Source organism: Musca domestica, unplaced genomic scaffold (assembly GCF_030504385.1).
Source record: "Musca domestica strain aabys unplaced genomic scaffold, Musca_domestica.polishedcontigs.V.1.1 7, whole genome shotgun sequence".
Classification (NCBI taxonomy): Eukaryota; Metazoa; Arthropoda; class Insecta; order Diptera; family Muscidae; genus Musca; species Musca domestica.
In genome coordinates this window covers 23657581-23801759 of record NW_026712383.1, presented here as the reverse complement: position 1 = coordinate 23801759, position 144179 = coordinate 23657581, and the positions used below count along the sequence as shown (strand labels likewise).

Below are 144179 nucleotides of genomic sequence, written 5' to 3'. Positions count from 1 at the left end.
GGTCATGGCAAAGCAAATAATGACATATCGAAAAAATGGTCTTCGAGAACGAGAACTTAAAGATGCTTCCTACTTTAAAATTCCGTTTAAATATTGAACGTTTAATTGAAGGAAAAGGAACTTACAGGAATTGAGAAATGCTAATTTCGAAAAAAAGTCTATTAGAAGGTATTTCATATTCATTGAAGGACCAAATGACCAAGAAACGTGGATTTATAAAGAATATTTTCTCAAGGACCAAATGACCAAGAAACTTGGATTTTTAAAGAATATTTTCTCAAGGACCCACAGGCCAAGAAACGTGGATTTTTTAAAGAATATTTTTTCAGGGACCACATATTCAAGAAATATGGATTTTTTAAAGAATATTTTTTAACGGACCAAATATCCAAGAAACATGGATTTTTTAAAGAATATTTTTTCAAGGACCACATATCCAAAAAACGTGGATTTTTTAAAGATTATTTTTTCAAGGATCCACAGACCAAGAAACGTGGATTTTTTAAAGAATATTTTTTCAAGGGCCCACAGACCAAGAAACGTAGATTTTTAAAGAAAATTTTTTCAAGGACACACAGACCAAGAAACGTGGATTTTTTAAAGAAATTTTTTTTCAAGGACCCACAGACCAAGAAACGTGGATTTTTCAAAGAATATTTTTTCAAGGACCAAGAAACGTGGATTTTTCAAAGAATATTTTTTCAAGGACCAAGAAACGTGGATTTTTCAAAGAATATTTTTTCAAGGACCAAGAAACGTGGATTTTTCAAAGAATATTTTTTCAAGGACCAAGAAACGTGGATTTTTCAAAGAATATTTTTTCAAGGACCAAGAAACGTGGATTTTTCAAAGAATATTTTTTCAAGGACCAAGAAACGTGGATTTTTAAAGAAAAAATTTTCAAGGACCCCTAGACCATGATACGTGGATTTTTTAAAGAATATTTTTTCAAGGTCCCATAGACCAAAGAACGTAGATTTTTTAAAGAATATTTTTTCAAGGTCCCATAGACCAAAGAACGTGGATTTTTTAAAGAATATTTTTTCAAGGTCCCATAGACCAAAGAACGTGGATTTTTTAAAGAATATTTTTTCAAGGTCCCATAGACCAAAGAACGTGGATTTTTTAAAGAATATTTTTTCAAGGTCCCATAGACCAAAGAACGTGGATTTTTTAAAGAATATTTTTTCAAGGTCCCATAGACCAAAGAACGTGGATTTTTTAAAGAATATTTTTTCAAGGTCCCATAGACCAAAGAACGTGGATTTTTTAAAGAATATTTTTTCAAGGTCCCATAGACCAAAGAACGTTGATTTTTTAAAGAATATTTTTTCAAGGTCCCATAGACCAAAGAACGTGGATTTTTTAAAGAATATTTTTTCAAGGTCCCATAGACCAAAGAACGTGGATTTTTTAAAGAATATTTTTTCAAGGTCCCATAGACCAAAGAACGTGGATTTTTTAAAGAATATTTTTTCAAGGTCCCATAGACCAAAGAACCTAGATTTTTTAAAGAATATTTTTTCAAGGACCTTCAGTTGAAGAATAGTGGATTTTTTAAAGAATATTTTTTCAAGGTCCCATAGACCAAAGAACGTGGATTTTTTTAAGAATATTTTTTCAAGGTCCCATAGACCAAAGAACGTAGATTTTTTAAAGAATATTTTTTCAAGGTCCCATAGACCAAAGAACGTAGATTTTTTAAAGAATATTTTTTCAAGGACCTTCAGTTGAAGAATAGTGGATTTTTTAAAGAATATTTTTTCAAGGTCCCATAGACCAAAGAACGTGGATTTTTTAAAGAATATTTTTTCAAGGTCCCATAGACCAAAGAACGTGGATTTTTTAAAGAATATTTTTTCAAAGACCTTCAGTTGAAGAATAGTGGATTTTTTAAAGAATATTTTTTCAAGGACCTTCAGTTGAAGAATAGTGGATTTTTTAAAGAATATTTTTTCAAAGACCTTCAGTTGAAGAATAGTGGATTTTTTAAAGAATATTTTTTCAAGGACCAAAAAACATTTATTCAAGGATCACCTTGAATAACATCATCCATTCCAAAAACTCCGCATCAAGAATACCTTAAACATCCCACACAAAAACTTTTCGAACTCATTACCGAACTCAATCCGCAGCATAATTGCCATTAGATAATTTAGTTACAAAATATTTATTCGATTTTCTCAATATTGCCTCAATGCTATTAACACGCCTACTTAATAACGAATCCAGAAAAACTTTTCTTATCCATTTCGATCGTTAATACCCTTTTGGTTATTAACACTACATAATTATATTACGAAACTTTTTTATTGGAATTGAGAACTAACAGCAGCAAACGAAAGAATAAAACTTTAACTTGTTTATTTGTTTATATTGCTTGAGTCCTTTTTGCTCTACCATGTTCTTCGTATTATCCTGCTTTTTTTGCTCTATCGCAAAGACAACTTATTTTTCGCATGAAAATATGATTATTATGATGAACAAAACTTTTGAGGAATCAGGGAGAAACCCTGGCAAGGAACACAAAAAAACGAAGAACAAGGAATCTCTTCTCAGAGACAAAGTTTGCTTTATTGTTATGCATGACACCATCAGCACCAATAACAAAAACAGCAAAAACAAAAACACCAGCAACAAACACACATCAAGTTTATCAAAAAGCATGGAACTACTTCGGCGACAGGCAGTGGAATCCTTCATATCTCCTCCACAGAATGTCAAAGTTGACTGGGATCAAAGTCAACGTAAATATTCAAAAGTGTTCGCTCGCAACTTGGTGGAAAGGAATAAAAAATATTTGTAAAAAGGAATAAGGAATGCTTAAGGATAAATTTTTTCGAGGTTATCTGAGTGTGTGTGCGTGGGTGTTTGCATGGAGATTATAGTTTTGTCAACAAATATTAACCTCAAAAAATGCAAAAATAAAAAAGAAATATTAAAAATTTTACAACGTGAGAGATAAATATTTCATAATATTTTGTGACCTACACCAACCTTGACTGGTCTGGGATACTTCATTAAATTGGAAGTTGGACCCACAGGCTACGAAACGTGGAATTTTAAGGATATTTCTTCATGGAAAAAATTACGAGGAAACGTGGATTTTTATAGAATATTTTTTCAAGGACCATCCCACCAAGAAACGTGGATTTTAAAAGAATATTTTTTCAAGGATACACAGACCAAGAAACGTGGATTTTTAAAAAATACATATTTCAAGAACCATATGGCCTTCACATGTGGTTATATTAAGAATATATTTCGCAGACCCATAGAGAAAGGACGGATTTTTAAAGAATATTTTTTCAAAGACCAAATGACGAAGAAACGTGGATTTTTAAAAAATATTTTTTCAAGGACCCACAGACCAAGAAACGTGGATTTTTTAAAAAAAGTATTTTTTTAAGGACCCACAGACCAAGAAACGTGGATTTTTAAAAAAATACTTTTTAAAAGACCCACAGACCAAGAAACGTGGATTTTAAAAGAATATTTTTTTAAGAACACACAGACCAAGAAACGTGGATTTTTAAAGAATATTTTTCAAGAACCCACAGACCAAGAAACGTGGATTTTTAAAGAATATTCTTTCAAGGACTCACAGACCAAGAAACGTGGATTTTTTCACGGACCATCGTATTAAGAAACATGGATTTTTAAAGAATATTTTTTCAAGGACTCACAGACCAAAAAACGTGGATTTTTAAAGAATATTTTATCAAGGATCCACAGACCAAGAAACGTGGATTTTTAAGGAATATTTTATCAAGGACCCACAGACCAAGAAACGTGGATTTTTAAAGAATATTTTATCAAGGATCCACAGACCAAGAAACGTGGATTTTTAAAGAATATTTTATCAAGGATCCACAGACCAAGAAACGTGGATTTTTAAAGAATATTTTATCAAGGATCCACAGACCAAGAAACGTGGATTTTTAAAGAACATTTTATCAAGGATCCACAGACCAAGAAACGTGGATTTTTAAAGAATATTTTATCAAGGATCCACAGACCAAGAAACGTGGATTTTTAAAGAATATTTTATCAAGGATCCACAGACCAAGAAACGTGGATTTTTAAAGAATATTTTTTCAAAGACCAAATGACGAAGAAACGTGGATTTTTAAAGAATATTTTTTCAAAGACCAAATGACGAAGAAACGTGGATTTTTAAAGAATATTTTTTTCAAGGATCCACAGACTAAGAAACGTGGATTTTTAAAGAATATTTTTTTCAAGGATCCACAGACCAAGAAACGTGGATTTTTAAAGAATATTTTTTTCAAGGATCCACAGACTAAGAAACGTGGATTTTTAAAGAATATTTTTTTCAAGGATCCACAGACCAAGAAACGTGGATTTTTAAAGAATATTTTTTTCAAGGATCCACAGACTAAGAAACGTGGATTTTTAAAGAATATTTTTTTCAAGGATCCACAGACCAAGAAACGTGGATTTTTAAAGAATATTTTTTTCAAGGATCCACAGACCAAGAAACGTGGATTTTTAAAGAATATTTTTTTCAAGGATCCACAGACCAAGAAACGTGGATTTTTAAAGAATATTTTTTTCAAGGATCCACAGACCAAGAAACGTGGATTTTTAAAGAATATTTTTTTCAAGGATCCACAGACCAAGAAACGTGGATTTTTAAAGAATATTTTTTTCAAGGATCCACAGACCAAGAAACGTGGATTTTTAAAGAATATTTTTTTCAAGGATCCACAGACCAAGAAACGTGGATTTTTAAAGAATATTTTTTTCAAGGATCCACAGACCAAGAAACGTGGATTTTTAAAGAATATTTTTTTCAAGGACTCACATAAAATGCACGTGGATATTTAAAAAAAAATATATTGAAATAATAACTCAGAGAAAATTTCCATTTGTTTGTAACATGGAAAAGGAAGAGAGATAGACCCATAATTACTTTTGAGGATCTTAATAGAATCATATTCTGAGTCGGTTTATGCATGTCAGTCCGTCTGTCCATCCATTTATAATTGCATTTATTATCCGATTGAGATAAAATTTTCCAAACAATATTTGTTTAGCCCAAGGCCCTACTGAAATTGGTGATAATCGGATCAGATTTCGATATAGCTCCCATATATCTTCAGCGGATTTCGGGTTAATTGTGCACTAAATGGCCAATATAAGTCTAAATGATATGAATTTCGGCACACGCGAACGAATTCAGCTTTCAAAAATCGGTTCAGATATAGCTATAGCTCCCATATATATGTTTTATCAGATTTGACGTTTGTATTCGACTACAATGATATTTGGCACAAGATATCTTATAGAGCTCGGAAATACCCTTGCCAAATTTAATCGAGAATGGCTAAGATTTGGATATAGCTCTCATATATATCCTTAATACGATTTTCGGTTTATTGTGCCACTAATGGCTAATATCAGCCTAAATGGAGTGAATTTCCAGACGTACGTATCCATTTTGAGGAACTTGACTCTAATATATACAGGGTGAGATGAAAAAATTGCAAACAACTTCAGACTGCTGTCATTTATAAGCCACTCGTCCGACAACTGTTAAAATTATTCCAGTGACAGCTCATTATATTGTTTACAAGCGTAAAAAACATTTTGGTGAGAATTTTCCAGAAAAAGAGTTATTCGTGATGGAATTCAAGCGCGATAGTCTGATTTGTTTATATTTTAGTTGAAAATCACAAGTGGCTACCGTTAGAGCACTCCAGCATTTAAATGTGAATAAATCTTTTGTGTCTCGTACCAGCGCTCGTTACCATGCTACTGGTAGCGTAGCCCAACGTCAAAGTAGTAGACGGAAGAAAACAGCAACATCAGCAAAAATGGTTCGAAAAGTAAAGAAGCGACTTGATCGAATCCCGCGTCGCAGTGGCCGAAAAATGGCTCGTGAGCTGAACATATCGCAATATTCCATTCGGCAAATATTGAGAAATGAGCTCAAGGTAAAACCATTGAAATTCCAAAAAGAGCCAGAACTTACACCGCAACAGAAAGAAAATAGACTCAAAAGAGCTAAAGAGTTACTTCGCTTGGCCGAAAGTGGTGAACTGCCGAATTTGGTTTTCTCCGTCTCAGATGAGAAAACATTCGTTGTCCAGAAGTTTGTAAACAGACAAAATGATCGTGTTTACTTGCCAAAGAGGTCAGCTGAAAATGTGCACCTTCGGTTGGCCACCAGAACTCAAGCGCCGGCAATGGTGTTGGTGTGGACCGCCATGACAGCCGAAGGTCGCTCTCCGCTCGTATTAATCGACCGTGGCATCAGAATTAATCCCTAATATTATGGCGAAAATATTCTGGAGTGTGTAATAAAGCCTTGGACACGCAAACATTTTGACCGCAGACCTTGCACATTCCAACAGGACTCAGCACCATCGAACTCAGCACGCGCCACCCGAGCATGGTTACAAAATGAGGTTCATCGCTTCATTTCCAGCGCACAATGACCAATCCGATGGGCTATCTGTACCAAATTGGGCTGATTTTAGCCATATTTTATATGGAATTGTCTTAAAATGTACACAAGGGATTCCTTCTGAGTACTTTACCCCTAGAAGAGAATTGTCTAAATAGGTTTACGTTTTAGTACAGCGCCCATATAACAGTACCCCCAGATATTTGGTATTTTCATGATTTTTGCGACATCGTTAATCGAAATTTTTTCAAATTTCGTATATAAAGTTCGGAACCGTTACTACAGCCTATGATACAAATTTCTTATGCAGGTCCACGTCTTTGTATAGCCCCCATATAGAGGCTTTCATTCAAGCGGTATTTTTCGACGCATTTTTTGGACATTTTTTAACTTTCATTTAAATGGTGGAGGGTATAAAAAGTTCGGCACGGCAGAACTTAGCTTCTTTTTTACTTGTTACTTTTTAAGGACGAAATAACCGATGGATTTTGTGAGGACCAAATGTGAATTCTAAACAAACATTTCATACGGATTTTTAAAAGTAATTTTCCATGGTCTAAATGAGGCTTAACCATGCGCCGAAAGATCTGTAATATTTTAATCTACAAAATTAAAAATTATAAATTTAGTAGAAACCCTTTGGTATAACCCTTATATGAAGGCTAATTAATGCCAAGTTTAGGGTTTGGAACACATTTTCCTATTTCCAATCGACAAAAGTAGTTTCTCAGGGAGAAGAACAGAACTACATATTTTATTGAACATGTGTTTTAAACAAATATTTAATAAAAATAATTTTTTGACAAAGAAAAAAACATTAACTATATACTTGGCGTTTCTAAGCAATCGCCATTATCATCCAATCTGAGCTCCTTTTTTGTGTTTCTTCCGTTAAGTTTCAAAGAATTCAAGGCTCCTTCCAAGGGTCTAGAAAAATAGAAATATTTCAAATACACTTCCAGTAATAACTTTTTCGCACACTTACATCACATCATCACCCTCCAGGACACTGCGACATATGGGCATTTTCAGATGCCCAATACATTCCAGACTATTCTGCGTTGGCGAGGACTCTTCAAACAGCATTAAACGATTGGAAGCATTGCGGCCAAACCAAAAATTCTGCTGACGATTAATTTTGTTGAAGACCTCATCACTGATATAGGTCTTGCAGGATATATACAAATCACCAGCTAATTGAAGTAAATTCTTGTGACCCTGATTATCTTTGATCCGTGTCACCGACAGCACGCGATGTTTCGTCAACCGCTGTATGATGTCCTTAGTGAATACCGTTATAAAGGTTTTACAATGATCCAGCCGTATTATGCTGATGGTGTGTTCAGCTTCTATGAACTTCTTCGAATAGGTTACATTAAAGACATGCTGCGATAAATCCATAGAACGACGTACAATATCCATTTTGCGGTATTTCTTTGGCTTGCCAATGATGCGATTGGATGAAACCTCTTCTTACAAATGATTGTGAAAGAATGCATTAACGTTGTTTTATATCGGAAATTTGGTAAGACGAATTTTGCTACCTGCCTAAGACAATTAGGCAGATGCAATTCTGTCCAAAACCTCCTTACGTGAATTGCAGGTAGTTGTTAGTTTGCCGTTGGTTCCTTAACTCCTTTGTACGCAGCAGATGCTGCTGTGCGATGGTCCGGAAAAAAGGAGGAAATGTAGATTGTGTCTTAAAAAGCAGCTGCAATTTCCAAAGAAAACACAGATTTATTCAGAACCAATGAAGGTAATGTAAAATGCTTATTCCGTATGACACTAACAGGTAGGCTAGATTCTTAATCACGTGCTAAGGATAATTTAAATTTTTTAAAGAATATTTCTTCAAGGACCAAATCACCAAGAAACATCCCACCAAGAAGCTTGGATTTTTAAAGAATATTTTTTCAAGGACAAAATGACCAAGAAACGTGGATTTTTAAAAAATATATTTTTTAATGAACATCCCACCAAGAATCGTGGATTAAAAAAAAAAATATTTTTTTAAGGACCATCCCACCAAGAATCGTGGATTTTTAAAGAACATATTTTCAAGGACCAAATGACCAAGAAACGTGGATTTTTAAAGAATATTTTTTCAAGGACCAAATGACCCAGAAAAGTAGATTTTTAAAGAATATTTTTTAAGGACCAAATGACCAAGAAACGTGGATTTTTAAAGAATATTTTTTAAGGACCCACAGGTTAACAGACGTGGATTTTAACAAATATTTTTTCAAAGACCCACAGACCAAGAAACTCGGATTCTTAAAAAACATTTTTTCAAGGACCACGAAACGTGGATTTTTAAAGAATATTTTCTCAAAGACTAAATATCCAAGAAACGTGGTTTGTTAAAAAATATTTTTTCAAGGACCAAGAAACGTGGATTCTTAAAGAATATTGTTTCAATGACCCGCAGACCAAGAAACGTGGATTTTTAAAGAATATTTTTTCAAGGACCAAATATCCAGGAAACGTGGATTTTTAAAGAATATTTTTTCAAGGACCAAATATCCAGGAAACGTAGATTTTAAAATAATATTTTTTCAAGGACCAAATATCCAGGAAACGTGGATTTTTAAAGAATATTTTTTCAAGGACCAAATATCCAGGAAACGTGGATTTTTAAAGAATATTTTTCAAGGACCCACTGACCAAGAAACGTGGATTTTTAAATAATATTTTTTCAAGGACCAAATATCCAGGAAACGTGGATTTTTAAAGAATCTTTTTTCAAGGACCAAATGACCCCGAAACGTGGATTTTTAAAGAATATTTTTTCAAGGACCAAATGACCCAGAAACGTGGATTTTTAAAGAATATTTTTTCAAGGACCAAATGACCCAGAAACGTGGATTTTTAAAGAATATTTTTTCAAGGACCAAAAGACCCAGAAACGTGTATTTTTAAAGAATATTTTTTCAAGGACAAAATTACCAAGAAACGTGGATTTTTAAAGAATATTTTTTCAAGGACCAAATTACCAAGAAACGTGGATTTTTAAAGAATATTTTTTCAAGGACCAAATTACCAAGAAACGTGGATTTTTAAAGAATATTTTTTCAAGGACCAAATTACCAAGAAACGTGGATTTTTAAAGAATATTTTTTCAAGGACAAAATTACCAAGAAACGTGGATTTTTAAAGAATATTTTTTCAAGGACCAAATTACCAAGAAACGTGGATTTTTAAAGAATATTTTTTCAAGGACCAAATTACCAAGAAACGTGGATTTTTAAAGAATATTTTTTCAAGGACCAAATTACCAAGAAACGTGGATTTTTAAAGAATATTTTTTCAAGGACCAAATTACCAAGAAACGTGGATTTTTAAAGAATATTTTTTCAAGGACCAAATTACCAAGAAACGTGGATTTTTAAAGAATATTTTTTCAAGGACCAAATTACCAAGAAACGTGGATTTTTAAAGAATATTTTTTCAAGGACCAAATTACCAAGAAACGTGGATTTTTAAAGAATATTTTTTCAAGGACCAAATTACCAAGAAACGTGGATTTTTAAAGAATATTTTTTCAAGGACCAAATTACCAAGAAACGTGGATTTTTAAAGAATATTTTTTCAAGGACCAAATTACCAAGAAACGTGGATTTTTAAAGAATATTTTTTCAAGGACCAAATTACCAAGAAACGTGGATTTTTAAAGAATATTTTTTCAAGGACCAAATTACCAAGAAACGTGGATTTTTAAAGAATATTTTTTCAAGGACCAAATTACCAAGAAACGTGGATTTTTAAAGAATATTTTTTCAAGGACCAAATTACCAAGAAACGTGGATTTTTAAAGAATATTTTTTCAAGGACCAAATAAACGTAGATTTTTAAAGAATATTTTTCAAGGACCCAAAGACCAAGAAACGTCTATTTTTAAAGAAAAATTTTCAAGGACCAAATATCCAAGAAATGTGGATTTTTAAAGAATATTTTTTCAAAGACCAATAGAACCAGAAACGTGGATTTTTGAGGAATATTTTTTTCAAAGACTATTTTACCCTGAAAAGTCGATTTTTAAATAAAATTTTTTCAAGGACTATGACGAACAATGTATTTTGAGAATTCCTTTTTTTTTTTTTTGTGAAAAAAATGTCGGGGAAACGGTCTTCATTCAAAAAGATCTATCAGACTTTAATCTTTTCCTCAGATTTTTGTTTAACAATGACCACCATCGGAAAGAGTCTGATTCAGTCATTAAAGCCGGGAGATAGTTGACATCTCGTAAAGGGCCGCGTCATCGAGATCTATTTTTTTTTTAACCAAAGCAAGACTCAAGGTCGGAGTCTGCGCCTATAATTAGAGTCTTTGCTTAATTCTAAATGACTAAGGTTAAATCAACAACATCCTTCAGATTCGGTTGAATAAATAGACTCTCACCGCGATTCTAGGAGCTTTAGCTCCACTCTGTAGCTTGGCCTTAGAGCATGGCTTAGTGAGCTTTTTTTGAACTCTGGTTCAGTTCATCCATGGAACTCTCTCTCTCTCTCTGTCTATTGTAGTGTATGGTTAAGAGATATCAAATTTTTGTTTCCACACATTTTCTAGAATTTTCAAGCTCGATAGTCCCAGAATTTAATTCCGTAGCTGGACTATGGCCGATAATATTCCTCTATCGAAGAGTGGTCCAAAGGTATGCACTTCCTCTTCTCGAGAATTGAAATCAAGAGATCTCATAAATATCTGAAGGTGATACTCTTTAAGTGCATCCTGATAGGGGTCTTCTCCCTATCCGTTGTCGTGAAAGTTCAACAACTCTTAATAGACTCCTTAAGTTCGACCTATTTAGGGATAGTATGGAGTTGGTAAGGACCCTTTTCATTAGAAATCGCCATTTGATATTCGTATACTAGTGAAAGAATTCATATTCCCCTTGGCCACCGTACAGCCGTTCTCCACGCCAGGCTATACATAAATTGTCTAGAAAAGTTCCCATCCGTGGTCTGGACCATTCAATCCATCCTTGTTCAAATAGTTTGGGATTACAGCAATATCCATCACATCTACTGAGAGAAGTGAGTTCTTGAAGACGTCGGAGGGAATTCTCTAACAGACTAGTCTCAGAGACAGAGGGTTTCTTCAGAGAGAAAGAGAGAGAGAGAGAGAGAGTGAGGAGATCTGGTTACTTTTTCTGTTGATAACAACATTGACTGTGTTGCACTGGATTCTGGAAATGACGTCCTTAACAACCAGGAATGGCTTCGTTAATAAGGATTAAGGATTGCTGCCCTTAGTATCAAAGGAAAAAAGGCACTAATATATTTTTGTTCCAGATTCTCTAGGGGTCCGCTACAACTTAGACTTTCTCTAGCTATGGACACTATTCTCTAGCTGTGGATAGCAAATGACACTGCATCCTAGAGCGGCGAAAATTTTTCAACAAAACTGGACGATGTTTTGTCTTTTACGAAGCCTGAAAATTTCAGTTTTTTAGGCCCATGTTTTTAATATTGTCTGATAATTTCAGGTTTTTGGGCTCTCAATGTTTATAACACCTTTACCCTTTAAATTTGAATTTTCAGCAATTTTTAATGGGCAACATTTAAATTTAGATAAAAACAATTTTTCTTTGGCATTCCAAAAACTTTGGAAAACAACCTGAGCTACTTAAAATGTTTCGTCAATTATTTTTCCAAGTTAAAAAAAAAAAAATTCACAATTCTTCCAGCATCCGCCTAAGTGTGACAATTAAACAGATATCCCCATTTTTAGGGGAAATTGAAAACCAAATCTCTTAATAAAACGAAACTTTTCAGAAGGTCACCGGCAAAATAATACAACTAAAAGCCAAAGAGAAACACATTTCATTTTCATTTCAACAAAAAAGAAAAATCATTTTTTTTCCTTTCTTTATTAAACAAATTTCAAACGACAATGAAAGTGTTGTAAATGGAAATAAAGGATACATACAAAAGCAAAGAATGAATGAATGAATGAAAGAGCCGAACAGAAGCCAACAGAAAAGAAATAACAACTTAGCCTGATTAATTTTAACACTTCAACAGAAGCAACAACAACGACAACAGCAAAAATAACAAAACCGCAAATGAAAACTTTTCTCAATTCCAAACAAAGTTTTTCGTTTTTTTTTTTTTCTTTTTGCGGTCCACAATTATTTTATTCAGATTTCTTTCAACACTCGCCCATCTCAGTATTCAGCAGTGATTTCTAAAGAAAAACCTTTATGTAAATTAACAAATTAATACTCGGAGCCTTGATGGTCAGACCACCCGCCTTTTTTCTATAACTTTCATCCCCCCCAACCACGTACGCATTCAAGTGGCGCCCAAATGTTTTAGACCAATTTTAGTATTCCAAAGAAATGATGAAAACTTTTTAATAAATGCAAATTTACAACTAATTAGTAGCCTTTTTGGGTAAGCAAGCGAGTGAAGAGCAGAGGTAGATACTGGGCTTTTGAATGCCAAGTGCAGATACGAATGGAAATTATAAATAAAGACATGGAGGGAATATTTAAGGCCAATAATGGCAAAAGGATGGGTTATTGGAGGGGCTTTAGTGTTATTTAAGTATTAGAATACACAAATATTAAAGAGATCGAAAGGTAGAGAGAGAAGTTCATTAAAAAATCAGGTCATTAAATTTTTTTCTCCAAAATCATCGTTTCGTGGAGCGATGGTATTGAAAAAATATTTTTGGAAGGAGTAGACCGATAATTTCCATATTAACACCTCTTTCCTTATTTTCATATACTCAGATCTCTTGTTGAGCCAAATATAAAAAACATATCAAGTTTTAAAAGGTTGCCGACTTAGTTTGCATGTTATGAGAGATATAAGTATAGAAAATTGTGACCCTATGGAGTAGGTACCAAATGGAGTGGGCCGATATCTATAATCTTCACACTAGGTCTCTTAATTTTTATACCCTACACCACAAGGTGGTCAGGGTATTATGGCTTTGTGCATTTGTTTGTAACAGGAAAAAGGAAACGAGATAGACCCATAGTTCCTTTTGATGATCTGCATAGAATCGCATTCTGAGTCGATTTATGCATGTCCGTCCGTCCATCCATCTGTCCGCCCGTCCGTCCATGTGTTTTTGTAAAAAAAGGACAGTTCGCATTTATTTCCCCATCCAGATGAAATTTTGCACAAATCATTTGTTTGGCCCAAGGACGAACCCTATTGAAATTGGAGATAATCGGTCAAAATTTAGATATAGCTCCCATATATATCTTCGTCCGATTTGCTTTTTATTGCGCATCAAACGTGTAATATCAGTCCAAATAGTATGGAATTTTGCATATACAACCAAATTGGGCCTGAAAATAAGTATGCCAAATTTGATGGAAATCGGTTAAGATATAGCTATAGCTCCCATATGTATTGTTCATTCGATTTGTTATTGTTATCCTCCGTCGCCGTAATATGCACTCTGTAACAACAATATTTAGTGAAATATATCGAATACAGCTCAGAAATACATTTGCTAAATGTTATCGAGATCGGTTCAGATTTGGATATAATCCATATATAACTTCGTCCGATTTACCCTTTATTGTGTATCAAAAGTCTAATATGTGTCCAAATGGGATGAAATTTGGCACTTACGACCGAAATGAGTCTAGAAGCTGGTATGTCAAATATATATTGTTCATCCGAATCATGTTGTTCTTACCCACAACCGTAATATGCACTCCGAAACAACGATATTCAGGGAAATATATCATATACAATTCAGAAATATCTTTGCCAAATCTTTATCCGATTTCAAATTAAGTGTCCGCCAAATGTCCACCAATACAAGTCCGAATTTGTGCTTTGGCATATTTAGTCCTTTGAACTTTAAATTATAATTATAATCATAGAGTGTATGATTGAATTCTCCCATAAAAACTTTTAATTGTTATGTGGAGCTCTACTAAATTAGCAAAGTGGTGTAGGGTATCATAAAGTCGGTCCCGCCCGACTTTGAGACTTTCTTTACGGGTTTTTCAGTTATAATTATTCAAAAATTTGGCTCGCTGTGGGCGAGCTACAAGAAGTGGTAGACCGATAAATCCTGTTTTGTATTGATATAAATATTGTTATAGGCCGAGTTTGAAATTCATCGGACTTATATTTCTGATTTTATGAGAGTTAAAATGATTCAAAATTTTGAAATTTTGTGGGGGAGGTTGCAGTAGAAGTAATCTGTTTATCCGTTCTTCACACCAGTTCTTTGAAGACAATCGGACTCATATTTCAGATTTTGTAATTATTCCAAATGTTGACCCTTTGTGGGAGAGGTACTTCATGGAGTGGGCCAATATTGTCCATTTTCGCACCAGACCCAGCATTGAAAAAATATTTGCATTTGTAAAGTTTTCACAAAATTAGATGATCTTTTGAGGTAAATTAATTTCTTTTAAAATTTTGATATTTTGTGGAGGAGATATCAAAAGGAGTGGACCGATATTGCTCGATATAAATTTGAAAATAATATTGGGATGTACAAGGTTTAGACCAAATCAGATACTCCCTTCGAAAGTTATAGCCAGACAGACAACCGAACGGACACTTCTAGATCTACTCCAAATGTCCGGAAACTAATTTGGATGAGGCACGTTTTGGTCGTATCATATGATATATACCCTCTGTAGCCATATGACTGAGTGTATAATAGTATTTTTAAAAAATTCAAAATCCTTCGGAAGGAAGTCCTTAAATTTTTATTTAGAATCTCCATTAAAAAAAAAACATGACCCATATTTGTAAAAAATATTACCATGTGCTAAAATTCCACTCAAATCAGATGCTCCAGTCGATTTTAATTATATAATATTATAATTTATTTTTTTTAATTGTCCATTTTTTGGAGGAATATTTGAACAAATATATCCCATCTTCCGTCTAGTTCGAATGGTGACATGGGGGAGAGGTATCAGAAGAAATGGACCGATATTGCCATGAGGACTAGTTCTGAAATATATTCAGCCAATTCCTGCGTTTAATATGCGTATTAAAACTTTTGCGGATCATTTTAAACTTTTATAGAGGAGATATAAAAAGGTTGACCGGGCCAAATTTTACTACTTCTTTAATTCATTGTTTTTTCTTTCTTGTGGCTCAAAAAATGGCCCGCTCTATTTCGAATGGTGAGAAGTAAATTGAAAGTTACGAGATGGGTATTCGGAAATGACGATGTCTTGTAGGCTATCGGAGATTTTAGGGTTAATATTTAGAGCGTAAACGAGTTTTGTATAATCGGAAACTACCATGTAGTTATGTTCGGTTTTTCACGGTTGTTACACCAGTTATTAACGGAAGTGTGAGCAATCGGGGATAATGCTCAGGTTTCCGACGATTTGAAGGTAATTGGGTATTCGTGGAGGGTCGTCGTATGTTGACAGATAGCCTTTGAATGTTCGGGATCGCCAGCTTTTAATATTCGGGATCGGTAGCGGAAGCTCCTGTGAAACAAAAAGCAGCAGATCCTGTAAGATAACGAGCCAAAGCCTCTTGCAACGAACTAAAACATCAGGTGAAGCAACGAGCCGAAGCCTCTTGAAGAAAAACCAGCCGAAACTCCTTTCGGGCAACGAACTAAAACATTAGGTGAAGCAACGAGCCTAAGCCGTTGCGTAACTGAAATACCGGGCAATGAACTTATTGAGAGCCAGTTCAAAAGGCATTCCCAGATAACGATTCTGTTAGCCGCAGGACAGAAAATGATTCAAAAAATTATTAATAATCCTTAAACAAGCCAAACCCATAAGCCAAACCGAACACTATATGTAACAGCACTCACCAAGTCAACAAGAAATATTATCCTCATGCGATCGAAAAAAGAATTTTCAGTTACATTGCCAACAGTAAATGGGTGGTTAGTTCTTCATTTCAAAAAACGTGGATTTTTAAAGAGTATTTTTTCAAGGACCCACAGACTAACAATCATGGACTTTCAAATAATATTTTTTCAAGGACCTCAGACCAAGAAACGTGGATTTTTTAAAAAAATTTTGAAAACAAAAAAAAAAAATTAAAGACAACACTCCCAGAAACGAAATATTTTTTCAACGACGCACAGATCAATGAACCTGGATTTTAAAAGAATATTTATTCAAGGACCATCGCTCCAAGAAACTTGGATTTTTTTATAAATTTTTTTTCGAGGACCCACAAAAGAATATTTTTTCAAGGACCAACAAACCAATTTTAAAAGAATTTTTTTTCCAAGGCTCATCAAAAGAAACCTGGATTTTTAAAGAATATTTTTTTCAGGACCCACATGCCACGAAAAGTGATTTTTCAAGGACTCGCAGACCAAGGGACGTGGATTTTTAAAGAATATTTTTTTCAGGGCCCACAGGCCACGAAAAGTGATTTTTCAAGGACTCGCAGACCAAGGAACGTGGCTTTTTAAAGAATATTTTATTGTAGGACCAAATATCCAAGAAATGTGGATTTTTAAAGAATATTTTTCAAGGACCCACAGAAACGTAGATTTTTAAAGAATATTTTTCCAGGACACACAGACCAAGAAACATTGACTTTTAAAGAATATTTTTTCAAGGACCAACAAACCAATTTTAAAAGAATATTTTTCAAGGCTCATCAAAAGAAACGTGGATTTTTAAAGAATATTTTTTCAAGGACCCATAGGCCACGAAAAGTGATTATTTAAAAAACAATTTTTCAAGGACTCGCAGACGAAGGAACGTGGATTTTTAAAGTATATTTTATTGAAGGACCAAATATCCAAGAAATGTGGATTTTTAAAGAATATTTTTCAAGGACCCACAGAAACGTAGATTTTTAAAGAATATTTTTCTAGGACCCACAGAGACGTAGATTTTTAAAGAATATTTTTCCAGAACACACAGACCAAGAAACATTGATTTTTAAAGAATATTTTTTCAAGGACCCACAAACTAATTTTTAAAGAATATTTATTCAAGGACCAAATCTCCGACTCACAGACCAAGAAACATGGATTATTAAAGAACTTTTTTTCAAGGACCATCCCACAATTTAAACGTGGATTTTTAAAGACCCACAGACCAAGAAACGTGGATTAATAACGAATTTTTCCAAGGACCAAAAGATGCTATTGAGGCTTCAAAAATGCACGGCTATAGGTCTGATGTGTTACAAATCCTGCTACTTACCACAATAAATTTAAATCCCGTATCATTCACCCATACTATTTAGATTATATTCCTTCTCTTTTGTATCCTTAAATGGCAATAATCATATTCCTTTTTCTTCTTGCGGAAAATAAGTTTTTGTGCCCTACTCCACAAACGTCAGAAATACTGGTTGCTGTTTGGTGTTGCAAATGTAATTTGTTGTGCGGCATTGAAGTTGCAACGAACACCGTCTACAACTTCTTTTGAGCCAGTAATGCTTTCTAAGTCTTAGAAAATGTTTAAGTTCTTGCGGGTGGAAGTAAGACAGTGGCATATTAGGAATATAGGATTGGGGTGGGTAGGTATTGCCTCAGCAATCTATCTATCTTTCTATCTTTTTTTTTTTTGAAAATGCATGGCAAAATGTGGGATTTCAAAATTATCAAAATTATAAATCTTTGATTCTCTATTAAATGAAAAATTGAGTGAAAATCTTATAATATTGAGACAGTCGCTGATTTGATCCACCCTAATATAAGTTTCTACGTTCATTTCCCCTTATACGCGAATTCTTGTTGCTGTTGTTCCCAAACAACTCCATACAAACATCCAAGCGACTAGAAGTGTTCTCGCTGGGAATCTGCGATTTTTATTCCGGGATAATTTGCTTTTGATGATAACCACCATTTGCCGGTTGGCAGCAACGACTACCGGAAAACCTGATGACTGGTTGGTTGGTTGGGTGAATTGGTGGGTATTTTCGAATTGGTTTCAATTTTCGAATACCAGCTCTACGGGATATGCATTTTGTGTAATTTTGTAAAAGTATTGGTGTGTGTTTGTGCAGCTACACCAAATTGATAAGTAAAAGATTGTGGAAATTCGATTATTTATTGCGGGATATACGAATTACACGATATTTCCCGTAAACGAGCAAAAAAAAAAACGAGGAACTCCGTAAATCGAAATCATTATTTGCACTCTTATGTTTGGTGTGTTTGTGTGTGTAAGTTGGAGCATTCCAATTATTCATTTACGGAGCGAAGTCAGAAAAAAGGAGAATCAGGATAACAAATATTAGAAAGCATTCTGAAGAAGACTAATTTGTAGTGGAAACCTATTAACGAGAAATGGCTGTTGGCGGTTCATTCACAAATAAGTGCAGGTTATGAAAGGAGTTTCATAAATTGGTCAAATTATATTTAAAGAAGGAATATTTAAGGAAGAGAGAAAAACTAAAATTAATTTTTTTAAGGGTCAAAAGAAACGTGGATTTTAAAAAAAATATTTTTTCAAGCACTAACAGACCAAGAAACGTGGATATTTAATGAAAACTTTTTCAAGGACGAAATATCCAAGAAAGAATATTTAAAGAATATTTTACTTAATATTTATTTTCAAGGATCCAAGAAACTTCGATATTTAAAGAATATTTTTTTCAAGGACCAAATATCCAAGAAACGTAGATTTTTAAAGAATATTTTTCAAGGACCATCCCACCAAGAAACGTGGATTTTTAAAGAATATTTTTTCAAGGACCATCCCACCAAGAAACGTGGATTTTTAAAGAATATTTTTTCAAGGACCATCCCACCAAGAAATGTGGATTTTTAAAGAATATTTTTTCAAGGACCATCCCACCAAGAAATGTGGATTTTTAAAGAATATTTTTTCAAGGACCATCCCACCTAGAAACGTGGATTTTTAAAGAATATTTTTTCAAGGACCATCCCACCTAGAAACGTGGATTTTTAAAGAATATTTTTTCAAGGACCATCCCACCTAGAAACGTGGATTTTTAAAGAATATTTTTTCAAGGACCAAATCTAAAAGAAACGTGGATTTTTAAAGAATATTTTTTCAAGGAACAACATACCCTGAAACGTGGATTTTTAAAGAATATTTTTTCAAGGACCAACATACCCTGAAATGTGGATTCTTAAAGAATATTTTTTCAAGGACCAACATACCCTGAAACGTGGATTTTTAAAGAATATTTTTTCAAGGACCCACATACCCTGTAACGTGGATTTTTAAAGAATAATTTTTCAGGGACCCACATACCCTAAAACGTGGATTTTTAAAGAATATTTTTTCAGGGATCCACATACCCTGAAACGTGGAGTTTTAAAGAATATTTTTCAGGGACCCACATACCCTGAAACGTGGATTTTTAAAAATATTTTTTCAGGGACCCACATACCCTGAAACGTGAATTTTTAAGAATATTTTTTCAGGGACCCACATGCCCTGAAACGTGGATTTTTAAAGAATATTTTTTCAGGGACCCACACACCCTGAAACGTGGATTTTTAAAGAATATTTTTTCAGGGACCCACATACCCTGAAACGTGGATTTTTAAAGAATATTTTTTCAAGGACCAACATACCCTGAAACGTGGATTTTTAAAAATATTTTTTCAGGGACCCACATACCCTGAAACGTGGATTTTTAAAGAAGTAATCTGTTTATCCGTTCTTCACACCAGTTCTTTGAAGACAATCGGACTCATATTTCAGATTTTGTAATTATTCCAAATGTTGACCCTTTGTGGGAGAGGTACTTCATGGAGTGGGCCAATATTGTCCATTTTCGCACCAGACCCAGCATTGAAAAAATATTTGCATTTGTAAAGTTTTCACAAAATTAGATGATCTTTTGAGGTAAATTAATTTCTTTTAAAATTTTGATATTTTGTGGAGGAGATATCAAAAGGAGTGGACCGATATTGCTCGATATAAATTTGAAAATAATATTGGGATGTACAAGGTTTAGACCAAATCAGATACTCCCTTCGAAAGTTATAGCCAGACAGACAACCGAACGGACACTTCTAGATCTACTCCAAATGTCCGGAAACTAATTTGGATGAGGCACGTTTTGGTCGTATCATATGATATATACCCTCTGTAGCCATATGACTGAGTGTATAATAGTATTTTTAAAAAATTCAAAATCCTTCGGAAGGAAGTCCTTAAATTTTTATTTAGAATCTCCATTAAAAAAAAAACATGACCCATATTTGTAAAAAATATTACCATGTGCTAAAATTCCACTCAAATCAGATGCTCCAGTCGATTTTAATTATATAATATTATAATTTATTTTTTTTAATTGTCCATTTTTTGGAGGAATATTTGAACAAATATATCCCATCTTCCGTCTAGTTCGAATGGTGACATGGGGGAGAGGTATCAGAAGAAATGGACCGATATTGCCATGAGGACTAGTTCTGAAATATATTCAGCCAATTCCTGCGTTTAATATGCGTATTAAAACTTTTGCGGATCATTTTAAACTTTTATAGAGGAGATATAAAAAGGTTGACCGGGCCAAATTTTACTACTTCTTTAATTCATTGTTTTTTCTTTCTTGTGGCTCAAAAAATGGCCCGCTCTATTTCGAATGGTGAGAAGTAAATTGAAAGTTACGAGATGGGTATTCGGAAATGACGATGTCTTGTAGGCTATCGGAGATTTTAGGGTTAATATTTAGAGCGTAAACGAGTTTTGTATAATCGGAAACTACCATGTAGTTATGTTCGGTTTTTCACGGTTGTTACACCAGTTATTAACGGAAGTGTGAGCAATCGGGGATAATGCTCAGGTTTCCGACGATTTGAAGGTAATTGGGTATTCGTGGAGGGTCGTCGTATGTTGACAGATAGCCTTTGAATGTTCGGGATCGCCAGCTTTTAATATTCGGGATCGGTAGCGGAAGCTCCTGTGAAACAAAAAGCAGCAGATCCTGTAAGATAACGAGCCAAAGCCTCTTGCAACGAACTAAAACATCAGGTGAAGCAACGAGCCGAAGCCTCTTGAAGAAAAACCAGCCGAAACTCCTTTCGGGCAACGAACTAAAACATTAGGTGAAGCAACGAGCCTAAGCCGTTGCGTAACTGAAATACCGGGCAATGAACTTATTGAGAGCCAGTTCAAAAGGCATTCCCAGATAACGATTCTGTTAGCCGCAGGACAGAAAATGATTCAAAAAATTATTAATAATCCTTAAACAAGCCAAACCCATAAGCCAAACCGAACACTATATGTAACAGCACTCACCAAGTCAACAAGAAATATTATCCTCATGCGATCGAAAAAAGAATTTTCAGTTACATTGCCAACAGTAAATGGGTGGTTAGTTCTTCATTTCAAAAAACGTGGATTTTTAAAGAGTATTTTTTCAAGGACCCACAGACTAACAATCATGGACTTTCAAATAATATTTTTTCAAGGACCTCAGACCAAGAAACGTGGATTTTTTAAAAAAAAATTGAAAACAAAAAAAAAAAAATTAAAGACAACACTCCCAGAAACGAAATATTTTTTCAACGACGCACAGATCAATGAACCTGGATTTTAAAAGAATATTTATTCAAGGACCATCGCTCCAAGAAACTTGGATTTTTTTATAAATTTTTTTTCGAGGACCCACAAAAGAATATTTTTTCAAGGACCAACAAACCAATTTTAAAAGAATTTTTTTTCCAAGGCTCATCAAAAGAAACCTGGATTTTTAAAGAATATTTTTTTCAGGACCCACATGCCACGAAAAGTGATTTTTCAAGGACTCGCAGACCAAGGGACGTGGATTTTTAAAGAATATTTTTTTCAGGGCCCACAGGCCACGAAAAGTGATTTTTCAAGGACTCGCAGACCAAGGAACGTGGCTTTTTAAAGAATATTTTATTGTAGGACCAAATATCCAAGAAATGTGGATTTTTAAAGAATATTTTTCAAGGACCCACAGAAACGTAGATTTTTAAAGAATATTTTTCCAGGACACACAGACCAAGAAACATTGACTTTTAAAGAATATTTTTTCAAGGACCAACAAACCAATTTTAAAAGAATATTTTTCAAGGCTCATCAAAAGAAACGTGGATTTTTAAAGAATATTTTTTCAAGGACCCATAGGCCACGAAAAGTGATTATTTAAAAAACAATTTTTCAAGGACTCGCAGACGAAGGAACGTGGATTTTTAAAGTATATTTTATTGAAGGACCAAATATCCAAGAAATGTGGATTTTTAAAGAATATTTTTCAAGGACCCACAGAAACGTAGATTTTTAAAGAATATTTTTCTAGGACCCACAGAGACGTAGATTTTTAAAGAATATTTTTCCAGAACACACAGACCAAGAAACATTGATTTTTAAAGAATATTTTTTCAAGGACCCACAAACTAATTTTTAAAGAATATTTATTCAAGGACCAAATCTCCGACTCACAGACCAAGAAACATGGATTATTAAAGAACTTTTTTTCAAGGACCATCCCACAATTTAAACGTGGATTTTTAAAGACCCACAGACCAAGAAACGTGGATTAATAACGAATTTTTCCAAGGACCAAAAGATGCTATTGAGGCTTCAAAAATGCACGGCTATAGGTCTGATGTGTTACAAATCCTGCTACTTACCACAATAAATTTAAATCCCGTATCATTCACCCATACTATTTAGATTATATTCCTTCTCTTTTGTATCCTTAAATGGCAATAATCATATTCCTTTTTCTTCTTGCGGAAAATAAGTTTTTGTGCCCTACTCCACAAACGTCAGAAATACTGGTTGCTGTTTGGTGTTGCAAATGTAATTTGTTGTGCGGCATTGAAGTTGCAACGAACACCGTCTACAACTTCTTTTGAGCCAGTAATGCTTTCTAAGTCTTAGAAAATGTTTAAGTTCTTGCGGGTGGAAGTAAGACAGTGGCATATTAGGAATATAGGATTGGGGTGGGTAGGTATTGCCTCAGCAATCTATCTATCTTTCTATCTTTTTTTTTTTGAAAATGCATGGCAAAATGTGGGATTTCAAAATTATCAAAATTATAAATCTTTGATTCTCTATTAAATGAAAAATTGAGTGAAAATCTTATAATATTGAGACAGTCGCTGATTTGATCCACCCTAATATAAGTTTCTACGTTCATTTCCCCTTATACGCGAATTCTTGTTGCTGTTGTTCCCAAACAACTCCATACAAACATCCAAGCGACTAGAAGTGTTCTCGCTGGGAATCTGCGATTTTTATTCCGGGATAATTTGCTTTTGATGATAACCACCATTTGCCGGTTGGCAGCAACGACTACCGGAAAACCTGATGACTGGTTGGTTGGTTGGGTGAATTGGTGGGTATTTTCGAATTGGTTTCAATTTTCGAATACCAGCTCTACGGGATATGCATTTTGTGTAATTTTGTAAAAGTATTGGTGTGTGTTTGTGCAGCTACACCAAATTGATAAGTAAAAGATTGTGGAAATTCGATTATTTATTGCGGGATATACGAATTACACGATATTTCCCGTAAACGAGCAAAAAAAAAAACGAGGAACTCCGTAAATCGAAATCATTATTTGCACTCTTATGTTTGGTGTGTTTGTGTGTGTAAGTTGGAGCATTCCAATTATTCATTTACGGAGCGAAGTCAGAAAAAAGGAGAATCAGGATAACAAATATTAGAAAGCATTCTGAAGAAGACTAATTTGTAGTGGAAACCTATTAACGAGAAATGGCTGTTGGCGGTTCATTCACAAATAAGTGCAGGTTATGAAAGGAGTTTCATAAATTGGTCAAATTATATTTAAAGAAGGAATATTTAAGGAAGAGAGAAAAACTAAAATTAATTTTTTTAAGGGTCAAAAGAAACGTGGATTTTAAAAAAAATATTTTTTCAAGCACTAACAGACCAAGAAACGTGGATATTTAATGAAAACTTTTTCAAGGACGAAATATCCAAGAAAGAATATTTAAAGAATATTTTACTTAATATTTATTTTCAAGGATCCAAGAAACTTCGATATTTAAAGAATATTTTTTTCAAGGACCAAATATCCAAGAAACGTAGATTTTTAAAGAATATTTTTCAAGGACCATCCCACCAAGAAACGTGGATTTTTAAAGAATATTTTTTCAAGGACCATCCCACCAAGAAACGTGGATTTTTAAAGAATATTTTTTCAAGGACCATCCCACCAAGAAATGTGGATTTTTAAAGAATATTTTTTCAAGGACCATCCCACCAAGAAATGTGGATTTTTAAAGAATATTTTTTCAAGGACCATCCCACCTAGAAACGTGGATTTTTAAAGAATATTTTTTCAAGGACCATCCCACCTAGAAACGTGGATTTTTAAAGAATATTTTTTCAAGGACCATCCCACCTAGAAACGTGGATTTTTAAAGAATATTTTTTCAAGGACCAAATCTAAAAGAAACGTGGATTTTTAAAGAATATTTTTTCAAGGAACAACATACCCTGAAACGTGGATTTTTAAAGAATATTTTTTCAAGGACCAACATACCCTGAAATGTGGATTCTTAAAGAATATTTTTTCAAGGACCAACATACCCTGAAACGTGGATTTTTAAAGAATATTTTTTCAAGGACCCACATACCCTGAAACGTGGATTTTTAAAGAATAATTTTTCAGGGACCCACATACCCTAAAACGTGGATTTTTAAAGAATATTTTTTCAGGGATCCACATACCCTGAAACGTGGAGTTTTAAAGAATATTTTTCAGGGACCCACATACCCTGAAACGTGGATTTTTAAAAATATTTTTTCAGGGACCCACATACCCTGAAACGTGAATTTTTAAGAATATTTTTTCAGGGACCCACATGCCCTGAAACGTGGATTTTTAAAGAATATTTTTTCAGGGACCCACACACCCTGAAACGTGGATTTTTAAAGAATATTTTTTCAGGGACCCACATACCCTGAAACGTGGATTTTTAAAGAATATTTTTTCAAGGACCAACATACCCTGAAACGTGGATTTTTAAAAATATTTTTTCAGGGACCCACATACCCTGAAACGTGGATTTTTAAAGAAGTAATCTGTTTATCCGTTCTTCACACCAGTTCTTTGAAGACAATCGGACTCATATTTCAGATTTTGTAATTATTCCAAATGTTGACCCTTTGTGGGAGAGGTACTTCATGGAGTGGGCCAATATTGTCCATTTTCGCACCAGACCCAGCATTGAAAAAATATTTGCATTTGTAAAGTTTTCACAAAATTAGATGATCTTTTGAGGTAAATTAATTTCTTTTAAAATTTTGATATTTTGTGGAGGAGATATCAAAAGGTGTGGACCGATATTGCTCGATATAAATTTGAAAATAATATTGGGATGTACAAGGTTTAGACCAAATCAGATACTCCCTTCGAAAGTTATAGCCAGACAGACAACCGAACGGACACTTCTAGATCTACTCCAAATGTCCGGAAACTAATTTGGATGAGGCACGTTTTGGTCGTATCATATGATATATACCCTCTGTAGCCATATGACTGAGTGTATAATAGTATTTTTAAAAAATTCAAAATCCTTCGGAAGGAAGTCCTTAAATTTTTATTTAGAATCTCCATTAAAAAAAAAACATGACCCATATTTGTAAAAAATATTACCATGTGCTAAAATTCCACTCAAATCAGATGCTCCAGTCGATTTTAATTATATAATATTATAATTTATTTTTTTTAATTGTCCATTTTTTGGAGGAATATTTGAACAAATATATCCCATCTTCCGTCTAGTTCGAATGGTGACATGGGGGAGAGGTATCAGAAGAAATGGACCGATATTGCCATGAGGACTAGTTCTGAAATATATTCAGCCAATTCCTGCGTTTAATATGCGTATTAAAACTTTTGCGGATCATTTTAAACTTTTATAGAGGAGATATAAAAAGGTTGACCGGGCCAAATTTTACTACTTCTTTAATTCATTGTTTTTTCTTTCTTGTGGCTCAAAAAATGGCCCGCTCTATTTCGAATGGTGAGAAGTAAATTGAAAGTTACGAGATGGGTATTCGGAAATGACGATGTCTTGTAGGCTATCGGAGATTTTAGGGTTAATATTTAGAGCGTAAACGAGTTTTGTATAATCGGAAACTACCATGTAGTTATGTTCGGTTTTTCACGGTTGTTACACCAGTTATTAACGGAAGTGTGAGCAATCGGGGATAATGCTCAGGTTTCCGACGATTTGAAGGTAATTGGGTATTCGTGGAGGGTCGTCGTATGTTGACAGATAGCCTTTGAATGTTCGGGATCGCCAGCTTTTAATATTCGGGATCGGTAGCGGAAGCTCCTATGAAACAAAAAGCAGCAGATCCTGTAAGATAACGAGCCAAAGCCTCTTGCAACGAACTAAAACATCAGGTGAAGCAACGAGCCGAAGCCTCTTGAAGAAAAACCAGCCGAAACTCCTTTCGGGCAACGAACTAAAACATTAGGTGAAGCAACGAGCCTAAGCCGTTGCGTAACTGAAATACCGGGCAATGAACTTATTGAGAGCCAGTTCAAAAGGCATTCCCAGATAACGATTCTGTTAGCCGCAGGACAGAAAATGATTCAAAAAATTATTAATAATCCTTAAACAAGCCAAACCCATAAGCCAAACCGAACACTATATGTAACAGCACTCACCAAGTCAACAAGAAATATTATCCTCATGCGATCGAAAAAAGAATTTTCAGTTACATTGCCAACAGTAAATGGGTGGTTAGTTCTTCATTTCAAAAAACGTGGATTTTTAAAGAGTATTTTTTCAAGGACCCACAGACTAACAATCATGGACTTTCAAATAATATTTTTTCAAGGACCTCAGACCAAGAAACGTGGATTTTTTAAAAAAAATTTGAAAACAAAAAAAAAAATTAAAGACAACACTCCCAGAAACGAAATATTTTTTCAACGACGCACAGATCAATGAACCTGGATTTTAAAAGAATATTTATTCAAGGACCATCGCTCCAAGAAACTTGGATTTTTTTATAAATTTTTTTTCGAGGACCCACAAAAGAATATTTTTTCAAGGACCAACAAACCAATTTTAAAAGAATTTTTTTTCCAAGGCTCATCAAAAGAAACCTGGATTTTTAAAGAATATTTTTTTCAGGACCCACATGCCACGAAAAGTGATTTTTCAAGGACTCGCAGACCAAGGGACGTGGATTTTTAAAGAATATTTTTTTCAGGGCCCACAGGCCACGAAAAGTGATTTTTCAAGGACTCGCAGACCAAGGAACGTGGCTTTTTAAAGAATATTTTATTGTAGGACCAAATATCCAAGAAATGTGGATTTTTAAAGAATATTTTTCAAGGACCCACAGAAACGTAGATTTTTAAAGAATATTTTTCCAGGACACACAGACCAAGAAACATTGACTTTTAAAGAATATTTTTTCAAGGACCAACAAACCAATTTTAAAAGAATATTTTTCAAGGCTCATCAAAAGAAACGTGGATTTTTAAAGAATATTTTTTCAAGGACCCATAGGCCACGAAAAGTGATTATTTAAAAAACAATTTTTCAAGGACTCGCAGACGAAGGAACGTGGATTTTTAAAGTATATTTTATTGAAGGACCAAATATCCAAGAAATGTGGATTTTTAAAGAATATTTTTCAAGGACCCACAGAAACGTAGATTTTTAAAGAATATTTTTCTAGGACCCACAGAGACGTAGATTTTTAAAGAATATTTTTCCAGAACACACAGACCAAGAAACATTGATTTTTAAAGAATATTTTTTCAAGGACCCACAAACTAATTTTTAAAGAATATTTATTCAAGGACCAAATCTCCGACTCACAGACCAAGAAACATGGATTATTAAAGAACTTTTTTTCAAGGACCATCCCACAATTTAAACGTGGATTTTTAAAGACCCACAGACCAAGAAACGTGGATTAATAACGAATTTTTCCAAGGACCAAAAGATGCTATTGAGGCTTCAAAAATGCACGGCTATAGGTCTGATGTGTTACAAATCCTGCTACTTACCACAATAAATTTAAATCCCGTATCATTCACCCATACTATTTAGATTATATTCCTTCTCTTTTGTATCCTTAAATGGCAATAATCATATTCCTTTTTCTTCTTGCGGAAAATAAGTTTTTGTGCCCTACTCCACAAACGTCAGAAATACTGGTTGCTGTTTGGTGTTGCAAATGTAATTTGTTGTGCGGCATTGAAGTTGCAACGAACACCGTCTACAACTTCTTTTGAGCCAGTAATGCTTTCTAAGTCTTAGAAAATGTTTAAGTTCTTGCGGGTGGAAGTAAGACAGTGGCATATTAGGAATATAGGATTGGGGTGGGTAGGTATTGCCTCAGCAATCTATCTATCTTTCTATCTTTTTTTTTTTGAAAATGCATGGCAAAATGTGGGATTTCAAAATTATCAAAATTATAAATCTTTGATTCTCTATTAAATGAAAAATTGAGTGAAAATCTTATAATATTGAGACAGTCGCTGATTTGATCCACCCTAATATAAGTTTCTACGTTCATTTCCCCTTATACGCGAATTCTTGTTGCTGTTGTTCCCAAACAACTCCATACAAACATCCAAGCGACTAGAAGTGTTCTCGCTGGGAATCTGCGATTTTTATTCCGGGATAATTTGCTTTTGATGATAACCACCATTTGCCGGTTGGCAGCAACGACTACCGGAAAACCTGATGACTGGTTGGTTGGTTGGGTGAATTGGTGGGTATTTTCGAATTGGTTTCAATTTTCGAATACCAGCTCTACGGGATATGCATTTTGTGTAATTTTGTAAAAGTATTGGTGTGTGTTTGTGCAGCTACACCAAATTGATAAGTAAAAGATTGTGGAAATTCGATTATTTATTGCGGGATATACGAATTACACGATATTTCCCGTAAACGAGCAAAAAAAAAAACGAGGAACTCCGTAAATCGAAATCATTATTTGCACTCTTATGTTTGGTGTGTTTGTGTGTGTAAGTTGGAGCATTCCAATTATTCATTTACGGAGCGAAGTCAGAAAAAAGGAGAATCAGGATAACAAATATTAGAAAGCATTCTGAAGAAGACTAATTTGTAGTGGAAACCTATTAACGAGAAATGGCTGTTGGCGGTTCATTCACAAATAAGTGCAGGTTATGAAAGGAGTTTCATAAATTGGTCAAATTATATTTAAAGAAGGAATATTTAAGGAAGAGAGAAAAACTAAAATTAATTTTTTTAAGGGTCAAAAGAAACGTGGATTTTAAAAAAAATATTTTTTCAAGCACTAACAGACCAAGAAACGTGGATATTTAATGAAAACTTTTTCAAGGACGAAATATCCAAGAAAGAATATTTAAAGAATATTTTACTTAATATTTATTTTCAAGGATCCAAGAAACTTCGATATTTAAAGAATATTTTTTTCAAGGACCAAATATCCAAGAAACGTAGATTTTTAAAGAATATTTTTCAAGGACCATCCCACCAAGAAACGTGGATTTTTAAAGAATATTTTTTCAAGGACCATCCCACCAAGAAACGTGGATTTTTAAAGAATATTTTTTCAAGGACCATCCCACCAAGAAATGTGGATTTTTAAAGAATATTTTTTCAAGGACCATCCCACCAAGAAATGTGGATTTTTAAAGAATATTTTTTCAAGGACCATCCCACATAGAAACGTGGATTTTTAAAGAATATTTTTTCAAGGACCATCCCACCTAGAAACGTGGATTTTTAAAGAATATTTTTTCAAGGACCATCCCACCTAGAAACGTGGATTTTTAAAGAATATTTTTTCAAGGACCAAATCTAAAAGAAACGTGGATTTTTAAAGAATATTTTTTCAAGGAACAACATACCCTGAAACGTGGATTTTTAAAGAATATTTTTTCAAGGACCAACATACCCTGAAATGTGGATTCTTAAAGAATATTTTTTCAAGGACCAACATACCCTGAAACGTGGATTTTTAAAGAATATTTTTTCAAGGACCCACATACCCTGAAACGTGGATTTTTAAAGAATAATTTTTCAGGGACCCACATACCCTAAAACGTGGATTTTTAAAGAATATTTTTTCAGGGATCCACATACCCTGAAACGTGGAGTTTTAAAGAATATTTTTCAGGGACCCACATACCCTGAAACGTGGATTTTTAAAAATATTTTTTCAGGGACCCACATACCCTGAAACGTGAATTTTTAAGAATATTTTTTCAGGGACCCACATGCCCTGAAACGTGGATTTTTAAAGAATATTTTTTCAGGGACCCACACACCCTGAAACGTGGATTTTTAAAGAATATTTTTTCAGGGACCCACATACCCTGAAACGTGGATTTTTAAAGAATATTTTTTCAAGGACCAACATACCCTGAAACGTGGATTTTTAAAAATATTTTTTCAGGGACCCACATACCCTGAAACGTGGATTTTTAAAGAATATTTTTTCAGGGACCCACACACTCTGAAACGTGGATTTTTAAAGAATATTTTTTAAGGGACCCACATACCCTGAAACGTGGATTTTTAAAGAATATTTTTTCAGGGACCCACATACCCTGAAACGTGGATTTTTAAAGAATATTTTTTCAGGGACCCACATACCCTGAAACGTGGATTTTTGAAGAATATTTTTTCAAGGACCCACATACCCAGAAAAGTGGATTTTTAAAGAATATTTTTTCAAGGACCAAATATCCAAGAAACGTGGATTTTTAAAGAATATTTTTTCAAGGACCAAATATCCAAGAAATGTGGATTTTTAAAGAATATTTTTTTAAGGACCAAATATCCAAGAAACGTGGATTTTTAAAGAATATTTGTTCAAGGACCAAATATCCAAGAAATGTGGATTTTTAAAGAATATTTGTTCAAGGATCATCACTCCAAGAAACGTGGATTTTTAAAGAATATTTGTTCAAGGATCATCACTCCAAGAAACGTGGATTTTTAAAGAATATTTGTTCAAGGATCATCACTCCAAGAAACGTGGATTTTTAAAGAATATTTGTTCAAGGATCATCACTCCAAGAAACGTGGATTTTTAAAGAATATTTGTTCAAGGATCATCACTTCAAGAAACGTGGATTTTTAAAGAATATTTGTTCAAGGATCATCACTCCAAGAAACGTGGATTTTTAAAGAATATTTGTTCAAGGATCATCACTCCAAGAAACGTGGATTTTTATAGAATATTTGTTCAAGGATCATCACTCCAAGAAACGTGGATTTTTAAAGAATATTTGTTCAAGGATCATCACTCCAAGAAACGTGGATTTTTAAAGAATATTTGTTCAAGGATCATCACTTCAAGAAACGTGGATTTTTAAAGAATATTTGTTCAAGGATCATCACTCCAAGAAACGTGGATTTTTAAAGAATATTTGTTCAAGGATCATCACTCCAAGAAACGTGGATTTTTAAAGAATATTATTTCAAGGATCATCACTCCAAGAAACGTGGATTTTTAAAGAATATTTGTTCAAGGATCATCACTCCAAGAAACGTGGATTTTTAAAGAATATTATTTCAAGGATCATCACTCCAAGAAACGTGGATTTTTAAAGAATATTTGTTCAAGGATCATCACTCCAAGAAACGTGGATTTTTAAAGAATATTATTTCAAGGATCATCACTCCAAGAAACGTGGATTTTTAAAGAATATTTGTTCAAGGATCATCACTCCAAGAAACGTGGATTTTTAAAGAACATTTGTTCAAGGATCATCACTCCAAGAAACGTGGATTTTTAAAGAATATTTGTTCAAGGATCATCACTCCAAGAAACGTGGATTTTTAAAGAATATTTGTTCAAGGATCATCACTTCAAGAAACGTGGATTTTTAAAGAATATTTGTTCAAGGATCATCACTCCAAGAAACGTGGATTTTTAAAGAATATTTGTTCAAGGATCATCACTCCAAGAAACGTGGATTTTTAAAGAATATTATTTCAAGGATCATCACTCCAAGAAACGTGGATTTTTAAAGAATATTATTTCAAGGATCATCACTCCAAGAAACGTGGATTTTTAAAGAATATTTGTTCAAGGATCATCACTCCAAGAAACGTGGATTTTTAAAGAACATTTGTTCAAGGATCATCACTCCAAGAAACGTGGATTTTTAAAGAATATTTGTTCAAGGATCATCACTCCAAGAAACGTGGATTTTTAAAGAATATTTGTTCAAGGATCATCACTCCAAGAAACGTGGATTTTTAAAGAATATTTGTTCAAGGATCATCACTCCAAGAAACGTGGATTTTTAAAGAATATTTGTTCAAGGATCATCACTCCAAGAAACGTGGATTTTTAAAGAATATTTGTTCAAGGATCATCACTCCAAGAAACGTGGATTTTTAAAGAATATTTGTTCAAGGATCATCACTCCAAGAAACGTGGATTTTTAAAGAATATTTGTTCAAGGATCATCACTCCAAGAAACGTGGATTTTTAAAGAATATTTGTTCAAGGATCATCACTCCAAGAAACGTGGATTTTTAAAGAATATTTGTTCAAGGATCATCACTCCAAGAAACGTGGATTTTTAAAGAATATTTGTTCAAGGATCATCACTCCAAGAAACGTGGATTTTTAAAGAATATTTGTTCAAGGATCATCACTCCAAGAAACGTGGATTTTTAAAGAATATTTGTTCAAGGATCATCACTCCAAGAAACGTGGATTTTTAAAGAATATTTGTTCAAGGATCATCACTCCAAGAAACGTGGATTTTTAAAGAATATTTGTTCAAGGATCATCACTCCAAGAAACGTGGATTTTTAAAGAATATTTGTTCAAGGATCATCACTCCAAGAAACGTGGATTTGTAAAGAATATTTGTTCAAGGATCATCACTCCAAGAAACGTGGATTTGTAAAGAATATTTTTTCAAGGATCATCACTCCAAGAAACGTGGATTTTTAAAGAATATTTGTTCAAGGATCATCACTCCAAGAAACGTGGATTTTTATAGAATATTTGTTCAAGGATCATCACTCCAAGAAACGTGGATTTTTAAAAAATATTTGTTCAAGGATCATCACTCCAAGAAACGTGGATTTTTAAAGAATATTTGTTCAAGGATCATCACTCCAAGAAACGTGGATTTTTAAAGAATATTTTTTCAAGGACCCACAAACCCTGAAACGTGGATTTTTAAAGAATATTTTTTCAAGGACCCACTAACCCTGAAACGTGGATTTTTAAAGAATATTTTTTCAGGGACCCACATACCCTGAAACGTGGATTTTTAAAGAATATTTTTTCAGGGACCCACATACCCTGAAACGTGGATTTTTTAAGAATATTTTTTCAGGGACCCACATACCCTGAAACGTGGATTTTTTAAGAATATTTTTTCAGGGACCCACATACCCTGAAACGTGGATTTTTTAAGAATATTTTTTCAGGGACCCACATACCCTGAAACGTGGATTTTTTAAGAATATTTTTTCAGGGACCCACATACCCTGAACCGTGGATTTTTTAAGAATATTTTTTCAGGGACCCACATACCCTGAAACGTGGATTTTTTAAGAATATTTTTTCAGGGACCCACATACCCTGAAACGTGGATTTTTTAAGAATATTTTTTCAGGGACCCACATACCCTGAAACGTGGATTTTTTAAGAATATTTTTTCAGGGACCCACATACCCTGAAACGTGGATTTTTAACGAATCTTTTTAAAGTTTTGTTCTTGCTGCGCCAATCTCCATTTGTTCTTCACTCCATACCCACCGACCACCTAAAGTTTATCTTTGGCCAGAACTTATTGACGGAAACTGGTGGTCGTATTGTGTTGTGGGTGTCAATGTTTCCTTTTCGACATTTCCACCAATTGTTATATAAAATGACTCTTCCTTTGTGTTTATTTTAAGCTTGACACATCCAGCTATCAGGATGGCAACAACAAAAACCAACACACCACCAGCAACAACAACAAAAACATTTACAATAAACAACATTCAGTGTTTTGCAAAGATAAACTCTTTTTTCCAGTTGCCATCAGCAAACAAGCGAACGCAACAAACCAACCAACAGCATCAGCGGCAGCATCAGTAACAACAACACCAGTACCAGTACAACAACAACGATGGCAGTAGGTAACTGCAGCAACATAATGCAAAACATGACAACCAGAGCAAAAGTTTGTTGTTCCGCCACTGATGTCATCATCATCAACACCAGCGCCATGGACAACTTACCACGAACCTCAGGATGATGGGCCACTGAGATTGTAGAGGGGTGGTAGGAATGAAGATGATGCCCCACTGCGTTTGTAGAGGGGTGAGGGGGTGTTAGAAAAAATGATGTGATGTGATTTTAACTTTCGTTAACTTTTGTGCGTTTTTTTTTTTTTTTTTTTTTTTTTGAAGTTAAAAATTTCTCCTTCCCCACGAAGCCAGCTGTCATTTTGCTAAGCAGTCACGGACACTATCCCACTATCGGCCATAGCTGCTAAACTTTTTCGGTTACATTTTGTAAATAAGCCGAAACTTTTTTTTTTTTGGGGGGGGGGGGGGGGTGGAGTTGCTAATACAGCGGCTACTGTTGCTGCTGCTGCCTGCGATAATGTGGAGGAGTTCAGCCGGAAGTGGTTGGGATTTGTGACGGAGTTTATAACTCAAAATGAAATTGTGCGGTTATTTATTAAACTTTTCGAGTTCATAGTTGTCAAAATTGAGGGGCGTTTATTAAATTTTGCAATGACTTTGCAATGATTTGAATCACATCTACTTAAAATGCATTAATCTGTTGTTAGGGGTTTAAGGATATATTCTATATCCCAATGGGAGCTATTTCTGTTGGAAAGGGCCACTGCAATCGTCAAAATGTCAAGAATTCGAGGCTAATGTTTGGTAATGACACGATTTTTGCCATTTTCAATGTCAATCATCCAAACTTAATTTTTAAATTTTATTTTAAAAACTTTTGTACCTGAAAGACTTAAGATTTACTGAAAACAGGGAATGCAAAAATATATTTATTATGCATTGAAGAAATTCTTAAAAAAAATATTTTTTTCTGGAATCAAAGACAAATTCTGAAAAAAACCCCGTTTTTTTCAAGAAGTCCCAAAAAAATAAATTTAAAAAAATGCACTTCAATTCATGTGGGTTATAAATTATTGAAGAAAAAAATCCAAGGAGTTTATTCCTCGAAAATAAAAATAAAAAATATTTTACCTTTTGTAGTCCTTGGAACAATATTTTTTATCCCCGATATGTTGCCTTTCATAAATTTTTTTGTGTGATGATCCTTAAAAAGGATTATTCTTTAAATACATACGATTATTTGTAAAATAGTCCTTGACAAAAATTCTCTTAAAAATTGATTGTGCTTGAAAAACATTTTTGAACAGGAGGTCTTTCAAAAGACTTTAAAAATGATAGCCTAGAAAAATTTCGTGAAAATCCTCGTTTTTTTGCTACGAAGTCCTAGAAAAGCTATAAACAGGGTGAGATAAAACAAGTTAAAAAGCAGTAAGTTCGGCCGGGCCGAACTTTGAATACCGTCTACCATTTGGAACGAAATTGGAAATTTTCAATTTTGTATACGACGTGGACCTACATAGGCATTGTTTGTCATAAGCCAATACCATATTCAAATTCGAAACTTGAAACAAATAAAATCATTAAAATATGGTATATAGGGAGGTACCGTTGTATCGGAGCTGAGCGAAGACCTGGACTTGCATAGACAATTTTCTGTCACAGGCTGTAGCATCAATTACGAACTGCAAATACAACATCTCAAACAATTTCGGTGGGTATTGTATCTAAACTAGAAAAATACCGAATATAGGGAGGTACTGATATATGGGACCTATACGAAGTCCTACCTGCATAGACAATTTTCTGACACATACTGTAGTTTCTATCACGTACTCTAAATACGTAATTTGGAACAATTCCAGTGAATACATTTGCTAAAATCATCAAAATACCGAATATCGGGAGGTACCGTTATATGGAGGCTATACGAAGACGTGGACCTGCACAAACAATTTTCTATCTTAGACTGTAGTATCCATTATGAACTTCAAATACCAATTTTGAAACAATTCCGGTGAATAATATTGCTAAAATCATCAAAATACCGAATATAGAGAGGTACCGTTATATGGGGGCTATAAGAAGACGTGAACCTGCACAGACAATTTTATGTCGTAGGCGGTAGTATCCATTTCGAACATCAAATTCCAAATTTGAAACAATTCCGATTAATAATGTCGCTAAAATCATCAAAATACCGAATATCGGGAGGTATCGTTATATGGGGGCTATATGGAAACGTGGACCTACATGGCCCATTTGCGAACTTAACCTGCTTACTGGAAATATAAACATGTGTGCAAAATTTTAGCCATCTCTCTCAGACAGACAGACAGACGGACATCGCTAAATCGACTTAGAATTTTACGCTGATCAAGAATATACATACTTTGTTGGGTCTGACATGAGTGTTTCGAGGAGTTACAAACGGAATGACAAAGTTAATATACCCTCCATAGTAAGGTGGAGGTTATAAAAATGATAGCCTTGCCAAAAAATTGGTGAAAAATCCTCAATTTTTTGTTACAAAGCTTGAAGTTCAAAAGTTCAGTCGGGGTTTCCGGCAGAAATATATTTGATAATCCTTGCAAGAATATTTTAAAATTTTTTGGTTTGGTTGTCTTAATGAATTCCTGAAATTTCGTGAAATTTGGCAAAAATTCGTGAAATAAACTATCCATAAAAATTCACAATTTCTTCGACTTTTTGGAATGAGATCTTAAAACTATTCTTAAAATTCCTCGATTTTTTGTCAATAGGCCCTCAAAAGAGGAAATTTTTTAAAATATTTAAGAAAATCAACTGGTCTTAATGAAAATGCTTGGAATTTTCTATAAAACGGTTTTTAGTCCCTAAAAATTTAGTATTTACAAAATCTTAAATACTTACTAATTATTTTTTTTACTTCACGATTATATTATTTCTCGAAAATATTTCTTGTTTTAAAATTCCAAAATTTTCTTTGTCCTTAAAATATGTTTTTGACGAAAGTTACGATTTTAAAAACTCGAAATAAAAAATTTTCGTATCCACGATTGTTGTCAATAAAAATATGCTTAAAAGATACAGGATTTGGACAAATTGAAAAAAAAAACATGTAAAAAAACATAAAGTTAGGCGGACGAAACTTTGAATGCCCTTCACCTTTAGATAAAGAATAAAAAAAAGTAACTGAATTCAAACTTTTTCCACTTTAAACTACAAATGCCAGTAAGACCGTTTGGATAATGATAATTGAGCCCGTTGTATGGGGGCCATACCAAAAGGAGCACCTTATCCAGGATTATAAAAATACCGAGCATCGGTTGGTATCGTTACCCATTTGAACTACAAATACCAATTTTTAGACAAATCCGTTAAACTGTATCGTGATTTCAACGGACGGACTTAGAATTTAATGCTGATTATGAATATAAACAGGGTTTGATAAAAAAAAACTACAACAAAGTCGAACGCTATAATTTTTACATTTTTTTCTTAATTTTATTGAATGAAAGCAGAACATGTCGGAAATAGCATCAAATTTTAGAATAAGTTTAGATTTGTTCGAATTGGTCACCTTTGACACGAATTATGGCCTTCAAATGGTCAATGAAACCGTCACACGCTGCCCCAATGTTGCTCTGCGGTATTTTGGCCCATTCCCGGCGAAGCGCTTGCTTGAGGTGATCGACACTTTGGTATTTTTCAGAGCCAACCTTGCTTTCCAAAATACTCCAGACACAATAGTCCAACGGATTGGTATCCGGAGATTTTGGTGGTCACTGTGCGCTGGAAATGAAGAGAGGAACATCATTTTGTAATCATTCTTGGGTGGCGCGTGGTGAGTGCGATGGTGCTGAGTCCTGTTGGAATGTCCAAGGTTCCTCCACAATATTTTCGCGATAATATTCGGCATTTATTCTGATGCCACGGTCGATTAATACGAGCGGAGAGAGAGCATCCGCTGTTATGGCGCCACACACCATCACCATGGCTGGCGCTTGAGTTCTGGTGGCCAACCGAAGGTACAGACCTCTTTGGCAAGTAAACGCGATCATTTTGTTTGTTTACAAACTGCTGAACAACGAATGTTTTCTCATCGGAGAAAACCAACTTCGGCACTTCACCACTTTCGGCCAAGCGAAGCAACTTTTAGCTCTTTTGAGTCTATTTTCTTTCTGTTGCGGTATAAGTTCTTGCACTTTTTGGAATTTCAATGGCTCTACCCCGAGCTCATTTATCAATATTTGCCAAATGGTATATTGCGATGTTAAGCTTACGAGCCATTTTTCAGCCACTGCGACGCGGGTTTCGATCAAGTCGCTTCTTTACTTTTCGAACCATTTCTGCTGATGTGCTGTTTTCCTTCATCCACTTCCTTGACGTCGAGCTACACTACCAGTATCACGGTAACGAGCGATGTAACGAGACACAAAAGATTTGTTCACATTTAAATGCTGGAGTGCTCTAAGGATAGCCCCTTTGGTTACCCAGCAAAATATAAGGAAATCACACTATCACGCTTGAATTCCATCACGAATATTTTTTTTGTTTTTTGGAAAACTCTCACCAAAACGCTTTTGTACGCTTGTAAACAATATAATGAGATGTCACTGGAATAATTTTAACAGCTTTCGGATGAGCGACTTAGAATTGACAGCAGTCTGAAGTTGGTTGCAGTTATTTCATCTCACCCTGTATACTTAGACCCATTGAAGTTCAATATTTCACTGGCTCATTGTCAAACCTCTGACTCTAACTATCACACATTGATCTACTACCTACATTTCTCATCCATGTGCACACGCATGTCATACATCACTATCATTCAACGATGGTTGACAGATTTCGAAGCCACAAATTCCTATTTAATAACATAATCAATAAAGCAGTGCAACCACCAGACCTTACCAAAAACCTGACAGAATATGCCACAACTTTATTATGGCAATGTGGAGAGGTGGAATGTAAAAGCCATTCGTTATCATTGTTAGCACACAATGTAAATGGAAAACCAAGTGAACATATTGACAAAGAGGATAAACAGGACAATTATATAGTTAATTTAAAAAATTGTAGATCAGAATTTAGTGAACATTTTTTCAAAGACCACCAAGAAACGTGGATTTCAATAGAATATTTTTCATACCAAGAAACCTGGATTTTTGAAGAATATTTTTTCAAGGACCATCACTCCAAGAATCATGGATTTTTAAAAAAATATTTTTCAAGGACAAAAATAAAAAAAAAACTTGAATAGCTGAACAATATTATTTCAAGGACTCATAGACCACGAAAGTTGGATTTTTACCAAGTAATTTACAAGGACCAAAAGATCAAGAGAATTGAATTTTTGAGAAAAAAGGAGATGTGGATTTTTAAAGATAGTTTTCAAGGACAAAAAAAGTGGACTTTTACATTTTTTCAAGGACCCACACACCAAGGAATGTGGATTTTTAAAGATAGTTTTCAAAGACAAAAAAAGTGGATTTTTACATTTTTTCAAGGGCCCACACACCAAGAAACGTGGATTTTTAAAGAATATTTTTTCAAGATAAAAAAAAGTGGATTTTTACATTTTTTCAAGGACCCACACACCAAGAAACGTGGATTTTTAAAGAATATTTTTTCAAGGACCCACAAGACCAAGAAACGTGGATTTTTAAAGAATATTTTTTCAAGAACCCACGGACCAAGAAACGTGGATTTTTAAAGAATATTTTTTCAAGGACCCACAGAAAAAAGAAAAAAAAAGGAAACGTGGATTTTTAAAGAACAGTTCTACAAGGACCAGAAAAAAGGAAACGTGGATTTTTAAAGACGACAAAAAAACGTTGATTTTTAAATAATAGTTCTACAAGGACCAGAAAATAGGAAACGTGGATTTTTAAAGAACAGTTCTTCAAAGAACAGTTCTTTCAACTACAAAAAAACGTGGATTTTTAAAGATAGTTTTCAAGGACACAAAAACGTGGATTTTTACATTTTTTCAAGGACCCACAGACCAAGAAACGTGGATTTTTAAAGATAGTTTTCAAGGACAAAAAAACGCGGATTTTTAAAGATAGTTTTCAAGGACACAAAAACGTGGATTTTTACATTTTTTCAAGGACCCACAGACCAAGAAACGTGGATTTTTAAAGCATATTTTTCAAGGACCAATAGACGTAGATTTTTAAAGAATATATTTTCAAGGACCAATAGACGTGGATTTTCAAAGAATATTTATTTCAAGGACCCACTGATCATGAAACCCGGATTTTTTAAGAATATTTTTCAAGGACCAGTAGACGTGGATTTTCAATGAATATTTTTTTAAGGACCAATGGACGTGGATTTTCAAGGAATATTTTTTTCAAGGACCGATAGACGTGGATTTTCAATGAATATTTTTTCAAGGACGAATAGACGTGGATTTTTAAAGAATATTTTTTTCAAGGACCCACTGATCAAGAAACCTGGATTTTTAAGAATATTTTTTCAAGGTCCAATTGACGTGGATTTTTAAAGAATATTTTTTCAAGGACCTTCAGTTGAAGAAACGTGGATTTTTAAAGAATATTTTTTCAAAGACCTTCAGTTGAAGAAACGTGGATTTTTAAAGAATATTTTTTCAAGGACCTTCAGTTGAAGAAACGTGGATTTTTAAAGAATATTTTTTCAAAAACCTTCAGTTGAAGAAACGTGGATTTTTAAAGAACTTGGAGTTTAAAGAATATTTTTTCAAGGATCTTCAGTTGAAGAAACGTGGATTTTTAAAGAATATTTTTTCAAAGACCTTCAGTTGAAGAAACGTGGATTTTTAAAGAACTTGGATTTTAAAGAATATTTGTGTTAAGACTAAAATTCCAAGAAAACTATATTTCTAAAGAATAGTTTTGCAAGGAATATTAAAGAATATTTTTATCCTAAGGTACGAGAATTTGAAAAGAAAGCATCCTCAATATTTAGTATGCATCCTATTGTTTGCTGGCTTATTTTTGTTAAACCTCCAACTACATTGAACAACAATTTTGTTGTTTAAAACTACACAAAATTTGATCGATGGCCTCTATAAATCAGTTAGGCTAGTTACAGCGGCATGTGTTTACAAATAGGAAAACCTCTTGACTAACCGTTATTGTAACCAGACTAAAATAATAAAATTTTGCAGCCATAGTTGGCCGATAATCGCAGTGTGTAAATATGTTGCGCAGTTTTTAATTCATTCTTCCCCAAACCCCATTAGTAATTCTAATTAAAATTGATGATAATCGCCAGTTGAAAATTGTTGGCTGAAAATTATATTTTTATAAATATAAACAATATTGAAAATATATATGAATATATATTTTATAATATTCACATAATAATTGTTGTGATAAATAACCACAATAATAAGTCATATTGCCAATTTATCAGCCACTAACCAACAAAAAAAATTGTTTGGCAACAAAAATAAATCAAACGTCAAGGGGGTTGTCAAGTGGTGGAAGAAAAACATAATTATAAATGGAAAGCATAAAAATTAAATTTTGAGTGTAATTATTTAACAATTGAAGATATTCTTAACAAAATGCTGCGATTTATAAACAGGAGTCTATTTTTTTTTTAATATGAATAATTTTATTTTAAATCTTCTAAAATCGTTTGTTGTAAATATTAAATGACGTTCTGATTAAAATGTTAGATTGTTAAGGAATATTTTTGCTGGAGGGTAAACTTTTTAATAACTCTTTTAATGGACCTTCTAAATTCAATCGAGTTTAAAAAGGTAAAAACACAATTTAAGGATCTCCTGATCAAAATCGTTGGATTTTTTGAGAATATTATGAAGGACCCCTGTTTCTAACTACAATTGTGAATTTTTTAAGAATAGTTCAAATAATCTTTTAATCTGATTTTTTTTTTTTTTATTTCTTCAAAGTTTTGTAACGATCAATATTCGTGCATTTTTTTAGGAATATTGTAAAGGATCCTGCCAAAAAATTTTTGTGCAAGGACATACTGACGTAAATTTTGTTTTTGAAATATACGGTTTTCTGGCTACAATCATGAATTATTGAGAATATTTTTCCAACATATAAATTCGTCGATTTATTATTTTTTTAAAGGCTCTCCTAGTAAAATGCAAATTTTAAGAATATTCCGATCGAAAATCGAATTTTTTATAAGTCATCACTAAAAAACATATATTTAGCGATGTCCGTACGTCTGTGGAAATCCCTCTAGCTTCCGAACGAAAGTAGAAGTAGATTTATTACATTTTACTCTAATGTATATTAGTCTGCAGGACTTTTGGTATTGAAAATAGGCCATGTAGGTCCACGTTTTGGTATAGCCCCTATATTACTGTACCTCCCTATATTTGGTATTTTGATGATTTTAGCGACATTATTCATCGGAATTGTTTCAAATTTGGTATTTGAAGTTCGTAATGGATACTGCAGCCTAAAGAAGAAAATAGTCTGTGCAGGTCCACATTTTGGTATAGCCCCCATATAATAGTACCTATACCTATATTTATGATTTTAGCTACATTATTCACCGATTTCTTTTTCAAATTTCGCATTTGAATATTGTAATGGCTTATAACAAAAGTTGCCTATGCAGGTGCACGTCGTCGTTTAGATCCTAATATGACGGCTACATTTGGTACTCAAAGGATTTTAACCGAATTTTCAGACCAAAACGTGTTACTTTTGATGATCTTCATAGAATTACCTACTGAGTCGATTTGTGCATTATGTCAGTCCGTCCCTCTGTCCATGTATTCTTGTGAAAAGAATGCAGGTCGCATTTATTATCCGATTTAGATGAAATTTTGCAAACAATATTTGTTTGACCCAAGGGCAAACCCTATTGAAATTGGTGATGATCGTAATATGCATTCGAAAAAAAAAATAATATTTGGTATCAGATATAGCCAAATTTTATCAAGATCGGTTCAGATTTGGATATAGCTCCTATAAACAGGGTGTGTTGAAAAAACTGCAACCAACTTCAGAATGCTGTCCTTTCTAAGCCACTCGTCCGGCAGTTGCTAAAATTATTCCAGTGACAGCTCATTATACTGTTTACAAACGTACAAAAGCATTTTGGTGAGAATTTTCCAGAAAAAAAAAATTATTCGTGATGGAATTCAAGCGTGATAGTGTGATTTCTTTATATTTTGCTGGAAAACCACAAGCGGCTATCGTAAGAGCACTTTAGCATTTAAATGTGAATAAATCTTTTGTGCCTTGTACCATCGCTCGTTATCGTGATACTGGTAGCATAGCCCGATGTCAAGGAAGTGGACGTAAGAAAACGGCAACATCAGCAGAAATGGTTCGAAAAGTAAAGAAGCGATTCGGCAAATATTGAAAAATGAGCTCGGGGTAAAGCCATTGGAATTCCAAAAAGTGCAAGAACTTACACCGCAACAGAAGGAAAATAGACTAGAAAGAGCTAAAGAGTTGCTTCGCTTGGCCGAAAGTGGTGAACTGCCTGAACTGAATTTGGTTTTCTCCGTCTCCGATGAGAAAACAATCATTGTCCAGCAGTTTGTAAACAAACAAAATGATCGTATTTACTTGCCAAAGAGGTCAGCTGAAAATGTGCACCTTCGGTTGGCCACCAGAACACCAGAACTCAAGCGCCGGCCATGGTTATGGTGTGGGCCGCCATAACAGCCGATGGTCGCTCTCCACTCGTATTAATCGACCGTGGCCTAAGAATAAATACCGAATATTATCCCGAAAATATTCTGGAGGGTGTATTAAAGTCTGGGGCACGCAAACATATTGGCCGGAGACCTTGAACATATCAACAGGACGCACTCAGCAAGCGCCACCCAAGCATGGTTACAAAATGAGACTCCTCGCTTCATTTCCAGCGCACAATGGCCACCAAAATCTCTGGATAAAAATCCCTTGGACTATTGTGTCCGGAGTATTTGGGAAAGCAAGGTTGGCACTAAAAAAATACCAAAGTGTCGATCACCTCAAGCAAGCGCTTTCGCCGGGAATGGGCCAAAATACCGCAGAGCAACATTCGGGCAGCGTGTGACGATTTCAATGGCCGTTTGAAGGTCATAATTCGTGCCAAAGGTGACCAATTCGAGCAAATCTTAACTTAATCTAAAATTTGATGCTATTTCCGACATTTCCTGCATTCATTCGATAAAATTAAAAAAAAAAAAAAACAAGTAATAAAGCTGTAAGTTCGACCGGGCCGAACTTTGAATACCCTCCCCCATTTGGAACGAATTTGGCAATTTTCAAAAACAATAAAATCCGTTAAAAATTCTGTTAGAATCTTAAAAATGCCCTTATATTAAGGTTTATACGACGAGATGGACCTGCATAGGTAACTTTTGTTATAAGCCATTACAATATTCAAATCGAAACTTAAAAAAAATCGGCTAAAATCATTAAAATACCGAATATCGCGAGTTACCGTCACATGGAGGGCTATACGAAGATGTGGACCTTCACAGTCAATTTTCTGTCTTAGGCTGTAGTATCCATTACGAACTTCATATGCCAAATTTGAAACAATTCCGGTGATTAATATCGCTAGAATCATAAAAATACCCAATATCGAGAGGTACCGTTATATGTGGGCTATACGAAGACCTGTACCTGCATAGACAATTTTTCCGTATTATCCATTATGAATTTCAAGTACCAAGTTTGAAGCAATTCCGGTGAATAATGTCGCTAAAATCGTCAATATACCGAAAATAGGGAGGTACCATTATATGAGGGCTATACGAAGACGTGTTGCTGCGCAGGCAATCTCCTGCCATGTCGCTGAAATCATCAAAATACCAAATATTGGGAGGTACTGTTATATCTGGGCTATACGAAGACGTGGACCTACATGGCTCATTTTCTGCCTTAGGCTGTAGCATCCGTTACGAACATTAAATGCCAAATTTGAAACAATTCCGGTGAATAATGTCGCTAAAATCATCAAAATACCAAATATCGGGAGGTACCGTTATATGGGGGCTATACGAAGACGTGGACCTGCACAGACAATTTTCTGTCTTAGGCTGTAGTATCCATCTCAAACTTCAAATAACAAATTTGAAACAATTCCGGTGTATAATGTCGCAAAAATTGTCAATATACCGAAAATAGGGAGGTACCGTTATATGGGGGCTATACCGAAACGTTGACATACATGACCCATATTGAATACCAAAAGTCCTGCTGGCATAATATACATTTGAGTAAAATGTTAACAATTTACTTCAATTCGTTCGGAAGCTAGAGTGAATTCCACAGACGGACTGACGGATAGACGGACTGACGGATAGACGAACGGACATCTCTAGATCGTCTTAGAATTTTACGCTGATCCAGAATGTATATACTTTGTGGGGCCTATTATAAATATTTCGAGGAGTTACAAACGGAATGACAAAGTTAGAATAGAATAGCGGAGGGTATAAAAATGTAAAAATTATGGCGTTTGGCTTTGTTGCAGGTTTTTTATTTCAGGGTGGTCAGGGTATTATGTCTTTGTGCATTTGTTTGTAACAGGCAAAAGGAAACGAGATAGACCCATAGTTCCTTTTGGTGATCTGCATAGAAGCACATTCTGAGTCGATTTATGCATGTCCGTCCGTCCGTCTGTCCGTCTGTCCATGTATTTTTGTAAACAAAGCACAGTTCGCATTTATTGTCCTATCCAGATGAAATTTTGCACAAGTCAATTGTTTGTCCCAAGGACGAAGCCTATTGAAATTGGAGATAATCGGTCAAAATTTAGATATAGCTCCCATATATATCTTCGTCCGATTTGTCTTTTATTGTGCATCAAACGTGTAATGCCAGCCCGAATTGTATGGAATTTTGCATATGCACCCAGATTAAGCCTGAAAATATGTATGCCAACCGAAATCGGTTCAGATATAGCTATACCTCTCATATATATCGTTCATCCTGTTTGTTATTTTTGTCCACCGCAGCCGTAATATACACTTTGTAACAACAATATTTGGGGAAAAGTTATCAAATACAGCTCGAGATCGGTTCAGATTTGGATATAGCTCCCATACATAACTTCGTCCGATTTACCTTGGATTGTACACCAAACGTCTAATATTTGTCCAAATGGGATGGAATTTGGCACTTACGACCGAATTGAGTCTAGAAGCTAGTATGTTAAATTTGTTGAAGATCGCTTCAGATATAGCTATAGCTCCCATATATACTGTTCGATTCCGATTTGTTATATTTGTTACCCACAGCCGTAATATACACTCCCTAACAACGATATTCAGGGAAATATATCAAATTCAGCTCAGAAATATCTTTGCCAAATTTTATCGAGATCGGTTCCGATTTGGATATAGCTCCCATAAATAACTTCGTCCGATTTACCCTTTATTGTGCACCACACGTCTAATATTTGTCCAAATGGGGGGGAATTTGGCACTTACAACCGAATTGAGTCTAGAAGCTAGTATGTCAAATTTGGTGAAGATCGGTTCAGATATAGCTATAGCTCCCATATATACTGTTCATCCGATTTTTTATATTTGTTACCCACAGCCGTGATATGCACTCTGTAGTAACGATATTTGAGGAAATATATAAAATACAGCTCAGAAATATCTTTGCCAAATTTTATTGAGATCGGTTCCGATTTGGATATAGCTCCCATATATATCGTTATCCGATTTCAAATTTATTGTGCACCAAATGGGCAACACAAGTCCGAATTTAAAAGCTACAAATGCTTCGGCATATTTAGTCCTTTGAACTTTAAATTATAATTATAATCATAGCGTGTATGATCGAATTCTTCCATAAAAACTTTTAATTGTTATGCGGAGCTCTACTAAATTAGCAAAGTGGTGTAGGGTATCATAAAGTAGGCCCCGCCCGACTTTAAGACTTTCTTTACTGGTTTTTAAGACACATAATGAGGTGTGGAATTCACAACCTCCAAATATATGATATCATGCTGTATCGTAAAATTGTCTATCCCGCACGTCTTTTATGATCTTAATCCTTGGGGTCAATTGCATTACCCAAATCCTCTGTCTAATTTCATATCTGTCCTATTCATATCTCGTATAGTATCAAATTAGCTGCAAATCATATAAGTGCTTCATATAAATTATCCTTCCTTTGTTTTGGTCCCCACCGGTCCAATCATAACCCCAACATATTACTTACAAATCTCCTCCACACAATCTGCAAATTGCTATAAAATTACAAACATTTGTGACATTTTGAAATATCTTCAAGATTCCAGATACCTATCACAGTTGAATGTTTAAATTTTATTTCTATTTTATCTAAAATCGAAATTTTATTATCTCAACAAGTTTTCACTACTCCAATACGGCTCTTATCGCCACTACTATTCCCAGCGAATCGATTCCCATAGCAGTCAAAAAATCCTAAAGTAAGCACGAAATTTTCAAGTTGATAGTTTTCCAAAGTACATCAGATAAAATTCGAAGAAACAAAAAAAACGGAAACGAAGATGGTAACAAAACCAATGGAAAAACGCTTGCTTTTGATAATAAAATGAAGCAAAAACCTCAATAACACTTAAGATTTGTACGAATTCCAAAAGAAGAAATAAAAAAAAAAAATCTGGAGAAAAAAATTTCCGTCTGCGACAACGAGCACAAAAATGAGACAAGTAGACAACAACAACAACTTCTTTCTTTTACCGAACCATGCTGAAGAGTAAGACAAACAAACAAACAAACAAAATTGGGAATCTGTATCAGATGAACGAAATAAAAAAAAAGAAAAGTTCCCATAAAAATTGTAACGAAAATAAAAATCATTACATTGCATTTACCTCCTTAGCTTGGTTTGCTTGAATTCGAATTGTGCTCCAAAAGTGTTCTCCATGTTCTCGTAGAAAACTGATTTCCCAATAAATAAGAAGTCAATGTTCGGAGTGAGGGGAAAAGGGAAGAGAGAGTAAGAAATAAAAACCGTCAGACAGACAATGGAACTCATGTGCAATTTAAGTTTACTTGAATTTTAATTTCAAAGTTAGACGAAAGGCGAACATAAGAAAAGTAGTGCATAAAGGCATGAGCAGAGAGGTAGATAGATATGGGATTTCCAAACCATCCCCCAAGCTCAAACACAGATCCAAACAGTAATCTAAAATATAAAACTTTACCCAATACCAAATATAGTACCATTCAGTACTTTTCGTACAATTATAGTACAAATTTCTGAAACCACTTCCATCAGTCCAGGCTACACATGAATAGAAAACCTTACAACAAATTTCAGATTTCAAGCACTATTCGTTCACTCAATACCAAATTGTACCAAATACATGGTGAGTTAAAAACATCGTAACAAAGTCAAACGCCATAATTTTTAATTTTTTTTTTTTTTAATTGTATTGAATGAATACCCTCCACCATTTGCAACGAATTTAGAAATTTTCAAAAAATAAAAAATTAGTTAAAGGGCTTAGGGCTATACGAAGACCTGGACCTGCATAGACAATATTCTGTCACATACTGTAGTTCCCATTACGAACTCTAAATACGTAATTTGAAACTACTCCGGCAAATAATGACGGTTAATTCATAAAAATACCGAATATTGAGAGGTACCGTTATATGGGGGCTATACGAAGACGTGGACTTGCACAGACAATTTTCTGTATCGGGCTGTAGTATTCATTTCGAACTTCAAATGCCAAATATGAAACAATTCCGGTGGATAATATCGATAAAATCATCAAAATACCGAATATAGGGAGGTACCGTTATATGGGGGCTATAGAACTTAACCTGCCTACTGGCAAAATAAACATGTGTGCAAAATTTTAGCCATCTATCTCAATTCGTTCGAAAGATTACAACAGACAGACATACGGACAGACAGACAGACACCCAGATAGACAGACGGAGATGACTAAATCGTCTTAGAATTTTAGGCTGATTAAGAATATATATACTTTGTTGGGTCTAAGATCATTATTTCGATGAGTTACAAATGGAATGACAAAATGAATATACCCTCCATACTATGGTAGAGGGTATAAAAAGAGGGAGCAAGAGAGAGAGAGAGAGAGAGAGAGAGAGAGAGAGAGTAAGAAATAAAAACCGTCAGACAGACAATGGAACTCATGTGCAATTTAAGTTTACTTGAATTTTAATTTCAAAGTTAGACGAAAGGCGAACATAAGAAAAGTAGTGCATAAAGGCGTGAGCAGAGGGGTAGGTGAAAAGGGTATTCCACTTCAAAAGTCGGGCGGGCCGACCATATACATATTTAGTAGAGCTCCCGTAACAAAAGAATTTATTTGAAGTACATCATACCACCTATCAACATTTGGCTTTAGAGCAGTTATGGTTTGGTTTCAGAGGGAGGCATATCCAATTCTGAATCGTTTTTCACAAATTTTGACGGAGACATTTTAATTTATACCAAATAACACTGCTATAGAGTGCATGATATCACTTCTAGAAGGATTATTACCATACCATCCACCGTTGTGTAAAGAAAATATTTTTATGTAAAAGTATCTGAATTCAAACGTGTTTCAAACCATAAAGTGGGCGAGGCCGTTATATGGTAGCCGTACCTAAACGAGAACCTCTATAGAAAATTTTATACATCAGTGATTGTCATCTACCAAAACTTTAAGTAACGAATTTGAGACAATTTCGTGGGTAAATGTGGCTAGGATTATCAAAATACCGAATTTCGGTGGATATCGTTATGTATGCGCTATAGGAAAACCTAAATATACAATGTTCTGCCACAAGATCTAGAACCCATTGTGAACTACAAATACCAATTTTTAGACAAATCTGTGGTACAATGTGGCAAAAATCGTCTAAATAACGAATATCGGAAGGTACCGGTATATGGCGGCTATACCAAAACATAGACCGATATGTCTGATTTTCAATACCAACCATCCTAGACAGAGCTCTACGTCAAATAATGTGGGTTGTATCTTGATTTCAACAGACAGATAGCGGGACATCGTTAAATCGACTTAGAATTTTATAGCTTTTATGAGCTATATGCTTTATGGGGTTTACGACGAATATTTAGGGATGTTACCCTCCTTTTCAAGGTGGAGGGTATAAAAATATGTATCGGAGCCGAGTTTCACAAAATGAAAACGCACGTCCCGTAATTCACTCCATTTAGGCTGATATTAGCCTTTATTTGCACAATAAACACGAAATCGGTTGAATATATAAATGGGAGACATATCGAGATCTGAACCAATCTCGATAAAATCTGGCAAAATTTGGTTGAATATATATATGGGAGCCATATCGAAATCTGAACCGATCTCGATAAAAATTGGCAAAGGTTTTTCCAAGCTTTATAAGATATCTGATAACAAATATCCTTGTTGTAGAGTGCTTATATGTGAGGTACTTTAACCCCCAAATCGGATGAAATATATATATGGGAGCTTTAGCTATATCTGTACCGATTTTCAAATTTGCTGTACTTGCTTCTAGACTGAATTCGATCGTATGTACCAAAATGCAGGTCATTTGGACTGATATTGGTCGTTTGGTACACAATTAAATTTAGATTAATATTGGCCATTTGGTACACAATTAGCCCTAAATCGGTGGAAGATATATATGAGATCTAAATCTAAATCGGACGGATCTTGAAAAAAATTGGTATCGTTATTTCTGGGCTGTATCCGATATTTTACCAAATATCATTTTTGTCGAATGTATATTACGAATGTGAACGACTTAAACACCAAATCGGATGAAACATATATATGGGAGCTATATCTGAATCGATTTCCACCAAATTTAATATACTTTCTTCTACACTAAATTCGGTTCGATGTGCCAAAATTCGGGTCATTTGGATTTATATTGGCCATTTGGTGTACAATTAACCCGAAATTGCTTGAATATAATTATGGGAACTTTATCTAAATCAAATCCAATTATCACCATTTTCAAAAGGGTTCGTCTTTGGGCCAAACAAATATTGTTTGGAAAATTTCATCTCAATCGAATAATAAATGCGACCTGCATTTTGTTCACAAAAATACATTGACAGACGGAAGGACAGACGGACTGACATGCTAAAATCGACTCAGAAAGTGATACTATGAAAATGCTCAAAAGTTATGTGTATATCTCGATTTCTTCTACATGTTACAAAGAAATGCACAAAGACATAATATCCTTACCACTATGTGGTGTAGGGTATAAAAGATCGGTTTGGTTTAGGGTGAACGGATGAAACTGAAAGTTTAAAATTTTATATTGTCTTCCCTGTTGGTGGTAGGTTGGAGGTGGTAGGTGGTTTTGGAAATGTGTTCTATAAGTATACGAAAAGTGCTAATTTTTCGGTATTGGGTTAACAAATAGTGATTTTAATCTGAAATTTAATTTTAGGGTCACTTTAAATGTGTTGCCTGGACATATGAAGGTAGTTTCGCAAATGTGTACTATAATTGTACGAAAAGTACAGAATGATACTATGTTTATATTGGCTGAAGAGATAGATTTGGTGGCCGTTTCGAAATGCGTATTATATTTGTGCGAAAAGTACTAAATAGTACTGTGGTATAGATGTCTCTGTTGGTGTCTGTGGTTAAGATATAGATGTAGTTGTGGAAATGTGTACTTTAATTGTTCGACCTGTACTATGTGGTTCAAAATTGGACATTTAGTAAAGGAATAGAACTCGAATCCCGATGATGAGATCTCTGTTGGTATTTGGGATTGAGATATGGAAATGTGTACTATAATAGTACAAAAAGTACTAAACAGAACTAAATTTGGTATTGGGTGAAAGAATAGGTCTGAAATCTTTATATTTGATATGGATGTGACTGTTGGTATCTGGAATAGCAAATTTTATTTTTTTTAATAAATACCGATTATGAAAGCAGAGCTGAAAGAGAAGACGCATCTTTCGGCGTTTTCAAAGTTTGCGTCTAAAATTAACCTAAATAGAGGGGGTAAGTTCTCCCATCTTAAACACATTTGGAAATTTCAGATTAAAATTCCTTGAAATTTGTGCATTTTAGATACATAGTGTCTTCGGCAATATTTTAACACTCAAGCGAGCCCACAAAAGGGGTCTTAAGCGGGATAGTAGCAAGTCATTCTACTATAGCTCCTAGAGGACGTCAAGGGTCTAAATCTTACCTAAACACCAGGAATTCACACATATTACAAACACATTATGGGGTTAAAGCCATACTTTGTTAGGTTTGTGCAAAAATCTCCAACAAATCATCGTTACAGAATGATGACGCCAAAGACAAAAATATTCGTCATCAAATTTTCCTATAAGTTACCAACGAAAAAAATCTTTATTTCCATTGTATTCCAAAATATTTTTGCATTAATGTTCCGAAAAAAAAATTTTGAACAATTTTCACTGGACTTTTTCGATTCGACGCCTAAAAGTTTCATACAATTTCGATTTAGGTGGAAAATGTCAAAAGAAGAAACATTTTACACAAAATATAATGTTCCCAATAGAAATAACGATTTTAGATCGCATTTTAGATCGCTCATTGGGCAAAATCCATTTCTGGGGATTAAAATAACAGTAAGTTCGGCCGGGTCGGACTTTAAATAAATAATGGGGTCTATTCAAAGATGGGGTCTATGGAACATTTGTCATGGGACGTTACAATATTCAAATACGAAACATGAAAAAAGCAGGTGGATAATGTAACTCAAATCATCAAAATACAACATATAGGGAGGTACCGATATATAGGGCCTATACGAAGACCTGGACCTGCATAAAGAATTTTCTGTTACAGACTATAGTACATATTAAAAACTTTAAATACGAAATTTCCAACAATTCCGAGGAATATTGTACCTAAAATCATCAAAATACCGAATATTGGGAGGTACCGTTACATGTAGTCTATACGAAGATATGGGGCAGCATATGCAATTTTTTGTCATAGGCAGTAGTACCCATTAAGAACTCTAAATACGAAATTTGAAACAATTACGTGAATCATGTCCCTAAAATTAAGAAAATAACCAATATCGGGGTCTATGCGATATCGCGAAGCAATATAGAAAATTCTCTTCCCGAGGGTAAAGTTCTTAGAAAGGACTTCTTGTACGGATTTTCAGAAAATTTCATTGAAACATTTGGCTACGATCATTAAAATACCGAATATCGGGGGGTACTGCTATATGGGGGCTATACGTATCGTGGATCTTCAAACTTGACCTGGCTACAGACAAAGAACTGATCTGTGGAAAATGTTGGCTTCCTATATTTACTTGTTTCAACTCTAGCGGACGGACAGGGCTGAATCGTCTTAGAATCAAGAATATATATACTTTCTTGGGTCTAAAATTATTATTTCGGTGAGTTATAAACGGAATGACGAACTTAATTTACCCTCCATACTATGTATGGTGGAGGGTATAAAAATTGGACCTGTTCGAACGATTTTCCCCGTATCGTAAGTATCATTTTCTATTGCCCAAAAAATAATTTTCAAAATTACCAAATTACAATTTCACAAATTTAAATTTATCACATTTCTCGCTACGCCCCTGCCTCCACAAAATTCAAATGTTCCTCCCGACAATGGTGACAATTGTCATGTAACAAATGTTGTAAACTGCGACATAAAGACTAAAATCAAAATCGATTTTCAAATGACGGCGTAAATGTTGCAAATTTCGTTATTGTTTGGAGACACAAAAAGGGAAAAACATGAAAAAAATAAATTTTATTCACACACACACACATACACATGCAAAACGACATATGCACATGTGAATACATATCCCATTCAAACACACATACCCACTCCCGGCAAATACCTTGCTCACGTTCTCTCCGCTCTAACGATTACAGGTGCATTCATATGCCAGGACACACACATCCTGGCAAGGCAATCTTTGGGAAATCTTTATTTTTTCCGAAGAAATAACAAAAAGTAAAGAGAAGCCAAAGAGTTTAGTTTTGGTGTCCTGGCACAGACAAAAGTTCTGTGGTGGGGAGTAAAATGTCTTTGACATTTCCTGGGCGCCAATTTGGGAGCGAATGTGTGTTTGAGTTTTAGTTTAGCTGGCCTGAAGAACAAAACGAACGAATGAAAAAAAGGGAACCATGTCTTTGATTCGTTATTAAATTGCCAACGTTCTCCTTACGTGACAAAAATTATTTATGCAAGACATGTCCTTACGATTTTATCCTTCTTTTCGGTTTTTATATGGCTGCGTTTTTTTCCGGGCGTTTTTTGGGAAAACTTGTGTTCTGGTAAATTTGATCGAAATACAATTGTGTAGGAGATACATGAATGAGTGTGTGTGCCGTTGTGTGTGTGCGGTAAAATATTTCCTACACGATTAGTGTCCTTTTGTGTCATTCATTGTCTTGCTGTTGTATCACATCCTGAAATTTGTTCAATTTTTGTTTTAGAGGTTTGCCATTTCCTCTGCTCTGACTGAACCTCCAAAGTATTAGTCTAATTAATGTTTAAAGCCTATTCTCAGATTATCACTTTGTTTTCGGAGCCGTGGCATGTTCCTGGTGTTGGAGTCGAGTTACTCCTCTCTGCTGCTCCAGCTAGGCCAATATTTGTTTAGTAGTTTAATTATTCATGCCACAACAATGGCCAGCCACAGCGGCAGGCAGGCAGGCATTCAACATTTTGTTGCTGGTTAAAAGTTTCGTGACTAAATCCCAATACAAAACAGCTGCCAAAGAAGATGAGGAGACAACAATTTGGCTAATTGAATGATGGTCTACCATTATTTGTTAACATCAACGGTAGCCATCTGGAGGTGTAATCCCCACTGAAGATATGATAACTGAAAGCTGAACTAGGTTTGAATGATCTTTAATAAACGTGGATATGTTCTAAAATATTTTTTCAAGGGCCCTCAAAAAACGCGGATTTTCGAAGAAAAGTTGTACAAGGACCTTCAATAAATTAGATATTTTTTTTAAATATTTGTTTAAGGACCTTCCAAAAACGTGGATTTTTTGAAAGAGAGTTTCCAACGATCTTCAATAAACGTGGATATTTTTTTAAATATTTTTTGAAGGACCTTCAAAAAACGTGGTTTTTTAAAGAATAGTTTTACAAGGACCTTCAATAAACGTGGATATTTTTTAAATATTTCTTAAAGACCTTCAATAAACGTGGATTTTTTAAAGAATAATTTTTCAAGGACATTTATTAAACGTGGATATTTTTTTAATATTTTTTGAAGGACCTTTAATAAACGTGGATTTTTTAAAGAATAGTTTTACAAAGACCATCAATAAACGTGGACATTTTTTAAATATTTTTTTAAGGATCTTCAATAAACGTGGATATTTTTTTAATATTTTTTAAGGACCTTTATTAAACGTGGATATTTTTTAAAGAATAATTTTTCAAGGACCTTTATTAAACGTGGATATTTTTCAAAGAATAATTTTTCAAGGACCTTTATTAAACGTGGACATTTTCTAAAATTTTTTTTCAAGAACGTGGACTTTTAAAGAAATGTTGTACAAGGACCTTCAATAAATGTGGATAATTTCTTAATATTTTTTGAAGGACCTTCAATAAACGTGGATTTTTAAAGATGAGTTTTTTACGATATTCAATAAAAGTGGATTTTTTCAAGGACCTTCAATAAACGTGGATATTTTCTTAATATTTTTTGAAGGACCTTCAATAAACGTGGATATTTTTTTAAATATTTTTTGAAGGACCTTCAATAAACGTGGATATTATTTTAAATATTTTTTGAAGGACTTCCAATAAACGTGGATATTTTTTTTTAATATTTTTTGAAGGACCTTCAATAAACGTAGATGTTTTAAAGAATAGTTTTTTTTCAAGGATCTTCAGTTAATGTGGATTTTTCCAAGGATTTTCAATAAACGCCGATATGTTTTTACATATTTTTTGAAGGACCTTTAATAAGCGTGTATATTTTTTAAATATTTTTTGAAGGACCTTCAATAAACGTGGACATTTTTTTAAATATTTTTGAAGGACCTTAAATAACGTGGATATTTTTTTAAATATTTTTTGAAGGACCTTTAACAAATCCACATTTCTTGGTCTAAAGTTCCTAGAAGAAATATTCTTTAAAAATCCAAGTTTCTTGGATATTTGGTCCTTGAAAAAATATTCTTTAAAAATCCAAGTTTCTTGGATATTTGGTCCTTGAAAAAATATTCTTTAAAAATCCAAGTTTCTTGGATATTTGGTCCTTGAAAAAATATTCTTTAAAAATCCAAGTTTCTTGGATATTTGGTCCTTGAAAAAATATTCTTTAAAAATCCAAGTTTCTTGGATATTTGGTCCTTGAAAAAATATTCTTTAAAAATCCACGTTTCTTGGATATTTGGTCCTTGAAAAAATATTTTTTAAAAATCCACGTTTCTTGGATATTTGGTCTTTGAAAAAATATTCTTTAAAAATCCACGTTTCTTGGATATTTGGTCCTTGAAAAAATATTCTTTAAAAATCCACGTTTCTTGGATATTTGGTCCTTGAAAAAATATTTTTTAAAAATCCACGTTTCTTGGATATTTGGTCTTTAAAAAATATTCTTTAAAAATCCACGTTTCTTGGATATTTGGTCTTTAAAAAAATATTCTTTAAAAATCCACGTTTCTTGGTCTGTGGATCCTTAAAAAAATATTCTTTAAAAATCCACGTTTCTTGGTCTGTGGATCCTTAAAAAAATATTCTTTAAAAATCCACGTTTCTTGGTCTGTGGATCCTTAAAAAATATTCTTTAAAAAATCCAAGTTTCTTGGATATTTGGTCCTTGAAAAAATATTCTTTAAAAAATCCACGTTTCTTGGATATTTGGTCTTTGAAAAAATATTCTTTAAAAAATCCACGTTTCTTGGATATTTGGTCTTTGAAAAAATATTCTTTAAAAAATCCACGTTTCTTGGATATTTGGTCCTTGAAAAAATATTCTTTAAAAAATCCACGTTTCTTGGATATTTGGGTCCTTGAAAAAATATTCTTTAAAAATCCACGTTTTCTTGGATATTTGGTCCTTGAAAAATATTCTTTAAAAAATCCACGTTTCTTGGATATTTGGTCCTTGAAAAAATATTCTTTAAAAAATCCACGTTTCTTGGATATTTGGTCCTTGAAAAAATATTCTTTAAAAAATCCACGTTTCTTGGATATTTGGTCCTTGAAAAAATATTCTTTAAAAAATCCCGTTTCTTGGATATTTGGTCCTTGAAAAAATATTCTTTAAAAAATCCACGTTTCTTGGATATTTGGTCCTTGAAAAAATATTCTTTAAAAAATCCACGTTTCTTGGATATTTGGTCCTTGAAAAAATATTCTTTAAAAAAATCCACGTTTCTTGGATATTTGGTCCTTGAAAAAATATTCTTTAAAAAAATCCACGTTTCTTGGATATTTGGTCCTTGAAAAATATTCTTTAAAAAATCCACGTTTCTTGGATATTTGGTCCTTGAAAAATATTCTTTAAAAAATCCACGTTTCTTGGATATTTGGTCCTTGAAAAAATATTCTTTAAAAAATCCACGTTTCTTGGATATTTGGTCCTTGAAAAAATATTCTTTAAAAAATCCACGTTTCTTGGATATTTGGTCCTTGAAAAAATATTCTTTAAAAAATCCACGTTTCTTGGATATTTGGTCCTTGAAAAAATATTCTTTAAAAAATCCACGTTTCTTGGATATTTGGTCCTTGAAAAAATATTCTTTAAAAAATCCACGTTTCTTGGATATTTGGTCCTTGAAAAAATATTCTTTAAAAAATCCACGTTTCTTGGATATTTGGTCCTTGAAAAAATATTCTTTAAAAAATCCACGTTTCTTGGATATTTGGTCCTTGAAAAAATATTCTTTAAAAAATCCACGTTTCTTGGATATTTGGTCCTTGAAAAAATATTCTTTAAAAAATCCACGTTTCTTGGATATTTGGTCCTTGAAAAATATTCTTTAAAAAATCCACGTTTCTTGGATATTTGGTCCTTGAAAAAATATTCTTTAAAAAATCCACGTTTCTTGGATATTTGGTCCTTGAAAAAATATTCTTTAAAAAATCCACGTTTCTTGGATATTTGGTCCTTGAAAAAATATTCTTTAAAAAATCCACGTTTCTTGGATATTTGGTCCTTGAAAAAATATTCTTTAAAAAATCCACGTTTCTTGGATATTTGGTCCTTGAAAAAATATTCTTTAAAAAATCCACGTTTCTTGGATATTTGGTCCTTGAAAAAATATTCTTTAAAAAATCCACGTTTCTTGGATATTTGGTCCTTGAAAAAATATTCTTTAAAAAATCCACGTTTCTTGGATATTTGGTCCTTGAAAAAATATTCTTTAAAAAATCCACGTTTCTTGGATATTTGGTCCTTGAAAAAATATTCTTTAAAAAATCCACGTTTCTTGGATATTTGGTCCTTGAAAAAATATTCTTTAAAAAATCCACGTTTCTTGGATATTTGGTCCTTGAAAAAATATTCTTTAAAAAATCCACGTTTCTTGGATATTTGGTCCTTGAAAAAATATTCTTTAAAAAATCCACGTTTCTTGGATATTTGGTCCTTGAAAAAAATATTCTTTAAAAAATCCACGTTTCTTGGATATTTGGTCCTTGAAAAAATATTCTTTAAAAAATCCACGTTTCTTGGATATTTGGTCCTTGAAAAAATATTCTTTAAAAAATCCACGTTTCTTGGATATTTGGTCCTTGAAAAAATATTCTTTAAAAAAATCCACGTTTCTTGGATATTTGGTCCTTGAAAAAATATTCTTTAAAAAATCCACGTTTCTTGGATATTTGGTCCTTGAAAAAATATTCTTTAAAAAATCCACGTTTCTTGGATATTTGGTCCTTGAAAAAATATTCTTTAAAAAATCCACGTTTCTTGGATATTTGGTCCTTGAAAAAATATTCTTTAAAAAATCCACGTTTCTTGGATATTTGGTCCTTGAAAAAATATTCTTTAAAAAAATCCACGTTTCTTGGATATTTGGTCCTTGAAAAAATATTCTTTAAAAAATCCACGTTTCTTGGATATTTGGTCCTTGAAAAAATATTCTTTAAAAAATCCACGTTTCTTGGATATTTGGTCCTTGAAAAAATATTCTTTAAAAAATCCACGTTTCTTGGATATTTGGTCCTTGAAAAAATATTCTTTAAAAAATCCACGTTTCTTGGATATTTGGTCCTTGAAAAAATATTCTTTAAAAAATCCACGTTTCTTGGATATTTGGTCCTTGAAAAAATATTCTTTAAAAAAATCCACGTTTCTTGGATATTTGGTCCTTGAAAAAATATTCTTTAAAAAATCCACGTTTCTTGGATATTTGGTCCTTGAAAAAATATTCTTTAAAAAATCCACGTTTCTTGGATATTTGGTCCTTGAAAAAATATTCTTTAAAAAATCCACGTTTCTTGGATATTTGGTCCTTGAAAAAATATTCTTTAAAAATCCACGTTTCTTGGATATTTGGTCCTTGAAAAAATATTCTTTAAAAAATCCACGTTTCTTGGATATTTGGTCCTTGAAAAAATATTCTTTAAAAAATCCACGTTTCTTGGATATTTGGTCCTTGAAAAAATATTCTTTAAAAAATCCACGTTTCTTGGATATTTGGTCCTTGAAAAAATATTCTTTAAAAAATCCACGTTTCTTGGATATTTGGTCCTTGAAAAAATATTCTTTAAAAAATCCACGTTTCTTGGATATTTGGTCCTTGAAAAAATATTCTTTAAAAATCCACGTTTCTTGGATATTTGGTCCTTGAAAAAATATTCTTTAAAAAATCCACGTTTCTTGGATATTTGGTCCTTGAAAAAATATTCTTTAAAAAATCCACGTTTCTTGGATATTTGGTCCTTGAAAAAATATTCTTTAAAAAATCCACGTTTCTTGGATATTTGGTCCTTGAAAAAATATTCTTTAAAAAATCCACGTTTCTTGGATATTTGGTCCTTGAAAAAATATTCTTTAAAAAATCCACGTTTCTTGGATATTTGGTCCTTGAAAAAATATTCTTTAAAAAATCCACGTTTCTTGGATATTTGGTCCTTGAAAAAATATTCTTTAAAAAATCCACGTTTCTTGGATATTTGGTCCTTGAAAAAATATTCTTTAAAAAATCCACGTTTCTTGGATATTTGGTCCTTGAAAAAATATTCTTTAAAAAATCCACGTTTCTTGGATATTTGGTCCTTGAAAAAATATTCTTTAAAAAATCCACGTTTCTTGGATATTTGGTCCTTGAAAAAATATTCTTTAAAAAATCCACGTTTCTTGGATATTTGGTCCTTGAAAAAATATTCTTTAAAAAATCCACGTTTCTTGGATATTTGGTCCTTGAAAAAATATTCTTTAAAAAATCCACGTTTCTTGGATATTTGGTCCTTGAAAAAATATTCTTTAAAAAATCCACGTTTCTTGGATATTTGGTCTTTGAAAAAAATATTCTTTAAAAAAATCCACGTTTCTTGGATATTTGGTCCTTGAAAAAATATTCTTTAAAAAATCCACGTTTCTTGGATATTTGGTCCTTGAAAAAATATTCTTTAAAAAATCCACGTTTCTTGGATATTTGGTCCTTGAAAAAATATTCTTTAAAAAATCCACGTTTCTTGGATATTTTTTGGTCCTTGAAAAAATATTCTTTAAAAAATCCACGTTTCTTGGATATTTGGTCTTTGAAAAAATATTCTTTAAAAATCCACGTTTCTTGGATATTTGGTCCTTGAAAAAATATTCTTTAAAAATCCACGTTTCTTGGATATTTGGTCCTTGAAAAAATATTTTTTAAAAATCCACGTTTCTTGGATATTTGGTCTTTGAAAAAATATTCTTTAAAAATCCACGTTTCTTGGATATTTGGTCTTTAAAAAAAATATTCTTTAAAAATCCACGTTTCTTGGTCTGTGGATCCTTAAAAAAATATTCTTTAAAAATCCACGTTTCTTGGTCTGTGGATCCTTAAAAAAATATTCTTTAAAAATCCACGTTTCCTTGAAAAAATATTCTTTAAAAAATCCACGTTTCTTGGATATTTGGTCCTTGAAAAAATATTCTTAAAAAATCCACGTTCTTGGATATTTGGTCCTTGAAAAAATATTCTTTAAAAAAATCCACGTTTTCTTGGATATTGGTCCTTGAAAAAATATTCTTTAAAAAATCCACGTTTCTTGGATATTTGGTCCTTGAAAAAATATGCTTTAAAAAATCCACGTTTCTTGGATATTTGGTCCTTGAAAAAATATTCTTTAAAAAATCCACGTTTCTTGGATATTTGGTCCTTGAAAAAATATTCTTTAAAAAATCCACGTTTCTTGGATATTTGGTCCTTGAAAAAATATTCTTTAAAAAAATCCACGTTTCTTGGATATTTGGTCCTTGAAAAAATATTCTTTAAAAAATCCACGTTTCTTGGATATTTGGTCCTTGAAAAAATATTCTTTAAAAAATCCACGTTTCTTGGATATTTGGTCCTTGAAAAAATATTCTTTAAAAAAATCCACGTTTCTTGGATATTTGGTCCTTGAAAAAAATATTCTTTAAAAAATCCACGTTTCTTGGATATTTGGTCCTTGAAAAAATATTCTTTAAAAAAATCCACGTTTCTTGGATATTTGGTCCTTGAAAAAATATTCTTTAAAAAAATCCACGTTTCTTGGATATTTGGTCCTTGAAAAAATATTCTTTAAAAAATCCACGTTTCTTGGATATTTGGTCCTTGAAAAAATATTCTTTAAAAATCCACGTTTCTTGGATATTTGGTCCTTGAAAAAATATTCTTTAAAAAATCCACGTTTCTTGGATATTTGGTCCTTGAAAAAATATTCTTTAAAAAATCCACGTTTCTTGGATATTTGGGTCCTTGAAAAAATATTCTTTAAAAAAATCCACGTTTCTTGGATATTTGGTCCTTGAAAAAATATTCTTTAAAAAAATCCACGTTTCTTGGATATTTGGTCCTTGAAAAAATATTCTTTAAAAAATCCACGTTTCTTGGATATTTGGTCCTTGAAAAAATATTCTTTAAAAAATCCACGTTTCTTGGATATTTGGTCCTTGAAAAAATATTCTTTAAAAAATCCACGTTTCTTGGATATTTGGTCCTTGAAAAAATATTCTTTAAAAAATCCACGTTTCTTGGATATTTGGTCCTTGAAAAAATATTCTTTAAAAAATCCACGTTTCTTGGATATTTGGTCCTTGAAAAAATATTCTTTAAAAAATCCACGTTTCTTGGATATTTGGTCCTTGAAAAAATATTCTTTAAAAAATCCACGTTTCTTGGATATTTGGTCCTTGAAAAAATATTCTTTAAAAAATCCACGTTTCTTGGATATTTGGTCCTTGAAAAAATATTCTTTAAAAAATCCACGTTTCTTGGATATTTGGTCCTTGAAAAAATATTCTTTAAAAAATCCACGTTTCTTGGATATTTGGTCCTTGAAAAAATATTCTTTAAAAAATCCACGTTTCTTGGCTATTTGGTCCTTGAAAAAATATTCTTTAAAAAATCCACGTTTCTTGGATATTTGGTCCTTGAAAAAATATTCTTTAAAAAATCCACGTTTCTTGGATATTTGGTCCTTGAAAAAATATTCTTTAAAAAATCCACGTTCTTGGATATTTGGTCCTTGAAAAAATATTCTTTAAAAAATCCACGTTTCTTGGATATTTGGTCCTTGAAAAAATATTCTTTAAAAAATCCACGTTTCTTGGATATTTGGTCCTTGAAAAATATTCTTTAAAAATCCACGTTTCTTGGATAGTTGGTCCTTGAAAAAATATTCTTTAAAAAATCCACGTTTCTTGGATATTTGGTCCTTGAAAAAATATTCTTTAAAAAATCCACGTTTCTTGGATATTTGGTCCTTGAAAAAAATATTCTTTAAAAAATCCACGTTTCTTGGATATTTGGTCCTTGAAAAAAATATTCTTTAAAAAATCCACGTTTCTTGGATATTTGGTCCTTGAAAAAATATTCTTAAAAAATCCACGTTTCTTGGGATATTTGGTCCTTGAAAAAATATTCTTTAAAAAATCCACGTTTCTTGGATATTTGGTCCTTGAAAAAATATTCTTTAAAAATCCACGTTTCTTGGATATTTGGTCCTTGAAAAAATATTCTTTAAAAATCCACGTTTCTTGGATATTTGGTCCTTGAAAAAATATTCTTTAAAAAATCCACGTTTCTTGGATATTTGGTCCTTGAAAAAATATTCTTTAAAAAATCCACGTTTCTTGGATATTTGGTCCTTGAAAAAATATTCTTTAAAAATCCACGTTTCTTGGATATTTGGTCCTTGAAAAAATATTCTTTAAAAAAATCCACGTTTCTTGGATATTTGGTCCTTGAAAAAATATTCTTTAAAAAATCCACGTTCTTGGATATTTGGTCCTTGAAAAAATATTCTTTAAAAAATCCACGTTTCTTGGATATTTGGTCCTTGAAAAAAATAGTCTTTAAAAAATCCCACGTTTCTTGGATATTTGGTCCTTGAAAAAATATTCTTTAAAAAATCCACGTTTCTGGATATTTGGTCCTTGAAAAAATATTCTTTAAAAAATCCACGTTTCTTGATATTGGGTCCTTGAAAAAATATTCTTTAAAAAATCCACGTTTCTTGGATATTTGGTCCTTGAAAAAATATTCTTTAAAAAAATCCACGTTTCTTGGATATTTGGTCCTTGAAAAAATATTCTTTAAAAAATCCACGTTTCTTGGATATTTGGTCCTTGAAAAAATATTCTTTAAAAAATCCACGTTTCTTGGATATTGGTCCTTGAAAAAATATTCTTTAAAAAATCCACGTTTCTTGGATATTGGGTCCTTGAAAAATATTCTTTAAAAAATCCACGTTCTTGGATATTTGGTCCTTGAAAAAATATTCTTTAAAAAAATCCACGTTTTCTTGGATATTTGGTCCTTGAAAAAATATTCTTTAAAAAAATCCACGTTTCTTGGATATTTGGTCCTTGAAAAAATATTCTTTAAAAAATCCACGTTTCTTGGATATTTGGTCCTTGAAAAAAATATTCTTTAAAAAATCCACGTTTCTTGGATATTGGTCCTTTAAAAAATATTCTTTAAAAAATCCACGTTTCTTGGATATTTGGTCCTTGAAAAAAATATTCTTTAAAAAATCCACGTTTCTTGGATATTTGGTCCTTGAAAAAATATTCTTTAAAAAATCCACGTTCTTTGATATTTGGTCCTTGAAAAAATATTCTTTAAAAAAATCCACGTTTCTTGGATATTTGGTCCTTGAAAAAATATTCTTTAAAAAATCCACGTTTCTTGGATATTTGGTCCTTGAAAAAATATTCTTTAAAAAATCCACGTTTCTTGGATATTTGGTCCTTGAAAAAATATTCTTTAAAAAATCCACGTTTCTTGGATATTTGGTCCTTGAAAAAATATTCTTTAAAAAATCCACGTTTCTTGGATATTTGGTCCTTGAAAAAATATTCTTTAAAAAATCCACGTTTCTTGGATATTGGTCCTTGAAAAAATATTCTTTAAAAAATCCACGTTTTCTTGGATATTTGGTCCTTGAAAAAATATTCTTTAAAAAATCCACGTTTCTTGGATATTTGGTCCTTGAAAAAATATTCTTTAAAAAATCCACGTTTCTTGGATATTTGGTCCTTGAAAAAATATTCTTTAAAAAATCCACGTTTCTTGGATATTTGGTCCTTGAAAAAATATTCTTTAAAAAATCCACGTTTCTTGGATATTTGGTCCTTGAAAAAATATTCTTTAAAAAATCCACGTTTCTTGGATATTTGGTCCTTGAAAAATATTCTTTAAAAAATCCACGTTTCTTGGATATTTGGTCCTTGAAAAAATATTCTTTAAAAAATCCACGTTTCTTGGATATTTGGTCCTTGAAAAAATATTCTTTAAAAAATCCACGTTTCTTGGATATTTGGTCCTTGAAAAAATATTCTTTAAAAAATCCACGTTTCTTGGATATTTGGTCCTTTGAAAAAATATTCTTTAAAAAATCCACGTTTCTTGGATATTTGGTCCTTGAAAAAATATTCTTTAAAAAATCCACGTTCTTGGATATTTGGTCCTTGAAAAAATATTCTTTAAAAAATCCACGTTTCTTGGATATTTGGTCCTTGAAAAAATATTCTTTAAAAAATCCACGTTTCTTGGATATTTGGTCCTTGAAAAAATATTCTTTAAAAAATCCACGTTTCTTGGATATTTGGTCCTTGAAAAAATATTCTTTAAAAAATCCACGTTTCTTGGATATTTGGTCCTTGAAAAAATATTCTTTAAAAAATCCACGTTTCTTGGATATTTGGTCCTTGAAAAAATATTCTTTAAAAAATCCACGTTTCTTGGATATTTTGGTCCTTGAAAAAATATTCTTTAAAAATCCACGTTTCTTGGATATTTGGTCCTTGAAAAAATATTCTTTAAAAAATCCACGTTTCTTGGATATTTTGGTCCTTGAAAAAAATATTCTTTAAAAAATCCACGTTTCTTGGATATTTTTGGTCCTTGAAAAAATATTCTTTAAAAATCCACGTTTCTTGGATATTTGGTCCTTGAAAAAATATTCTTTAAAAATCCACGTTTCTTGATATTTGGTCCTTGAAAAAATATTCTTTAAAAATCCACGTTTCTTGGATATTTGGTCCTTGAAAAAATATTTTTAAAAATCCACGTTTCTTGGATATTTGGTCTTTGAAAAAATATTCTTTAAAAATCCACGTTTCTTGGATATTTGGTCTTAAAAAAATATTCTTTAAAAATCCACGTTTCTTGGTCTGTGGATCCTTAAAAAAATATTCTTTAAAAATCCACGTTTCTTGGTCTGTGGATCCTTAAAAAAATATTCTTTAAAAATCCACGTTTCTTGGTCTGTGGATCCTTAAAAAATATTCTTTAAAAATCCACGTTTCTTGGTCTGTGGATCCTTAAAAAAATATTCTTTAAAAATCCACGTTTCTTGGTCTGTGGATCCTTAAAAAATATTCTTTAAAAATCCACGTTTCTTGGTCTGTGGATCCTTAAAAAATATTCTTTAAAAATCACGTTTCTTGGTCCTGTGGATCCTTAAAAAAATATTCTTTAAAAATCCACGTTCTTGGATATTTGGTCCTTGAAAAAAATATTCTTTAAAAAATCCACGTTTCTTGGATATTTGGTCCTTGGAAAAAATATTCTTTAAAAAAATCCACGTTTCTTGGATATTTGGTCCTTGAAAAAATATTCTTTAAAAAATCCACGTTTCTTGGATATTGGGTCCTTGAAAAAATATTCTTTAAAAAATCCACGTTTCTTGGATATTTGGTCCTTGAAAAAATATTCTTTAAAAAATCCACGTTCTTGGATATTATGGTCCTTGAAAAATATTCTTTAAAAAATCCACGTTTCTTGGATATTTGGGTCCTTGAAAAAATATTCTTTAAAAAATCCACGTTTCTTGGATATTGGTCCTTGAAAAAATATTCTTTAAAAAAATCCACGTTTCTTGGATAGTTGGTCCTTGAAAAAATATTCTTTAAAAATCCACGTTTCTTGGATATTTGGTCCTTGAAAAAATATTCTTTAAAAAATCCACGTTTCTTGGATATTTGGTCCTTGAAAAAATATTCTTTAAAAAATCCACGTTTCTTGGATATTGGTCCTTGAAAAAATATTCTTTAAAAAATCCACGTTTCTTGGATATTTGGTCCTTGAAAAAATATTCTTTAAAAAATCCACGTTTCTTGGATATTTGGTCCTTGAAAAAATATTCTTTAAAAAATCCACGTTTCTTGGATATTTGGTCCTTGAAAAAATATTCTTTAAAAAATCCACGTTTCTTGGATATTTGGTCCTTGAAAAAATATTCTTTAAAAAATCCACGTTTCTTGGATATTTGGTCCTTGAAAAAATATTCTTTAAAAAATCCACGTTTCTTGGATATTTGGTCCTTGAAAAAATATTCTTTAAAAAATCCACGTTTCTTGGATATTTGGTCCTTGAAAAAATATTCTTTAAAAAAATCCACGTTTCTTGGATATTTGGTCCTTGAAAAAATATTCTTTAAAAAATCCACGTTTCTTGGATATTTGGTCCTTGAAAAAATATTCTTTAAAAAAATCCACGTTTCTTGGATATTTGGTCCTTGAAAAAATATTCTTTAAAAAATCCACGTTTCTTGGATATTTGGTCCTTGAAAAAATATTCTTTAAAAAATCCACGTTTCTTGGATATTTGGTCCTTGAAAAAATATTCTTTAAAAAATCCACGTTTCTTGGATATTTGGTCCTTGAAAAAATATTCTTTAAAAAATCCACGTTTCTTGGATATTGGTCCTTGAAAAAATATTCTTTAAAAAATCCACGTTTCTTGGATATTTGGTCCTTGAAAAAATATTCTTTAAAAAATCCACGTTTCTTGGATATTTGGTCCTTGAAAAAATATTCTTTAAAAAATCCACGTTTCTTGGATATTTGGTCCTTGAAAAAAATATTCTTTAAAAAAATCCACGTTTCTTGGATATTTGGTCCTTGAAAAAATATTCTTTAAAAAAAAAAATCCACGTTTCTTGGATATTTGGTCCTTGAAAAAATATTCTTTAAAAATCCACGTTTCTTGGATATTTGGTCCTTGAAAAATATCTTTAAAAATCCACGTTTCTTGGATATTTGGTCCTTGAAAAAATATTCTTTAAAAAATCCACGTTTCTTGGATATTTGGTCCTTGAAAAAATATTCTTTAAAAATCCACGTTTCTTGGATATTGGTCCTTGAAAAAATATTCTTAAAAAATCCACGTTTCTTGGATATTTTGTCCTTGAAAAAATATTCTTTAAAAAATCCACGTTTCTTGGATATTTGGTCCTTGAAAAAATATTCTTTAAAAAATCCACGTTTCTTGGATATTTGGTCCTTGAAAAAATATTCTTTAAAAAATCCACGTTTCTTGGATATTTGGTCCTTGAAAAAATATTCTTTAAAAAATCCACGTTTCTTGGATATTTGGTCCTTGAAAAATATTCTTTAAAAAATCCACGTTTCTTGGATATTTGGTCCTTGAAAAATATTCTTTAAAAAATCCACGTTTCTTGGATATTTGGTCCTTGAAAAAATATTCTTAAAAAATCCACGTTTCTTGGATATTTGGTCCTTGAAAAAATATTCTTTAAAAAATCCACGTTTCTTGGATATTTGGTCCTTGAAAAAATATTCTTTAAAAAATCCACGTTTCTTGGATATTTGGTCCTTGAAAAAATATTCTTTAAAAAATCCACGTTTCTTGGATATTTGGTCCTTGAAAAAATATTCTTTAAAAAATCCACGTTTCTTGGATATTTGGTCCTTGAAAAAATATTCTTTAAAAAATCCACGTTTCTTGGATATTTGGTCCTTGAAAAAATATTCTTTAAAAAATCCACGTTTCTTGGATATTTGGTCCTTGAAAAAATATTCTTTAAAAAATCCACGTTTCTTGGATATTTGGTCCTTGAAAAAATATTCTTTAAAAAATCCACGTTTCTTGGATATTTGGTCCTTGAAAAATATTCTTTAAAAAATCCACGTTTCTTGGATATTTGGTCCTTGAAAAAATATTCTTTAAAAAATCCACGTTTCTGGATATTTGGTCCTTGAAAAAATATTCTTTAAAAAATCCACGTTTCTTGGATATTTGGTCCTTGAAAAAATATTCTTTAAAAAATCCACGTTTCTTGGATATTTGGTCCTTGAAAAAATATTCTTTAAAAAATCCACGTTTCTTGGATATTTGGTCCTTGAAAAAATATTCTTTAAAAAATCCACGTTTCTTGGATATTTGGTCCTTGAAAAAATATTCTTTAAAAAATCCACGTTTCTTGGATATTTGGTCCTTGAAAAAATATTCTTTAAAAAATCCACGTTTCTTGGATATTTGGTCCTTGAAAAAATATTCTTTAAAAAATCCACGTTTCTTGGATATTTGGTCCTTGAAAAAATATTCTTTAAAAAATCCACGTTTCTTGGATATTTGGTCCTTGAAAAAATATTCTTTAAAAAATCCACGTTTCTTGGATATTTGGTCCTTGAAAAAATATTCTTTAAAAATCCACGTTTCTTGGATATTTGGTCCTTGAAAAAATATTCTTTAAAAAATCCACGTTTCTTGGATATTTGGTCCTTGAAAAAATATTCTTTAAAAAATCCACGTTTCTTGGATATTTGGTCCTTGAAAAAATATTCTTTAAAAAATCCACGTTTCTTGGATATTTGGTCCTTGAAAAATATTCTTTAAAAAATCCACGTTTCTTGGATATTTGGTCCTTGAAAAAATATTCTTTAAAAAATCCACGTTTCTTGGATATTTGGTCCTTGAAAAAATATTCTTTAAAAAAATCCACGTTTCTTGGATATTTGGTCCTTGAAAAAATATTCTTTAAAAAATCCACGTTTCTTGGATATTTGGTCCTTGAAAAAATATTCTTTAAAAAATCCACGTTTCTTGGATATTTGGTCCTTGAAAAAATATTCTTTAAAAAAATCCACGTTTCTTGGATATTTGGTCCTTGAAAAAATATTCTTTAAAAAATCCACGTTTCTTGGATTTTGGTCCTTGAAAAAATATTCTTTAAAAAATCCACGTTTCTTGGATATTTGGTCCTTGAAAAAATATTCTTAAAAAAATCCACGTTTCTTGGATATTTGGTCCTTGAAAAAATATCTTAAAAAATCCACGTTTCTTGGATATTGGTCCTTGAAAAAATATTCTTTAAAAAATCCACGTTTCTTGGATATTTGGTCCTTGAAAAATATTCTTTAAAAAATCCACGTTTCTTGGATATTTGGTCCTTGAAAAAATATTCTTTAAAAAATCCACGTTTCTTGGATATTTGGTCTTGAAAAAATATTCTTTAAAAAATCCACGTTTCTTGGATATGTGGTCCTTGAAAAAATATTCTTAAAAAATCCACGTTTCTTGGATATTTGGTCCTTGAAAAAATATCTTTAAAAAATCCACGTTTCTTGGATATTTGGCCCTTGAAAAAATATTCTTTAAAAAATCCACGTTTCTTGGATATTTGGTGCTTGAAAAATATTCTTTAAAAAATCCACGTTTCTTGGATATTTGGTCCTTGAAAAAATATTCTTTAAAAAATCCACGTTTCTTGGATATTTGGTCCTTGAAAAAAATATTCTTATTAAATCCACGTTTCTTGGATATTTGGTCCTTGAAAAAAATATTGTTTAAAAAATCCACGTTTCTTGGATTTTGGTCCTTGAAAAAAAAATTATTTAAAAAATCCAAGTTTCTTGGATATTTGGCCCTTCAAAAAAATATTCTTTAAAAAATTCACGTTTCTTGGATATTTGGCCCTTGAAAAAATATTCTTTAAAAAATCCACGTTTCTTGGTCTAAAGGTCTTTCCTCGAAAATCCTACAACACCATGAAACATGATTTTTTTAAAGAATATTGTTTCGAAATGCTATATTTTAAAATATCAACAAACCAACTTTCATGGTTTTTTAAATATATTTTTGAAATGTTTTAAATTAATATTTTTCGGTGATTTTTTATATAATATTTTTTCAGTGCGATCCTGTGTTTTATCCTACTTTACTTGTCTTTTAGTCCCCTACTACCTCAATTTTTTCCCATATCCTCAGGCCTTCCCAACCCAACTAATAATGGAGAGAAAAACGATTTTCCAGCATTTCATTTCAGCTTCAATGCTTTTTTGCTCATAATATTCTTGAGATGGTGAGCAAAAAAGAGAGAGCGAGGGAAAAAGATTTATCTCGACTGCAATGAAAGTAACTTAGCGTTAACAAGCAAACAAGAAAGCAAACCGAACCATCTATCCAACCACCAAAGAAACCAAACAACCAGGCAACTAACAGACGGACGTTCCAACATAACTGGGAAGGTATCATGTGCGGTAACATTTGTTGCATTACCACTACAACCATCACCACCACCATTGGCCAGGAAAACACTTCATTTCATTTTGAAGCAGTCGGTGCCACAATATGGATGTCATTGCCACAAAAGTTTTGAAAGCAGGAATAACAGCAGTAGGAATTTTTATGCTGTTGTTGTTGATGTTGCAGTTGAGTAAGTGTTTGTGTGTGGTAATAATAATAGGACAACACAGCTCAAGTTGAATTTAGCATTCCACTTCATCATATTTATTTATGATCTATGATGTGCGCATACAAACATTTGCACTCATACACACACAAACTATGTCGGAAAATGAACTTCCACAGAACATTGGGAGATTTTTTCAAGAAAATCGGTTGAGGAAATTGTTATCACTTTTTTTCGCAATATATATCAATAAAGAACTTCGAAACCCTTTCGAGTCTCAGCCGAGTCAGCGTTCTAGGCAAGTCCTATTTTATAGAAAGTTCTAATTTTTTATACTTTCATTTTTTATTTGATAACATTTTTTAATGTCCTTCTGAAGAAAAATATGATTAAAAATTTTTTCTTGCCTTAAATATTTGTTTTTTTTTTTTTTTTTTTTTTTATTGAAAAATTTTCTTTTTCTTGAAAACTTTATTCATAAAAATGCCCCACTATGTTTACGTTCTGGTCCTTACACTCTTCTACGAAGACCAAAAAGACCTCTGTTTATGAGCTGAGCTGAGATGAGTGCAGGGTATTTTGTGCCGCAGTACCCCTAACCCAACAAAAGAAGAAAATAGTTTCTAAAGTCAGACAGGCTGTTAAAATATGTGAGCTGCTCCCTAGCATATGTGTGTTCCAGGCAGATGCTCCACTTGGATGGATGCTGTAGTTGTTGTTCGTACTGCTCCTGCTGCCGAGGTTCATAACATTCTTGGTATTGTGTTGAAGATATTAAACCTCAAGTTCTTGTTTTCTTAAAACTTATTTCATGTCTATGAAAGTCTGAGTTAATATATTTTCCAAATAGTTTTTTTTCTTCTTTTTCTACACCTGCTTTAGTTGAAGATTTTCTTTTATACCAGGGAAGACATAATAACGAAGATGGGTAGCGAAAATTTGAAAAATTTAAGAATAGATTTTAAACATGCAATGTGTTGATTTTCAAAGAATATTTAAGGAGCGTGGATTTCTCAAGTATATTTATTCAAGGACCACATGATCAAGAAACGTGGATTTCTAAACAATATTTTTTCAAGGATCCATAGACCAAGAAACGTGGAGTTTTAAAGAATATTTTTTCAAGGACCCAGAGACCAAGAAACGTGGATTTTAAAAGAATATTTTTAAAGGATCACCAAGAAACGTTGATTTTTAAAGAGCACATTTTCAAGGATCTCCAAGAAACGTAGATTTTAAATAATATTTTTTCAAGGATCTCCAAGAAACGTAGATTTTAAATAATATTTTTTCAAAGATCTCAAAGAAATGTGGATTTTTAATGAACATTTTTTCACTGATCTCTAAGAAACGTGGATTTTTAAAGAATATTTTTGCAAGGATCTCTAAGAAACGTGGGTTTTTAAAGAATATTTTTGCAAGGATCTCTAAGAAACGTGGGTTTTTAAAGAACATTTTTTAAGGACCAAATAACCATCAAACGTGGATTTTTAAGTAATATTTTTAAGCGTGTTTTTTTAAGAATATTTTTTCAAGGACCCACAGACCAAGAAACGTGGATTGTTAAAGAATAGTTTTTCAAGTACCCACAGACCAGGAAACGTGTCTTTTTAAGAATATTTTTTTAAAGGAACCACAGACCAAGAAACGTGAATTTGTAAAGAATATTTCTTGGATTTTTAAGGAATATTTTTTCAAGTATCTGCAAGAAACGTGGATTTTTAAAGAATATTTTTGAAATATCTCCAAGAAAACACTTTCAAGGATCAACAGACCAAAAAAACGTGGATTCCTAAGGAATACTTTTTCTAGGACCCACAGACCAAGAAATGCGGATATTTAAAGAATATTTTTTCAAGGACCCACATACCAATAAACGTGGATTTTTAAATATATTTTTTCAAGGACCCACAGTCCAGGAAACGTGGATTTTTAAAGAATATTTTTTCAAGGACCCACAGACCAGGAAACGTGGATTTTTAAAAAAATATTTTTCCAAGGACCATCTCTCCAAAAAACGTGTATTTTCTAAGAATAATTTTTTCAAGGATCCACCAAGACCAAGAAACGTGGATTTTAAAGAATATTTTTTCAAGGACCCACAGACCAGAAAACGTGGATTTTAAAGAATATTTTTTCAAGGACCCACAGACCAGAAAACGTGGATTTTTAAAGAATATTATTTCAAGGACCCACAGACCAGGAAACGTGGATTTTTAAAGAATATTTTTTCAAGGACCCACAGACCAGGAAATGTGAATTTTTAAAGAATATTTTTTCAAGGACCCACAGACCAAGAAACGTGGATTTTTAAAGAATATATTTTCAAGGACCCACAGACCTAGAAACGTGGATTTTTAAAGAATATTTTTTCAAGGACCAACAGACCAAGAAACGTGGATTTTTAAAGAATATTTTTTCAAGGACCCACAGACCAAGAAACGTGGATTTTTAAAGAATATTTTTTCAAGGACCCACAGTCTAAGGAACGTGGATTTTTAAAGAATATTTTTTCAAGGACCCACAGACCACGAAACGTGGATTTTTAAAGAATATTTTTTCAAGGACCCACAGTCTAAGGAACGTGGATTTTTAAAGAATATTTTTTCAAGGACCCACAGTCTAAGGAACGTGGATTTTTAAAGAATATTTTCTCAAGGACCAAATATCCAAGAAACGTGGATTTTTAAAGAATATTTTTTTCAAGAATCAACTGGCCAAGAAATTGGATTTTTAAAGAATATTATTTGAGGACCAGATGACCAAGAAACGTGGATTTTTAATGAATATTTTTTAAGGATCCATAGACCAAGAAACGTGGATTTTTAAAGAATATTTTTTTTCAAGGACCCACAGTCTAAGGAACTTGGATTTTTAAAGAATATTTTTTCAAGGACCCACAGACCAAGAAACGTGGATTTTTAAAGAATATTTTTTCAGGAATCAACTGGCCAAGAAATTGGATTTTTAAAGAATATTATTTGAGGACCAGATGACCAAGAAACGTGGATTTTTAATGAATATTTTTTAAGGATCCATAGACCAAGAAACGTGGATTTTTAAAGAATATTTTTTTTTAGGGACTCATAGACCAAGAAACGTAAATTTGTAAAGAATATTTTTCAAGGACTATCCCAACAAGAAACATGGATTTTTAGAGAATATTTTTAAGGACCCACAGATCAAAGATTTTTAAAGAATACTTTTTCAAAAACCCATAGACCAAGAAATGTGGATTTTTTAAATAATTTTATATAATTGTTTGCGGATTATGACGCGGCGTCTATGACCGATTTACCAATGCGACATACTTGATTCTAGGCTAAGTTTGGTAGTCTCAGCCTAAATACATCTCATTTTGGCTAATATTAAATTTGGCCACGTTCGATTAATACGAGCGCTAGCGACTATCGGCTGTTTGGCGGCCCACGCCATCACCATGGGCCGCGCTTGCGTTTTGTCAGCCAACCGAAGGTGCACATTTTCAGCTGACCTCCTTGGCAAGTAAAACGATCATTTTGTTTGTTTACAATCTGCTGGATAACGAATGTTTTCTCATCGGAGACGGAGAAAACCAAATTCGGCAGTTCACCACTTTCGGCCAAGCGAAGCAACTCTTCAGCTGTTTTGTTTTCTTTCTGTTGCGATGTAAGTTTTTGCACTTTTTGGAATTTCGCTGGCTTTACCCTGAGCTCATTTTTCAATATTTGCCGAATGGAATATTGCGATTTGTTCAGCTCACGAGCCATTTTCGGCCACTGCGACGCGGGTTTCGATCAAGTCGCTTCTGTACTTTTCGAACCATTTCTGCTTATGTTGCTGTTGTTTTCTTCCGTCCACTTCCTTGACGTCGGGCTACGCTACCAGTATCACGGTAACGAACGGAGTTACGAGACACAAAAGATTTATTCACATTTAAATGCTGGAGTGCTCTAACGATAACCACTTGTAGTTCTCCAGTGAAATATAAAGAAATCACAATATCACGCTTAAAATCCATCACGAATAATTTTTTTTCTGGAAAATTGTCACCAAAATGCTTTAAAAATATAATGAACAGTCACTGGAATAATTGTAACTGCTGTCGGATGAGTGGCTTAAAAATGTCAGCAGTCTGAAGTTGGTTGCAGTTTTTTCATCTCACCCTGTATTTATTATATTTATGTAGGTCTTATACGAAATGACAATATTGGTCCATTCCTTCGGAGTAACCATAACCGAAGTCAAGATATATTTAAATAATCGAACATTGGCTGAGGTTATACATCTCTCGGCAAATCCGACTGATATTTTTTAAGTTGTTATTAATATTTTTAAGGTTTTAACGTTTTTCTAGGGATTCCTAGTAAAAATTATCAAATTTTGAGTTAACAAAAATTTAAAAATTTTTTTGGGTTTTCTAATGTTTTCCCGGTGTGGATTTTCATTAAAATTCTTAAAACATCTTGGTCAAAAATTTAGAATTTTTAAGGATTAACCAGCGAAAGTTATTTTTTGCGAATTTTGAATCCTTTAAGATTTTCTCCGAATGGTAAATTTTTTTTAACTACTTCTTGGTAAAAATGCTTTTTTCTGAGGATTTTTATTAAATTCCTGCGATGAACCGGGAATGCCAAAATTATATTTGTTTAAGGGGATTCGTGGCAGAAAGTCGTGGATTTGGAACAGGCACTGATCTTGTCCATTTTCTAACTTGCGTTCTTTGAATTTTTTTTTTTTTTTTTTTTTTGACAATAACAACGACAACTTATATCGATTGCAACTATTTTACTACGAATGATGATGATGATTCCTGGGTTCGAAAAAAAATCTTAATTTTCAGATTGCTTTTAATACAAGTATGTCCTTTTCTTCGTATTTTTAATTTTTTTTATACCCTCCACCATACTATGGAGGGTATATTAACTTTGTCATTCCGTTTGGAACTCCTCGAAATACTCATGTCAGACACAACAAAGTATATATATTCTTGATCAGCGTAAAATTCTAAGTCGATTTAGCGATGTCCGTCCGTCTGTCCGTCCGTCTGTCCGTCCGTCTGTCTGTCTGTCCGTCCGTCTGTCTGTCTGTCCGTCTGTTGTAATCACGCTATCTTTTGAACGAATTGAGATACAAGGCTAAAATTTTGCACACAGGTTTATTTTTACAGTAAATGGGCCATGTAGGTCCACGTTTTCGTATAGCCCCCATATAATGGTACCTCCCGATATTCGGTATTTCGATGATTTTAGCGACATTATTCACCGGAATAGTTTCAAATTTAGTATTTGAAGTTCGTAATGGATACTTCAACCTAAAACAGAAAATTATATGTACAGGTCCACGCCTTCGTATAGCCCCCACATAACGGTACCCCCCGATATTCGGTATTTTGATGATTTTAACGACATTATTTACCGGAATCGTTTTAAATTTGGTATTTTAAGTTCGTAATTGATACTACATCCTAAGTCAAAAAATGAGCCATATAGGTCTACGTCGTCATATAGCCCCGATATAACGGTACCCCCCGATATTCGGTATTTTGATGATTTTAGCGACATTATTCACCGGAATAGTTTCAAATTTAGTATTTGAGGTTCGAAATAGATACTACAGCCTTAGACAGAAAGTTGTCTGTGCAGGTCCACGTCTTCGTATAGTCCCCATATAACTGTACCTCCCGATATTTGGTATTTTGTTGATTTTAGCGACATTATTTACCGGAATTGTTTCAAATTTCGCATGTGAAGTTCGTAATGGATACTTCAGCCCATGACAGAAAATTGTCTGTGCAGGTCCACGTCTTCGTATAGCCCCCATATAACGGTACCTCCCTATATTCGGTATTTTGGTGATTTTAGCGTCTTTATTCACCAACATTTTTTCAAATTACGCATTTAGAGTTCGTAATGGAAACTCCAGTCTGTGACAGAAAATTGTCTATGCAGGTCCAGGTCTTCGTATAGGCCCCATATACCAGTACATCCCTATATTCGGTATTTTGACGATTTTAGGTACAATACTCACCGAAGTTGTTTGAAATGTCGTATTTGAAGTTCGTAATGGATGCTACAGAATATGACAAAAAATTGTCTACGCAGGTTTAGGTCTTCGCATAGCTCCGATATAACGGTACCTCCCTATTTTCTATACTTTGATGATTTTAGCTACATTATTCGGGTTTATTTCAAGTTCCGAATTTGAATTTGGTAATGACTCATGACAAATAATGCCTGTGTGGGTCCACGTCGTATAGGCACCAATATAACGGCAATATTCGGTATTTTTAAAATTTTACCAAAATTTTTTCAGAATTTTCCAAATTCGTTCCAAATGGTGGAGGGTATTCAAAGTTCGGCCCGGCCGAACTTACTGCTTTTTAACTTGTTAAAGCCTTTAATTGATAACTCGCTTTTGCATTCTATTATATCCAAACCATCATTTAAGAGTATATAAACTGCAAAATCTACTTTTCATTTCTACATTTTTTTTTTCTTAAAATTTCTCATACGCTGCGAAGATCAATCATCCTTTCCCGATAAAACAACATCAATAAAACTCAAAACATTTAATCTTAAACAAATAACTGGCAAAAGCATTTACAACATACTTGGAGCTCCCTAAAATATCTCTAATGTATTACCCTCCAAAAAAAACACAACTTAAAACCGAAAGCGTTAAACTTTTCCCCCTCTCTATCCAGCACAAAAAAGAGAGAACAAATAAAATCCAGCCAGTGTTTTATCCACTGCGGTTCGAGGCAGAAGTTAGTCAGTGGGAAAAGTTTTTAATCGTTTTTATTTCTCTATTTTCCTTTAAGCAACTGCTGCTGCCACTGCTACTGTTCCCAATTTGGAACAGGACGCGCATGAATTCACTGTTCATGGTCATCATGTCCATGAGTGTTCCATGTATGGAGAACCCCTCTAGAAAATAAAAAAAACACAAACAAGAAGCATTCCATCTTTAGCAGGAGAGCTCACATATCGAGATCTCCCTCCGAATAAAAAAAACTTTTTCCCTCACACCAACCATCAAAATCCGTATTAAGGCATATATTGAGGAAAAGAGGATAGCTGGAAAAGCGGGTGGCGATGAACTGCTAAACGTCCAAAGAAACCCAATGGAGAAACAAAAGCCACAAGCTGTAAAGTGCCCAGAGGTCAATATGGTTAAATGTGTTCAATTAGCTACTTTAAAGTACTTTATCAAGAAACTTTTTAATGTTTATAACGTAGTTGGTGTTGTTGTTGTTGCTGCTTCTGCTGCTGTAAGCGGGAGAGAGAGAGAGCAAAAAAACCGTTTAACTTTTCAAACAGACAAAACAAGTGGAGAGAGAAAAACATGTATTTAATGTTTGAACAAATATTGGACCATTTTTTCGCAATATTTCCTTTACGGCTTAAATGGACAAACATATTCGAAAGTTGCCGTAAAACTTTAATTGAGTTCAATAATTTGAAGTATTTGTAAAACACTTGAAAAAATTTGTTCAAAATACTTTTTTTCAATATTTGTAGTTTGTATGGGACGTATGATGTACGATATTACATATACGCATTACAGGACAATATTGAGTATAAAGTATCCCAAACCTGGATGAATTGGGTGAATTCAATTATAGAAAGTTTTCATATTTTTAATGGCATATTCGTGAATTTTATTTAAAATTAGGGAATGTTTTATATAATATTTTTTTACGGAAAATTACCTGTCATCTTTTCAAAGAGAAATTTTCAAAACATAATAAGAAAACTAGATCGATTTTTTTATTTTTATTTATTTATTAATTTTTTGAGGGATCTATATTGGATTTTTTGATAACTTGTTATAGAGGTATTGGTGACTTATACTAAAGTATTCAAAAGGACTATTCTACTTAATAAAACTACCTAAAGGATTATTCAATTCAATTGTAAAGAATCGCTGACTTGTTTCGTAAGTTATGACAGATAAAAATATTGAAAATTGTGTCCCTTTGTGGGCGAGGTACCAGCAGGTGTTTGCAGATATATAGCATCTTCACAACTGATCTGTTGTTAACAAAAATGTTTGTATGTTTAAAATTTGAAGAGAGTTGGATCCTTATTTCGCTTTCTTTGAGCGTTATGTTTTTCAAAATTAGACTATTGCTTCCCTTTCTGTGCAGAAAATATATATTTTTAAAATCGTATCATCGTTTCTCTTTTCGTGCAAAAAAAATGTAATTTTTGAAAATTTCGACCATTTGTGGGGGAGGTACCAGAAGGAGTGGACCTATATTGCTCATCTTAAAGCCAGACCTTCGGTTAATATAAATATTGGGATGTGTGAAATTTGAAGACAATCGGATTCTTACATAACATTTTATAAGAGTTCGCGCCTGATCTAGAACTGATGCAAATTTTAGGATTTGCAAAGCTGGAGCAAAATTCTCTCTTTCTGTGCAGAAAATATATTTTTTGAATATTTCGATCTTTTGTGGGGGGAGGTACCGAAATTGCCCATCTGCGGACTCGATCTAAGTTTGGCAAAAATATTACGATGTACCAAGTGTGGACCAAATAGGATACTCCCTTCGCGAGTTATCATGCGCACCAGCCAGCAAGACAGACAGACGACGGACGGACATCGCTAGATCGACTCCAAATGACATGAAACGGATTTGGTCTAAAGAGACCTAGGGTATAAAAAAGTCATTTCGAATAGGCACGTTTTGACCGTATCAAATGATATATACCTTCTCTAGCCATACGGCTGAGAGTATAACTAGCCATTTCATTTGGGATGATATTAGCCATTATTCGCAGAAAAAAACCTGAAATCGGATTAGAGATAAATTTGGTATATATATCCAAATCTTAGCCGATCTCGATAACATTCGGCTCTATAAGATATATGGTACACAATATCATTATTGTCGAATGCATATCACGAATGTGAGGGGCATAAACACCAAATCGGATGAACATATATATCGGAGATGCAGGTATATCTGAACCGACTTTCACCAAATTAAATGTACATATTTCTAAACTGAATTCGTTAGGATTTTCCAAAATTTAGTTCATTTGGGCTGATATTGGCCAATTGGTCCACAATTAACCAAATCGGTTGAAGAAATATACGGAAGCTATATTCAAATCTGAACCGATCATGACAGAATTTTAAACACTTCTTTCAGAGCTGAATCTGATATCTGGTACCAAAGATCATTGTTTTGAAATGCATATAACGCTTGTGAGGTATTTAAACCCCCAAATCCGATAAAACATATAAATGGGAGCTAGAGCTATATCTGAACCGATTTCCACCAAAATTGAGATACTGGTTTCTAGGATGCTGAATTCATCGTAACTTCCAAAATCCAGTCAATTTGGTGTGATATTGGGCATTTGATGCATAATTAAGCTGATGCCAGATAATGATAAATATGGGAGCTATATTCTAATCTGATCCAATCAAGCTCCAAATTTGACAGATGTATTTCTGGGCTGTATCTGATCTCTGGTACCAAATATCATTCTTGTGGACATCACATTACTCATGTGAGTAACTTAAACACCAAATCGGATGAAACAGAATTATATATGGTAGCTATAGCAACATCTGAACCGACTTTCTCCAAATTTCATGTACTTGCTTCTAGACTGAATTCGGTCGGAAATGCCAAAATGCAGGTAACGTGGACTAATATTGGCCGAAATCGGTTGAATATATATTTGGGAACTATATCTAAATTTGTACCGATTCATTCTAATTTCATTAGGGTTCGTCCTGGCGCCAAACAAATGACTTGTGCAAAATTTCAACTGGATCGGACAATAAATGTGACCTGTACTTTGTTTACAAAAATACATGGGTAGACGGACAGACGGACGGACATACACAAATCGACTCAGAATGTGATTCTATGTAGATTATCAAAAGGAACTATGGGTCTATCCCGTTTCAAAAGGCAAAAAAACATACTACCCTGTCCGCCATGTGGTGTAGGGTATAAGTTCATTTAAAGTTTATGGAAATCATAGTTTGGATAACCAGGAATGATCACTTCGCCTTGTAGCGCTTCAAAATTTTACAACTTTTGTGTCGTTTGTGGAGAGGTAGTAATCAAACATATCGCATTATTTCAAAGGAGTTTGGGGATTTGGAAAAATCAGTAACTAGTTTTGAAATCCGAGTTTAAAGCCTAAAAGTATGCGATCTACTAGTAGCAAAAAATTACTTTCAAAAGTCCAGATTTTAAATGAAATAATAATCGACCAAATTATTTTTTAAAAACTCCACGTTGAAAGTCTGATAATAGCCTGTTGGACAAAATTTCATTCAAAAATCTATGCCTTAAATTTTTTTTTTGTCCAAAAAAATTTTAAAAGCCAAAACGATTTGTAAGAATACACGGCTAAAGCCTTATAATAGTCGAGTAGCCCAAATCTAAATGACAAAATAAAAGTTGCCTAAAAAGACTGTTAAAATCCACGTTAAAAATCTGACAATAGTCGTTCAAAATAATTTTTAAAAATTGACGTTCAAAACCAAAATATCAAATAATTGGCACTTAAAAAAATCCCCAGTCAAAGCAATTTTTCCCCAAAAATCCATATTTAATGTCTGCTAAGAATCGTTCAAAATGACTTCTAAATCCTGATATGTTCACCCAATATGCAATTTAAAATCCACTTTATGAGTTTTTAAAATCCGCGATAAGAGCCTGCTTTTAGTCTCCAAAAACGACCTCCCAAATAACTTCCATGGCCGTTTTCTCATTTTCCTTGTTGATTGCTTTTCTTGTCCTTAATCCTTAGATCCTGTCGTCTGGATTATCACCGACAACTTTTCATTCATTTGTTTACAAGATTAATTCAATTATTAATCGACTGATTAACAAGACGGAACGTTGAATCGTCACTTTGGTCAAATAGCCCATGGCATTAAATTCACACGTTCATCAACGGGCGCGAGCATCAAGGAATTCACAGGATATCTCTATTATGGTGTTATGGTGGCTGCAGTCACATGCTCAAGTGTTATTCCACAGCTGCATAAAACACAAGGAAACAGGGGCGGAGAGAATTAATATTTTTGAGGGGAATATGAAGAGTTATATTTGAGAGGTCTTGAAATATTCGTGGGTTAAAAATTCCATTGAAATTTTAAAAAGGATGTAAATCCTAATTTTTGGAACACCTCCCCGCCCATTTGGCTCAAGTCTAGTCATGAGAATTCAGGTGATAAGTGCAATACTGTAGCATAATTAAAAATGAGAAACGGGTAGCGAGGAAACGGTGGAAGTATCAGCAATGAAAGGGAAGTAACGGGAATATGTTTAATTAAGCAATGCACTGGGAAATTCTACAGAATTTATATGTATATGTACACATATACACATGTATGTATATTTCCTATAATACTTATCTATGTGTCCGTCGGTACGTTTCACAACAGTGTCCTTTCAAAAATATCCCATGTATTTTCCTGGTAAATATTTGTGTGTGTGAGTCGAAAATGGTATGTCTCTGTGAGTGTGTTTGATGAAATGAATAATGAAAACTATTTACAAATGAATGCGTTGCGGATGTTGGCATGCCGCACACACACATACACACCACATGAACTCACACACAAACACGCGAATACAGCTGGGCAAAAAATGGGAGTATATCTATGCGATTGAGTGCAAGTCTGAGTATCAATTTATGAATTATATTAAATTTTCAATACCACAGGCTCCAGCTAATATAGAAGGACAATCAGATCCAAATTTGAGGATTTTTAAAGAATTTTTTTTCAAGGAAGGATTTTTAAAGAATATTTTTTCAAGGACCAATAAACGTGGATTTTTAAAGAATATTTTTTCAAGGACCAATAAACGTGGATTTTTAAAGAATATTTTTTCAAGGACCAATAAACGTGGATTTTTTAAAGAATATTTTTTCAAGGACCAATAAACGTGGATTTTTAAAGAATATTTTTTCAAGGACCAATAAACGTGGATTTTTAAAGAATATTTTTTCAAGGACCAATAAACGTGGATTTTTAAAGAATATTTTTTCAAGGACCAATAAACGTGGATTTTTAAAGAATATTTTTTCAAGGACCAATAAACGTGGATTTTTAAAGAATATTTTTTCAAGGACCAATAAACGTGGATTTTTAAAGAATATTTTTTCAAGGACCAATAAACGTGGATTTTTAAAGAATATTTTTTCAAGGACCAATAAACGTGGATTTTTAAAGAATATTTTTTCAAGGACCAATAAACGTGGATTTTTAAAGAATATTTTTTCAAGGACCAATAAACGTGGATTTTTAAAGAATATTTTTTCAAGGACCAATAAACGTGGATTTTTAAAGAATATTTTTTCAAGGACCAATAAACGTGGATTTTTAAAGAATATTTTTTCAAGGACCAATAAACGTGGATTTTTAAAGAATATTTTTTCAAGGACCAATAAACGTGGATTTTTAAAGAATATTTTTTCAAGGACCAATAAACGTGGATTTTTAAAGAATATTTTTTCAAGGACCAATAAACGTGGATTTTTAAAGAATATTTTTTCAAGGACCAATAAACGTGGATTTTTAAAGAATATTTTTTCAAGGACCAATAAACGTGGATTTTTAAAGAATATTTTTTCAAGGACCAATAAACGTGGATTTTTAAAGAATATTTTTTCAAGGACCAATAAACGTGGATTTTTAAAGAATATTTTTTCAAGGACCAATAAACGTGGATTTTTAAAGAATATTTTTTCAAGGACCAATAAACGTGGATTTTTAAAGAATATTTTTCAAGGACCAATAAACGTGGATTTTTAAAGAATATTTTTTCAAGGACCAATAAACGTGATTTTAAAGAATATTTTTTCAAGGACAAAACGTGGATTTTTAAAGAATATTTTTTCAAGGACCAATAAACGTGGATTTTTTAAAGAATATTTTTTCAAGCACCAAATATCCAAGAAACGTGGATTTTTAAAGAATATTTTTTCAAGGATACATAGACCAAGAAACGTGGATTTTTAAAGAATATTTTTTCAAGGACCAAATATTCAAGAAACGTGGATTTTTAAAGAATATTTTTTCAAGGACCAAATATCCAAGAAACGTGGATTTTTAAAGAATATTTTTTCAAGGATCCACAGACCAAGAAACGTGGATTTTTAAAGAATATTTTTTCAAGGACCAAATATCCAAGAAACGTGGATTTTTAAAGAATATTTTTTCAAGGATCCACAGACCAAGAAACGTGGATTTTTAAAGAATATTTTTTCAAGGATCCGACAAAACAAAGTAACGTGGATTTTTCAAAAGAATATTTTTTCAAGGATCCGACAAAACAAAGTAACGTGGATTTTTCAAAAGAATATTTTTTCAAGGACCAAATATCCAAGAAACGTGGATTTTTCAAAAGAATATTTTTTCAAGGACCAAATATCCAAGAAACGTGGATTTTTCAAAAGGATATTTTTTCAAGGACCAAATATCCAAGAAACGTGGATTTTTCAAAAGAATATTTTTTCAAGGACCAAATATCCAAGAAACGTGGATTTTTCAAAAGGATATTTTTTCAAGGACCAAATATCCAAGAAACGTGGATTTTTCAAAAGAATATTTTTTCAAGGACCAAATATCCAAGAAACGTGGATTTTTCAAAAGGATATTTTTTCAAGGACCAAATATCCAAGAAACGTGGATTTTTCAAAAGAATATTTTTTCAAGGACCTACAGACAAAAGAGCGTGGATTTTTTAAAGAATATTTTTTCATGGACCAAATATCCAAGAAACGTGGATTTTTCAAAAGAATATTTTTTCAAGGACCAAATATCCAAGAAACGTGGATTTTTCAAAAGAATATTTTTTCAAGGACCAAATATCCAAGAAACGTGGATTTTTCAAAAGAATATTTTTTCAAGGACCAAATATCCAAGAAACGTGGATTTTTCAAAAGAATATTTTTTCAAGGACCAAATATCCAAGAAACTTGGATTTTTCAAAAGAATATTTTTTCAACGACCAAATATCCAAGAAACGTGGATTTTTCAAAAGAATATTTTTCAAGGACCAAATATCCAAGAAACGTGGATTTTTCAAAAGAATATTTTTCAAGGACCAAATATCCAAGAAACGTGGATTTTTCAAAAGAATATTTTTTCAAGGACCTACAGACAAAAGAGCGTGGATTTTTTAAAGAATATTTTTTCATGGACCAAATATCCAAGAAACGTGGATTTTTCAAAAGAATATTTTTTCAAGGACCAAATATCCAAGAAACGTGGATTTTTCAAAAGAATATTTTTTCAAGGACCAAATATCCAAGAAACGTGGATTTTTAAAGAATATTTTTTCAAGGACCAAATATCCAAGAAACGTGGATTTTTAAAGAATATTTTTTCATGGACCAAATATCCAAGAAACGTGGATTTTTAAAGAATATTTTTTCAAGGACCAAATTTAAAAGAAACGTGGATTTTTAAAGAATATTTTTTCAAGGACCAAATTTAAAAGTAACGTGGATTTTTAAAGAATATTTTTTCAAGGACCAAATTTAAAAGAAACGTGGATTTTTAAAGAATATTTTTTCAAGGACCAAATTTAAAAGAAACGTGGATTTTTAAAGAATATTTTTTCAAGGACCAAATTTAAAAGAAACGTGGATTTTTAAAGAATATTTTTTCAAGGACCAAATTTAAAAGAAACGTGGATTTTTAAAGAATATTTTTTCAAGGACCAAATTTAAAAGAAACGTGGATTTTTAAAGAATATTTTTTCAAGGACCAAATTTAAAAGAAACGTGGATTTTTAAAGAATATTTTTTCAAGGACCAAATTTAAAAGAAACGTGGATTTTTAAAGAATATTTTTTCAAGGACCAAATTTAAAAGAAACGTGGATTTTTAAAGAATATTTTTTCAAGGACCAAATTTAAAAGAAACGTGGATTTTTAAAGAATATTTTTTCAAGGACCAAATTTAAAAGAAACGTGGATTTTTAAAGAATATTTTTTCAAGGACCAAATTTAAAAGAAACGTGGATTTTTAAAGAATATTTTTTCAAGGACCAAATTTAAAAGAAACGTGGATTTTTAAAGAATATTTTTTCAAGGACCAAATTTAAAAGAAACGTGGATTTTTAAAGAATATTTTTCAAGGACCAAATTTAAAAGAAACGTGGATTTTTAAAGAATATTTTTCAAGGACCAAATTTAAAAGAAACGTGGATTTTTAAAGAATATTTTTTCAAGGACCAAATTTAAAAGAAACGTGGATTTTTAAAGAATATTTTTTCAAGGACCAAATTTAAAAGAAACGTGGATTTTTAAAGAATATTTTTTCAAGGACCAAATTTAAAAGAAACGTGGATTTTTAAAGAATATTTTTTCAAGGACCAAATTTAAAAGAAACGTGGATTTTTAAAGAATATTTTTCAAGGACCAAATTTAAAAGAAACGTGGATTTTTAAAGAATATTTTTACAAGGACCAAATTTAAAAGAAACGTGGATTTTTAAAGAATATTTTTACAAGGACCAAATTTAAAAGAAACGTGGATTTTTAAAGAATATTTTTTCAAGGACCAAATTTAAAAGAAACGTGGATTTTTAAAGAATATTTTTACAAGGACCAAATTTAAGAGAAACGTGGATTTTTAAAGAATATTTTTTCAAGGACCAAATTTAAAAGAAACGTGGATTTTTAAAGAATATTTTTACAAGGACCAAATTTAAAAGAAACGTGGATTTTTAAAGAATATTTTTTCAAGGACCCATAGACCAAGAAACGTGGATTTTTAAAGAATATTTTTTCAAGGACCAATAAACGTGGATTTTTAAAGAATATTTTTTCAAGGACCAATAAACGTGGATTTTTAAAGAATATTTTTTCAAGGACCAATAAACGTGGATTTTTAAAGAATATTTTTTCAAGGACCAATAAACGTGGATTTTTGAAGAATATTTTTCAAGGACCAATAAACGTGGATTTTTAAAGAATATTTTTTCAAGGACCAATAAACGTGGATTTTTTAAAGAATATTTTTTCAAGCACCAAATATCCAAGAAACGTGGATTTTTAAAGAATATTTTTTCAAGGATACATAGACCAAGAAACGTGGATTTTTAAAGAATATTTTTTCAAGGACCAAATATCCAAGAAACGTGGATTTTTAAAGAATATTTTTTCAAGGACCAAATATCCAAGAAACGTGGATTTTTAAAGAATATTTTTTCAAGGATCCACAGACCAAGAAACGTGGATTTTTAAAGAATATTTTTTCAAGGACCAAATATCCAAGAAACGTGGATTTTTAAAGAATATTTTTTCAAGGACCAAATATTCAAGAAACGTGGATTTTTAAAGAATATTTTTTCAAGGACCAAATATTCAAGAAACGTGGATTTTTAAAGAATATTTTTTCAAGGACCAAATATTCAAGAAACGTGGATTTTTAAAGAATATTTTTTCAAGGACCCACAGACCAAGAAACGTGGATTTTTAAAGAATATTTTTTCAAGGATCCGACAAAACAAAGTAACGTGGATTTTTCAAAAGAATATTTTTTCAAGGACCAAATATCCAAGAAACGTGGATTTTTCAAAAGAATATTTTTTCAAGGACCAAATATCCAAGAAACGTGGATTTTTCAAAAGGATATTTTTTCAAGGACCAAATATCCAAGAAACGTGGATTTTTCAAAAGAATATTTTTTCAAGGACCAAATATCCAAGAAACGTGGATTTTTCAAAAGGATATTTTTTCAAGGACCAAATATCCAAGAAACGTGGATTTTTCAAAAGAATATTTTTTCAAGGACCTACAGACAAAAGAGCGTGGATTTTTTAAAGAATATTTTTTCATGGACCAAATATCCAAGAAACGTGGATTTTTCAAAAGAATATTTTTTCAAGGACCAAATATCCAAGAAACGTGGATTTTTCAAAAGAATATTTTTTCAAGGACCAAATATCCAAGAAACGTGGATTTTTCAAAAGAATATTTTTTCAAGGACCAAATATCCAAGAAACGTGGATTTTTCAAAAGAATATTTTTTCAAGGACCAAATATCCAAGAAACTTGGATTTTTCAAAAGAATATTTTTTCAAGGACCAAATATCCAAGAAACGTGGATTTTTCAAAAGAATATTTTTTCAAGGACCAAATATCCAAGAAACTTGGATTTTTCAAAAGAATATTTTTTCAAGGACCAAATATCCAAGAAACGTGGATTTTTCAAAAGAATATTTTTTCAAGGACCAAATATCCAAGAAACTTGGATTTTTCAAAAGAATATTTTTCAAGGACCAAATATCCAAGAACGTGGATTTTTCAAAAGAATATTTTTTCAAGGACCTACAGACAAAAGAGCGTGGATTTTTAAAGAATATTTTTTCATGGACCAAATATCCAAGAAACGTGGATTTTTCAAAGAATATTTTTTCAAGGACCAAATATCCAAGAAACGTGGATTTTTAAAGAATATTTTTTCAAGGACCAAATATCCAAGAAACGTGGATTTTTAAAGAATATTTTTTCAAGGACCAAATATCAAGAAACGTGGATTTTTAAAGAATATTTTTTCAATGGACCAAATATCCAAGAAACGTGGATTTTTAAAGAATATTTTTTCAAGGACCAAATTTAAAAGAAACGTGGATTTTAAAGAATATTTTTTCAAGGACCAAATTTAAAAGAACGTGGATTTTAAAGAATATTTTTTCAAGGACCAAATTTAAAAGAAACGTGGATTTTTAAAGAATATTTTTTCAAGGACCAAATTTAAAAGAAACGTGGATTTTTAAAGAATATTTTTTCAAGGACCAAATTTAAAAGAAACGTGGATTTTTAAAGAATATTTTTTCAAGGACCAAATTTAAAAGAAACGTGGATTTTTAAAGAATATTTTTTCAAGGACCAAATTTAAAGAAACGTGGATTTTTAAAGAATATTTTTTCAAGGACCAAATTTAAAAGAAACGTGGATTTTTAAAGAATATTTTTTCAAGGACCAAATTTAAAAGAAACGTGGATTTTTAAAGAATATTTTTCAAGGACCAAATTTAAAAGAAACGTGGATTTTAAAGAATATTTTTTCAAGGACCAAATTTAAAAGAAACGTGGATTTTTAAAGAATATTTTTTCAAGGACCAAATTTAAAAGAAACGTGGATTTTTAAAGAATATTTTTTCAAGGACCAAATTTAAAAGAAACGTGGATTTTAAAGAATATTTTTTCAAGGACCAAATTTAAAAGAAACGTGGATTTTTAAAGAATATTTTTTCAAGGACCAAATTTAAAAGAAACGTGGATTTTTAAGAATATTTTTTCAAGGACCAAATTTAAAAGAAACGTGGATTTTTAAAGAATATTTTTCAAGGACCAAATTTAAAAGAACGTGGATTTTTAAAGAATATTTTTTCAAGGACCAAATTTAAAAGAAACGTGGATTTTTAAAGAATATTTTTCAAGGACCAAATTTAAAAGAAACGTGGATTTTTAAAGAATATTTTTCAAGGACCAAATTTAAAAGAAACGTGGATTTTTAAAGAATATTTTTTCAAGGACCAAATTTAAAAGAAACGTGGATTTTTAAAGAATATTTTCTCAAGGACCAAATTTAAAAGAAACGTGGATTTTTAAAGAATATTTTTTCAAGGACCAAATTTAAAAGAAACGTGAATTTTTAAAGAATATTTTTTCAAGGACCAAATTTAAAAGAAACGTGGATTTTTAAAGAATATTTTTTCAAGGACCAAATTTAAAAGAAACGTGAATTTTTAAAGAATATTTTTTCAAGGACCAAATTTAAAAGAAACGTGGATTTTTAAAGAATATTTTTTCAAGGACCAAATTTAAAAGAAACGTGGATTTTTAAAGAATATTTTTACAAGGACCAAATTTAAAAGAAACGTGGATTTTTAAAGAATATTTTTTCAAGGACCAAATTTAAAAGAAACGTGGATTTTTAAAGAATATTTTTACAAGGACCAAATTTAAGAGAAACGTGGATTTTTAAAGAATATTTTTTCAAGGACCAAATTTAAAAGAAACGTGGATTTTTAAAGAATATTTTTACAAGGACCAAATTTAAAAGAAACGTGGATTTTTAAAGAATATTTTTTCAAGGACCCATAGACCAAGAAACGTGGATTTTTAAAGAATATTTTTTCAAGGACCCATAGACCAAGAAACGTGGATTTTTAAAGAATATTTTTTCAAGGACCCATAGACCAAGAAACGTGGATTTTTAAAGAATATTCTTTCAAGGATCAAATATCCAAGAAACGTGGATTTTTAAAGAATATTTTTTCAAGGATCAAATATCCAAGAAACGTGGATTTTTAAAGAATATTTTTTCAAGGACCAATTATCCAAGAAACGTGGATTTTTTAAAGAATATTTGTTTTTCAAGCAACCACAGACCAAGAAACTTGGATTTTTTAAAGAATATTTTTTTCAAGCAACCACAGACCAAGAAACGTGGATTTTTAAAGAATATTTTTTCAAGGACCCACAGACCAAGAAACGTGGATTTTTAAAGAATATTTTTTCAAGGACCCATAGACCAAGAAACGTGGATTTTTAAAGAATATTCTTTCAAGGATCAAATATCCAAGAAACGTGGATTTTTAAAGAATATTTTTTCAAGGATCAAATATCCAAGAAACGTGGATTTTTAAAGAATATTTTTTCAAGGATCAAATATCCAAGAAACGTGGATTTTTAAAGAATATTTTTTCAAGGACCAAATATCCAAGAAACGTGGATTTTTTAAAGAATATTTGTTTTTCAAGCAACCACAGACCAAGAAACTTGGATTTTTTAAAGAATATTTTTTTCAAGCAACCACAGACCAAGAAACTTGGATTTTTTAAAGAATATTTTTTTTCAAGCAACCACAGACCAAGAAACGTGGATTTTTAAAGAATATTTTTTCAAGGACCCACAGACCAAGAAACGTGGATTTTTTAAGAATATTTTTTCAAGGACCCACAGACCAAGAAACGTGGATTTTTTAAAGAATATTTTTTTCAAGCAACCACAGACCAAGAAACGTGGATTTTTAAAGAATATTTTTTCAAGGACCCACAGACCAAGAAACGTGGATTTTTTAAGAATATTTTTTCAAGGACCCACAGACCAAGAAACGTGGATTTTTAAAGAATATTTTTGATTTTGAATTTCCAATGTGTTCTCATACATTTCCCAATGACTGTATTTTTTAAATTTGTCATAATTGTAGGTATGTATGTTGAGTTGAGTGTCCTTTTTTGTCGTACCACTATAATCGCAATCAACACTTCAAGCCAACAAAACCAACCAACCAACTCGGCCACTATCAGCAGCAGCAACAGTATTGGCTGCAACTGCACCACCACCAAAAATAACAACAACATCGCCATAATAAAGTGTGAAATCGATTACAGCATCGATGCTCACATATATCCGATATTAATAAGTTTGTCGTATGTTTTTTTTTTCACAGATTTTTAATGCTGTTCATAAATTAAAATTAAAAGCAAGCGAATGCTTCGTTTCCACCAGAAGCAGAAGAGGAGGAAGGACATTGTACCAGTTGCTGATGAATATTGTGAATTAATGTAATTATATTTGTTATTTCGCAAATTTACAATACAATGAGGAATGAAATTTTGGTATGAAACTGGTATGAATTGTTTGAAATCCAATACGAGAAAGAAAGAAAATGGGGATATCTAATTACTCAACTGTTAAAAAATTTAAAACAAATGAACATTCAGTTTATAATGAAGTGCACATTTATGACGTTGTGGTTCCTTAAAAAATATTATTTAAAAATTCACGTTTCTTGGGCTTAAGGTCCTTGAAAAATTATTCCTTAAAAATTCACGTTTCTTGGGCTTAAGGTCCTTGAAAAATTAATCCTTAAAAATCAAAGTTTCTTGGGCTTAAAGTCTTTAAAAATCCACGTTTCTTGGTCTGTGGGTGCTTGAAAAAAATAATCTTTAAAAATCCACGTTTCTTGGTCTGTGGGTGCTTGAAAAAAATAATCTTTAAAAATCCACGTTTCTTGGTCTGTGGGTGCTTGAAAAAAATAATCTTTAAAAATCCACGTTTCTTGGTCTGTGGGTGCTTGAAAAAAATAATCTTTAAAAATCCACGTTTCCTGGTCTGTGGGTGCTTGAAAAAAATAATCTTTAAAAATCCACGTTTCTTGGTCTGTGGGTGCTTGAAAAAAATAATCTTTAAAAATCCACGTTTCTTGGTCTGTGGGTGCTTGAAAAAAATAATCTTTAAAAATCCACGTTTCTTGGTCTGTGGGTCCTTGAAAAAATAATCTTTGAAAAAATATTCTTTGAAAATCCACGTTTCTTGGTCTGTGGTTCCTTGAAAAAATATTCTTAAAAATCCACGTTTCTTGGTCTGTGGGTCCTTGAAAAAATAACCTTTAAAAATCCACGTTTCTTGGTCTATGGATCCTTGAAAAAATATTCTTTAAAAATCCACGTTTCTTGGTCTATGGATCCTTGAAAAAATATTCTTTAAAAATCCACGTTTCTTGGTCTATGGATCCTTGAAAAAAATATTCTTTAAAAATCCACGTTTCTTGGTCTATGGATCCTTGAAAAAATATTCTTTAAAAATCCACGTTTATTGGTCCTTCAAAAAATATTTTTTAAAAATCCAGGTTTATTGGTCTATGGGTCCTTGAAAAAAATATTCTTTAAAAATCCACTTTTATTGATCTATGGGTCCTTGAAAAAATATTCTTTAAAAATCCACGTCTATTGGTCTATGGATCCTTGAAAAAAATATTCTTTAAAAATCCAATTTTATTGGTCTATGGGTCCTTCAAAAAATATTCTTTAAAAATCCACGTTTCTTGGTCATTTGGTCCTTGAAAAAATATTCTTTAAAAATCCACGTTTTTTGGATATTTGGTCCTTGAAAAATATTCTTTAAAAATCCACGTTTTTGGATATTTGGTTCTTGAAAAAATATTCTTTAAAAATCCTTGAAAAATTAATCCTTAAAAATCAAAGTTTCTTGGGCTTAAAGTCTTTAAAAATCCACGTTTCTTGGTCTGTGGGTGCTTGAAAAAAATAATCTTTAAAAATCCACGTTTCTTGGTCTGTGGGTGCTTGAAAAAAATAATCTTTAAAAATTCACGTTTCTTGGGCTTAAGGTCCTTGAAAAATTAATCCTTAAAAATCAAAGTTTCTTGGGCTTAAAGTCTTTAAAAATCCACGTTTCTTGGTCTGTGGGTGCTTGAAAAAAATAATCTTTAAAAATCCACGTTTCTTGGTCTGTGGGTGCTTGAAAAAAATAATCTTTAAAAATCCACGTTTCTTGGTCTGTGGGTGCTTGAAAAAAATAATCTTTAAAAATCCACGTTTCCTGGTCTGTGGGTGCTTGAAAAAAATAATCTTTAAAAATCCACGTTTCTTGGTCTGTGGGTGCTTGAAAAAAATAATCTTTAAAAATCCACGTTTCTTGGTCTGTGGGTGCTTGAAAAAAATAATCTTTAAAAATCCACGTTTCTTGGTCTGTGGGTCCTTGAAAAAATAATCTTTGAAAAAATATTCTTTGAAAATCCACGTTTCTTGGTCTGTGGTTCCTTGAAAAAATATTCTTAAAAATCCACGTTTCTTGGTCTGTGGGTCCTTGAAAAAATAACCTTTAAAAATCCACGTTTCTTGGTCTATGGATCCTTGAAAAAATATTCTTTAAAAATCCACGTTTCTTGGTCTATGGATCCTTGAAAAAATATTCTTTAAAAATCCACGTTTCTTGGTCTATGGATCCTTGAAAAAAATATTCTTTAAAAATCCACGTTTCTTGGTCTATGGATCCTTGAAAAAATATTCTTTAAAAATCCACGTTTATTGGTCCTTCAAAAAATATTTTTTAAAAATCCAGGTTTATTGGTCTATGGGTCCTTGAAAAAAATATTCTTTAAAAATCCACTTTTATTGATCTATGGGTCCTTGAAAAAATATTCTTTAAAAATCCACGTCTATTGGTCTATGGATCCTTGAAAAAAATATTCTTTAAAAATCCAATTTTATTGGTCTATGGGTCCTTCAAAAAATATTCTTTAAAAATCCACGTTTCTTGGTCATTTGGTCCTTGAAAAAATATTCTTTAAAAATCCACGTTTTTTGGATATTTGGTCCTTGAAAAAATATTCTTTAAAAATCCACGTTTTTGGATATTTGGTTCTTGAAAAAATATTCTTTAAAAATCCACGTTTTTGGATATTTGGTTCTTGAAAAAATATTCTTAAAAATCCACGTTTCTTGGTCTGTGGGTCCTTGAAAAAATATTCTTTAAAAATCCACGTTTCTTGGTCTGTGGGTCCTTGAAAAAATATTCTTTAAAAATCCACGTTTCTTGGTCTGTGGGTCCTTGAAAAAATATTCTTTAAAAAATCCACGTTTCTTGGATATTTGGTCCTTGAAAAAATATTCTTTGAAAAATCCACGTTTCTTGGTCAGTGGGTCCTTGAAAAAATATTCTTTAAAAAATCCACGTTACTTGGATATTTGGTCCTTGAAAAAATATTCTTTGAAAAATCCACGTTTCTTGGTCAGTGGGTCCTTGAAAAATATTCTTTAAAAATCCACGTTTCTTGGTCAGTGGGTCCTTGAAAAATATTCTTTAAAAAATCCACGTTTCTTGGTCAGTGGGTCCTTGAAAAATATTCTTTAAAAAATCCATGTTTCTTGGTCTGTGGGTCCTTGAAAAGATATTTTTTAAAAATCCACGTTTCTTGGTCTGTGGGTCCTTGAAAAAATATTCTTTAAAAAATCCACGTTTCTTGGTCTGTGGATCCTTGAAAAAATATTCTTTAAAAAATCCACGTTTCTTGGTCTGTGGATCCTTGAAAAAATATTCTTTAAAAAATCCACGTTTCTTGGTCTGTGGATCCTTGAAAAAATATTCTTTAAAAAATCCATGTTTCTTGGTCTGTGGGTCCTTGAAAAAATATTCTTTAAAAAATCCACGATTCTTGGTCTGTGGGTCCTTGAAAAAATATTCTTTAAAAAATCCACGATTCTTGGTCTGTGGGTCCTTGAAAAAATATTCTTTAAAAAATCCACGATTCTTGGTCTGTGGGTCCTTGAAAAAATATTCTTTAAAAAATCCACGTTTCTTGGATATTTGGTCCTTGAAAAAATATTCTTTAAAAATCAACGTTTCTTGGATATTTGGTCCTTGAAAAAATATTATTTAAAAATTCACGTTTATTTTTATTAATTACTTAAAATCTATGCTCTCCCCTCAATAATTTAATTTTTTTCCAAAAACTTGTGGCCTACTTTCAAACACCCAGCTCGTCACCATTATTATTACCCTTAATGTCGGTCCTTTGGTATTTATTTTAATGTGGCAATGACACCAACCATCCAATCAACACTCGACTCAACACACCGTTGAAAAGTTGAAGTACACTCTTTGGAGAAAAAACAATCCATTCCGACTTCAACATTCTGGAATATTAATGATACTTGAAAATAGTTTCAATGGGACCAGAATTGTTGGTAAAGAGAGAGACAGACAGAGTGGTAGTTTAAATTAATGAGAGACCCAAGTGGGACAATGATGTACGTCATCATAATTTCTTTCAGTTGGAGGATGTCAGGCGCAGAGGTTGGGGTTTAATGAGTTGCCATCTCTATTTGTAGCTGTGAATGTCTGAGGCATACTGTTAGGCTACAATTGGTTTTAATTGATCAGGTGAGAGTCTTTCATATTTGAGTTATGCTTACTGAGAGAGATTTCTTGCTACCATAGCTGTAATGATCAAAGTCAATGGTCGAAGATTACTGTTTACATATTTTTCCATAGAAGCTTGTTATTTAGAACAATAATTATTATTAAATTGAATGATTATTCTTCTCTTCGAGTTAAGTATTTAAACATTTCTGCTTATTTCGAAATTTTTTTTTCGATCACTTAATTTTCAACCATGCAATAGAAACTGGCACACAAAGCGCAGTTCATTAGAGGAGACGACTAGAACTATTTTTCAATATTGGAGTTCATTGTTTGTAAAAGGAAAACAAAACAGACAATACAATAATGAGACAGAATGCCAACAACAAAAAATTAAATAAATTTAAAGCATTTTGTCTTCTCTTGAAAACGTTGCCAATATCTGAGAATAAACTAAGACAAGAGATCCATTGAAGGGTACACTGAAAAAAATTTCACATGTTGCACTGAAAATCCTGTAACTATATTCCCTAAAAATCCACCTAATTGACCCCTGAAATATATTTACTTAAAAATACATGTTTAGTCTTTGAAAAAATATTCCTTAAAAAATCCACGTTTGGTCCTCGAAAAATAAACTCTTTAAAAATCTGCGTTTGGCCTTTAAAAAACCATCTACAAAAATTCACGTTTGGTCCTTGAATAAAATATTGCTTAAAAATCCACGTTTGGTGCTTGAAAAAACATTCTTTAAAAATCCTCGTTTTGTCCTTGAAAAAATATTCCAAAATCCGCGTTGGGTCCTTAAAAAAATATTCTTCAAAAATCCGCGTTTGGCCCTATAAAAAGTCCTTGAAAAAATATTTCTTTTCTTTAAAAAACACGTTTATTGATCCTTGAAAAAATATTCTTAAAATTCCAAGATTGGGGCACTGAAAGTCCTTGAAAAAATATTTCCTTTCTTTAAAAACACGTTTATTGGTCCTTGAAAAAATATTCTTTAAAAATCCCCGTTTCTTCATCCTTGAAAAAATATTCTTTAAAAATCCCCGTTTCTTCATCCTTGAAAAAATATTTTTTAAAAATTCCCGTTTCTTGGTCTGTGGGTCCTTGAAAAAATATTCTTTAAAAATCCACGTTTGGGGCACTGAAAGTCTTTGAAAAAATATTCCTTAAAAAACACGTCTATTAATCCTTGAGATAATATTCCTTAAAAATCCACGTTTATTGGTCCTTGAAAACATATTCCTTAAAAACACACGTTTAATAATTCTTGAAAAAATATACCTTAAAAATCTACGTTTATCGATCCTTGAAAAAATATTTTTTTAAATTCCACGTTTTGGGGCACTTGAAGTCTTTAAAAAAAAAATTCTTAAAAATCCGTGTTTGGGTCCCTTGAATTGCTTAAAAAATTCTTTAAATTCTGTGTTTGGTCCTTATTCTTTAAAAATCCACGTTTCTTGATCCTTGAAAAAATATTCTTTAAAAATCCACGTTTCTTGATCCTTGAAAAAATATTCTTTAAAAATCCACGTTTCTTGGACCTTGAAAAAATATTCTTTAAAAATCCACGTTTCTTGGTCCTTGAAAAAATATTCTTTAAAAATCCACGTTTCTTGGTCCTTGAAAAAATATTCTTTAAAAATCCACGTTTCTTGGTCTATGGATCCTTTAAAAAATATTCTTTAAAAATCCAAGTATTTTTGTCTGTGGATCCTTGAAAAAAAATCCTTAAAAATCCGCATTTCTTGGTCTGTGGATCATTAAAAAACATTCCTTAAAAATCCTTGTTTTTTTTGTCTGTGGATCCACGTTTGGGGTACTTTAAAAATTCACGTATCTTGGTCCGTGAAAAAAATATTCTTTAAAAACCCACGTTCCTTGGTCCTTCAAAAATATTCCTTAAAAATCCACGTTTCTTGGTCCTTGAAAAAATATTCTTAGAAATTCAACTTCCTTTTTCTATGGGTCCTTGAAAAAATATTCTTTAAAAATCCTAGTATTTTGGTCTGTGGATCATTGAAAAAAAATTCCTTAAAGAACTAGTTTTTTGCTCTGTGGATCCTTGAAAAAAAAATCCTTAAAAATCCACGTTTCTTGGTCTGTGGATCATTAAAAAAATATTCCTTAAAAATCCTTGTTTTTTTTTGTCTGTGGATCTACGTTTGGGGTACTGAAAAATTGAAAAATTATTCTTTAAAAATCTATGTCTGGGGTACTGAAAGTCCTTGAAAAAATATTGTTTAAAAATCCTCGCTTGGGGTACCGAAAGTCCTTAAAAAACATTCCTTAACAATCCACGTTTGGGTATTGAAAGTCCTTGAAAAATAATCTTTTAAAATCCACGTTTGGGGTACGGAACTCCTTGAAAAAATATTCTTTAAAAATCCACTTCAAAAAATATTCTTCCAAAATCCGGTGTTTGTCCTTGAAAAAATATTCTTTAAAAATCCAGGTTTGGGGTACGGAAAGAGCTTGAAAAAATATTCTTAAAAATTCACGTTTGGGGTACTGAAAGCCCTTGAAAAATATTCTATAAAAAATCCACGTTTGGTCCTTGAAAAAATATTCTTTAAAAATCCGTGTTTGATCCTTAAAAATATTCTTTAAAAATCCAAGTTTGGTCCTTGGAAAACATTCCTTTATATAATTATTATTTAAAAATACACGTTTTTTGGTCTGTAGATCCTTTAAAAAATATTCTTTAAAAAATTCACGATTCTTGGTCCATAAATAAATTTTCTTTAAAAATTCCTTTAAAAAATATTTTTCAAAAATACACGTTTTTTAGTAAGTGGATCCTTTAAAAAATATTCTTTAAAAATCCACATTTCTTGGAGTGATGGTCCTAGAAAAATTATTTTCAAATGCCCAAAAGAATATTACGGAGCTGATTTTTTTTCTCTCTGCAGCCGTTTGACTTGGCCAAACTATTCACATCCATGAAACCCACAACACCGTTTGTTATCCTTGATGACGATGAAGATGATGTCCTGAAATGAAAATCATTTCAAAACTACTAAAACTAGTTTTGTTTGTTTTGGCATTTGGAATTTTTCTCTCCCTTTCTCTTCTCATCGCTCTTCACACATGTTGGTCGTTTTCTCCATCACTACCTCTTTTAATAAAGGTAGCTACATATGTATGTGTGTTCCGATCACTATTGACCAACCATGTATGTGTGTCTTTGTGTGTGTAAGTATAACAAAGATACTAAATTTGTAAAAAAAGTACGTGACGAGAATGCTACACAACCGCAACATAAAAAAGCTACAACATTCTCCTCCGCTTGTCAGTCCGTCGATTTTGCTGGCAGTGTATTGTATTGAGGTTTGTCATGCTTTTGTTCATCGCCTGACAAAGTTGAATACAAAACGTACAATAACACCAAAAGCAACAACAACAACTACATATGAACATATAACTCATTAGATAATCTACTCGAAGAATTTCATAGCAGTTGTCAATAAGAAGAGATTAGTTGAAATAATTTATTGAGTAAATTAGTTTGTAGATTTTGAAACGGGTGAGGGGGAGTAAGTGTGCGAAGTAAGACTTAAAAATGAATTTTAATGTGGAATTTATTTTTAGACCAAGAAACGTGGATTTTTAAAGAATATTTTTTTAAGGACCCATAGACCAAGAAACGTGGATTTTTAAAGAATATTTTGTCAAGGATCCACAGACCAAGAAACGTGGATTTTTAAAGAATATTTTTTCAAGGATCCATAGACCAAGAAACGTGGATTTTTAAAGAATATTTTTTCAAGGATCCATAGACCAAGAAACGTGGATTTTTAAAGAATATTTTTTCAAGGATCCATAGACCAAGAAACGTGGATTTTTAAAGTATATTTTTTCAAGGATCCATAGACCAAGAAACGTGGATTTTTAAAGAATATTTTTTCAAGGATCCATAGACCAAGAAACGTGGATTTTTAAAGAATATTTTTTCAAGGATCCATAGACCAAGAAACGTGGATTTTTAAAGAATATTTTTTCAAGGATCCATAGACCAAGAAACGTGGATTTTTAAAGAATATTTTTTCAAGGATCCATAGACCAAGAAACGTGGATTTTTAAAGAATATGTTTTCAAGGACCAAATATCCAAAAAACGTGGATTTTTAAAGAATATGTTTTCAAGGACCAAATATCCAAAAAACGTGGATTTTTAAAGAATACTTTTTCAAGGATCCATAGACCAAGAAACGTGGATTTTTAAAAAATATTTGTTCAAGGACCAAATATCCAAAAAACGTGGATTTTTAAAAAATATTTTTTCAAGGACCAAATATCCAAAAAACGTGGATTTTTAAAAAATATTTTTTCAAGGACCAAATATCCAAAAAACGTGGATTTTTAAAGAATATGTTTTCAAGGACCAAATATCCAAAAAACGTGGATTTTTAAAGAATACTTTTTCAAGGATCCATAGACCAAGAAACGTGGATTTTTAAAGAATATTTTTTCAAGGACCAAATATACAAGAAACGTGGATTTTTAAAGAATATTTTTTCAAGGACAAAATATACAAGAAACGTGGATTTTTAAAGAATATTTTTTCAAGGACCAAATATACAAGAAACGTGGATTTTTAAAGAATATTTTTTCAAGGACAAAATATACAAGAAACGTGGATTTTTAAAGAATATTTTTTCAAGGACCAAATATACAAGAAACGTGGATTTTTAAAAAATATTTTTTCAAGGATCCACAGACCAAGAAACGTGGATTTTTAAAGAATATTTTTTCAAGGACAAATTTTCAAGAAACGTGGATTTTTAAAAAATATTTTCTCAAGAACCCACAAACCAAGAAACGAGGATTTTTAAAAAATATTTTTTCAAGGATCCATAGACCAAGAAACGTGGATTTTTAAAGAATATTTTTTCAAGGATCCATAGACCAAGAAACGTGGATTTTTAAAGAATATTTTTTCAAGGATCCATAGACCAAGAAACGTGGATTTTTAAAGAATATTTTTTCAAGGATCCATAGACCAAGAAACGTGGATTATTAAAGAATATTTTTTCAAGGACCCACAGACCAAGAAACGTGGATTTTTAAAGAATATTTTTTCAAGGATCCACCGAGACCAAGAAACGTGGATTTTTAAAGAATATTTTTTCAAGGATCCACCGAGACCAAGAAACGTGGATTTTTAAAGAATATTTTTTCAAGGATCCATAGACCAAGAAACGTGGATTTTTAAAGAATATTTTTACAAGGACCATCAGACCAAGAAACGTGGATTTTTAAAGAATATTTTTACAAGGACCATCAGACCAAGAAACGTGGATTTTTAAAGAATATTTTTTCAAGGATCCATAGACCAAGAAACGTGTATTTTTAAAGAATATTTTTTCAAGGATCCATAGAATAAGAAGCGTGGATTTTTAAAGAATATTTTTTCAAGGATCCATAGAATAAGAAACGTGGATTTTTAAAGAATATTTTTTCAAGGATCCATAGATTAAGAAACGTGGATTTTTAAAGAATATTTTTTCAAGGATCCATAGACCAAGAAACGTGGATTTTTAAAGAATATTTTTTCAAGGATCCATAGACCAAGAAACGTGGATTTTTAAAGAATATTTTTTCAAGGATCCATAGACCAAGAAACGTGGATTTTTAAAGAATATTTTTTCAAGGATCCATAGACCAAGAAACGTGGATTTTTAAAGAATATTTTTTCAAGGATCCATAGACCAAGAAACGTGGATTTTTAAAGAATATTTTTTCAAGGATCCATAGACCAAGAAACGTGGATTTTTAAAGAATATTTTTTCAAGGATCCATAGACCAAGAAACGTGGATTTTTAACGAATATTTTTTCAAGTATCCATAGACCAAGAAACGTGGATTTTTAAAGAATATTTTTTCAAGGACCAAATATCCAAAAAACGTGGATTTTTAAAGAATATTTTTTTAAAGGACCAAATATCCAAAAAACGTGGATTTTTAAAGAATATTTTTTCAAGGATCCATAGACCAAGAAACGTGGATTTTTAAGAATATTTTTTCAAGGATCCATAGACCAAGAAACGTGGATTTTTAAAGAATATTTTTTCAAGGATCCATAGACCAGGAATTGTGGATTTTTAAAGAATATTTTTTCAAGGATCCATAGACCAAGAAACTTGGATTTTTAAAGAATATTTTTTCAAGGACCAAATACCCAATTAACGTGGATTTTTAAAGAATATTTTTCAAGGACCAAAAGACCAAGAAATGTGGATTTTTTAACGAATATTTTTTCAAGGATTCATATACCAAGAAACGATGTTTTTTTAAGAATATTTTTTCAAGGATCCATAGACCAAGAATCGAGGATTTTTAATGGATATTTTTCAATGATCTTTAGAGCAAGATAGGAAGATTTTATTTTCTTTAGGATTTATAGAAAATTATATTTAAACTTTAATTCTCTTAAAATTTATTTATTTATATAACGCCGTTTGACATGGCTTAACCTTTAACCTTTCATTTATGGCAAGAGGAATACGTAGGTTAACATAGCAAAGTTATTATATTACACCAATACTAATCGATACAAACAAACACACTCTCTCTCTCTCTCTCTCTCTCTCTCTCTCTCACACACACTCACATTTACATGTAATTATAGAAATTATCAACGATTCACAGTTTGGTATTCAGTCGACATAAACGTAGTTTTAAATTAATATCATACAAGCGCATAAATACACACACGTATACATTTCTATGTAAATATGTGTGTGCAAATGTATTTGTATGTGTTTATTAAATATTTGCCAATAGTTGACCAATATTTGCTTTACAATGACAGCGTGAATTGAACCGATTGAAAATTATTGGCATTTAACGTAAATGCCAAACAATCATCATAACAAACGGTCAAAGGTCAATGGGCTAAATTGTTGTGTAAATAATGGCGATTGTCTGCAAATTCGTGATTTAATTAATCTAATTATGTTTTTTAATAATTTAATATCTCCATAGTTAAAAAACGGAGAGCTCTAATCGTCGAAAAAAAAAACTGGTAAAAAGATAAATTAGCGGGAACAAGTCTGTATCGGCGTTTTGAAATTTGACATCGCAAATTAACATAAATAGATGAGGGAAGATCAACTCTCTCCATATGTATACCCTACACCACTATGTGTTGGGGGTGTTGTAAGTTTGATTGGGCCAAAAATTATGTAACACCTCGAAATATTGGTTTCCCACATAGGAAAGTAAATATTGATCTTCCTATCTCGCCGAGCTGAATCGATCTATCTATGTATGTCCGTCCGTCCGTCCGTCTGTCCATGTTAATTTAAAATCGAATGGAGGCGGGGTTAAGGTCAGAATAGAACTCTATTTCTTTTGGAGATGATCGCATAATATTTAGGGGTTAAAATGGACCAATTCTGATTTTGCAGTCACAATTATAGACCAATCGAAGCGGATGTTAGCATAGGGCTAGAGCTTTGGGATGGACAGAAGCCTTCCAATTTTGATGATCATCAGGTAATATTTAGTGGATGAAATAGACCATAACATTTGTGATAAATAAAAGTCATATTTTCCATTAAACCGCGAATATTTTTAATCCTGGCGAAAAAATGAACCAAAAACAGAAAAAAAATTCTCAGCACACAATTGAAGCCAATCGACACGCCTGAGAAGAGAGTTAAGGACAGGAAGAATTCTAACATTTTGGATGACCATTTAGCTGTAAAATGGACCACAACAACTAACAGCACGACGCAGTTCGTAAGTATTGGGCAAATGTCCCTGGTCAAAATGCAAAGGGTAATATTTGGGCGTGACATAATTTCAAAAGCGAAATTTTCTAGGGGTTTCTAACATATTATAGTGTTGTTGGGTATCACATGGTCGGCCCCGATCGACTATAGCCTTTGCTTACTTGTTTTTTTTTTTTTTAATTTGAATTAACATTCCGTGGAATCCGTACAATTTAGATATTTAGTGTCTTCCGCAATATGTGTTACTGACAGCAATGCGAGGATTAATTTGACCAAAAATTTTAACCCTCAAGCAGGCCACCTAATAGGACTTGTTTGTCATTTTCTTAAAATATGTTTAAAAACTCCCTTTAAACGGTATTTTAGTTAGTCAAAATATTCTACAAAATTATTTGTCATACATATCCCGAAAGACATTAGAAGTCTAAAAAAAATCATCAAAGGTCGAAGAAGTCAAACTTAAATGGAATTCATAATTCTTGAAATCACATTTTAATGCAATTGGATTAAGTGCATATTTTATGTAATTTTATGCAAAATTCTCCTACAAAGCATCAATTTAGAAAGATGACGTCAAATATAACAAATAACAAGGAGCTACGTTCGGCCTCCACTATTCGGAAGGAACTTGACAATTTTCAAAAAAACATCGTCGAAGAATACCGCTCAAATTAAAACCTTTATACGGGTGGTATACGAAGACGTGGTGCTGGTAATTTTTTGTCATAGGCTGTAGTAACGATTCCGAACTTCTAACTAATATCATCAAAATACCGAATATCGGGAGGTACCGTTGTATGGGGCCTATACTAAGACGAGGACCTCCATAGACAATTTTCAGTCATAGGTTGTAGTACCCATTGCGAACTTCAAATACGAAATTTGACACAATTCCGGTGAATAATGTCGTGAAAATCCTGGAAATATCGAATATCTCGGTATAGCGTTATATGGGTGCGATACTAAAACGTATATAGGTCTACGTTCAACAATTCTATTCCAGGGGGTAAAGTACTCAGAGGGAACTCTTTGTGTGGATTTTCAGACTATTTCAATGTGGCTAAAATCATCAAAATACCGCATATGGGGAGGTATTGTTGTATGGGGGCTATACGATATGATGGACCTATATAGAACATTATCTTTCAGGGGGTAAAGTACTCACAGAGAACTCCGTGTGTAGAGTTTCAGACAATTCCAATAAAAAATGTGGCTAAAATCATCAAAATACCGAATATCGGGAGGTACAATTATATGGGGTATATAATTATTGTGGGCGTATATATAGGCAATTCTCTTTCCGGAGGTAAAGTAGTCACAAAGAACTCCTTGAGTAGAATTTGAGACAGTTCCATTAAAAAATGTGGTTAAAGTCATCAAAATACAGAATATCGGGGGCTATACGATATCGTAGGCCGCTGTAGTCCATCTGCCAACTTGACCTGACTGCAATCAAAAGACTTATCTGTGCAAAACTTTACCTTCCTATCTTAATTTGTTTTGACTCTAGCGGACAGGACTAAATCGTCTTATTATTTTCCGCTGATCAAGAAGAATATATACTTTGTTGGGTCTAAAGTTATTATTTCGATGAGATACAAACTGAATGACGACCTTAATATACCCTCCATACAATATATGGTGGATGGTATAAAATAATTTTCATCAAATAAATATACCCTCCACCTTGAAAAGGAAGGTATATTAACTTCGTCATTCCTAAATAAATATTCATAAATATTCCCTAAATATTCATCGTAGACCCCATAAAGTACAGGGTCAGATAAAAAAAAACTGCAACAAATGCCATAATTTTTACATTTTTTTCTTTTACATTTATTGAATGAAAGCAAAAAATGTCGGAAATAGCATACAATTTTAGAATAAGTTTAAATTTGTTGGAATTGGTCACCTTCGGCACGAATTATGACCTTCAAACTGCCAATGAAACCGTCACACTCTGTCCGAATGTTGCTCTGCGGTATTTTGGCCCATTCCAGGCGAAGCGCTTGCTTGAAGTGATCGACACTTTGGTACTTTTTAGTGCCAACCTTGCTTTCCAAAATACTCCATACCACAATAGTCCAACGGATAAAAATCCGGAGATGTTTGTGGCCATTGTGGAAATGAAGCGAGGAACCTCATTTTGTAGCCTTTCTTGGGTGGCGCGTGCTGAGTACGAGGGTGCTAAGTCCTGTTGGAATGTCCAAGGTCTGCCATAATATTTGCCTGCCCAAGGCTTAAATACACCCTCCAGGATATTTTCGCGATAATATTCGGCATTTATTCTGATACCACGGTTGATAAATACGAGCGGAGAGCGACCATCGGCTGTTATGGCAGCCTAAACCATCACCATGGCCGGCGCTTGAGTTCTGGTAGCCAACCGAAGGTGCACATTTTCAGCTGACCCCTTTGGCAAGTAAACATCCGATCATTTTGTTTGTTTACAAACTGCTGGACAACGAATGTTTTTTCATCGGAAGAAAAACCAAATTCGGCAGTTCACCACTTTCGGCCAAGCGAAGCAACTCTTGAGCTCCTTTGAGTCAATTTTCTTTCCGATGTGATATAAGTTCTTGCATTTTTTGAAATTTCAATGGCTTTAACCCGAGCTCAGTTTTGAATATTTGCCGAATGGAATATTGCGATATGTTCACCTCACGAGCCATTTTTCTGCCACTGCGACGCAGGTTTCGATCAAGTCGCTTCTTTACTTCTCGAACAATTTCTGCTGATGTTGCTGTTTTCTTCCGTCGACTGCCCGACGTCAAGGGCTACGCTACCAGTATCACGGTAACAAGCGATGGTACGAAACACAAAAGATTTATTCACATTTAAATGCTGGAGTGCTCTAACTATAGCCACTTGTGGTTTCCAGCCAAATATAAAGAAATAACACTATCACGCTTGAATTCCATCACGAATAAATTTTTTTCTGGAAAATTCTAGTAGTGTGCTTATGGGGATGTTGGGAATTCACCACGATTTATCACGGCAAATTCTATTGGGGATGTTGATTTGGGTAAATTCACCACGGTGAATTTTAATGGGGATGTTGTCTTGGGAATTGTACCACGGCAAATTCTATTGGGGATGTTGATTGGGGGAAATTCAGCACGGTGAAATATATTGGGGATGTTGTCTTTTGAAATGTACCACGGTGAAATATATTGGGGATGTTGTCTTTTGAAATGTACCACGGTGAATTATATTGGGGATGTTGTCGTTTGAATTGTACCACGGCAAATTATATTGGGGATGTTGTCTTTTGAATTGTACCACGTCAAATTTTATTGGGGCTGTTGGCGTTGGTGTTGCTAGTTTTAATATGAACTACTAGATGGCGCTAAGTTTAGCGCAGACACAATCCAAAACTGTGTATGGGATGGTGAAATTTCAAGTTTTAATATTCACCACTAGCAGAGACACCCTCCGAAAAAAAAAAAATGTATTATGATCATATCGAGTGGGACTAAAGAGATTCACCATGTGAGAAGTGAATATAAGTAAGAGGTAAGTATCGAAGAAAATCATTTTATCTAGATGGCTCTCAGAATGCTTTTATATAGTCAACATGTTGATTACTGCAGTCAAATGTGCTTATTAATTTATTTGAAAACATATATTTCAAGAAATCGACTTCAATAAATGTGATATATTATAGAAGAGTTTCAATTGACAAATATGCTGCAATTATTGATATTTCAGGGGTTTTAAGAAAAACGATAACGAAGTCGAGTGGGTTGAACACGAAAATCAGCATGTTGGCTATGCAAAACATGATGAGATAAAAAGACAAAACTAACTTTTCGTTGTACTTGTTTTAATTTGTCTATAATTTTAGCGACTCAAAAATGTTCAGTTATTCCCATCGAAACGATATAGGCGACATCTAACGGTGAGTTCCATCCATACTATCCATAAATTATGTTGTAGCATAGACACACTCCAAAACTATTGAAATATGATCATATCGAATGGGGCTAGAGAGATCCACCATATGAGAAGTGAATATAGCAGAGACAAATTTGGTTAGTATCATAGTCAACAAGAAGATGTGTGTTCTATTATTTTGTCCAGATGGCTCTCCAGTCATTTCCCTCGAAACGATATAGGCGACATCTAACCACCAATTAATGTTGTAGCATATACACACTAAAAAAATGCTGCTGTAGCCAATCAAAGCAAATTCTTCTTGTGTGGACAGGCATTTTGATACATTATATCGATCGCTTTTTGATAGTTTTGTCGATGAAGAATTTGTTTACATTATGTAGCAATTTGAGAGAATTGAAACTGAAAGAGTTTCATGACAAACCCTGCATCAATTCGGTATTGAAGATTGAAGGGATTTGAAGAAGGAAACACCATTGTTTACATTAACTAACAATTGGATTTCTGTGAAATGGATATGAGAATTTGGGGGGAAGCGTTGTTGCAGAGTTTCATGACAAATTCTGCTTCAACGATAGATTGGAGCATGAATGAGAACATGCTTAACTATGCTCAAAATTAAAAACTCTAGTAACTCTGTAATATTGTGAAATTCGCGTTAAATATTCCTATATATAGAAGACAATTTCAAGTAAGGCTCACAGTATAAAATTAAACATTGAACGTGATATTATGGCGAACGCAGATTTAATAAACTTATTCAATTCTTTCAGTTATAAAAAAATAATAACTTTGAAAGAAATGGAGGATAACAAAGAATACAACATCCATGGCGCCTTTAGAACAAATACAAAATATGGGGAAAGAATTGTGCTGAAAATTAATGATGCTATCCTCTATTTGCCGTCAAGATTCCTCTCGCTGGCGGATGAATACATAAAAGAAATAGCTGGTGGGGGTTATTCTGTGACGAAAACTGTGTTGAAAGATGGAAGCGGAAAGAGTCTTTACAAACTAGAATTAAAACATTTGGATCAACCAGATTATTTTTATCAACCATATTTAACATAAACTGAAAAGTAAATAAATATTTTGTTTGAAACTAAAAATTGCAAGCTGTTTTCATTTTAATGTGTGCAGAGAAATATTTCAGTTTATTAGTGAAGCTTTAGAAAGGAAGATGTCTCTTCTTAATAAGGAAGACGAACGCTTAAAAACCTTTGCTCGCTGGCCTTTAAATTATCCAGATCCCAAGACAATGGCTGCAGTAGGACTTTATTATACTGGAGTAGGAGATATTACCAGATGTTATTTTTGTAAAGTAAACATTCATAGTTGGGATCAAACTGATTGTCCTGTTACTGAGCATTCAAGGTTGACATATCGTTGCCCATTACTGGAAGGGCGTGAAACAACTAATGTCCCAACTATTTCAAAAAATTGGAATTGTACACCTTCTGAAATTGGTGTAGATGTTTGTGGTCGTGGAGCGAGTAAATGTTCACCCATTTTCTTATTATTGTTCACTTTCATTACCTTTAATGCTTTAAATAAAGTTTTATGCAAATAATACAGTTGCTTGTTTTTATTTATTAACTTTATTAATTTCATCGTCTAGTATGTAGCCAAGTTCTTTCCAGTTTTGTTCAATGAATACAAATATCTTAAATATATTATTTACGGCACACTTAAATCTAGTGTCCAAATGTATAGGACAGTTTGTAAAATAATTTTGGCAAGCTCGAAGTTTCATATTATTTTCTAAATTTATAATGGTAGAATGAATATATTTCTGTAAAAAGATTTTCTTTTCTTGTCCAACAACAAAAATATATTGATAATTGTTCAATGGTGTAAGAGCTTTCTCGACATCATTATAATTTTTTTCTCCATCTGTCCAATCTAAGCCATTCACATGTGTCTTGGTGTAGGCATTTGTTCTGCATGCTTCCCCAGTAAGTTCTTTTATATTAAAAGGTGGACGAAACAAAAAATAATGTGGAACAACAGAAGCACCACACATATATGATAGTTCCTTCACGAAAATACTCTTGTGGTTTCCATGGCAATATTGAAAATCAACCAGTGCAATATCCGATCTATTGATTTCAATCATCTTCTTAGGAAAGTTGAATTTGAATGGAGGGGATATCATCGATGTTGGAGTATTTATAAAATTTTGTTCATGTCCAATAAAAACTTTAAACAAAGATGTCCACAATTGTATGTATGAAATCGTTGATCTCTTTTATAATTGTATGTAATAGCTGGTCCCAAATACCGTAAAACTTCTATCGGGGGTTGAAGATTACCGAAACTGTCGTAATAGTCGATATTATTATTGATTTTATTATATGCCACCCAATGCGTGCCAGGTCCACTGCTAACATCCAAATTTATGATACCACATTCAATTCGATGTGGTTTCTTAGGTAGATTATCACGCATATAAACACCTCTAAAGTGAGGTATATATTTTTTCCCAAAAAAACTAATATTTACATCGGTTAGAGGACCTTTGGGTAGCTGCTTAATTAGTTTTTTGGAGTTTTATTTTCATCAACATAAATTCCATAGCCCTTTTTATATGGTTTGAGATAGAGACCTTTACCCATAGCTATAGCTTCTATTGTTTTGTTATGTCTGGTTTGTTCATCCAACTCTTGTTTGGCTTTTTTTGCATTTAAAACGGCATTGGTAATTGCTGAACTACCCGATGCTAAGGCTCCCAATGCTCCTAATCCAGTTAGAATGGGAATGAGAGGAAGAAATCCACCTCTTTTGGGCACGCTTATTACTCGCGGTATAGCGACCTTTGATTTTTTTCCTCGAAACGTCTTTTGTATTTCATGTCTGGCTATTTTTATGGCTTCATCAATATCAGTTGGTTTTTTGCTTTTAAGGGAACTTGTAGCTTTTTTTAAAGCGTTTTTAAAAAGTTGTTGACCCAATATTTGTTTGGGGTTTTTATTACCCATGCCTAGCTTTGTCTTAGCCTTCATTATGTTAGTTACAAGATATGCGCTAATTTTTTCTCCAATGTTACTATTTTTCGATTTTACTCGCTCCCAAGCCCGTTCAGTTAGTTCACGATCAGCAATGTGACGTTGTTCAATATCTTTATTTTGTGAATAGGCAATATCGTGTGCTCTACACGCTGCATCTAATGGATTAATACCTTGATCTCCTCTTTGAATACGTTTTTCTAGCTTTGTTCCAGGTCCACAAAATTGATATCCTGGTAAATGAAGTTCAACGGGTAAAGAGTTAATCAACTTATTTACCAGTCCTCCTCCTTGAACGTGTTTCTTTCTAATAAATCGCTTCGTGTTGTAAACAATCATTTTATACTTTTTAGCGGGACGCTGAACGAAAGAAATATTGATATTTGATTATATTATAAATATGAATGTTTTCTTAAAACTCATTAGTTTAAATCATGAGATTAATGGAACAACAAGCTAAAATAATTGTTAAAAATGTGGATTTTATGCAAAGAAAGACCCCTCGACATAGTACTTTGCTGCCTGATTCTATACGAGCCTTAATAGTAGGACCATCAAATTGTGGAAAGACTAATGTGATGCTTAGTTTGATAGAAAGCCCCAATGGATTAAAATTTGAAAATGTTTACATTTACTCAAAATCGCTATATCAGACAAAATATGAGTACCTAAAGAAACTGATATCCACTATAAAGGGGATGAGATTGTATACATTTAATAACAATGACGATGTTATACAAACGGACGAAATAAAGCCAAACTCAATCATGATTTTTGATGATGTTGCATGCGATAAACAAAACAACATTAAAAATTACTTCAGTATGGGGCGACATAAGAATGTTGATTCGTTTTATTTGTGTCAAACATACACACGTATACCAAAACATTTATTGCGTGATAATGCGAATTTTATAATCGTGTTTAAACAAGATGATCTGAATTTAAGACATATATTTAATGATCACGTCGGATGTGACATTAGTTTTGAAGATTTCAAAAAAATTTGTCATGAATGCTGGAAGGAAAAGTATGGATTTCTAACGATTTCCAAGGATGACGAAATTCACTCTGGAAGATACAGAAAAGGCTTTCATATATTTATTCAACCTTAATATTATTTAAAGTATTTGCAAATGTTAATTTATATTAGTGCACCTACAGCCATGGAGGAGGAAATGCTGAAACGGCTTGTTAAGTCCAGAAATGTCTTGAAAAAGAAATTTCAAAGCATTAAAATGGGTGAAGAAGCTAAAACTACAGAATTGAAAAATACTTTCAAACCAATAACGGAGCCAATAAACAAACTACTAAAGCTTTCAACTGAAAATACTTCCAAAATGATTATGCCTAAGAAAGAGAAAATGGAAATGTACAGAGATTCTATTATTACAAGTACACCCCTTAAGAATTATAAACCAGATGTTAAGTTAGATTCCAATGCATTGGAGGGGTTAAAGCATAAAGTAGATTACACACAAAATTTCGATTCCTTTAATACATCACAAGACGACGACAAATTTTATTCCAACAATGAGGAACCTATGAATCTATCATTCTTGAAGAAAATTAAAAAACTAGATGTAGTCTATGGTCCACACAAAGATAACAATGGAGAATGGAGATTTGGGGACCAACCACTCAAAATAAGCAATGAAAAGATTATGATTGGAAATAAAAATTGGGCATTAACACCCGGTTTGTTTGAACTGTTGTTTTATCAAGACCCCAAGAACTATGATCATACAGAACTCGATATTTACAAAACAATATTATTAGACACAAATGCGCATAAAATAAACTATGAATCTAATGGACGAACAAAGTCCAACAGGGGACAAAAATATAAGAAAATAATAAAAAATATAATAGAGGATACTCACAGCGGCAAAGGCTTACTGACAATAAATCCTGGTAAACCCAACTATATATACTGGGACGATCCCAACGAATTGATAGAACGATTAAAGCTGTTGTTGGCATCACAACAAGCCGGAAACAATAACCATACTAATGAAATTGTTTCTATTATCGAGGAACTGCGAGAAGGAAATATAATATATTAAATAATACTCTCAAGGAGCATACAACATATGACTGTTGACAAGTTTGGACATCATTACAATCAAAAAAATCAATCAATAGCAGTGAGAGAAAATGTTTCGAGATTATTGGGAGTCAATATTGATGAAGATAACAACCTTAACGTGCAAAATAAAAAGATTAGGAATGTTGCATCTCCAGCAGAAGGAGCGGATGCGGTCAACCAAGCATACGTACATACGCAAATCAAGCACATTCAAGAAATTTTAAAGAAAAAATTCATTCAAGAGTGCACCTTCCTAAGAGAAGAAATATCACAACTCAAACGTTCACAAAACGAAATATTTAAAGCCTTATCGCAAGCTCCATTCAACTCACCAGCTTTAATATATCATACCGAATAAAACAATGGAAAAGCGGGGTTTGGTAAATGAACTTCATCATCAAGCACGAAAAAACTTTCCTAGACGAAGGGTTATTACAAAGGGTATTGATGATCTCTGGCAAGCAGATTTAGTTGAAATGGGCAGTTACTCAAAAGCAAACAAGGGGTTCCGATTTTTGTTAACTGTCATCGATACATTTTCGAAATTCGCATGGTGTGAAGCCCTTAAAACAAAAACGGCAACGGATGTTTCTATGGCTTTTGAAAAAATCTTACAAAGAGGAAGAATTCCAAAAAATTTGCAAACCGATGATGGAAAAGAATTTTTCAACACAGATTTTAAAAAACTAATGCAGAAATATTCCATAAACCACTACTCCACATATAGTGTATTGAAGGCCTCAATTGTTGAGCGTTTTAATAGAACTTTGAAGTCGCTAATGTGGAAGGAGTTCAGTTATAATGGGAATTATCTATGGATTGACGTTTATAGAGAATTGGTTAAACAATACAATAAAACACCTCATCGAACAATAAAAATGGCCCCTATTCAAGTAAATTCATCGAATGAGAAGGCATTGTTGCAATCTGCTTATAACCACTTAAAAATTTTTAGGAGACAAAACTTTCGTGTGGGTGATCATGTACGCATTAGCAAATATAAACATCAATTTGAAAAGGGATACACGCCAAATTGGACTACGGAAATATTCAAGATAAGAACAATAAGAATAACAAACCCCGCTACTTATTTATTAGAAGACTATGAAGGAAATCCCATCCAAGGATGTTTCTACAAAGAAGAACTTTTACCCACAAAATATCCCAACACGTATTTAGTTGAGAAAATTTTAAAAACAAAAGGTAATAAAGTCTTGGTTAAGTGGCTGGGATTCTCAGACAAACATAATTCATGGATAGATAAGAATCATATCATATAATCTTAATATGTAGATATACAATATACAAGCATATATTTAAATAAATAAAAACCCATATATACGTATGCATATTTTGTGTTTCAATTATTACGACAAAGAATTTTGCAATGTCAAGAACGTTTACTGTGTCCGGTAAATCTCCAATTCTACATTCAACATATTTACCCCCAATTGAATTGGGAAATAGTAGTTATGAGTGTTGCCTAATAGATTTCCAATCATACAATTCAATACCCAATGTGGATAATGATAACAATCTCTTTCACATTGGAGACAATATTATAAAAATACCTATAGGATCCTATGAATTGCAAGATATTGCGAATTACTTGGAAACGGAATATAAAACTATCCACGAGAATAGATCCATTGAAATTAAGGCGAATAATAATACGCTAAAAGTAGAAATCATGTCTTCTCATGATCCTATTTACTTTGATAAAGAAAAATCTATAGGCAAGCTTTTTGGTTTTACCGAAAAAATCTTAGAATCTGGGAAAAAACATACTTCAAACCTTCAAGTCGACATTTTAAAGGTTAATGCCATACAAATACACTGCAATATTGTAACTGGATCATTCATGAATGGGTCGCCAACGCATATTCTACATGAATTTGCTCTTAATGTTCCTCCGGGATATAAATTGGTAGAGAGGCCAATGAATCTCATTTATTTACCAGTGAACGTCAAAGAAATCGGTCGTCTGGAGATAAAGATAGTAGATCAAGAAGGTCGCTTTATAAATTTTAGAGAGGAAGAAATCACGCTACGTATTCATATAAGACCAATGCAATCATGATTATCTACAATAAATACAATCATAAACAAATACCAAGACACATTCAACACAAAGTTGTCAAACCGACAAGACCTACAATTTCAAAGGAAAATAAAGAGTTTTTAAAACTTATTAAGCTTAAAGTCAAACCAAATGTCTGAAATACTTAACATTAATGAGCGTCCATTCTCGGATGAGAATATTGTAAAGAGAGACTACCACAGCTATGTTCCATATATTCAATCATTTAAAAATAATGATGAAATTCGGATAAGTATACAAAATCAGGATCTTTACATACTTCCATCGGAGAGTTATCTATTCATTGAAGGAAATTTGAAAAATAGCAAGGGAGAAGTATCGCAAAATGCAAGACTGAGAAATAATTGTGTGGGATACATGTTTGATGAAATTCGCTATGAACTAAATGGTGTTGAAATTGATCGTACTCGTTATCTAGGAATAACTACAGAAATTAAAAATTGGATTTCTCTAAGCGAATCCGAAAGTAAGGTTATGAGCAAAGCGGGATGGAAAGCTGATAATGATTTATCAGTAGGATACTTTAATTTTTGTGTACCCTTAAACCGTCTACTAGGGTTCGCAGAGGACTTTGATAAAGTAATTTGCAACAGCAAGCATGACTTGATTCTTTTGCGTAGTGCCAACGATAAAAATGTGTGTTATTCAACCATGGATACGGAGGAAATTAAACTCACCATAACAAATGTTGTATGGAAAGTACAACACATTCAATTATCAGACTATAGAAAAATCAGCTTCTTGAAAACTATTAAGGATGGAAAAGCGTTGCCTTTAGCATTCCGCAGCTGGGACTGCTACTTTAATCCAACTTTTGCTGGTGGAAGACAACACAGTTGGAGTGTTAAATTGTCTGTCAATCATGAAAGACCACGATATGTTGCTTTGATATTTGAAAAAGACAACAAGCTGGAACATTGCGAACTTAAAAACATCAAAGTTCACTTGAACTCTGAAACCTATCCTTACGATGATTTGAATGTAAAGTTCGAAGAAAATGGCTATGCAGTACTATATGACATGTATACAAAGTTTCAACAATCATATTACATGAGGGAGCCACAACCACTTCTTACATATGCAAGTTTTAAAGACAAGCCCATCGCCGTTATTGACATTAGCAATCAAAACGAAGCTGTTAAGAATGGACCAATCGATTTAAAAATCCAATTTGAAACCAATAAACCAATTCCACAAAACACTTCTGCGTACTGTTTAATTATACATGATCGTCTGGTCGAGTACGTTCCATTAACAGGAATTGTACGAAAAGTAGTATAATCTATTTTATACTCACCTTTGCAAGAATATTTCAATAAAACGCAATTTACATAAATTTATAAACAAAAATATTTTGTTTTATTTTATAATAAGAATAGTTAAAGACTAGTTAAAATATAATACACTTATATTTACTTAAAAATTAAACATTTTGTGTTGCGAGAAAATATTAATATGATGACATTTGTAGTGAATAAAGACAATTAAATTAATATTATTACTATGCTCTTTTATCTGTATATTGAAACTTAAATCATAATTAAATTTATATTTTAATCCAAGTCCATTGAGACAGATTCATTTGAGTTATTTACATTTGTTTCATGAAGGTTATTTAATCTATAGTGGCCCCAAGCATAGGTGTGAATACCATCCTCTAGAATAAATCGTTTATCATCTTGATGGCTTAGCGATATTTTAGTAATTTTGTCTGTATATATTGTATGCTGCCTTGACCTAAACGAAAACATGGTACCGTAAAAAACCTTTTTGTTATAAAGACATTCTCGATATTTATCTATAGTATACTTTTTTAGGACCGACTTTTTAACTCCCTTAGATTTTTTTAATTCTTCGCTATCAACTACATTGATGGCATACATTTTAGGACGAAGGCCTACAAATTCAACCATTGTTTTTCCGTCATTCTCATCTTTCATCATGCCAAGTTTTTTCTTATTAATTAGAGGAAGTTTATATTTATTTTCTTTTGAAAACCCTGAGGTGTCAAATCTAGCCAATATTTCATCTAAAGATAATTCGGAATACAAATTCCGTCCGTAAAATGTTAATATGAACGAATCTGTATCCATATAATTTAGAATAAAATCCTCACCAAATTTCACTTTTAGAAAATCATACAGAAAATCATACATCACCCACTTTGATAAATCTAATATGCAGAACCCTAAGTACAATGGTCTATCATATTTTACTCTGACATTCCTAATTTGAATAGCAACCATATTTTCGGAGAATATCGAAAGGCTGTGAAAATTTGGCTTCGAGATTAATTTACTAGCAACATTCCTTCTTCTTTGGTTTGCCTCATCTACCCACATTGTCACAATTTTCACAGTTTTTCTTTTGTCGATATTCTCCATTGTCTTACCGAATGAAGAGTTATTCAATAATTTAAAAAAATCTTTTTCAAAGGCATTTTCAGCCTTTTCCCTATGTTCATTATTCTTCAGTATGTAAGGAGCTAACCAAGCGCTTTGTGTGAAAGCCAAAACTCTATGGACTTTCTTAAGAATTAGTCCATGTTTCAGAGATTGCTTAAGTAATTTGTAGTGTATGGTGTATGATGTTTTGTCAGTAAAATCTGCAATCAGTTTTTCAGTTTTTGAGCCTTCAACACACTTTTTCTCCGCCAAAAAAGGTAAATCGTTATGTTTGTCGTGAAGGTGCGGTGGATATTCAATATCAACCTCTAAAATAAAACCAGTAGGAGCGTTGTCAGGAATAGATAATATTACAGCTGGATCATTGAATTTCTCCATTTCATAACCCTCCACCCATCTAAAATCTTTTTCAGGGAGACACTCAGTCATAACTGTACCATATAAATTATTTACATCCAAATAATAGATATTTACCTCTGGTTTGGCACTATTATAATTGGGAGCATCTTCATTATTTGCTACCGAGTGTCTGTTTGAGCACTGGGTAAGCCCTCCCCGAATACCATTTTTGCAGAAATTGTACATGTCTATATCTCTGAGTAGCTCAAGTTCGACTTTAGTACATAGTAGCATTGCATCCCAAGATAGAGATGGTGCTGTGAGATATTGACAAGGGTCCAGTTCGTGAATTCGCATACATAAGCTCCTGAAATTTTCAAATACGTCTGCTAAAAGCAAGACATCAGCTTTTAAGTACAAATCCATGTAGTCTTGCATAGTTTGACATCGAAAATGTGACCAAACATTTGTTGCATGCCTATAATCGTCTGACGAGCATTCAGTATCGGTCAACTTATTATAAAATTGGTCTATAGGGGGAAGTTGTTTCTCCTTCAATTTTTCAAATGATGACATATATTCGTAGGGAAATACTCCTTTCCTAGTCATAAGTTCAAATGATTCATCATCAGGAAAATGAGATCTGACAGCAACAAAAGAATCTCGAGATAAATTCCTTGCTAATTTATCCAAACTAGTAGGCATAAATCGAAAACTATCTAAGAAACGATGCTCTAATCTATTCATTTTCTTTTTCTTCTCTTTTTTGCCCTCACTTTCCTCTTCTTGCTGGAATTCCTCATCATCTTCCTCACTCGAATCTTCTTCTTCTCCTACAACAACTGTACTTTTTAAAGAACTAGAGTCGGTTGACTCGTTATCCATATTAATGAAATAAGACATTGAAATATATTTTTCTTTGTTTTGAGGTATGACTCTTATTTCACCTCCAAATTCAACTAACTCTTTAAAGAAGAGGTGACAGTCGTACGAAGAAAAATTGTGGAAATATATTGGAATAAATTTAGGTAGATGATATTGCAGATTGCAATGGTTATGTACCGCACCTCGATATTGCCCCGTTAAGTGACAATGATCTTTCACCCTATCGTTACCTAAAATGTCGCCACATATACGACAATTGATATCCCTAAGAAAGGCTGTCTCTTCTTCGGGGGTTAGAGTATTCATAGGTTTCGTTTTGGTTAGGTAACTATCATACAAAAATTTACAATCCTGAATTAGTTCTTTCAGAAAAACATTTGCTGCGTCGGGACCACTATATATAAATAACTTATTTAAATTTTCATTAAAACTACATTTAATAAAATAACTAAAAGCACATGGAATATGCTTCTTTACCTTTTCCGTTTTTTTACTCGCCCCATTGTTCTCATCTTCCTGCACGTCTTCCAGTACACTTTCGGAGTCAGCATAAATAACGAAAGGCACCTTATCCTTTTTCTTGTGATTGACGAACTTTAGTACGGCTTCTTTTTTGTTCGGCAGGGCACAGACTACTTTTCCACACTGCTTTTTGTGAGTCATACATTTATTTTCATCGTGGAAACATTGCAGGCATCCAAAACAAAAGTAACCTTTCTCCTTATGACTTGTGAATTGAGACCGCATAAGACTGAAAAAAAAAGAACAAATACATGATTATTATGATATGGTTTTGATTGATAAGTTTTGTTTATAATTACCAAGACATATCCATAACCAAAATGTAATGGAAATTTTCTTCGTTGTGCAGCAATATTAAATTAATGTGATTGCTTTTCGTCTCCTTTGTTAAGTAATATGGACCAACGACCGACTTGTTTTCATAACCGAAAACATTTACGCTAATCTCTGGGTTGTTCATTTCAAATTTTTTTATATATTTAAGACCCAATGGGAAATTTAATTGTTCGAAATTTAGCGATATTCCAGACTGCAGAATAATGACATCTTGGTGTATGTCTACGTTATATGAAGAGGTTATACTCGGATCTCCATATGCAGTTTCCCCCAATGCAACAACCATACACCACTTAAAACAAAAGTCATCATAGTTTTTGATGTTAAGGCACGCACCCTTCTTGTTGCTTAATGATTTCGGAGTTGGAATATAATGTGAGCCACGTGTTAAGTTGGCTCTCAACACATTTATGTCAAGTTTTAAAAGTTTCTCCAGGGCCCAATTAGAGCCTCTTTCTTGGAACTCTTCTGATTTAGCTATAATTTCCACACAGTGGTTGAAAACGACCTCTTCCAAATCATCTCCCAGGGTTAATAGCGTTGTTTTTGAAATATGATTAAATATATTTTCAATAGTTAACTCTTTGGAAGTTGAAGGTCCATCTTTTTCATTGTTTGGTTTCACATACAGTCCTTGGAGTTCCATATTAAATTTTATGAGCGTTTTACCGTTTAACTCATTTTTCAAGGTTTTAATTATTAATTCTTTTGAAGCATTAAGAAAATCGATCGGGTACAAAATGTCTTTATTGTTTTGTATCTCATAGCTGAGTATATTTTTGTTAAATGCACTTTTAACAATTTTTATGTCAGAATCCAGATTTTTTCTCACGGTGGATCGATGTTCTTCGCTACGAACGTGTGATCGTATATTATTCACAATTTTATCACAATCACCACAAAACTTTTCCACCTTCACAGCTGATTTATTTTCATGCTGCTGCTTTAGTTTTTCTTGTTGTTGATCTCGATTTTGTTTCATTACATGCTCATCTCCATGATGGTTCTCTAAGTGCAATTCTAAATCGTTTACACTTTCACATAAAACATCACAAAACATACAATGCTTTTTCATATGTTTCACAAATTCATTTTTTTCCTTGTAATAAAGGCTGCATGACCAACAAATTTTTTGAGACATTATAAAAACTTTTTTAAGAATATTAAGAAACGATGCTTATTAATCTGTGACTTGTTGAGTACTGAAATTTCTTCCAATCCAATCAATACATTATTGACTACATTTTGTAAACAAATAGAAATTCTGTGATTGAAGCAGAATTTGTCATGAAACTCTGCAACAACGCTTCCCCCCAAATTCTCATATCCATTTCACAGAAATCCAATTGTTAGTTAATGTAAACAATGGTGTTTCCTTCTTCAAATCCCTTCAATCTTCAATACCGAATTGATGCAGGGTTTGTCATGAAACTCTTTCAGTTTCAATTCTCTCAAATTGCTACATAATGTAAACAAATTCTTCATCGACAAAACTATCAAAAAGCGATCGATATAATGTATCAAAATGCCTGTCCACACAAGAAGAATTTGCTTTGATTGGCTACAGCAGCATTTTTTTAGTGTGTATATGCTACAACATTAATTGGTGGTTAGATGTCGCCTATATCGTTTCGAGGGAAATGACTGGAGAGCCATCTGGACAAAATAATAGAACACACATCTTCTTGTTGACTATGATACTAACCAAATTTGTCTCTGCTATATTCACTTCTCATATGGTGGATCTCTCTAGCCCCATTCGATATGATCATATTTCAATAGTTTTGGAGTGTGTCTATGCTACAACATAATTTATGGATAGTATGGATGGAACTCACCGTTAGATGTCGCCTATATCGTTTCGATGGGAATAACTGAACATTTTTGAGTCGCTAAAATTATAGACAAATTAAAACAAGTACAACGAAAAGTTAGTTTTGTCTTTTTATCTCATCATGTTTTGCATAGCCAACATGCTGATTTTCGTGTTCAACCCACTCGACTTCGTTATCGTTTTTCTTAAAACCCCTGAAATATCAATAATTGCAGCATATTTGTCAATTGAAACTCTTCTATAATATATCACATTTATTGAAGTCGATTTCTTGAAATATATGTTTTCAAATAAATTAATAAGCACATTTGACTGCAGTAATCAACATGTTGACTATATAAAAGCATTCTGAGAGCCATCTAGATAAAATGATTTTCTTCGATACTTACCTCTTACTTATATTCACTTCTCACATGGTGAATCTCTTTAGTCCCACTCGATATGATCATAATACATTTTTTTTTTTTCGGAGGGTGTCTCTGCTAGTGGTGAATATTAAAACTTGAAATTTCACCATCCCATACACAGTTTTGGATTGTGTCTGCGCTAAACTTAGCGCCATCTAGTAGTTCATATTAAAACTAGCAACACCAACGCCAACAGCCCCAATAAAATTTGACGTGGTACAATTCAAAAGACAACATCCCCAATATAATTTGCCGTGGTACAATTCAAACGACAACATCCCCAATATAATTCACCGTGGTACATTTCAAAAGACAACATCCCCAATATATTTCACCGTGGTACATTTCAAAAGACAACATCCCCAATATATTTCACCGTGCTGAATTTCCCCCAATCAACATCCCCAATAGAATTTGCCGTGGTACAATTCCCAAGACAACATCCCCATTAAAATTCACCGTGGTGAATTTACCCAAATCAACATCCCCAATAGAATTTGCCGTGATAAATCGTGGTGAATTCCCAACATCCCCATAAGCACACTACTAATTCTCACCAAAATGCTTCTGTACGCTGGTAAAGAATATAATGAGCTGTCACTGGAAAAAAATTAACAGCTGTCGGACGAGTGGCTTGGAAATGACAGCAATCTGAAGTTGGTTGCAATTTTTTCATCTAACCCTGTATACCATATTTATTTAGATTCGATACCAAATTGACAATATTGGCCCACTCCTTCGGAGCCAATTTCATAGAGGGCCAGCAATTTGAATAATCAAAACAGAAGTCAAAATATTTTTAAATAATCGAACATTTGTTGAGGGTATAGATCTGTCTGTTGAGGGTATATGAAACTCAATGCAAGCTAATTCGTGGCATTAAAATTATTAGAAAAATATATTAAAATTGGTAAAAGTAAGTTTACATGTACAAAACTTACCTGGGTTAACCCCGATAATTGACAATCACAATAAATTGAACGTACGATTTTCACACATAGAGCCATTTATATTTAGTGGCGTTTGTCTTGACTTATTTTGCATTAAATTCCATTTCTACTTAGGTGGTTCTGAACTCTATTTATTTTCTAAAATTGGATACTTAAGTTCTTTTTATAAAAGATTTGTTGTATCAACCCCAATAGCTGCAGTCACACTGTACGACAAATGTCATTTACACTCTCAAATAATATTCCAATCAACAACCACAACCATCACCACAAACTTGGCAGCACTTTTATCATAATCCTTTCATTATCTTAAAATTATCTTTTTTTGTAGTAATATTCTATGTACTAAAATTATCCTACACTGTTTGAAACTTGGATATGTTCCTTAGCATTTTCACAAACCAGAAACAATAAGTGGCAACGCTTAACCATAAAGAACATTGGCAAGTCGAAGGATTGGCAACACATCCCTCGAGTTGCCAATGTTCCTTATTGTTCTTCTGTTTACTCATCAATGCAAAAAATACTAGAAATGGACTTTTTTTTAAAGTCTTTTAAACGGGGATTTTTAAAGGATTTTTAGTCGGTTTATAAGGACTTACAAACATGTTTTATTTTTTTTTTTTTAAATTTACTCTGTCCAATTTACAAAGCCTTACAGGCGTGGATTTTTTAAAGGATACTCAGCCCATTTATAAAGCCTTACAAACGTGGATTTTTTAAAGGATCCTCAGCCCATTTATAAAGCCTTACAAACGTGGATTTTCTAAAGGATGCTCAGCCCATTTATAAAGCCTTACAAACGTGGATTTTCTAAAGGATGCTCAGCCCATTTATAAAGCCTTACAAACGTGGATTTTTTAAAGGATCCTCAGCCCATTTATAAATCCTTACAAACGTGGATTTTCTAAAGGATGCTCAGCCCATTTATAAAGCCTTACAAACGTGGATTTTCTAAAGGATGCTCAGCCCATTTATAAAGCCTTACAAACGTGGATTTTTTAAAGGATCCTCAGCCCATTTATAAAGCCTTACAAACGTGAACTTTTAAAGGATCCTCAGCCCATTTATAAAACCTTACAAACGTGAACTTTTAAAGGATCCTCAGACCATTTATAAAGTTTTACAAACGTGGATTTTTTAAAGGATCCTCAGCCCATCTATAAAGCTTTAAAAACGTGATTTTTTTAAAGGATCCCAAGACCATTTATAAAGCCTTTCTAACTTGGATTTTTTAAAGGATTCCAAGACCATTTATAAAGCCTTTCAAACGTGGATTTTGTAATGGATTCCAAGACCATTTATAAAGCCTTTCTAACTTGGATTTTTTAAAGGATTTCAAGACCATTTATAAAGCCTTTCAAACGTGGATTTTTTAAAGGATTCCAAGACCATTTATAAAGCCTTTCAAACGTGGATTTTGTAATGGATTCCAAGACCATTTATAAAGCCTTTCTAACTTGGATTTTTTAAAGGATTTCAAGACCATTTATAAAGCCTTTCAAACGTGGATTTTTTAAAAGATTCGGAAGACATTTATAATCCTTTACAAAAGTGGATTTTAAAGGATTCGGAAGACATATATAAGACTTTACAAACGTGGATTTTTTAAAGGATCCTGAGCCCATTGATAAAGCCTTACAAACGTGGATTTTTTAAAGGATTCCAAGACCATTTATAAAGCCTTTCAAACGTGGATTTTTTAAAGGATCCTCAGCCCATTTATAAAGCCTTACAAACGTGGATTTTTGAAAGGGTCCTCAGCTCATTTATAAAATTTTCCAAACGTGGATCATCAGCACATTTATAAAGCCTTTTTAACGTGGATTTTTAAAGGATCCTCAGCCCATTTATAAAGCCTTTTTAACGTGGATTTTTAAAGGATCCTCAGCCCATTTATAAAGTCTTACAAACGTGGATCATCAGCACATTTATAAAGCCTTACAAGCGTTAATTTTTTAAAGGATTCTCAGCCCATTTTTAAAAATCCTTACAAATGTGGATTTTTTAAAGGATCCTCAGCCCATTTATAAAGCCTTTCACACGTGGATTATTTAAGGATTCTCAGCCCATTTATAAAGTCTTAAAATGTGGATTTTTAAAGGATCCTCAACCCATTTCAAAAAAGTCTTACAAACATGGATTTTTTAAATGGTGTTCAGCCCACTTATAAAGCCTTATATGGGTTGATTTTTCTAAGAATCTCGGCTCATTTAAAAAGTTGTCCAATAAAAACTACCATCCGCATTAAATGATCTGCACATATTTAAATTTTCTTCCGCATAAACTCAATTGTTTTCCTCACAACAATTTCCAATTTGAACTTTCCAAATGTGATATGCTCAGCTCTTAAGTGTCTGACCTTTCGAATTTGTTATTTTAATTTTCCATATCATAATTTTGCACCCACCATCAACTCCCCAACACATACACCTGCAGTGGGGTTGTTGGCAAACCAAGCAAATAACTCCATTTGTTTTGTTCTTCTTGGGCAAATGTTTGAGTGTCGATTTCATTTGATGTTGTTGGCACAATAACTTCCATGGCTTGGCTTTTTCTTTGCCAAACAATATTTGTATAATTACCCGTGAAATGTTTTCCATTCATAATCGAAAATCAGCACAAAAATTTGAGTTTTTTTAGAAGTTTGCCGTTTTCTGCGTTTTTGCTGGCGCTGTTGAAAATACTCACATGGGAGTTAAGATTTTTGCTGCCGTCATTGTACCTCGTTGACTTTTTATGCTTGATATGCAATTTCTATTATTCATATGATTTGTTCGGATATTAATCCCCCACCCCTACGTAGAATGAGTTTATGCACACTTCACATATTTGGTAATTGTTTATTTTATTCAAAAGTAAATTAATTAGTATTTGAGAAGGGGGGAGTATGCTTGAAAGTATTTTTGTTCAGTTACTGCAATTAAGGATGACTTAATAAGATGATGATGGAACAAATTTTTTATTAATTACATAAAAATTTAGGAGATTGTAAAAGTAGAGCTTCAAAAAAAGATGCAGAGTGAGATGAAAAAAAAAACTGCAACCAACTTCAGACGACTGGCATTTCTAAGCCACTCTTCCGACAGCTGTTAAAATTAATCCAGTGACAGCACATTATATTGTTTACAAGCGTACAAAAGCATTTTGCTGAGAATTTTCCAGAAAAACAGATATTCGTGATCGAATTCAAGCGTGATAGTGTGATTTTTTTAATTTTGGCTGGAAAACCACAAGTGGCTATCGTTAGAGCACTCCTGCGTTTAAATGTGAATAAATATTTTGGGTCTCGTACCATCGCTCGTTACCGTGATACTGGTAGCTGGTAGCGTAGCCCGACGTCAAGGAAGTGGACGGAAGAAAACAGCAACATCAGCTGAAATGGTTCGAAAAATGAAGAAGCGCCTTGATCGAAACCCGCGTCGCAGTGGGCGAAAAATGGCTCGTGAGCTGAACATATCGCAATATTCCATTCGGCAAATATTGAAAAATGAGCTCGGGTTAAAGCCATTGAAATTCTAAAACGGGCAAGAACTCACACCGCAACAGAAATAAAATAGTCTCAAAAGAGCTAAAGAGTTACTTCGCTTGGCTGAAAGTGGTGAACTGCCGAATTTGGTTTTCTCCGGTGAGAAAACATTTGTTGTTCAGCAGTTTGTAAAAACAAACAAAATGATCGTGTTCTTGCCAAAGAGGTCAGCTGAAAATGTGCACCTTCGGTTGGCCACCAGAACTCAAGCGCCGGCCATGGTGATGGTGTGGGCCGCCATAACAGCCGATTGTCACTCTCCGCTCGTATTAATCGGCCGTGGCATCGGAAAAAAAGCCGAATATTATCGCGAAAGTATTCTGGAGGGTGTAGTCTTGGGCACGTAAACATTTTAGCCGCAGACCTTGGGCAGGACTCAGCCACCATCGCACTCAGCACGCGCCATCCAAGAATGGTTACAAAATGAGATTCCTCGTTCCATTTCCAGCGCACAATGGCCACCAAAATCTCCGGATACGTTGAACTATTGTGTCTGGAGTATTTCGGAAAACAAGATTGGCACTAAAAAACAACAAGGTGTCGATCGATCGCCTGAAGCAAGCGCTTCGCCGGGAATGGGTCGAAATACCGCAGAGCAATATTCGGGCAGTGTGTGTTTCATTGGTTTCCATGCCAAAGGTGACCTATTCTAACCGACATATTTTGCTTTCATTCAATAAAATTAAAAAAAAATGTAAAAATTATGGCGTTTGACTTTGTTGCAGTTTTTTTATCTCACCCTTTCCATCCATATGGCTGAGGGTATAAAAAACAACCTTTTGAGAATTAAACAAAAAAATTAAAAATCTTTGCGTCCTAGACAAAATTATTAAAAAACAAGTAAAAAGGAAGCTAAGTTCGGCCGGGCCGAACTTTTTATACCCTCCACCATTTGGTAGAAACTTGAAAATGTTCAAACAAATTCCGTCCGAAAATACCGCTCAAATAAAAACCGTTATATGGGGGCTATGCGAATACGTGGTCCTTCATAAGTAATTTGTGTCATAGACTGTAGCAATAGTTCCGTACTTTATATACGAAATTTGAAACAATAAAAATACCGAATATCGGGAGGATCCGTTACATAGGGGATGTTTGATATCGTGGACATATATAGACAACTCTATTCCAGGGGGTAGTATTCTAATGTCACCTTTTCTGGATTTTAAGACAATTCCATTGAAAAATTTGGCTGAAACCATCAAAATACCGAATATCGGGGGTACCTTTATATGGGGGCGATATCGTGGACCTATACAGACAATTCTCTTCTAGGGGGGTAAAGTACTCACAAGAATCTTCTTGTGAGAATTTTCAGACAATTCCATTGAAAAATGTGGCTAAAATCGTTGAAAAATAAAAATACCGAATATCTGGGCGTACCTTTATATGGAGGCTATAGGATGTAGTGGGCCTATATAGACAATTCTCTTCTAAGGGATACAGTACTTACAAGGAGCCCTTTTTGTGGATTTTCGGAAAATTTCATTGAAAAATGTGTTTAAAATCATCAAAATACCGAATATCGAGAGGTACCGTTATATGGGGGATAAACGATATCGAGAACCTATGAAGACAATTATTTTTCAGGGGCGAAGGTGCTCAGAAGGAACTTCTTTTGTGGAATTTCAGACAAATTCGTTTAACAATTTGGCTACAATCATCACGATATTGTGGACCGATATAGCCCATCATCGAACTTGACCTGCCTGAAGACAAAAGACTGATCGGCACAAAATTTTAGCTTCATATCTTTATGTGTTTGACTCTAGCGTGATTACAACTGACGAACAGACGGATAGACGGGCCTAAATCGTCTTACAATTCAATTTTACTTTATTATATCTAAAACCAGTAAAGAAAGTCTTAAAGTCGGACGGGGCGACTTTACCCTTTGCATATTTAGTAGAGCTTTACATAAAAAATAAAAGGTTTTATGGGGAATTTGTAAGAATTAAATTATACCAACTATGATTATAGTTCTAATTTAAAGTCCAAAGGAACTAATACTGAGTGGAATACCCTCCTCTAAATTGATTTTTACTAAATTTGCCGAGGCATTTGTGCCTTTTCTGTTCGGGCTTGTATTACACGTTTGCTTCACAATTAACTTGAAATTGCATGAAGATATATATGGGAGCTATATCCAAATCCGAACCGATCTCGATAAAATTTGGCAAAGGTTTTTCTGAGCTGTATTTGATATATATTCCCCCGAATGTCGTTGTTACGGAGTGCATATTACGGCTGTGTAGAACACATATAACAAATCGGATGAACATTATATACGAGAGCTATAACTATACCTGAACCAATTTTCACCCAATTTTACATACTTATTTCTAGACTCAATTGGGATGCAAGTGCCAAATTCCATCCCATTTGGACTAATATTACACGTTTGGTGCACAATTAAAAACAAATCGGACGAAGATATATATGGGAGCTGTATCCAAATCTGAACCGATCTCGATAAAATTTGGCAAATGTATTTCTGAACTGTATTTGATATATTTACCCCAATATCGTTGTTACATAGTGCATATTACGGCTACGGAGGACTAAAATAATAAATCGGATGAACAGTATATATGGGAGCTATAGCTATATCAGAACCGATTTTGATCAAATTTGGTATACTTATTTTTAGGCCTAATTTGGTGGTATGTGCAAAATTCCATACTACTTGGGCTGATATTAAACCTTTGGTGCACAATAAAAAGCAAATCGGACGAAGATATATGTGAGAGCTATATTTAAATTTTGACCGATTGTCTCCAATATCAGTAGGGTTCGTCCTTGTGTCAAATAAATGATATAATTATTATTTCGATGAGTTACAAACGGAATGACAAACTTAATATACCCTCCAACTATGTATGGTGGAGGATATAAAAATCAAAGTCCTAAAACAGGCCTGTAAGGATCCCTTAAAAACTGTACAAATCCTTTCATCCTAGACAAGTTTATTAATAATTGCTATAGGGATCCTTTGAATAATGTAGAAATAATTCATGTTTTTGACTTTAAGGATTCTTTTATATTTATTAAAAATGTCCGTAAATGTCCTTCCACATTTTTTTTTTTGTTTTTGTAAGGGTGCCTTAAAAAATTAAAAATTTGGGTTCTGCAAAATTAATGAGCGATTGCTAAAAGGTCCTTCACAAAAATAAGAAAAAAAAATTAGTGAAGATACCTTAGGACATTATGGTAAAACATTCTTCTACGGTCAATATCTTAAACTTTTATAGGTTAAAAATATAAGGCTGACAAACATCAGATGAACAAATTTATGAATATTTTAAATCCATTCTTCTATAAAATTCTCTCAATATGATTCACTCGAACTAAATATTTATTATTATTTACTCCCCAATTACCAGTCCTGGCCACGTCACATGCCAACCCTTTATAATCAAAACAATCCTTGCAATTATGAATGAAGTCCTCAGCTGGAAAACCGGCAAATGAACATAGTATTTAAAATGCAGTTCAAAATACTACACCTCTTACTATCGAACGCTTCCCCCCTCATACGAGTATGCCAACATTTACCACAAACATGCGCTCTATGGACCCTTATATTTGGCGCGCTTTTTAAAAGAAACATCAACCAAAACCTCAAATGCGAACTCTGTGGGGGCGGAAGATATGTTGTGTGCCAGTGTAAAGATGTCTAACTACTGTATCTGCATTGGCATAGCGCATAACACCATAAAATCATTATTTGAATTTTCTTTGCGAGTGTTTGTTTTCACGTTTGGATACCTCGATATTTGGCCAACTTCAAACAAACGAAACAAGCATGGCTGGGGTTTTTCGTTGGCCAACCACAAGACAAAACCACTTAACAGTCATCGTTGTCGCCTTGACGGGTTTGGATGTGTCCTTTTTGAATAATCCGCCAAAAAAATATAGAAAATTAAAAACGCGGTTCGGAAAAAAATAATTAGAAATTTTGAAAATGTTTCAAGTGATTTGAAAAAAAAATGAAATAATTGAAAATAAATCCAAATACAATTTTAAATGTTTCAGTGACTCAAAAAAATAATTTTTGGTTTTGGAAAATGAATCCACTGCTGGGTATTGTAATAACATTGCAGCTCATCGATTTCAATTTAGCAACAATTTCGGAATTAAATAATTGTAAGTGATTTATTCGCCAATGGAAAAATATATTTTTATGTTTAGAGATACCTTGAAAATCACATTTGTAGCCCTAAGGATCTCTAAGGGTACTTGGAAATCTATATGGAAAAAGTTACGATAATACCTTTAAGGGCCTCTTAAAACAATTAAGAAATCTTATGGGAATTATTTGAAAAGTTCTTTAAGAAATGAATATTTATGTCTCTGAAAGTTCTTGGGAAAAACTCAATATTTTTAAAAGAATTTTCAACTCCTTAGAAACTCTATGGATCTTCCAAAAATTCCATGAAATGTCCTATAAAAATAAAATAACCCAGTCTTCTTTGCAAATTTCCAAAACAATCAATATGTATGGCTCCAATGGTTCTTTGAAAAACAAATAAATTCTCTAAATTTTTGAACATTTTTTAAAAAATCTTGGTTTTTGGAAAAAAAAATTAACTGAAAAATTAAAAAATCTCAAATAATCCCCATTGATTATTTTAAGGATATTCGGAAATAATTATTTAAATTCCTTCAAATAATCCTCATTTATGTCTCTAAAGATCTTCTGAAAATCGCCTTCAAAGATCCTTTGAAAACAAATCTCAAAATTACACATTTGTGGCATTAAAAATACCCATTAAAATTCATGTAAATGTCCTTCGAAATAATTCTTAAAGATCTTCCAGCAAAGGTCCATTGAAAAAATCCCAAATAATCATGATTTATGGCCCTTTTGGATCTTTTGAAGCATCACTGTAAAGGTCCTTTGAAAAAGTCTCAAAAATACACATTTATAGGTTTAAGGATCTTTGTGGAAAATTCATTAAAAAACTTCTGTTAAGGTGCTTTGAAGAAATCTCGGATAATCCTCATTTATGATCCTAAGGATCTTTGGAAAAAGTCCTGCAAAGTTCCTTTTAAAAGATCTCAATAAATACACATTCATGATTCTAAGGACTTTAAAATTAAAAAAAAGCATGTGACGGCATTTTGAAAATTAAAAAAAAATCTGGAAAGATACTAGAAGACGTTAAAAAAAACTCCGATTTATGTTTCTAAAGATCTTTTTAAAAATTCCGCTAAAAATAATTTCAAAAAATTTCTGTAAAGGTCCTTTAAAAATGCATTACAAATTCCTGAAAATTTGCTTTGAAGAAATCTTGGTTAATCCTCATTTATGAACCTAACGGCCTTTAAAAAAAACCCGTAAAATTCGTTTGAAAAAATCTCAATAAATATACATTTATGATTCTTAGGACTTTTAGAAAACTCAAAAAATGCATGTGAGGGTCTTTTGAAAATTACAGAAAAAAGTCCTCTAAAAATCCTTTGAAGAAATTAAAAAATAACAATTTATGGCTCTAAGGGTCTTTGGAAAAATACATTAAAGATCCTTTCAAAAAAAAAAAATATCATAAAAAATATATATTTATGTCTTGAAAGATCTTTGATAATCTCCAGAAAAATCCTGTAAAGGTACTTCGAAAAAATTCATAAAAATCTTTATTTATGGATCTAAGGATTTTTTTGAAATATGAAATATGAATATGTCTTTAAAGATCTTAGAAAATCCTCATAAAAATTCCTGTAAAGGTCCTTCAAAATAATAAATAAAATGTTCATTTATGGCTCAAAAATTTTTTGAAAAATGACATTAGAAATTCCTGTATAGATGCTTTAAAAATTCATAATTAATTCCTATAAAGGTGCTTTGAATAAATCTCAAACAATCCTGATTTATGACTTTAAGGATCTTTGGAAAAATTGCTGTAATTGTCCTTTGAAAAATCTCAAAAATACGTGTGTATGTAAACTCAAAAAAAAATTCCATAAGAGTCCTTTGAAATCATTTTTAAAAATTGTTTGAAGGTCCTTGCAATAGTCTTTGAAAATCCTGATTTTTGACTCTAAGGATCTTTTGAAAAATTCCCTATTAAGCTTCTTTGAAAAAATCTCGGGAAATTGCATTAAACATTTCTGTAAAGATTTTAAGAGTACATGGACAATTTTTGTGAACGTCCTTTAAAAAAGAAAATCAAAAATACACATTTCCGAGGATCTCAAAAATAATCATGTAAGGGTCCTTTAAAATAATTCTTAAGAATTCCTGTAAGAATCGACAGAAAATGCATTAACCATTAGTACGTAGGTCCTTTAAAAAAACCTTCAAAAATCTACATTTATGTATTAATGGATCTTTAAAAACTTAATAGACATTCCTGTAAGGGTCGTTTGAAAAATTTCTTTGAACGAATTTTGCCAAAAATCATAAACAATCCCGATTTATGTCTTCAAGGATACTAAGTTTCCTTTTCTTAAAAAATCCACATTTATGGCACTTTTTAAAAAAATAAAAAAAAATATTAATACCAGAAACCCATTCTAGATTTCTTGAAGAAAAATACCCTTGGATCATGCAAAAAAAATATTAATGTATAAATATTGCTACAGGGATTCTTTGAAAAATTCACAAACAATTCATGATTGCGGTTTTAAGGATGCTGATAAATATTCTTTGAAAAGTTTTTTCGAAAAATCTTTTAAATTCCTTTGACAAATTCTTTGAAAATACTGAAAAATTTGCTGTTAAAATCCTAAAATCCTTGAATCTTTGACCAAACCTATAAAAGCTCCAAAATGAATTTATAAATCTATGAGGGATCTAAGCGTTCGTGTAACTTTTTTTACAAAACTACTATAATGGGGAATAGGAAAATGAGGGAAAAAAATTGTTTTAAGGGTCCCTGAAAATTTCTTTTAAAATTCCTTGGAAAAATTCTCTAAAAATCGAACGTATATGGGGTTAAGGGTCCTTAAACTACACTTTGAAGGTTCTTGGAAAATTAATTAGAATTCTTAAACAATCCCCATTTTTTTTTTTTTTTTTTTTTTTTTTTTTTTGAATAAAGAGGGTCCAAGTTTATGACCTGTATGATGCTTAATTAGGGAGCTTGAAAAAATCTTAAAAAATTATGTTAAGGTTCACGACTATGGTTCTAAGAATCCTTGAAAATTCCTCTTATTTTCACGTTTTTTCCTTTCAAAATTAATTACTTTTGAAAAAAAAATCATTCAACACTTCACTTCTATGACGCTAATGATCCTCGAGAAAGTATTGTAAAAAGTCTAAATCCCCATTTTTATCTCCTTTTTTATTTAGTTTATTGCCCTAAGGCCCAAATTTATGGCTTCAAGAATCCTTTGAAAAACGAAAGTTTGTTGCTCTGATAATCCATTATTATTTTTTAAGAAATCCTCGTTTGTTATTTTAAGGATCATTAAGAAATCCACTTTTGTTGTTCGAAGGGTCTTTTAAAAAGTTATCACAAAATTTCACTCTAATTGCTCGCCGACTTATCGGAAAAGTAGATAAAATCATTGAAATGTCCCGAATTATATTTCAAAAAAGCCTTATAAATTCAGTTTTTTTTCATAGTATTCACCCTTTTCCAAGCTTTTTAAACATTCACGTTCTTTTAAAACTAGGCTCTTTTGATAAATTCTTCAAAAAATCCACGTCCTTTCATTTCCACGACCTTTGAGGAAAAACTATGTTCCTAAAAATTTAAGTCCTTAAAAAATTCTTTCAAAAATCGATGTCCTTCAAAAATCTTAGTCCTTTTAAAAAAAAAATAAAAATCCATAAAAACATAGGCTCTTTAGAAAAATTCTTAAAAATCGCGTTCTTAATATTTTTACTAAAAGTCCATATATTTTGTAAAATTAAAAAAAATCCAAGTTTTTTGAAATATTAAAAAAAATCTTATAAAACCCACGTCCTTTGAAAAATTCTTAAAAAATCCACTTCAACTTTTATTTTTTTTTTTTTAAATTAACATCTTAGAAAAAATAACAAAAAAACGTCCTTTGAAAAGTACTTAGAAATGGCCTGAGATTTTTTGAAAATCGAAGTCTTTTAAAAGCTTTTACGAATTCACGTCCTTTGAAAAAATACTTAAAACGTCCCCGTCGTTTGAAGCATTTTTAAAGGTTTAAGACCCAAGGAATTTTTAGAGGAAATCCGTTTCAGGATATTTGGAGGCGATATAGGGTTGTCCATCAATATATCTGGAAATTCACATTTCAGCATTTTCTAAAAATTTTCACATATATCATAAGAAACGTGCAAATCTACTCCTTCCAGCAACAGATTACCAATCGTGGATTTTAAAAATTGTTTTTTTAAAGTTCATAAAAATAATTCTTTAAATTTTTCAATTCTCATTCCTTAAATTTTAATTCTTAAAAATCAAGGTTTTATGGTCTAAGGATCCTTTGAACATTTTTCCTGCAAAATCCACGTTTAAAGCAAAGTCCATCTTCATAAATTATAAACCTCATAAAAATTATTAGCTAAATTCCTCACGCATCTCCTTACACAAAACTGATATCCTTTCCGAAGACCACCAAAATCACTTACACCACAAAGGAGTCAAAGAAAACGTCATATTTGAAGTAAATTACAAATAACAACAATTTATTATGTTTTGAAGAAAAAAAAGATTGGTTTATAAGCGGAAGTTGTTAAACGGTCTGCGGGAATAGAGTAGAACAAAAAAAATCCCAACCAAACATCCAGTCAAACAGCCACCAAAGAAGAAAAAACGAGAATATTCAACTACAAGTGTTTTGAACTTCCGTTTGATTACTTATTTGTAGCCTCTTCTCTTGGAGTTTTTTTCAGTTTTTATTGCTGGTGGTAAGAAATCAAATTGACGAAACAGTAGACAGAATTAAAGTTTTCACAGTTTGATGGCCCATAGACATGAATCCTCTTTAACAAAACAGGTGAAGGCCCACTCAATGGAAGTGCATTATGCCTGGTGGCTGTTGCCTCTATATTTGTTGCAAAAGATATTGCAAGGAAGTCCTGGCAAGTGGGAAATAACAACGATATTGTTTTCGAAGGCATTCAAATGTGAAAAATATTTGAATACCCTATGGTGGGGAGAAAAGGTATCGAAGGACCAACAAATCTGTAAATGAGGATACTTTTTGAAGGACCCACATACCAAGAAACGTGGATTTTTAAATAATATTTTTTTAAGGATTTTAAAAGAATATTTTTTCAAGGACCCACAGACCAAGAAACGTGGATTTTTAAAGAATATTTGTTTAAGAACCCACGGACCAAGAAACGTGGACTTTTAAAGAATATTTTTTCAAGGACCCACGGACCAAGAAACGTGGATTTTTTAAGAATATTTTTTCAAGGACCAAATTTCCAAGAAACGTGGATTTTTAAAAAATATTTTTCAAGGACCCACAAGACCAAGAAACGTGGATTTTGAAAGAATATTTTTCAAGGACCCACAGACCAAAAAAAGTGGATTTTTAAAGAATATTTTTTCAAGGAGCCACCTGACCAAAAAACGTGGATTTTTAAAGAATATTTTTTCAAGGACCCACCTGACCAAGAAACGTGGATTTTTAAAGAATGTTTTCAAGGACCCACAGACCATGAAACCTGGATTTTCAAAGAATATTTTTTCAAAAACCAAGAAACGTGGAATTTTAAAGAATATTTTTTCAAGGACCCACAGATCAAGAAACGTGGAATTTTAAAGAATATTTTTTCAAGGACCCACAGAACAAGAAACGTGGATTTTTAAAGAATATCTTTTCAAGGAACCACAGACCATGAAACGTGGATTTTTAAAGAATATTTTTTCAAGGACCCACAGACCAAGAAACGTGGATTTTTAAAGAATATTTTTTCAAGGACCCACAGACCAAGAAACGTGGATTTTTAAAGAATATTTTTTCAAGGACCCACAGGCCAAGAAACGTGGATTTTTAAAGAATATTTTTTCAAGGATCCACAGACCAAGAAACGTGGATTTTTAAAGAATATTTTTTCAAGGACCCACAGGCCAAGAAACGTGGATTTTTAAAGAATATTTTTTCAAGGACCCGCAGGCCAAGAAACGTGGATTTTTAAAGAATATTTTTTTGCAAGTACCATCCGCCCAAAATTGCCAACCATTATCTGTGGAATATTTTATACATATTTAAACTACATATTTTTATTTTATTTTTTCGGGTTTATTTTATTGTCTTTGTTGTGGGCAATCAAAATGTCTTTTTTGTAACAAATTTTCTTGTCACAATTTACTATTCGTGGCGCTGTGAAAACATTGGCGTAGATATGCGCTCTTCGAGCCTCTAAAGACAATCCTAAGGGTTTTTTTCTCTCTTCACAAATTCCAATGTCTCAAATATTCAAGTCCTTCAGGTATCCTCCCCTACATAGCAATGTCAACTGCTCCTTTGAGGAAGCTACGACAATGATATTAAGGTAGTCAGACAATATAGACTTCCGGTATGATTTGTTGTTTTTTTCTCTTCGTCTTTCTCCCTTTTTTGGTTAAGGAAGCAATTGCAGACAGTTACAGACACTTGTCGTTGCAGACTAAAAGAAAAGAGAAAAAAAAATAAAATATTTTATTAGGTGCAACATGGTGTATTAGTGGGGAAAAACTTTCAATTTCACGAGGGAGGAGTGGTATGAAATTTAATCAAATAAAAAATCCGGTCAGGACAATTTTTAATGCCCTCCACTATTTCGTAAATAAAACATTTAATAATAGAAGTATTCAATATTAAAATAAATTACATTAAAAAAAAATAGAAATTCCAACGAAATCGGTTAGAGAATATGCATAGAGTCTTGAAAATATCATAAAGTGGGCGATACATACAGTATATCTACATAGAAAATTTTCAATTTGTCTATACAGGGTGAAATGAGAAAACTGCAACCAAATTTTGACTGCTGTCATTTCTAAGCCACTCGTCTGGCAGCTGTTAAAATTATTCCAGTGACAGCTCATTATATTGTTTAGAAGCGTACAAAAGCATTTTGGTGAGAATTTTCCAGAAAAAAAGTTATTCGTGATGGAATTCAAGCGTGATAGTGTGATTTCTTTATATTTGGCTGGAAAACCACAAGTGGCTATCGTTAGAGCACTCCAGTATTTAGAGTGAATAAATCTTTTGTGTCTCGTACCATCGCTCGTTACCGTGATACTGGTAGCGTAGCCCGCTACTACGTCAAGGAAGTGGACGGAAGAAAACAGCAACATCAGCAGAAATGGTTCTAAAAGTAAAGAAACGACTTGATCGAAACCCGCGTCGCAGTGGCCGAAAAATTGCAAATTTCATTCGGCAAACATTGAAAAATGAGCTCGGGGTAAAGCCATTAAAATCCCAAAATTAAAGAAACTTACACCGCAACAGAAAGAAAATAGACTCAAAAGAGCTAAAGAGTTGCTTCGCTTGGCCGAAAGTGGTGAACTGCCGAATTTGGTTTTCTCCGATCTCCGATGAGAAAACATTCGTTATCCAGCAGTTTGTAAACAAACAAGATGATAGTGTTTACTTGCCAAAGAGGTCAGCTGAAAATGTACTCCTTCGGTTGGCCACCAGAACTCAAGCGCCATAGTGATGGTGTGAGCCGCCATAACTGCCGATGGTCGCTTTCCGCTCGCATTAATCGACCGTTGTATCAGAATAAATGCCGAATATTATTGCGAAAATATTCTGGAGGCTGTATTAAAGCCTTGGGCACGCAAACATTTTTGCAGCAGACCTTGGACATTCCAACAGGGCTCAGGACCATCGCACTCAACACGCACTACCCAAGAATGGTTACAAAATGAGGTTCCTCGCTTCATTTCCAGCGCCACCACAATCTCCGGATACCAATTTGTTGGACTATTGTGTCTGGAGTATTTTGGAAAGCAAGGTTGGCACTAAAAAATACCAAAATGTCGATCACCTCAAGCAAGCGCTTCGCCGGGAATGGTCTAAAATACCGCAGAGCAACATTCGGGAAGCGTGTGAAGGTTTTCGGCCGTTTGAAGGCCATAGTTCGTGCAAATGGTGACCAATTCGAACACATCTAAACTTATTCTAAATTTTGATGATATTTTGGAAATTTGCACCAATATCGGTCCACTCCATCAAGTATCCCCCACAAAGGGTCATAATTTTGAATAATTATAACTCTTATAAAATGTAATTTGAGAGTCCGATTTTCATCAAATTACACACATCACAAGGTCTGGTATGAAATATATATTGGTCCACTCCTTCTGGTACACCCCCACCCCCCAAAGGGTCAAAGTTTTGAATATCCAAAATTATCACAAAAACCTAAATAAGCATCCATATTTCATATTCCCATATTTCACACATCTCATTATTTTCACTAACACAAGATATGCTCTGAGGATGGGATATATCGGTCCAATTCTTCTGATACCTCCCCCACAAAGGGTAAAAATTGTGAATATACATGAAGCCCATAAAACGTGAAATTAACACCCGATTTCATTTAGTCTTGGTACATCTCAATATTTCCATCAACACTAGATCTGTTATAAATATGGTGGAGATCGGACCATTCTTTCTGGTACCTCCCACACAAAGAGTCAAAGTTTCAAATAATTAAAACAATCATAAAATCCGAAATAAGTATCCGATTCTCTTCATTTTTCACACATCCCTGTTTTCACACATCTGTTATAAAGGTGAGATATATCGGACGATTTCTTCTGGTACCTCCCCCACAAAGAATTAAAGTTTCAAATTACCAAAACGATCATAAAATCCGAAATAAGTGTCCGGTTCTTCTCATTTTTCACATATCCCATTATTTCTACTAACACAAGATCTGATGTGAAGATGGCATACCTCCCCCACAAAAGGGTCACAATTTTCAATATTTTTATCTGTCATAACTTGAGAAACAAGTCAGCGATTCTTTACAACTTGCTATATCCAAATATTTCCCTCAACCTGAGATGAATATGGAATTTATTATTAAGCATAAAATTGGTTGTTCGAATTTCATGCAATTTTGTCCATACCAATATTTTCACACCCATTTTAAGATTTTCTCAAAACTATCGCATATCTCATATAAAGTGAAGTAATCGATATAGTCCAAACCTGGCACGTCATAATATTTATATCATATTTATTTAGTTCCGATACGAAATGGCCAATATTGGCCCATTCCTTCGGAACCTACTCCATAAAGGTTCAACAATTTGAATAATCATAACAGAAGTAAAAATATATTTGAACAAGTAAGCAAAGGCTACAGTCGAGCGGGGCCGACCGTTGAATACCCTACAACACTATAATAAACGATACAGTTTATATAGGCGAGATACTCGGAAGAATTCCGATGTGACGTTCTCTAATTTTCGAATAATAGCAACTTAAACTAATTTGCTAATTTCCAATTTATTGGTAGATGTTGCACGTAAATGGTTGTTGCACGTAAATGGTCTTCCTAGATCTGGAACCAATATATCCCAAAGACCTATAATCTCTCAGAAGTGGCAAAAGATTAACATTTATTATTGGTTTTTAAAACGCATCTATATGAGATACAGACATTTGACTATATTCTTCAACGAAATCAGTGTCAAAGTCACTGGAATGGACATTTTCGTATTTTGTCTACAAAAGTTGGCAAACTATTTCACACATTGAATATTTTTGGATGGCCATCCAAAACTGCTTGGCTTTTTGCAATGCCCGTAACCCCCATTCAAACGTGCGCGAGGATCGGGCAATAATTACGACCTGCTGACAATTTTGCATTTTTTTTTTTTTGGTCCATTTCAACCCCTAAATATATGGCGATCATCTCCAAAAAGAGTAGGCTTCTATTCTGACCCTCATCTGATCCCCATGCAAAATTTCGTTAGGATCGGGCCATAAATGCGATCTGTATATGATATCCTGATATCCTAACTACTTAGTTTTGTTAGCTGTAGAAATATTACCAAATGTTTAATTCAAAATGAAAATATGCCAAAAATATGACAAAATTGAAAAAATATGAGAAAATGTTACAAAATCAATATTTTCATCTTTAGAAAGATATTTTTATGCGATTTTTTAGACGTTGTTTTATTCCTGCCAAGAGGTCATTCTGAATTAATGAGAAATGTCGAAATCAGTTCAGCCGTTCTCGACATATAAGAGATTTTTCAAGCATATCTTCTTTTAAAAACATATATATCTCACATATTTTGCTATATATCCGTTTTGTTGGATGTTAACATCAATGTAAAGATCAGGAGTAGCCTTGTCATGGCTTTGTGATTTCGCTGGGATTTAAAATATTCGCGGTTTAATGAAAAATTTTGAATTTTGAATGGTCTATTTTACCCGCTAATTATTATCCGATGACCATCCAAATTGGTAGGCTTCCGCGTCGATTGGTCTATAATTGCGTATAGCTACTGCAAAATTCGACATTTTTTCAGTTTTTGGTCCATTTCGACCCCTAAAAATTATGCGATCATCTCCAAAAGAAAAAGTGTTCTATTCTGACCCTAGTCCCACCTCCATTCTAAATTTCGTGAAGATCGGGCCATAATTGCGACCTGTAGAGTGATTAAAAATTAAGATGGACAGACGGACAGACGGACGGACGGACATACATAGTTAGATCGACTCAACTCGGCGAGATAGGAAGATCCATATATACTTTCCTATGTGTTACATAATTTCGAGGTGTTACATAATTTTTGGCCCAATCAAACTTATAATACCCCCAACACATAGTGTTGTAGAGTATAAAAATCGAACCTTGGCTGAGGGTATACTTCTGTAGGCAAAACCGATTGAATCTTTTTAACTCGCTTATTTATTATTCTCCAGCCAAAGCAAAGATAATATTGCATTGATATGAAAATAATAACAAGTCAAAATGCCGTAAGTTTGGCCGGGCCGAACTTTGAATACCCTCCACTATTTGGTACAAATTTGGCATTTTTCAAAAAATTTAAATCCATTAAAAATTCTGTAAAAAACTAAAAAATACCAAATGTAACCGTATGTTAGGGGCTATACGACGACGTGGACCTGCATACGCAACTTTTGTCATAAGCGTGCACATACAATTTTCTGGCATAGGCTGTAGTATCCATTACGAATATCAAATGCGAAATTTGAAACAATTCCGGTAAATAATGTCGCTAAAATCATCAAAATACCGCATATCGGGAGGTACCGTTATATGGGGGCTATACGAAGACGTGGACCTGCACAGACAATTTTCTGTCATAGGCTGTAGTATTCAACACAAACTTCAAATACTAAATTTGAAATAGTTCCGGTAAATAATATCGCAAAAATCTTCAAAATACCGAATATCGGGAGGTACCGTTATATGGGGGCTATACGCAGACGTGAACCTACATGACCCATTTTCTGTATTTTGCTGTAGTATCCATTACGAACTTCGAATACCAAATTTGAAACAATTCCGATAAATAATGTCGCTAAAATTATCAAAATACCGCATATCGGGAGATACCGTTATATGGGGGCTATACGAAGATGTGGACCTACATGACCCATTTTCTGTTTTTTGCTGAAGTATCTATTACGAACTTCGAATACCAAATTTGAAACAATTCCGATAAATAATGTCGCTAAAATCTTCAAAATACCGAATATCGGGAGGTATCGTTATATGGGGGCTATACGAAGACGTGAACCCACATGACCCATTTTCTGTATTTTGCTGTAGTATCCATTACGAACTTCGAATACCAAATTTGAAACAATTCCGATAAATAATGTCGCTAAAATCTTCAAAATACCGAATATCGGAAGGTATCGTTATATGGGGGCTATACGAAGATGTGGACCTACATAGCCCATTTTCAAGTCCTGCAGAAATAATACATATTTGAGTAAATTTTTTATCCACTTACTTCATTTCGTTCGGAAGCTAGAGTGATTTCCACAGACGGACAGACGGATAGACGGACGGACTTTGTTAAATCGACATAGAATTTTATGCTGATCAAGAATATACATACTTTGTGGAATCTAAAAAGTATATTTCGAGGTGTTACAAACGGAATGACAAACTTAATATACCCTCCATACTATGGTGGAGGATATAAACAATATAGTTTTGAAATCGTTATAAAGTGTAAATCTAATATATAAAAGGAGAAGATATTTAAGAGAGCGAGAGAGAGAAAGAACGGAAGAGGATGTTAGGCATTCAAATCTAAGATACTTAAAACTATGCTTCTATCGCCAATGGTTCAAAATCTATGAATCCATATACTTGTCTAGCTATTAATTTAATTTATTAAAATATAATTAAAAATACGAATAGCAAAAACGGGAGAAGAGAGAAAATTTTCTACAGAATTTATATTCATGATTGGTCTTTTATTTATTAATTCATTTGTTTTTTACATATTTATTTATTTGTTTATTTAATAATGTTTAATTATTTAAATAAATGTAAAGAGTCTTAACATTTAAAAAATATCCATTTTTATTAACCAAATCCTTACATCCCCTTTCTATCGCCCTTCACCATTACCAAATAAGGAAATGTCCTTTTTACCCTAACCCCCAACTCCTTTAAGGGAGTTGGAACTGCATTATTTGTTGTTGTTGTTGTTTTTGTAATTATCATTTCAAAGGAACTAGAAAAAAATTAAAAATTTCAATTAACACAATAACACTGGCAATGACCGAATTATTTGGCCATTTGCTTTACAAAACCAGATGGCCAATTTTGTAAATAAAAAAAAAACATCATACCCTTCACACCTCCCCCTCCTGGCAATCAACACCCAATATCCCCAAACAAGGCAAACACATTAAAACGAATTAAAACATAAATTAATTGAGGACGATTATCTCTTTCAAAAATAACCAAAAAATTCAACTAGGCCATCAAGAAATTACACTGGGGACCGGCACTCCAAAGAAAACCCCCCGCAATGGAATGAAATTATAAATTAACAGATTAAATTAGGCCAAGTCATCAAGAGTCAATTTAAAAATGGACCATCAAATAGTAATGTTTATTTTGTTAAATATATTGACCATAATAATCGTAAATTTTCTCTCTTTGCGGCGGCTCATTATTTTCGGGATATGTTCAAGAAATGTGATGAGTTTCACAAAATTTTGAAATTAAATTGCCAATGTCGAGTACTTTATTTTACTTACCATTGCTATTGAAAGGAAAAAGGATGCGACCCAAACTGACACCTAGAAAGAGAATTCGTTTGTAAAATTGTTATGTTTTATTCGTACAATTTTAATTTTTAAAAGGAAATCAAATAAAAAAGAAGCGAAGCTCGGTCGTCCGAACTTTTAACACCCTCCACCATTTGGTACAAATTTAACAATTTTCAAAAAAATAAAATCCGTTAAAAATTCTGTTAAAATCTTAAAAATACCGAATGTAGCCCTATATTAGGGTCTATACGACAACGTGGACCTGCATAGGCAACTTTTGTCACAAGCTATTACAATATTCAAATGCGGAACTTGAAAAAAAATCTGTTTATAATGTAGCTAAAATCATCAAAATACCGAATATAGAGAGGTACCATGAGACTTATAAAACGTGGACCTGCTCAAAATTTGCTGGCATAGGCTGTAGTATTCATTACGAAATTCAAATGCGAAATTTGAAACTATTCCGGAAATAATGTCGCTACAATCATCAAAATACCGAATATTGGAAGGTACCAATATTTAGGGGCTATACGAAGACGTGGACCAGCATCGACAATTTTTACTCATAGGCTGTAGTACCCATTACAAACTACGAATACGAAATTTGAAATAGTTCCGGTAAATAATGTCGCTAAAATCATCAAAATACCGAATATCGGGAGATACCGTTATATGGGGGCTATACGAAGACGTGGACCGGCACAGACAATTTTCTGTTTTAGTCTGTAGTATCCATTACAAACTTCAAATACCTATTGTGAAACAATTCCGGTAAATAATGTCTCTAAAATCAACAAAATACCGAGTATCGGGAAGACCTGGGCCTGCATAGACAATTTTTTGTCATAGGCTGTAGTACCCATTACGAAATTCAAATATGAAATTTTAAACAGTTCCGGTAGATAATGTCCCTAAAATCATGAAAATACCGAATATCGAGAGGTACCGTTATATGGGAGCTATA

General features: G+C 32.7%; 2 protein-coding genes across 2 annotated transcripts; both read right to left on the bottom strand.

Annotated features, from left to right (window-relative positions):
- Positions 1-7218: 7218 nt before the first annotated feature.
- On the bottom strand, positions 7219-7915 carry LOC105262324 (uncharacterized). The gene is made up of 2 exons (XM_011297015.3): positions 7419-7915; positions 7219-7360 (listed from the first exon to the last, which is right to left on the bottom strand). Exons 1-2 carry the CDS (start codon positions 7853-7855, stop codon positions 7255-7257), a joined length of 543 nt encoding a protein of 180 aa, XP_011295317.1. The 5' UTR covers positions 7856-7915; the 3' UTR covers positions 7219-7254.
- Positions 7916-34263: 26348 nt separating this feature from the next.
- LOC131806271 (uncharacterized) lies at positions 34264-120438 on the bottom strand. The gene is made up of 5 exons (XM_059130240.1): positions 119296-120438; positions 117062-119225; positions 110625-111015; positions 34520-34585; positions 34264-34421 (listed from the first exon to the last, which is right to left on the bottom strand). The coding sequence occupies exons 1-5, from the start codon at positions 120405-120407 to the stop codon at positions 34264-34266; spliced, it is 3891 nt and encodes a 1296-aa protein (XP_058986223.1). The 5' UTR covers positions 120408-120438.
- Between the last annotated feature and the right edge of the window lie 23741 nt (positions 120439-144179).

Bases quoted from the DNA above. Each gene is read 5' to 3' on its own strand.
- LOC131806271 (XM_059130240.1), bottom strand. From the start codon at position 120,407: ATGAAAAAGCATTGTATGTTTTGTGATGTTTTATGTGAAAGTGTAAAC. The intron at 119,226-119,295 runs GTAATTATAAAC...TTTTTTTTTCAG, and splicing joins TTGGTTATGGATATGTCTTG to TCTTATGCGGTCTCAATTCA. The intron at 111,016-117,061 runs GTAAAATATGAT...TCTTTCGTTCAG, and splicing joins TTCAAATTAGGAATGTCAGA to CGTCCCGCTAAAAAGTATAA.
- LOC105262324 (XM_011297015.3), bottom strand. From the start codon at position 7,855: ATGGATATTGTACGTCGTTCTATGGATTTATCGCAGCATGTCTTTAAT. The intron at 7,361-7,418 runs GTAAGTGTGCGA...CTATTTTTCTAG, and splicing joins CTGGAGGGTGATGATGTGAT to ACCCTTGGAAGGAGCCTTGA.